Genomic DNA, 144,179 nt, shown 5'->3' with positions numbered 1-144,179 from the left:
ACGAGGTCGTCTTATCTCGCGGCCTCGTCCAACATGGAGGCCCACGTGTGATCCGGCCCATTGCGATCGGCCCTGCGTGGCCGCTACGCATTACAGGCCTAATTTGTAAAGGTCTCCCTGTAATTACAGTCTGTAACCCTGCTTTATGGGAATATTCCGGGGATAACCTAGGCGCCTGAGGGCACACGCGTCCTTAACTCAGGACGCTGGGCACTTAGATACCTATTAATACCCCCGCATAGTGCCCTTGAGAGGCGAGATGAACAGAGCTATCGCCATCTCGAGTTGAAACCCTGTTTACATCGTTCTCACTCCCCCGTTGAATCAACTTGCTCGGGAGAGCAAGTTCCAACAGCCACCTTCACCTACCCCCGCACCCACAAATCTCGCCTCGCCCTGACCTAGCTCGCCTTGTGCTGACTGTCGTCGGCAGTTTCTAGAATGAGAGAAGAAAAAGGTGCGAGATCGATGAGCAGTGCGGTAGTGCCCAGTCGTCGCCGACGGAGCCAAGCAGTGGACCACCATGCCCACATGGGGGCACCCTAGGGGCGAGCTCCTCTAAGACGATGTGGCACGGAGTGCAAGCCGTCTACATCGTCCTCGTCAAGAAGCACCAGCCGAAGCTCGCCGTGCTAGGCGTCCACTTGCACCGCCTACTCTCCAGCAGCAACTGTTGTCGCCGCCGCCTCACCGCGTGGGAACGGGAGCAAAACCCCGTGCTGACGATGTACCTGGCGCGGTGGTGCAACCGTACCCGCACGGCCACCGCCGCGCGTCGTCGAGGCACGCGGCCCCGTCCCTGTCGTGCCGGTCCATGGCCCCACCGTCGTCGTGCGCAGCAAGTACCAATACCATCCCCGTAAGGTGGAGTTCAGCTGCAAGAGCACGCTGGCGCCATCTGCCCTACATCAGAGCCCCTAGTGGCGGTATGAGCCTCGCACTACCTCTCTGCCATCAGGCCTTGCCGTGCAAGGTTCCTTTCTTACTTCCGCTATTTCTGTCAATAGTACTTCTCACAAGGCCTCAGTTCAACCACAACGCATTCTCTAGGTGTTCCTAATGAAGGGAAGAATACAAAGTAGCTAGCAGTTACCTTTATCTAACAAATTTTTGCAAGTGATATATCGACCGTTTGTGCACAACAGAAGAGCAATATTTATTACAACTAATATATTGCATTCAGTCAAGCAGACAACTGAAGATGCTAGAAAATGTTACCTTGAAAAAAATGATCATACCATTACAAGCAAGTATATGGGGGTTTCCTCTCTGAACCTTAAGCTGTAACTCAAATATTTCTCGATCTCAACTCCTATCCTCAAGTCATAATAACTGAGACATGAGTCGTTAATTGGTTTATTACTAGACCATGCATTGTTTGGATGCAAGTATGGATTGTAGATGTGTAACCAAAAACAGGAAAAAATTAAAAAATCCAAAACCAAGATTCTGTCTATCAGTGGATATTACCAAACAAATGGCATCGAACTGCTACAACATACAACCTGCCTAAAGTTCTCCTAAGCATACTTAGCGCTCCATCTGTGCACTCCTAAGTAAAGGGTGAACATTTCAGTTCTGGAACTCAGTTGCATGCTCCGGTAAACCTCATTCTTCAGTACAAAGATTTCCATGTCTATTATGTGATGTTCTAATTATCAATTGTTTGCTATTTGAAAATACTAGAATTTGTTGTGCAATCATGTCTACAAATAATTTGAAATTATCCTGTGCTTTTTTCAATTAACAGAATTTTGATTTTTTAGACTTCTTTTCTAGATGCTAAGTTGAACAATATAGAGTAGTTTTTAGTGCTTGCCTATGTGGTTAATGATACAATATAGGTTTTTCAAGCTCGTATTTTGGATGCATGCTATTGTTACTTTGTTAGTGTGTTCACAGATTTTGTGTTCAGCTATGCAAATAACCACCTCATAGCCTTATGTCATGTCACACCTGTTTTAGAGAATCTGAAGATAGCTTGCCTCACTTCACAGACAAGTATTTTTTTAAGTTTCATGTTTTACCCCATTAAGTCATTGTTTGTCTAAACCATTGCTTAGATGTTGTATGTATGTCTGTTGGATATCTCAATTGTTATGACTGGGGATAATGGAATCACAACCATATGTACTCTCTCGAAACATTCTGCAACTGTTTAACTAGGTGCTGGTGTCTTGCAAAAGCTATGGTCTCTGTACATAGAAGTCACTGATGATTCCTATTTTCAGGTTGCTGCGGAGAAGTTTGTGAGTTTATCTATTCTGATAATGGAACTGTAACCATGGTATATCATGTGAATATTTAAAGGAACTGATAGAGAGGTAAACTTTCTCTCTTTTTCTCTACAGAAGTACCCATTTGTTTAATCATTCTTCATAGTGGTTTTGTTGTACCGGTACAAATTTAAAGTGGCACTTCTAAGTTATATTATTCACACTAACTGCACCACTTTTTTTGAAATCAACAAGAATAGAAACTCATGTTATGGTCTTGTCATTTGATAATAAATTGGGATAGTAGATGAAACCTTGGACAATTGAACCATCCAAAAGAAAGTCACATTTGAGTTGAACCTTGGGTAGTTCAACTGTTCATCTACTGAATCATAATCTGTTTTGAGGTACTAAATCAATCTCCTACTCTACCTAGAATTCTCGTTGATACAATTTCGATTTTGCAGATACAATCAATCTCAAATGAACTTAAGGATAATAAGGGTCAACATGAGATATGTTGTTCTAAAATTGAAACAATAAAGGTTTGAATACTTACATCTTGTTACCTGAACTGAAATGATTTTTACATCTTTTTTGGTCCCATCTTTTATGAATTGACTTAAGTTGTTTTGTAGGGTAAATGGCTTCCAACTCTGTGGATTCATTCGTAACTTTCAAGAAATGGCAGTTGCTCACTACTAACAGCTTATCTACAACCTAATGAAATTCGTTGGTAGTGTCCACTTCATATGTCATAAGTTGAAGGTAGTTACTAATGTGGTAGATAGTGTCAGGTTTTGTGAAAAGGATATAAAAGCTTGTATTTTTTTTGCCTTTGACAAGTCCACCTGCTGATTTCTGGCCTTCCAAGGCAAGATTGATACTTATAATGTTAAAATCTTATTCATCTCGATTAGTTGGTATTTGTGTGTCAATGTTGTACAAGAATTTTGGCATCTATTAGTATGTCAGTTTCATCTATTAGGCCTCTAAATCCTGAATCCATATGCTACTGGGTTATAGATAAGCAGAATGCAGATCCATCCTTTATTGTTATGTTCATAGTTAATTGACCTGGTTCTAGATTAATTTAGTTAAAAACACATTCTTTTTTCAATATATTAGAAGTAACCCATCAAGCTTGACAAACATGAACATAATTGTGGTTAGTGATGGCTAATGATTAGAGATTTATGCACTTGATGATGGACTGCTCAGTACATGGTCAACTTCTAGAAATGATTTGTCTTTTAATCTCCTTGGTTTGTGTGTTAATTATTCTTATCATCGAACTTTTCCATAAGTTTAGCTTGTAACTACTGGTTTATCTGATCTGTAGAGCATAAATATTCTGAAAGCTCACGGTAAAAGCATCAAGGATAGTTACATGCTAAATGGCTATGCACTAAAGACTAAACACAGGCCGTGCAGGTCAAGGAATGCCTATGAGAGTAACTCCTACTAGAATTACTTCTCTTGATTTTAACACTCATAAGACAAAAATGCAAACAGATCCAAGGGAACTTGATAAGATTCGTCAGAGTTATTTGTATTCTATGTTCCAATACTTTAGAATTTGTTTGCCTATTTATGGTAGAATCAACACTATAAATACATAATATTTATATCTTCCTTCATGTTACTTGTTTCTAATTCGTTCAGGCAATAGTCCTCTGTCTTTTTAAATTTTTTGGCTCTAAATTCATTGGTCCTATTTTGATGTCTTAAGTGGTTACCCCTATTACTTGCTCTTGTTGTCGGAGAATCTGACATCAAAGGAGCGAATTGAGAAAATTCTCAAGTCTGGAGCTAATATTGTGTTGACCACTAAGAGAATTAATGTGTGGATCTAATTTCCATTATATTTCGTATTTCTGCAACCACTTCAAAGTTTCAATTTTATTTCAGGTTTTGTGGCATTATTGTCAAGAGTTACAAGTTTTAGGCGCACAATTCACTTTAGACATGTAGACTGCCTAACTAGCGTATCGTTGCTTTAGGAGATTTCTTAGAGGTATATTCTTTCCCCCCACTTTATGCTAGCCTAATGATATGACCAAATAGGGTTTAGAAGATAACCCTATTGGGAAGCTCAAGGTCTATGTCCATGATCTCCTTAGCAAATACAAGAAGCTGCTCCAGAAGGATCCTAGGTGCCTGAACCACATGTTTGATGCTGAGATCTTCATACACCTGTTCTTGTTATCATGGAGTGGGACCTAGACATGATAAGCCGCATGGTGCGGCGCACGTGACGTGGCACGCATCACGGTGCGAGCTGTGGCGAGCAACCACTGTAATCCCTTTTCCTGTTTGGATGTGCCTTGAATCATCTCTGTCGTGGCTAGCTCTGTGCACTCAAGTGAATTTCCTATTGGCAAATGTTGGAGTTAGTGATATAGAGAAATCATAGCAATGCACGAACACCTGTCGTTGATAATTTCTTGGAGTATGTCCCAGATTTTTGGTCTGCTGATGAGCTTGGTAATTTTATTAAAATAGTGAAATACTACAAATCAATGGAGAATATTTTGTAGATCCATTTTTATAATTCATGTACGAGGAGAACTCCAAATATGCATGACATGTGGTTGAAGTTTTTTTTGACGGACGGGCAGTTCTCTTATCTTTTGCGAGCATCTCCTTATCCATGTGGATGAGGAAAGGATTCTTGATTTCTTAAAATCTTTAGGCAAGCTCATCAATCCTACTATGTAGTGCAAGGAATTGGCATTCCCATGTTGTTGCCTTGAAGTTCTTTCATCAGGACACTATGATCAGATATCTCTTGATGATCTTGTCTTTTTGAACTGTGTCATTACTAAGGGTAGACAACTTTGGTGGCTCATGAATGATGAAGAACAACAGGAAGAATGGGGGCAAATAGAAGAACTTTTGAAGGGCATAAACCATCTGACTGATGCTGATCATTTTGCTCTCATGAATGAACTTATGCTTATGTTATCTAAATATCTAAACTATGATGATCTGTGAAAGATCATTCTTAAATTTTTTCATTAACTTTTCTTGTTAAATCTTATATAATATACTATCGTTTTATGGAGTCAACATGTTTTTTGAGATGTTGATTAATATTTGCTACATATTTATCATTGTTTATTTTTTACCAATGACAAATCATGGATACAATCTAATCTTATATATCTTTTAAGGTATATAAACATCTACTTTTAGTGATGCTAATAAAAGTATAGAATACAAATTATTATTTTTGTATGTCAATATATTTTATCATATTGATTCCGTAGCAACGCACGGGCATATACCTAGTCAACTATGAAATACACTAATTTGTTTGAATCTGACGTACCACCGGTACACGTATTTTCGGATTTTCTTTTTTTACCCTTGTTTGTTCAAACATACCAACCAGTACATCAACTGTGCATCTCTAGCAGGCTCGGGCCCAGCCCCGGCGGACGACCTGGTGGCGGCGGCTGAATCGGCACTTGGTGGCGGCGGTGGCTGAATCGACCTAGGCAGTTAGGGTTTCAGACCCTAAACCGCCTCATCCTATATATGGGCACATGGACTTGCCTGGCCGACTGGGCCACCCCCGGCGTGTGGGCCGCCTGGCTGGCTGGGCCAGCCGTCCTCCGGTGCATGGATTGCCGGGCCGAATGGGTCGCGGCTCCTGGTTGGCGCGCCTAGGCCGCCCCGGCCTGGTGGCGCGTGGGCCGCCTGGAGGCCAGATGTGCTGCATATATATTTTTATTTATTTATTTATTTATTCTATGCAGAATTAAGTATTGGTTCTATATTTACTAGTGATGTGTGTCTAAATTTTAACTAATTAGACCCCCTAATGTTATATGCAATTATATATATTTGTCTGTTTTTATTATGAAAAATGCAGACTTGTTGGTGAATTATATTTTTATTTACATTTATAATTCACATATTTTGGCTTTCTTTTATTTTTGCATTCTCTTATGTTTGCATGGAAAACATAGCACATTAATAAGTCGAAACTTAATGGTCTTCATACAAAATAAGGTTGTATTTTTTTTGGAAAAGCATATGGTGATGGAGACCTAAGCACTGGATGCGCTAAATTCTTTATCAAGATTAGTAGCCCAGAGACCGTGTTTTTAGGCCGCATTTGAAATGCCTATCACTATGAGGTCTACATCTTTCGAGATGATTACCTATATGTGCTAACCCAAAAAGATTACAGACCACGCAGGCGTCGTGGGCCGTGGAGCCAAGCTGGACGTTGCGGTCATGCTAACAACTCAAAGAGTTCTTTTAATTAAGTTATACTTACTTAAATGATGAATTCTTGAAAAATATGTGCATATATTTAACTTGGGATTATTCAACACATGATGGAGTTCTAGGCTTTGGTTGCAATAAGTTCTTGGAATTTATTTGCCTCAGACCAAGCTTTTAGACAACATATGTTATTTGTTCATCAGTAAGAGGTCTACATCATATAATCATGATGATTACCTATATGTGTTTTCCCAAGAAGATATGTAGGAGATGTGATTTTGGTTATTCACATTTATGGTGATTACCATTTTATTTTTGAAATTTTGGTCAAGCACAGGGTAGTGGAGACCTAAGCATTGACTGCGGTATGTTCCTTAAATATATCAGCCCAGAGACCATGCTTCTAGGCAACAAAAGTTTTGCCCACTATATGGGGATTATCTACGTTGTGTTCACCAATTTTCAAAAATCTGTTGGTACACTTTAAGTGATACCTGGAATTCTCCAACATATGCATATATGAAATATTTTGTGGCAATATTACAACATCACACGGAAATGGTTATGCCATTTGGAGGATAATTATTTAATAGAGTATGATGAACTCGCTTATGGGCTTAATTATCCTCAGTGTTCATTGGATATCAAGATCATTTTTGCATTATATGGGATTCACCTCTTCACTTTGGAAGACATGTGATGCTTTCTTTCTCTTATTGTTCTTATAAAAAGAACTTATGTGCTTTTGCGACTTGATGTGCTAGCGCAAAATGAATAGCAAAGGAAATCATAAGACATGTGGACTTATGAGTATGTGTCTACATTATGTTGTAGACTAAACTTTTTATTCATATATTTTTGCTTGAAGTTGAATTGTTGCATACTATCATCGTTATTCTCCATTTACTCCAAACACATAATGAATAATATGATGAACTTCTTTTGAAGCCTCATCATTAATGCCAATGTTTTGTGGCACCTCTTGTGAGGTTCATAGTGTTTAGAATAATGTTGAGAACAACATTTGGTTCGCTGGATTGACACTATTATCAATCTATGAACCCGACTGATCAATGCGAATACAACAAGAAACAGATATATAAGCACATTAAAAGAGAACGACAATGAGTATGACAAACTCGTTTGTCGTTACACTATACATGATGTAGTGTTGTATGCCAAAGCATCTAATCTTGTATATTAAATCCCTAATAGATGCAAACTACTCATGAAAGCTAAGTAGGAAGTGTACTTCAATCTTCATTCTGACATGATACTGGTGGTTGGTTGTTTAAATCGTGGTTAATACTGAATCACGTAACACCACTTCTCCTTTTGTGAGAAGACCACTCTGTTAGATGATTTGCTTTTGAGTACTATTCAAATGATGCATAAGATTTGATATAATCCCATTATTATTGATATTGTAATATGTTCAAACTCATATGAATTTGAGTTAAACAAACTCATCGATTGGAGTTGATCACTCATATGATCTGAGTTGAACAAGCTCATCGGTTAGAGTAGAACAAACTCGTCAAGGGAGTTGAAGACTCATTGATTTGAGTTGTGCAAACTTGTATGGGGATTCTTCCAATTGAGGAAGAAACATGCAATGTGGAGAATTGAACCACAAACTCTATAAGTGGGGAAACAAAATATTCTGATATTCCTTTGGAAAGAGGAAAGAATATTTTAACAATCGCTTCGTGCAAAATTATGATATGTTAATATAAAGTCCCCTTTGGTAATGGATGTATCAAGAATGTGTTGATATATCATAATTTTATTTTACCAAATTATAGAGATATCCACATAATTTCTATCATGGGCAAACAAAAGGTGATAGTGATGAATATTGCATGTGTTTCTCAGAAACATTTCTTATGGACTGTATTTTATATACATCCTCTCGTACAATGTGAGTTTGTTAAACTTTTCATGTGATGATACTTATCATGCTGGGTACGATTGAATTGGTCATCCCATTGTTGGGATGAAATGAAAAGTTATGGACAATTATATTGGTCATTTCTTCTCATAACATGGATACTTAATGAGTATCATCGGGAATGAGATTTTAAGTCCCTCTTATTTTAAAATGTGATATGAATTGGCTAAGTTCTTTGAATTGTTTCAAAAGAACAAGTGTGGTCCATTACAAAGATGGTATGGACATTGAAGGCTTTATATGGTTCTTTGGTGCATCTATATGATGATTTGAAGTGTGTCCTTCGGACAACACGTGACCATTAAGTAAGAATGTCTTAAGCTTGAGCACATTAGCCTCCACACTACTGAATTTACCAAATGTGCTTACAATAATGATTGTTTGTCTTGATATTAAAAAATAAATCCATAATGGATGTGATGAATCTGTGATAGATTAAAAAATTTCAGATCGTTAATGACCATCAATAATGAATTGTCATTTCCAACTAGTTATTGTTGGAGTCAGGTAATTTTATACGCTCCTGACGGGTGATTAACTACATGTACTAAATGTACAAGTTCCCCTATAGTTTTAGTACATGGGAATCCATGAAAGATTTCCCATGCGTAAATTGGGTATGTTCCCAATCTCACCACCGCAGCGTACATGTATGGGCACATAGAAAACTGGGGATCTATGTGAGAATTCATTCTCCGTCGATCATTAAGTTTTAGAATCTCTTCATGAGAATCTATTTACGGCCCGTACGCTAGCTTGAATCATGAGCTTTTCCAGGCATTAGGGGGAGATTTCATGTACCAAAAAGAATGCCAGGAACTTATAATGAACGCAGTAAGCATTCAGGCTCAGAATCACGTACTAAAACTGAACCTTTAGGTTCGAATGATTTGCAAGAAGTTGCAAATTGACTGATATGTGCACTACTATGAGGTGTCACTCAAATTAATCCTATGTGGAAGTGCCAGAAAGAGTGGTTACATGGAAAACCACTTAACTCCTGTAATGCCCTGAATTGGGGGGGGGGGGTATAAATTTTCTTCTCCGATACTCACCAAATTCAGGCGTTACTCTCTTTTCTCTTGCTGTTTCGCTCCATCTTCCAAATTTCAAAGCAGTATAGAGACCGGTGTCCGTGTCACGTGTAAACAAAAAACCTAAGTTGACATGGATGTTGCATCATGCCGAAGTATATTTCTTTTATCTGATGTCGTGTCTAATCGCGCGTTCGTCTCGTTTCGTTTTTTTATTCACAATTTAATTTTGATTAGAGGTTAGTGTGAGCACTGGGTTTTCGACCTAGCCCGCGGTCCCACATGGTCCGTGGCCCGACCCGGCCCGGCCCCTGGCGCCCTCCCCCCCATGCATGCGCCCCCTCTTCATATCTCAATTTCTTTTCCTGCGCAGCAACTTCCCTCTCCCTCTCTTCCACCTCCCTTGCCCTAGGTGTGATCCGGTGGACGGTTGTCGTCGGTCGTCGAGCCCTGAGGTGAGCTTCCCCTTCCCTCTCCTCTCTCCCTCTTTCCCCTTTTCTCTCCTTGCGCGCGGCCCTCCCTGCGTGCGGCTCCTCGACGGCCCCCCTGTGCAACCCTCCTGGCGGCTCCCTATGCACGGCCCTCCCCGGCAACCTCCCTGCGCGCGACCCTCCCCGGCGGCCCTCCCTACGGGCTCTCCCCGGCGGCCCCCTACGCTCGGCTCCCCGATGGCCCCTGCGCACGGCCCCGTCTGGCTCCCGGCGCGCAGCCCCGCCCGGCCTGCGCGTGCGGCCCCTCGGGCGCGGCTGTCCAGCCCCCGGTGCGGTGGTCCGGCCCTAGCGCGGCCATGGCGTGGCCTTGTAGCGTGGCTCGGCGCGTCCCCGTGAGCGCAGTCCTGTTCCCACGCGCGCAGCCCAAGCGAATTTAGTTTAATTTATGTGCTGCGTCGCGCGATGATCCATTTTAAATTCAGATTTATTAGTGTGCTACGTCGCGTGCTTCATCGCACGACGGTTCATTTTAATTTCAGGTTATTTAATGTGTTGCATCGCACGTTTTGTCGCGCGATGTTTCATTTTAAATTCAGTTTAAGTGGCGTATGCCGTCATGCGTTTTATCGCGCGACGCTTTATGTTATTTTCATATTTAATTCAATTGTTTCGTGGCGCGCTCCATCGCGCGACGATTCATTTAATTTCAGCTTAGTCTAAGTGTTGCGTCACGCGCTTCACCGCGCGACGACTCATTTTATTTTTAGCTTAGTTCATGCGTGTTGTTGCGTGTCTCGTCGCACGACAACTCGTCCCAATTTTTAGTTTAGTTCGCGTGTGCCGTCGTGCGCTTCGCCGCACGACAATCCTTTTAAATTTACCTGGAGTTGTTTATAATAATTAAGCGCGTAGCGTAACTTTATTCTATGCATAACGCGATTGTCAAATTAATATGGTTATGTTTAGACAAGTATTTTAATCCATAGCTGCTTAACATAATCGCATTTCGACCCTAGCCTCGACCGTTGTTTTCTCTTTCTCGCATAGTCGTAGGTGCGAGCCCTGCGCCAAGCGTCTGCTTATTTGTTGTATTCTACTGCGTGGTGTATTGTTCTTTTTATATTAAGTTTATGGAATGTATGTTTAAACTCGTATAGATAACGGTCCGATGACAGAGTCCGAAGGAGTTTTAGGTGAAGACCCTGAGGAGCAGATGGTTGATGAAGGCAAGTGTCCCTTGATCCATCTATGTCATACTCATTTTATAATTCACTCCCCGCATTTACACAATTCATACCTAAGGATTGACTAGCTTTGTTTATCATGTCCTTGTTTACCTATGTGGGTTGGGTTATTTTGGTTTAGCTCTATGCTAGTGCTTCACCCTAATCAATGAACATGATAAGATTATTTATGATACATTGTTTTCCCTCTTGATTATGATGGTGATATTGTGACATTTAAGGGGACTCGAGCAGTTTCTCGAGTGCCTCTCCGTAAGGACTGGTTCATTAGATGACCACCCGGGAAAACAGTACAACCATGAGGGTGGTATGGGACGCCCTTAGCTGAATACTTTGATGAACTGAGGTGTAGTTCACTTTGTCGTCGTACCGTCAATAGGTCTCGGTGTATGTGGCTCGCTCTGCCGATGGTGGTTTTCCCCTTGGGGAGGAGTGCGGTACATTTAGGAAACATAACGGGCGACTACAAGCTCAGGGAATCTTTGTAAAGGCTACGTAGTGAAACCTTGCATATTCACCTTGGTAGTGTTTAAGGGTTTGATAAACCCGAGGCAAAAAGGAATCACGGCTCGTGAGTAAAGTGTGCAACCTCTGCAGAGTGTTATGAAACCGATATATCAGCCGTGCTCGCGGTTATGAGCGGCCTTGGGAGCTTCATTGATTAGAGACACATTGATCAGAGATGCTTTGTTCACAGATGATGATGAGGATAATGCTGGTTTCTATTATGATTATGATTATGATTATGATTATGATTATGATTTCAGGTATTCTTTCCATTTGGAAGGAGTACTTTTGGGTTAACAACTTGTGTTAATGCTAAAATATGGCTCTCTACTAGTAATAATTACCTGACCAACTAAAAGCAATTGCTTGACCTTAACCCCACATAAAGCTAGTCCACTACAACCAAACGGGACAATTGTTGAGTATGTTGATGTGTACTCACCCTTGCTTTACACACCAAACCCCCCAGGTTGTCCACATTGCAACCACTGCTCAGGAGAATATGAAGTTGTGGTGGGGGACTTCCAGGAGTTTCAAGAGTATGATGAGTTCTAGGCGTGGGTTAGCGGCAAACCCCTAGTCAGCTGCCTGTGAAGGCCGTGTTTAGCCACGTTTCATTTTCGCACTTTGATAATTGTTAATGACTATGTGGATGTCTTAGACATCATGATGTAATTGAAAGGGAAATAGGGTTTAACCTTTTCCCATAAATAATTTTGGTGGTTGAATGCCCAACACAAATAATTGGACTAACTAGTTTGCTCTAGATCATATATACTACAGGTGCATAAAGGTTCAACAAAACCAATAAAAAGATTAAAGGAAGGGTTCAAAAAGAAAGGAGCAAAAGAAACCCAAGTGTGCCCGGGTCTGGCGCACCGGACTATCCTGTGTGCCACCGGATAGTGTCCGGTGCACCAGGACTGTACCACTCTGAACTGGCCACCTTCGGGTTTCTCTAGCGTCGCTCCGCTATAATTCACCGGACTGTCCGGTGTGACAGCGGAGCAACGGCTCTTCGGCGCAACAGTTGACTGCACAGTGCCCCTGACAGCGCTACAGTTCGCGGTACAAGTTAGAGCAGAGGTCAGAGGCGCACCAGACAAGGAACAGTGCATGTCCGGTGCGGCACCGGACTGTCCGGTGCCACCAGAAATCAGCGCTCCAACGATCGACTGCGTTAGAACCCTAACGGTTGGGTGATGTGGCTGGCGCACCGGACAGTGTCTGGTGGCGCACCGGACTGTCCGGTACGCCCATCGACAGCATCCACCCCCAACGGTTGCTTTGGTGGTTGGGGGCTATAAATACCCCCCAACCACGTCCACTCCAACCATCCAAGCATTCACAACAGTGCATTCAATACAAGAGCAATACACTTCACTCCAAGACACAAATCAAAGTCCCCAATTCAACTCTAGTGCTTTAGGACTTGTGAGAGGATCGTTCTTATGTTTTCTTGTTGCTCTTGTTTGCTTGATTGGCTTTCTTCTTCTTCATTCTTGTTCTCAAGACACTTGTAATCAAAGCAAGAGACACCAAGTGTGTGGTGGTCCTTGTGAGGGTCTAAGTGACCCGATTGATTAAGGAGAAAGCCCACTCGGTCTAAGTGACCGTTTGAGAGAGGGAAAGGGTTGAAAGAGACCCAGTCTTTTTGACCACCTCAATGGGGACTAGGTTCTTTAGAACCGAACCTCGGTAAAACAAATCACTGTGTCGTCCGCTTTATTTCTTGGTTGATTTGTTTTCCCCCTCTCTCTCAGACTCAGATTTTATTCTAACGCTAACCCCGGCTTGTAGTGTGTTTAAAGTTGTAAATTTCAGTTTCCACCTATCCACCCCCCTCTAGGCGACTTTCAATTGGTATCAAAGCCTGGTACTTCATTTAGAGTCTAACCACTCGAAGTGATGTCGGGAGGATCCACCAAGAGGGAGATGGAAATGGCAACAAGCCACGGGAAGGCTCCATCAAGGGAGTCCGGCACCAAAGGAAGGGAGGAATCACCTCCCCGCGTCAAGTCGCACCGGAGTGGCGACAAGAAGAAGAAAATGATGAAAGTGGTTTGCTACGAAACCGATTATTCGTTGCCCTCCACCTCGGGATCCGACGCCGCGTCCGTCACTTCTAAGCGCCATGAGCGCAAGAAGTTTAGTAAGATCGCCTTATGCTATCCCCGTATTTCAAAGCGCGCTCCTTTACTTTCCGTCCCATGGGCAAACCACTGGTTTTTGATGGTGAAGATTATTCTATGTGGAGTGTTAAAATGAAAGGTCATCTAACCTCACTCCACAAAAGAATATGGGATGTTGTTGAGTATGGAGCGCAGGTACCACAGGTGGGGGATAAGGACTATGACTCGGATGATGTCGCCCAAATACGACACTTTAACTCCCAAGCAACTACTATACTCCTCGCCTCTTTAAGTCGAGAGGAGTATAACAAAGTGCATGGGTTGGAGACCGCCAAACAAATTTGGGACGTCCTCAAGGCGGCGCACGAAGGGGACGAGGTGACCAAGATCACCAAACGGGAGACGATCGAGGGGTAGCTCAGTCAATTCGTCCTCAACCAAGGAGAGGAGCCACAAGCCATGTACAACGGGCTCAAGACCTTGGTGAATCAAGTGCGCAACCTCGGGAGCATAAAATGGGATGACCATGAAATGGTCAAGGTTATTCTTGGATCACTCGTATTTCATAATCCTACTCAAGTTCAATTAATACGTGGCGATCCTAGATATAAGCTAATGTCTCCCGAGAAAGTTATAGGAAAGTTTGTGAGCTTTGAATTGATGATCAAAGGCTCCAAACAAATTGTCAACTTGGAGCAAGGCGGCACCTCCACGCCCAAGGTGCAACCCGTCGCATTCAAAGCGACGGAGGAGAAGAAAGAAGAGTCTACATCAAGTAGGCTCCCCATCGACGCCTCCAAGCTCGACAACGAGGAGATGGTGCTCATCATCAAGAGCTTTCGCCAAATCCTCAAGCAAAGAAGGGGGAAGGACTACAAACCCCGCTCCAAGAGGTTGTGCTACAAATGTGATAAGCCCGGTCATTTTATCGCTAAATTCTCTATGTCTAGTGATAGTGATAGGGACAACGCCAAGAAGGGGAGGAAGAAGAAAAAAAAGAAGTACTACAAGAAGAAGGGCGGCGATGCCCACGTGTGTCGGGAATGGGACTCCAACATGAGCTCCACTGACTCCTCCTCCGACGAGGATGCCGCAAACATCGCCATCAACAAAGGACTTCTTTTCCCCAACGTCGGCCACAAGTGCTTCATGGCAAAGGACGGCAAGAAGAACAAGGTACAAATTAGAACCAATCCCAAGTATACTACTTCTAGTGATGAGGGTAGTTCTAGTGAAGATGAAGATGACTTGCTTAGTCTTTTTCCAACCTTAACATGCAATAGAAAGAAAAATTAAATGAATTCATAAGTGCTATTCATGAGAAAGATGAACTCTTGGACAACCAAGAGGAATTCCTTATTAAGGAAAATAAAAAGCATGTTAAGGTGAAAAATGCTTATGCTCAGGAAGTAGAGAAAAATGAAAACTTGTCTAAAGAGCTTAGCATATGTCATGATTCAATTACCAATCTTAGAAATGATAATGCTAGTTTAATTGCTAAAATTGATAAATTGAATGAATCCATTTCTAGCCTTAGAACTGAGAATGATAATTTAATTTCTAAGGCTAAAGACTTGAATGTTTGCAATGATTCTATTTCCAGACTTAGAAATGAGAATGTTATCTTACATGCTAAGATTGATGAACTAAAATCTTGCAAACCCTCTACATCTACTGTTGAACATATTGTTATTTGTACTAGATGTAGAGACATTAATGTTGATGCTATTCATGATCACCTTGCTTTAATTAAACAATAAAATGATCATATAGCTCAACTTACTGCTAAAATCAATGAGCATGAGATAGAGAATGAGAAATTTAAATTTGCTAGAAGCATGCTCTATAGTGGGAGACGCCCTGGGATTAAGGATGACATTGGTTTCCAACAGGGAAGCAATGTCAAGCTTAATACCCCTAAAAGACTGTCTAATTTTGTTAAGGGGAAGGCTCCCATGGTTCAGGATAACGAGGGCTATATTTTATATCCTGCTGGTTATCCCGAACACAAAATTAGGAGAATTCATGCTAAGAAAACTTATTCTGTTTCTCACCATGCATTTATGTATAAGAATGAGGCATCTAGCTCTAGGCATTCTACTCATATTAAAATGCCTAAAAAGAAAACTCCTACTGCATCAAATGATCATAATGTTTCATTCAAAACTTTTGATGCTTCTTATGTTTTAACTAACAAATCAGGCAAAGTAGTTGCCAAATATGTTGGGGGCAAACACAAGGGCTCCAAGACTTGTTTTTGGATACCCAAGGTGCTTGTTTCTAATGTGAAAGGACCCAAGACCGTTTGGGTACCTAAGAACAAGGCCTAAATTATTTTGCAGGTTTATGCATCCAGGGGCTCAAGTTGGATAATTGATAGCGGGTGCACAAACCACATGACAGGGGAGAAAAGGATGTTCTACTACGAGAAAAACGAAGATCCCCAAAGAGCTATCACATTCGGGGATGGAAATCAAGGTTTGGTCAAAGGACTTGGTAAAATTGTTATATCATCTGACCATTCTATTTCCAATTGAAAGTGCATTCATCCCTTTTGTGAGTTTTGGTGATTTGGATAACAACACATTTAAAGGTCTAACGAGTTTGCTAAGTGTTGAACAGGAAATTCAGTATGTTGAACATACTTGAATAGTGTATAATGATCAGTGAACAAAGGTTCAACACGAGGTTATATAACCAATGAGACAATGCAAATGGATATAATATGATCTCTATATTGGTTTGAATATATGGACAAGACCTGAGAAATCACTACATACATATGACCAGAATAGAGGACAAAGTGATTTAGAGGATTGGTCAAGCCAAAGAGAATAAGATATGAGGAATCGTGAATTGGCTTGACCATATTACTATCAGTCCATATATGCTTCTATGAGAATCAAACTAGAGCTTGATTGATCTTAACGATTATATCTAGAAGACGTTCAAGCAAGGTTCACAATATTGAAGAAATGATTCTCCCAATGGTTGATCAAAATGATGTGACTCAAGAATGGCTTGATAGGGTGAAGATAGCAAGGAAAGGGCTTCGAGGAACTAAGCGAAGGTGAAGGCCAAGCGACGGCTTGTAGACTGAGGTACCATGGCTAAGGTGAAGAAGAGAGTACTTGCACTAAGTCGATGAACTAATCAGCTATGAAGAGTTATAACATGTTGATGCATCAGTAAGGTGACTTGAAGCCATGATTTGAACTCATATAAGGTGATATGGTACAAGTCACAGGGTTTGATTTGAGTTTGCTTCAAAAGGTGAGACAAAGATGTTTGTGATCCTTATGAAGCAATGCCATGGAGAAATCACACATGAGACACCAATTACTCAAGGAGTTTACTTAATTATATTTTATTTAACTTGAGTATAGGAATCGTTGTACTATAAAGAGGGATCCAAAAAGAAGGTTGGTGTTTGCCAAAGCTCAAACCTCTCTATTCAAAAGCTATTTTTGAAAAGCAAAAATCTCTTTAACGTTCTATGGTTGACCGTGGTTAGGGTTGAGAAACCTAGAGTGTTCTTGCTGAAAAGCAGCTGAACTTCTTCAACTGCAGCTGAGCCTTCCAGCTGAACTTGGCTTCAGCTGAGTTGAGCTTCTTCAGCTGCAGCTGAGCTTTTCAGCTGAGCTGAACTTCAGCTGAGTTGAGCTTTCTCAACTTCAGCTGAACTCAACTTCAGCTGTGAACCTCTTTGACCATACACCAGCTGAACTTGCCTCCGGGCAGTTGAGCTGGGGTTTTCTCTCCTAAACTCACTGGTCAAGACCGGTTGAACTGGTCCTGAGGGGCAGTTCAGCTGGTCTCTGACCCCTCTGAGTTCTGATCTGCAGTCTGCCAGTCAGACTGGCAAACAGGTCGCCAGGAGCTGTCAGGGGCGGTTCAACCGGTGTTGGTCAACTTTGACCAGTCTGCGGTCAGTCTGCGCGTCAGTCTGCCAGTCAGACTGGCAGACAGGCTGCCAGGCCTGCCAGGGGCAGTTCAACCGCCCTAGGGGGCGGTTCAACCGGTCTCAGGCAGAAAAATCTGCCCAAACGGCTAGTTTTGAGCTCCACCTATATATACTCACTCCTACCTCTCACCCCAAAGCGGTGAGCACGATTTGAACTCCATTTCTAACCCAAGAAACACCTCCCTCTCCCTCACACACATCTCTTGCCTCTCCCATTTCAAATCTTTGGAGAGGAATCTTTGAGTGAGCTTGAGAGCTACGGTTTTTGTGCTCCATCTCTAAATCTCTCTTGCTCTTCTTCATTCGAGCTTTGGTACTACATCGAGTTCTTTGTGGATTCATTACTCTTGGAGCTTCTAGCTCCTAGACGACTAGGTGTCTCTTGTGAGTCTCCAAATCTTGTGGAAGACCACAAGAAAGTTTGTATTACCCGCTCGTTTGAGCAAAGATTATTGTGTGGGCTTGACCTTTGTGGTCGGCAAAGGGAGGATTAGGGTTGAAAGAGACCCGGCTCTTTGTGGGCGCCTCAACGAGGAAGTAGGGCACCTTGGTGGTGTGACCGAACCTCGGGATAAATCTTGTGTCTCTTGTGTTCTTGCTCATTGTGTTTGTTTGTGTTCTTCGTTCTCTCACCATTGCGTGGAAGATTTGTTTATATCTTCTTGGTGTGTGGATTTTGAGAAGTGCCCTTCTCAGATCTACTACTTTGAACCCTGTGGATCATTTAGAACATCTCATTTCCAAAGTTAACTGGGTGAATTTCGAGATCAATTCAGTTTTACCCAGTTTGCTTCTAGTTTTTGTTGAAAAAGTTTTAACTTGCCTATTCACCCCCCTCTAGGCAACTTTCAATTGGTATCAGAACCTAATCCTCGTTCTAACGCTTAACCGCGTGAGGAAAGATCATGTCGGGGGGACTAAGAAACAAAAGTGCTTCTAAGCTTGAAAAAGTTGAGGTTGTCTCGACTTCATCTTTTGGTGCAGATGTTGATCCAAGGGCAATAGACCTTGCCATGAGAATCGCCGAAAGGATGTTCCTCAAAATGAAGGAAGATGAGGCGAAGAACAAGATTGAAGAAGAAGAAAATGATCGATGGAGACCAAATGATGAATCCACCTCTTCACAAGGTTCGTCTTTCAAATCCACTTCTCATATGTGCTTTATCGCTAATGAGAGTGACAGTGAAAGCAAAAGTGAGGATGAGGAGGAGCAAGAAAGTGATAGTGAAGATGAGGATGATCTTCAACAATTCTTCGCTCAGCTAAGCAAGAAAAATCGGATGAGCTTGCTCAAACTCATGGAAAGAGCGGAAGAACAAAAAGAAATGCTTCATAAGCAAGAAGACTTCCTCATCAGAAAAATCGAAGACTTAGAGAAGTTGACCAAAGAGCATGAGAAGCTAAAATGCTCTCATGATGATTTGGTCCAAAGGTATGAACACATTTCAATTGAGCAAACTAAAGTTGTTAACCATTCATCATATATTGCTAAATTGGAAAATAAAAATGCTATGCTCAAGAACACAATAGAAAAGCTAAATATTGAAAATATAGCTTTGCAAGAAAAACATGATATGCTTGTGTGCTCTCATAATAAATTTATGGATTCACATATCATGTTAGAAATGGCTCATGAGGTTGTGTTAACTAATTTGAAATCATACCAACCTCACATATGCACATGTACTCAAATAGAAACTATATTATCATGTGCTAACAAATGTTGCTCTCAAGAAAGCCAATCTTCCATTGAGCTAGAAATTTCAGGAATTAGTGATATTTTTATCACACAAGAAAATAAAGAGCTCAAGGAAGAAGTTGGAAGGCTAAGAAAGAGCTTAACTCTTTTGAAGGGAAAGTGTCATACTCAACCTTCTCAAGATAACCGTGATAATATGGTGAAAAAGCTTGAGAAGGGGACAACCGTAGCATGCACAAAACCCCTTCAAAAGAATACCAAGCTTTCCAAGAAGGGCATGAGCAAAATCCATGGTGAGAAAATTAATGCTCATATGATTTGCTCTAACAATGTACCTATGTGCTTCAACAAAGAAAGATCAAAGAGAAGCGATAGGAGATGCTATGGATGCAAGGAGAAGGGCCATGAAATTGATTCATGCCCCCACATGAAGAATCAAGACCTTGCACGATCAAGAAAGATGACCATCAAAAAGGATGAAAGCAAAAGGCAAATGCATTGCAAGGACAAGCATCGCATTTGCTACAATTGCCGTGAAAAAGGTCATCTATTCAAGGTTTGTCCAAAGGGTAAAACTCCTAAGCCTAACTTGTCAATACATTCAAATATGCTTAGGAGACCCAAATTTGACTCTTGTGCTAGAAAGGTGATGAGTTCACCACATTATAGGACCAAGGCTATTTGGGTGACTAAGTCCTTATTGGCTAACCTTGATGGACCTATCATGAGATGGGTACCAAAATGTACTTAATAAGTTTTGCAGGTACCCAGAGATGATATGAAGCTTTGGGGTGCTTGAGCGGTTTAACTCAATTCTTATCTCAAACTATCAATCTTACATTGTCTATCATTTAAGATTGACCCAAAGATGAATTGAGTTGTTATATCACTAACTTCATATTAATCTCTAGCAAGAACTTATGTTGTAGGGAATAAGGATTAACCTTTGTGGGAATCAAGCAAAAGGCCTACAACCAAGTGATATCTAAAGGATGGTAACAATTAATTCTTAAGTGCACATTGCTTTTAATTGGTATATTCCTTTGTGTCTTTTGTAGCCACATAGGAAAAATGAAGCACTTGAGAATGAACTTAAAAGATTTTACCTTGCTTTGGAAAGGATCTAATTATATGGTAGATTGCAACTTCATATTTTTATATTGTGACAATCTACATGCTCTAAATTGATTGTATGTATCTTGTGGCATATTTCAAGTTATTCATCATATTATTGCCATAACCTAGACATAAAGAGTATTATCCCATGTTCTTAAATGAATAGAGTGCTAAGTAAGAAATTCAAATTCTTAAAGCACTTACCAAAAGGGAAATTCTCTATATGACTAGAGTTGTGAGACTAATGTTTTTGTCTAAGTGATTTATGTAGTAGTTTCACAACATGAGAATGTGTTTCTCAAATGGAGTGTGCCATTCAATCTACGCGTACATTTTAAAATTGGAAATGAGGTTTATTGTGAAAAAATTATTTTAAAATTCATTCCAAGCTCAACTGGTTTGACCAGCTGAACTTTCTAGTTCAGCTGGGGAGACCAGCTGAACTTCTGAGTTGAACTTTAGCTCGGCTGGTATTCACCAGGAAACCCCCCTGGCTGAAACCGGTTGAACCGGTGTCCAGGACCGGTTGAACCGGTCTGGCACAGTTTGACCGGCCAGTCTGACCATTTTTTCAGACTACGTCAGCCCTTTTTCAGACGCCTTTTTCAGTCTGCAACAGCACCTTTGTGGGAATCAAGCAAAAGGCCTACAACCAAGTGATATCTAAAGGATGGTAACAATTAATTCTTAAGTGCACATTGCTTTTAATTGGTATATTCCTTTGTGTCTTTTGTAGCCACATAGGAAAAATGAAGCACTTGAGAATGAACTTAAAAGATTTTACCTTGCTTTGGAAAGGATCTAATTATATGGTAGATTGCAACTTCATATTTTTATATTGTGACAATCTACATGCTCTAAATTGATTGTATGTATCTTGTGGCATATTTCAAGTTATTCATCATATTATTGCCATAACCTAGACATAAAGAGTATTATCCCATGTTCTTAAATGAATAGAGTGCTAAGTAAGAAATTCAAATTCTTAAAGCACTTACCAAAAGGGAAATTCTCTATATGACTAGAGTTGTGAGACTAATGTTTTTGTCTAAGTGATTTATGTAGTTTCACAACATGAGAATGTGTTTCTCAAATGGAGTGTGCCATTCAATCTATGCGTACATTTTAAAATTTGAAATGAGGTTTATTGTGAAAAAATTATTTTAAAATTCATTCCAAGCTCAACTGGTTTGACCAGCTGAACTTTCTAGTTCAGCTGGGGAGACCAGCTGAACTTCTGAGTTGAACTTTAGCTCGGCTGGTATTCACCAGGAAACCCCCCTGGCTGAAACCGGTTGAACCGGTGTCTAGGACCGGTTGAACCGGTCTGGCACAGTTTGACCGGCCAGTCTGACCATTTTTTTAGACTGCGTCAGCCCTTTTTCAGACGCCTTTTTCAGTCTGCAACAGCACCTTTTCAGCAACTTTTGCAGCACCTTTTCAGCAACTTTTGCAGCACCTTTTCAGTAACTTTTGCAGCACTTTTTCATTCAACTTTTGCAGCACTTTTTCAGTCATTTTTTTGTCGCGTCAGGTCACCTTTTCAGAACGCGTCAATTGCTTTTTCACTTTTTCTGCAGTACCTTTTCAGCTTTATTTTTGCAGACTTTTACTGTTTCATTTGGTATGTGACCAATAATTGTTCCTTTCAAGTGGCATTCTTTCAATTGGTAATAATCTATTTTATGAAGAAAAAAAATGTCAATATGAAAGTTAAATTCTTTTTGGCTTAAATTTGTAAATTGGTGCATAATATTAATTCACTCATCCATGTGCATTAATTTAAAAGGAATTTAATTTTTGCCTTTATGTCTCATAAATGATGGTTTGTTTGCCATTCATATATAGATATCATCATTCATTAAATACTTCCTTGGACTACTAATACCTCTTTTCAAAGTGTTTTATCAACTAGTTTTAAAAGGAAAAGGAGATAACAAAAAAGGAAGTCTCCACAAATGATGAAAAGAAGAATACTAAGGTGACACCACCACAGATAGTAAGATCTGTCAAATTGGTATAACAAATGGTACGTTCTATATGGTGGTAAGTATTCTTAGGCATAAGTTAATTCATTGCAAATTTATCATGCCTTGAACAATATATGTAATGTACTCCTTATGAATCTCTTAACTGATTGAAAGTGCATGTGGTAAGTCATTCAAATACTTGATGCACATATCTAGTGGGAGAACATTATATATCTTGTGTCGTAGAGAATAAGTTTCCCTTGAGTAAGTTATACTAAGACAATCCAAAATGGTAAATTTGTATCTCATTCATATGGATTGTAATCTTTGTTTTCTAAATAGCTACTCTTGATGCAGTTTAAAATTCCCTTATCGTTAAATCTAAAAGTGCATAAGAATCTTTTTGTTGATATTCATGACATACATATGCACTAACATGGATATGATTTTTTAAACTATAAAAGGTACAATTAGTGATCCATACTCTCTAAAATTTGGAAACCCATATTTTCATATCTTAGAAATCTACTTAAATCGATATCCATATGCTTCACATTGAATTGGATCACTAAGTTGTAAATTCCATGCATAACTTGTCTTCATGTTATGAATGCTTGTGTGACTAACCTTGATAAGCTAGGTGCACCCATGGTCAAGCTAGGTTCATCATCGAGAAGGCAACACAATGATGTATCAAGAAAAGGAGAAAAGGCTCCTATTCTTAACTCTTGCTTTTATCTGTGTGATTAAATATTGACTTGAAACCATGTAAGATGGTTGTCAAGTATATGTGGGTGCCTACACAAAGAGAAAGGCCACAATAAGGATTGTGTGGGTACTCAAGGCTCTTACTACTAATCTCAAAGGACCCAATTCAAATTGGGTACCAAGATATGAGGCTTAAACTTGTTTTGCAGGATCACTCCTTCAATGGATCAAGTTGGGTGCTCGATAATGAATGTATAAATCATCTTTGGAGATAGTAGCAAGGGTGGTAACAACTGAATCTCAAGTGCAAATTATTTTCAAATCTTATCTCTTTTGTGACTTGTGTAGCCACTAAGGGAAAAGAAGCACCTGAGGATATACATCAGTTGTTTATTATGAAATAAAGGTCTAATTGGAAGTTGAATGAATATTATCATATGGTGAACAATCCAAAATTATGTGAGGTTTCTCTATTTTAGCAACTCGCTTGCCTCCCACATATAAAAGGGTTGCTAAATAAGAAACTAGTGCTTGTGCTACTAATGCCATCTCTTATGATGAGTTTATCCATAGAAAATCTATGTTAAGAGATGGTGCTTGTTTTACATTGGATAAACCACAAGTTTAAAGGATACTATTCAACTAAAGTAAGATGAAGTTGATAAGAGGCCAAGGTATGAAAACTTCCTCTCCTTCAGTTGTTTTAGTATTCTATCCTTAGTGGGATGTTCCATAGTATAGGTTAATTTCCTTGCAATATAAAATGTTCAATAGTGCATATAACTTTGACATCAACTATATGTGTGCACTAATTTAAAGGAATTTAATCTATCTTTTTGGGTTTCAAGAATGATGATTCATTTTCCATCCACATATAAGGATTATCATTTGTGAAACCCTCCCTTGTGTTTCTAATGCTCTATTTTCTAAGTGTTTTAACAGGGTCCTTCCAAGTGCTTTCAAGATGGATTCAAAATCTACAAAAAAATGAATGAAGTTCAAGATCACTTGGTTGGATGAAATCATAAAGAAAAAAGAGATCACAGTGAATCAAGAAGGAAGTTGAACTATCTTGTAAACCAAATAATGAAGAAGTAGTGACATAATCATATAATATCCTTCATTATGAGGTTTGAGGTTCATATTAGCATGCTTTACCCTTCAATATTTCAATTGATATACTTATAGTTCTTAAACTTTTAATTGGTATAATTTTCATCATCTATGTAAAGCATGTTATGTAAAACCAAGATATAGTGCAAACATATCCTTTAACCTCGTATTGTTGATGTGCATAAGTGTACTTTGTGTACTCTTGCATGCACAAATTGAGGGAGAGTTTAGCCTATATCTTGTGAGACTAATGATTTCTTTCTAGTTCATGTTGTGTAGTCTCACACCCTGGAGAACATTAAACGAGGATGAATGGTTCCATAGAAATGAAAATGAGTTTCTCTTGATCGTGTGAAGAGGATAAGTTTCTCTTTGAAATGTCAAGCCTATCAAAAGCTAAGATAGAAATTCATGATTATAATGAAGACCATATGGCATGGAACAAAGGTGTGTCACTCCATGAACTATTGTATTACATTTGTGTATTTAGGCTCTTACAAGTTAGTGTATGCATGTATATGCAATATCTTAAGTCACATCATAAGGTTGCACTTGAATCTTGGCTTAAAATATTGCATATCATGTCTATTAGTATACCGTTTGATTATGAGTAATTCCTTAAATTGGTGCAATTTCATATTTTCATACTTTATTTGTACCAAGGTTCAAATTGTAGAACTTAATCCCCTGGCCTCACAAGTCCACGTGCATAAGCTAAACAAGTATTCATCACTTGTATGCACACATTTAGGGGGAGAATGGTCTATAATTTGAATCTTTGAGACTAACTTCATTTTCAAGTCTATTATGTGTGTAGTCTCAAATTAGAAAAGAATCTTCAAGCAAAGACAATAGCTTCCACTGCAAATTTTGATGGGTATCAAAGATTCTTTGCTCCAATAAATGTATCTTCTATACATTTCATAAGAGAATGAGTTTCTCTTGTATATGCTACTCCAACGTCATCTAAAATTGGTAAATATGTATCACATCTTTTTGGATTACAAATATCTGAAGTAGCATAGCTTATAGATTCTCCTGTCTTGAACTTAATTGATTAAATAGTGCACATGTTTCTTATGTTGCATGATTATGTTCAATTGATACTCTGTTTATGCCAATGGTACTTTAAGTTGCAAATAAGTACTCTCAACAGATATCAATTGAATTCATATATATATGTGTGCACTAAAACTTGAGGAGAACTTAGTGTAATATGCTATTAGTGATCTATTTATCTATCAAATTGTATCAATTGGTGTTTTTCAATTGATATTTTTCATACATGATCACTAGTTGCATAATCCATACTTGTGCAATTTTCATGTTGCCTCTTGTTGTGATAAGAAAATGCTAGGTGACATCTAGACTCCAGGTATCAAGATTTATCTTTCAGTTCGTATGACAATCTTCATTTGATATCTTGGACCTATGTCACAATTATGCCAACAAGAGCTTGCAAATGAATTCTAAATCCAACACAAGTCTGGAAACCCCTTGAAAAGGTAAAATGCAAAGGTACATCACTTCATGTCACTTCTCCATTAACTTTTTTTGCCATCTAAGGACCCCTTTCATGATAATGTGTTCACATCTCGCTTAATCATAATTTCTATCCTTTATCTTCTTTGTATCCTTTTTGGAGATTTATGACAAAGGGGGAGAAATTGTGCATTAAAGCTTACCTTTAGTCTTATGTAACTAAGTGTTAGAAGACTTTTAAATGGGGGAGAAATAATTAACAAAAAGGGAAGTCATAAGAAAAACATAAGATGAAGAAAGTTGATAAGTGCATTCCATGTCATGAGCATCACGTTTATTTTATGACACACTGCACCCTATGAATAGTATGATATAAGTTGTCTATACTTTGACCTAAATATGTGCTTTTGGCATTTGAGTACAAAAGTGTTATTTTTCTGAAATGCACATATTTAGGGGGAGGAAACTATATCATAGGATTTAAAATCTTATTTATCAAATCTTATGTAAGCTTTAAATGTGTTGTCATCAATCACCAAAAAGGGGGAGATTGAAAGTGCATTCATCCCTTTTGTGAGTTTTGGTGATTTGGATAACAACACATTTAAAGGTCTAACGAGTTTGCTAAGTGTTGAACAGGAAATTCAGTATGATGAACATACTTGAATAGTGTATAATGATCAGTGAACAAAGGTTCAACACGAGGTTATATAACCAATGAGACAATGCAAATGGATATAATATGATCTCTATATTGGTTTGAATATATGGACAAGACCTGAGAAATCACTACATACATATGACCAGAATAGAGGACAAAGTGATTTAGAGGATTGGTCAAGCCAAAGAGAATAAGATATGAAGAATCGTGAATTGGCTTGACCATATTACTATCAGTCCATATATGCTTCTATGAGAATCAAACTAGAGCTTGATTGATCTTAACGGTTATATCTAGAAGACATTCAAGCAAGGTTCACAATATTGAAGAAATGATTCTCCCAATGGTTGATCAAAATGATGTGACTCAAGAATGGCTTGATAGGGTGAAGATAGCAAGGAAAGGGCTTCGAGGAACTAAGCGAAGGTGAAGGCCAAGCGACGGCTTGTAGACCGAGGTACCATGGCTAAGGTGAAGAAGAGAGTACTTGCACTAAGTCGATGAACTAATCAGCTATGAAGAGTTATAACATGTTGATGCATCAGTAAGGTGACTTGAAGCCATGATTTGAACTCATATAAGGTGATATGGTACAAGTCACAGGGTTTGATTTGAGTTTGCTTCAAAAGGTGAGACAAAGATGTTTGTGATCCTTATGAAGCAATGCCATGGAGAAATCACACATGAGACACCAATTACTCAAGGAGTTTACTTAATTATATTTTATTTAACTTGAGTATAGGAATCGTCGTACTATAAAGAGGGATCCAAAAAGAAGGTTGGTGTTTGCCAAAGCTCAAACCTCTCTATTCAAAAGCTATTTTTGAAAAGCAAAAATCTCTTTAACGTTCTATGGTTGACCGTGGTTAGGGTTGAGAAACCTAGAGTGTTCTTGCTGAAAAGCAGCTGAACTTCTTCAACTGCAGCTGAGCCTTCCAGCTGAACTTGGCTTCAGCTGAGTTGAGCTTCTTCAGCTGCAGCTGAGCTTTTCAGCTGAGCTGAACTTCAGCTGAGTTGAGCTTTCTCAACTTCAGCTGAACTCAACTTCAGCTGTGAACCTCTTTGACCATACACCAGCTGAACTTGCCTCCGGGCAGTTGAGCTGGGGTTTTCTCTCCTAAACTCACTGGTCAAGACCGGTTGAACTGGTCCTGAGGGGCAGTTCAGCTGGTCTCTGACCCCTCTGACCTCTGATCTGCAGTCTGCCAGTCAGACTGGCAAACAGGTCGCCAGGAGCTGTCAGGGGCGGTTCAACCGGTTTTGGTCAACTTTGACCAGTCTGCGGTCAGTCTGCGCGTCAGTCTGCCAGTCAGACTGGCAGACAGGCTGCCAGGCCTGCCAGGGGCGGTTCAACCGCCCTAGGGGGCGGTTCAACCGGTCTCAGGCAGAAAAATCTGCCCAACGGCTAGTTTTGAGCTCCACCTATATATACTACCTCCTACCTCTCTCCCCACAGCAGTGAGCACGATTTGAACTCCATTTCTAACCCAAGAAACACCTCCCTCTCTCTCTCACACATCTCTTGCCTCTCCCATTTCAAATCTTTGGAGAGAAATCTTTGAGTGAGCTTGAGAGCTGCGGTTTTGTGCTTCATCTCTAAATCTCTCTTGCTCTTCTTCTTCATTCGAGCTTTGGTACTACATCGAGTTCTTTGTGGATTCATTACTCTTGGAGCTTCTAGCTCCTAGACGACTAGGTGTCTCTTGTGAGTCTCCAAATCTTGTGGAAGACCACAAGAAAGTTTGTATTACCCGCTCGTTTGAGCAAAGATTATTGTGTGGGCTTGACCTTTGTGGTCGGCAAAGGGAGGATTAGGGTTGAAAGAGACCCGGCTCTTTGTGGGCGCCTCAACGAGGAAGTAGGGCACCTTTTGTTTTGACCGAACCTCGGGATAAATCTTGTGTCTCTTGTGTTCTTGCTCATTGTGTTTGTTCATGTTCTTCGTTCTCTCACCATTCCGTGGAAGATTGTTTATATCTTTTTGGTGTGTGGATTTTGAGAAGTGCCCTTCTCAGATCTACTACTTTGAACCCTGTGGATCATTTAGAACATCTCATTTCCAAAGTTAACTGGGTGAATTTCGAGATCAATTCAGTTTTACCCAGTTTGCTTCTAGTTTTTGTTGAAAAAGTTTTAACTTGCCTATTCACCCCCCCTCTAGGCAACTTTCAAAGACAATGAAAATGAAGATCAAGAGAATGAGCCACCTCAAGAGGAGGACAATGATCAAGGGGGAGATGAAGTTGATCAAGACAAGGAAGATGATCAAGAGATTCAGGGTCAAAGACCGCCACACCCAAGAGTCCACCAAGCGATTCAAAGAGATCACCCCGTGAACTCCATCCTCGACGATATTCATAAGGGGGTAACCACTCGATCTTGAGTCGCTCATTTTTGTGAACATTACTCTTTTATCTCCTCTATTGAGCCATACAGGGTGGATGATGCACTAAGAGATTCAGATTGGGTGTTGACAATGCAAGAGGAGCTCAACAACTTCATGAGGAATGAGGTATGGCATTTAGTTCCACGTCCTAACCAAAATATTGTAGGAACCAAGTGGGTATTCTGCAACAAGCAAGATGAGCATGGTGTGGTGACAAGGAATAAAGCCCGACTTGTGGCCAAAGGATATTCACAAGTCGAAGGTTTAGATTTCGGTGAAACCTATGCACCCGTAGCTAGGCTTGAGTCAATTCGTATATTACTAGCCTATGCTACTCACCATGGCTTTAAGCTCTATCAAATGGACGTGAAGAGTGCCTTCCTCAATGGACCAATCAAGGAAGAGGTCTATGTTGAGCAACCTCCCGACTTTGAAGATAGTGAGTACCCTAACCATGTTTATAAACTCTCAAAGGCACTTTATGGGCTCGAACAAGCCCCAAGAGCATGGTATGAATGCCTGTGAGATTTTCTTATCACTAATGGTAAAGCCGATCCTACTCTCTTTACTAAAACCATTGCAAAAGATTTGTTTGTATGCCAAATTTATTTTGATGATATCATATTTTGGTCTACTAACAAATCTACATGCGAAGAGTTTAGTAGGATCATGATTCAAAAATTTGAGATGTCTATGATGGGGGAGTTGAAGTATTTCCTAGGATTTCAAGTCAAGCAACTCCAAGAAGGCACCTTCATCAGCCAAACAAAGTACATTCAAGACATACTTACCAAGTTTGGAGTGAAGGATGTCAAGCCCATCAAGACACCCATGGGAACAAATGGGCATCTCGACCTCGACACAGGACGTAAGTCCGTAGATCAAAACGTATATCGGTCGATGATAGTATATTTACTCTATTTATGTGCATCTCGACCGGATATTATGCTTTCTGTATGCATGTGTGCAAGGTTCCAAGCCGATCCTAAGGAAGTTCACCTTAGGGCCATGAAAAGAATCATGAGGTATTTAGTTTACACTCCTAAGTTTGGACTTTGGTACCCCAAGGGATCCACTTTTGATTTAATAGGATATTCAGATGCTGACTGGGCAGGGTGTAAAATTGATAGGAAGAGCATTTCAGGGACTTGTCAGTTTCTGGGAAGATCCCTGGTGTCTTGGGCTTCAAAGAAACAAAACTCAGTAGCTCTTTCTACCGCCGAAGCCGAGTATATTGCCGTAGGACATTGTTGTGCGCAATTACTTTGGATGAGGCAAACCCTCACGGACTATGGCTACAAATTGAGTAAAGTCCCTCTCCTATGTGACAATGAGAGTGAAATCCGCATGGCGGATAATCCTGTTGAACACAGCCGCACTAAGCACATAGACATTCAGTATCACTTTTTGAGGGATCACCAACAAAGGGGGATATCGAGATAGCTTATGTTAGCACCAAAGAACAATTAGCCGATATCTTTACCAAACCATTAGATGAGAAAACTTTTAGCAAATTTAGGAATGAGCTAAATATACTTGATTCTCGGAATTTTGATTGAAACATTGCACACATAGCTCATTTATATACCTTTGATCATATCTCTTTTATGTCTACGACTAATGTGTTTTCAAGTGTATTTCTATACTAAGTCGTAGATTGAAAGGGAAATGGAGTCTTCGGCGAAGACAAGGCTTCCACTCCACTCTATCGGTATCATTTACCCTTCGCCATCACTCCACATCACTCTCAAATTGTTATAATCTTTCACTCATATTTACTTGTACCAATGGGGAGAAAGTAAAGAGGGCTCACGAAAGTCTTCGTTTTTGGCGATTAATGCTAAAGGGGGAGAGAGTATTAGCCCAAAGCTAAAGGACCACACCACCACCCTTCGAAAATTTAAATTGATATATTTCAAATTGCTATGATGATTTTCAATTGGTTAGGATTTTCAAAACTGGCATCCAAATATATTTCCAATTGATATCTATTAAAACCCTCTTGAAAACTAAGAGGAGAATTTCATTCAAGGGGAGTTTTGTTTAAGTCAAAGGAAAAGCATTTGAAACAGGGGGAGAAATTTCAAATCTTGAAAATGCTTCTTAAAATCTTATTCATATACCTTTGACTATTTGCAGAAAGACTTTGAAAAGATTTTCCAAAAGAATTTGCAAAAACAAAACAAGTGGTGCAAGTGTGGTCCAAAATGTTAAATAAAAGAAAGCAAACCATGCATATCTAATGAAACTATAAATTGGTTTAATTCCAAGCAACCTATGCACTTACATTATGCAAACTAGTTCAATTCTGCACTTATATATTTGCTTTGGTTTGTGTTGGCATCAATCACCAAAAAGGAGGAGATTGAAAGGGAAATAGGGTTTAACCTTTTCCCATAAATAATTTTGGTGGTTGAATGCCCAACACAAATAATTGGACTAACTAGTTTGCTCTAGATCATATATTCTACAAGTGTATAAAGGTTCAACAAAACCAATAAAAAGATTAAAGAAAGGGTTCAAAAAGAAAGGATCAAAAGAAACCCAAGTGTGCCCTGGTCTGGCGCACCGGACTATCCGGTGTGCCACCGAACAGTGTCCGGTGCACTAGGACCGTACCACTCCAAACAGGCCACCTTCGGGTTTCTCCAGCGTCGCTCCGCTATAATTCACTGGACTGTCCAGTGTGACAGGGGAGCAACGGCTCTTCGGCGCAACGGTCGACTGCACAGTGCCCCTAACAGCGCTATAGTTCGCGACAGAAGTCTGAGCAGAGGTCAGAGGCGCACCGGACAAGGAACAATGCCTGTCCGGTGCAGCACCGGACTGTTCGGTGCCACCAGAAGTCAGTGCTCCAACGGTCGACTGCGTCAAACCCTAACAGTTGGGTGACGTGGCTGGCGCACCGGACAGTGTCCGGTGCGCCCATCGATAGCAGCCACCCCCAACGGTAGTTTTGATGGTTGGGGGCTATAAATACCCCCCAACCACCTCCACTCCAACCATCCAAGCATTCACAACAGTTCATTCAATACAAGAGCAATACACTTCACTTCAAGACACAAATCAAAGCCATCGATCCGATCAAAGTCCCCAATTCAACTCTAGTGCTTTAGGACTTGTGAGAGGATCGTTCTTGTGTTTTCTTGTTGCTCTTGTTTGCTTGGTTGGCTTTCTTCTTCATTCTTGTTCTCAAGACACTTGAAATCAAAGCAAGAGACATCAAGTGTGTGGTGGTCCTTGTGAGGGTCTAAGTGACCCGATTGATTAAGGAGAAAGCTCACTCGGTCTAAGTGACCGTTTGAGAGAGGGAAAGGGTTGAAAGAGACCTGGTCTTTGTGACCACCTCAACGGGGACTAGGTTCTTTAGAACCGAACCTCGGTAAAACAAATCACCATGTCGTCCGCTTTATTTCTTGGTTGATTTGTTTTCCTCCTCTCTCTCAGACTCGGATTTTATTCTAACGCTAACCCCGGCATGTAGTGTGTTTAAAGTTGTAAATTTCAATTTCCGCCTGTCCACCCCCCCTCTAGGCGACTTTCAGTAATAAACTATTACCCTCTTTTATGTTATTATTTGAGCACTGTGTGATGATGTCCGGTTATGTAACTGCTGTGTACGTGAATTGTTGATCCTGTCACGTACATAGTTCGCATTCGGTTTGCCTTCTAAAACGGTGTGACAACTCCCTATTGCAACATAGTTGTAAATAAGAGGGGGAGAAGTATGGTCACAAATTGGGATTAAGATGCTTTCAAGCATCTAAAGGTTAGACCTTCTGAGATAGTGGATACAGACCAACTATTAGTTGGTAACCAACCTAGTGTTAGTGGACACCTAGAGGATATGGATTATCCTGTGAATGGAAGACATTCACAACCTATCTCAATGCGCACTGATGAGGCTAGGTTATCGGAAGCCCTTGCTCGTTTTGGGATTTCACGAGAAATCATAAGGGTGCATAAGAAAATTCACTTCATGTCAACTAGAGAATTGTGTTATTTGAAAGCTACAAGTGTCGACACATACATCTCAGCAATTGTATATGTGCTCCAAGTGATCCAAAAGACTATGGCCATAGCAGAGCACGAGTATGCTCAAACTAGATCTTGTTGAGTGATACAATGTTGCAGAGATAGCCTTGCTCACCGGAAAGAAGTGTTGAATTATTTCCACTTCAAGGTATCTTACTGTGGATACAAGTTTGTTTTCATGGACTTGGAAACAATGAGGTGGTGAGAAAGCATGGCTAGTAGCAACTAGATTTTTACGTAAACCCAAGCATTATTTTAATGCTATAAATGCTCTTCTATCGTGAGTAGTAAAATTCCGATACAATAATATGGGCAGTAAATCATCTATCTGTGCAGTTGATAGATGTAGTGACAACATATGCATATGTGGTCACTGGATTATGGTATTTTTGGAGTCTTGAAGGATTCCAAATACATAATCACCAATCACAAATATGCAATGCTTGGAAAGTCTTTGTGACTTAGAGCATTCCGTTCAAATATGGTACATTCGACCTACTGAATCCTTCCTTCCGAAGGGATACGCGAAGAATGGTATGTTCAGTGTAAATATGTGCAGCGTATTTTAGACATATATTACTTATCGACGGAGTTCAAGATAGAGGATATGAATTGTAAGAGATTTTCAATTCAAAGTAAACTATCTTAAGTATCTTGGATACAAAGTTGTCTATATCCAACGTATATTGAAGAAATTCAATATAATGGAATCATGGTTATTTGATTCCCTCGGATCATGAGATGTGCTATTGTATATTATAAGAGCATCTGACCGGATATTGCTTTGCAATGATTTGCTAGCTAACAACACATGAGATCGAGTTTGAGAGCACCTAGAGGGGGGTGAATAGGTGATCCTGTAAAAACTTGAAACTTAAAGCCACAAAACTTGATTAAGTGTTAGCACAATAAAATCAAGTGGCTAAGGAGAGCTCTTGTGAACCACAATTGACACAGTGAGAACAAGCACAAGAGACACAGAGATTTATCCCGTGGTTCGGCCAAGTACAACACTTGCCTAGTCCATGTTGTGGCGTCCCAATGGACGAGAGTTGCACTCAACTCCTTTCAAGTGATCCAATGATCAACTTGAATACCACGGTGTTCTTTTTCCTTTACTCTTTCCCGTTTGAGAGGAATCTCCACAACTTGGAGCCTCTCGCCCTTACAATGAGATGATCACAAAGAAGCACAAATGTAAGAGTGGGAAGAGCAACACACACAAATCCATAGCAATACACACACACACACAGCCAAGACTTGAGCTCAAAAGAATAACACAAGATTCACCACTAACACGGAGCTCAAATCACTAAGAATGCCAATCGAGTGCGCAAAGACGGAGTGTGAATGATCAAGAATGCTTAGAGTGTGCTTGGTGTCCTCCTTCATGCGCCTAGGGGTCCCTTTTATAGCCCCAAGGCAGCTAGGAGCCATTGAGAGCAATCCAGGAAGGCAATTCTTGCCTTCTGTCGACTGGTGCACCGGACAGTCCGGTGCACCACCGGACACTGTCCGGTGCAGATCTCTTTCCTGTTTTGGTGAAGCCGACCGTTGACAATTTGGAGCCGTTGGCGCACCGGACACTGTCCGGTGCACACCGGACAGTCCGGTGCCCCCATCAGACCGTTGGCCCGGCCACGCGTCACGCGCGGATTGCGCGGCCGACTGTTGGCTCGGCCGACCGTTGGCTCACTGGACAGTCCGATGCACCACCGAACAATCCGGTGATTTATAGCCGTACGCCGCGGTTGAGTTCCCGAGAGCGACCAGTTGACCAGCGCCAGCCTGGCGCACCGGACACTGTCCGGTGCACCACCGGACAGTCCGGTGCACCCAGACTGAGCAGAGCCTTGGCTGCTCGAGCCAAGTCTTTTCCATTTGTCTTTTCTCTGATTCTAGCACTTAGGCAAATATGTTAGTACACAAAAACCAATGTACTAAGTCTAGAATCATACCTTTGTATTGATTTGCACTTTGTCCACCATTTGGCATAGTTTAACACATAACCATTTGTGTTGGACACTTAATCACCAAAATACTTAGAAATGGCCCAAGGGCACATTTCCCTTTCAATCTCCCCCTTTTTGGTGATTTATGCCAACACAACTAAAAGCAACATATAGAAGTGCAACATCAATGCAAATGAGAACAAGAATTTGTTTTGATTCAAATTTGGCATATTTGGATCATTCTTTGCCACCACTTGGTTTGTTTTTGCAAATCAAACTCAATTTCCTATCTCTAAGTCAAATTCACTTGTTGAGGCATAGAGAAAGGTATTCCAAGAGAAATTGATCAAAGATTCAAAAACTCCCCCTTTTCCCATAATCAAACATTCTCCCCACAAGAGACCAATTTTGACAATAAGAGACCATAAGAGTATTTTGATAAAACAAAAACTCTAACTCTACTATTTTCAAAATTCTCAAGTGGTAGCTGATCCATTTCTTGCTTTGGCCTTAACTTTTCCCCCTTTGGCATCAAGCACCAAAACAGGATCATATTTGGTCCTTAAACCCCATTGCCTCACCAAAATCTTCAAATAAGAATAAAAGGCAATAAGAGTAGGGAGATGAACTTGGAGTAAGTTACCCTATCATCGGAGTGCAGTGGAAGTCTTTCATGGTCCAAGTCCACCTTTCCCTTTCAATATGTCTTTGAGACTAATTTAAGAACACTTAAGCACACAGTTAGTCTCAAAGGGTCAAGTTGTAGCACATCTCCCCCTAAATATGTGCATCACTCACACATGAACTTTTGAGGTCCGGGGAGTGCTTGTACAACTTGAACACCATAAATGAATAACGATATGCATAAAGGAACATGATCAAAGGCATAAAACACATGTATGCTATAAATCAATCCAAGTTCCGCGAATCTAAGACATTTAGCTCACTGCGCAGCCTGCAAAAGGTCTTCTCATCTAAAGGCTTGGTAAAAATATCAGCTAGCTGGTTCTCGGTGCTAACATAAAACACTTCGTTATCTCCCTTTTGCTGGTGGTCTCTCAGAAAGTGATGCCGGATGTCTATGTGCTTAGTGCGTCTGTGTTCAACAGGATTATCCGCCATGCGGATAGCACTCTCATTATCACATAGGAGTGGGACTTTTCTCAGATTGTAGCCAAAGTCCCGGAGGGTTTGCCTCATCCAAAGTAGTTGCGCGCAACACTGTCCTGCGGCAACATACTCGGCCTCAGCGGTGGATAGGGCAACAGAAGTTTGTTTCTTAGAACTCCAAGACACCAGGGACCTTCCTAAGAATTGGCACGTCCCTGATGTACTCTTCCTATCAACCTTACATCCAGCATAATCGGAGTCTGAATATCCAATCAAGTCAAAGGTAGACCCCTTTGGATACCAGATCCCGAAGCAAGGCGTAGCGACTAAATATCTAAGAATTCGCTTCACGACCACTAAGTGACACTCCCTTGGATCGGATTGAAATCTAGCACACATGCATACACTAAGCATAATATCCGGTCTACTAGCACATAAGTAAAGCAAGGAACCTATCATAGACCGGTATGCTTTTTGATCAACGGACTTACCTCCTTTGTTTAGGTCGACGTGTCCGTCCGTTCTCATTGGAGTCTTCGCGGGCTTGGCGTCCTTCATCCCAAACCGCTTGATCAAGTCTTGCGTGTACTTCATTTGGGAGACGAAAGTGTCGTCCTTGAGTTGCTTCACTTGGAACCCAAGGAAGTAGTTCAACTCGCCCATCATCGACATTTCAAACTTTTGAGTCATCACCCTGCTAAACTCTTCACAAGACTTTTGGTTAGTAGAACCAAATATTATGTCATTGACATAAATTTGGCACACAAATAAATCGCCATCACAAGTCTTAGTGAATAAAGTTGGATCGGCTTTCCCAACCTTGAAAGCATTAGCAATTAAAAAGTCTCTAAGGCATTCATACAATGCTCTTGGGGCTTGCTTAAGTCCATAGAGCGCCTTAGAGAGCTTACACACGTGGTCGGGGTACCGTTCATCCTCAAAGCCAGGGGGTTGCTCTATGTACACCTCCTCCTTGATTGGCCCGTTGAGGAAAGCGCTCTTCACATCCATTTGGAACAACCTAAAAGAATGGTGAGCGGCATAGGCTAACAATATGCGAATTGACTCTAGCCTAGCCACAGGAGCAAAAGTCTCCTCAAAGTCCAAACCTGCGACTTGGGCATAACCTTTTGCCACAAGTCGTGCCTTGTTCCTTGTCACCACCCCGTGCTCGTCCTGTTTGTTGCGGAACACCCACTTGGTTCCCACAACGTTTTGCTTGGGACGTGGCACCAATGTCCAAACTTCATTTCTCTTGAAGTTGTTGAGCTCCTCCTGCATTGCCAACACCCAGTCCGGATCTAGCAAGGCATCTTCTACCCTGAAAGGCTCAATAGAAGAGACAAAAGAGTAATGCTCACAAAAATTAACTAATTTAGAGCGAGTAGTTACTCCCTTGCTAATATCACCCAATATTTGGTCGACGGGATGATTCCTTTGAATCGTCGCTCGAACTTGAGTTGGAGGGGCGTGTTGTGCTTCTTCATCCATATTGCAAAAGAAGCATTGCAAGCATGATAAATGTAGAAGGTTCATTACTTGATTTTCTAGGTACATGAACAACATTTCTCCTAGGCATATCTCTACCATGCACAAAGGAAGAACTTGAAGCAAACATGGCATTCGAGTCATAAGCATTGTAACTCCTATCATGATGAACATTTCTAGAGAACTTCCTATCATGATACATAAAAGCATGGTTCTTTTGACTATTATTTGCCATAGGAGCCTTCCCTTTCTCCTTGGCGGGGATGGGAGCCTTATGACTTGTTAAGTTCTTGGCTTCCCTTCGAAAACCAAGCCCATCCTTAACAGAGGGGTGTCTGCCAATAGTATAGGCATCCCTTGCAAATTTTAGTTTATCAAATTCATTTTTGCTAGTCTTAAGTTGGGCATTAAGACTAGCCACTTTATCATTTAATTTGGAAATGGAAATTAAGTGTTCACTACAAGTATCAACATTAAAAATACTTACACCTATTACAAATTACTACATGATCAATACATGAGCTAGATTTATTAGCTACTTCTAACTTAGTATTCAAGTCATCATTAATACTCTTTAAGTTAGAGATAGATTCATGGCATGTAGATAGTTCACATGAAAGCATTTCATTTCTTTTAACTTCTAGAACAAGAGAATTTTGTGCACTAACAAATTTATCATGCTCTTCATATAAAAGATCCTCTTGTTTCTCTAACAATCTATTTTTCTCATTCAAGGCATCAATTAATTCATTGATCTTATCAATTTTAGTTCTATCTAAACCTTTGAATAAACTAGCATAGTCTACTTCATCATCACTAGACTCATCATCACTTGAAGCAGCATATGTAATAGTACTTCCAGTATTTACCTTCTCTTTTGCCATGAGGCATGTGTGATGCTCGTTGGGGAAGAGAGCCGACTTGTTGAAGGCTGAGGCGGCGAGTCCTTCGTTGTCGGAGTCGGACGAGGAGCAATCCGAATCCCACTCCTTTCCAAGGTGTGCCTCGCCCATAGACTTTTTGTAGGTCTTCTTCTTTTCCCACTTTCCGCCCTTTCCTTGTTCCTGGTCACTATCATTATCGGGACAGTTAGCAATAAAGTGACCAATCTTACCACACTTGAAGCAGGAGCGCTTCCCCTTCGTCTTGCTCTTGTTGGGGTGCTCCTTGCGACCTTTGAGCGCCGTCTTAAAGCGCTTGATGATGAGGGCCATTTCATCTTCATTTAGCCCGGCCGCCTCAACTTGCGCGACCTTGCTAGGTAGCGTCTCCCTGCTACTTGTTGCTTTGAGAGCAACGGTTTGAGGCTCGTAGATTGGGCCATTCAATGCCTCATCAACGTATCTCGCCTCCTTGATCATCATTCGCCCGCTTACAAAATTTCCGAGTATTTCCTCGGGCGTCATCTTGATGTACCTAGGATTCTCACGAATAGAGTTTACAAGATGAGGATCAAGGACAGTGAAGGACCTTAGCATAAGTCGGACGATGTCGTGGTCCGTCCATCTCGTGCTTCCATAGCTTCTTATCTTGTTGACCAGGGTCTTGAGCCTATTGTATGTTTGAGTTGGCTCCTCTCCCCTGATCATTGCGAACCTTCCTAGTTCGCCTTCCACCAACTCCATCTTGGTGAGCATGGTGACGTCGTTCCCCTCATGCGAGATCTTGAGGGTGTCCCAGATCTGCTTGGCGTTGTCCAAGCCGCTCACCTTATTGTACTCTTCCCTGCACAAGGATGCTAAAAGAACAGTAGTAGCTTGTGCATTTTTATGGATTTGTTCATTGATAAACATGGAGTTATCTGAACTATCAAATTGCATCCCATTTTCTACTATCTCCCATATACTTAGATGAAGAGAGAACAAGTGGCTACGCATTTTGTGACTCCAAAATCCGTAGTCCTCTCCATCAAAATGTGGGGGTTTACCAAGTGGAATGGAAAGAAAATGAGCATTTGAATTATGCGGAATATGAGAATAATCAAAAGAAAATTTCGAGTTAACCGTTTTCTTTTTCTCCTCGTATTCGTCGTCCTTTTGAGAAGAGGAAGATTCGTCGCTGTCGTAGTAGACAACCTTCCTGATGCGTCTCTTCTTCTTTCCGTCCTTCTTCTTTTGACTTGAGCCGGAGTCATTGACTTTGTCGTCCCTTGGCTCGTTGAAGATAGACTCCTTCTCATTGTCGTTGACCACCATCCCCTTTCCCTTAGGATCCATCTCTTCGGGCGATTAGTCCCTTTCTTGAAGAGAGCGGCTCTGATACCAATTGAGAGCACCTAGAGGGGGGGTGAATAGGTGATCCTGTAAAAACTTGAAACTTAAAGCCACAAAACTTGATTAAGTGTTAGCACAATAAAATCAAGTGGCTAAGGAGAGCTCTTGTGAACCACAATTGACACAGTGAGAACAAGCACAAGAGACACAGAGATTTATCCCGTGGTTCGGTCAAGTACAACACTTGCCTAGTCCACGTTGTGGCGTCCCAATGGACGAGAGTTGCACTCAACTCCTTTCAAGTGATCCAATGATCAACTTGAATACCACGGTGTTCTTTTTCCTTTACTCTTTCCCGTTTGCGAGGAATCTCCACAATTTGGAGCCTCTCGCCCTTACAATGAGATGATCACAAAGAAGCACAGATGTAAGAGTGGGAAGAGCAACACACACAAATCCATAGCAATATGCACACACAAAGCCAAGACTTGAGCTCAAAAGAATAACACAAGATTCACCACTAACACGGAGCTCAAATCACTAAGAATGCCAATCGAGTGCGCAAAGACGGAGTGTGAAGGATCAAGAATTCTTAGAGTGTGCTTGGTGTCCTCCTTCATGCGCCTAGGGGTCCCTTTTTGTTGGGGACTTGTTCTCAAATGCTAGGAGTTAAGAACAAGGCAACATAGAAGATGTTAATCGCTAAAGTCCTTCGTCCTTCGAAGCATTATTTCCCTTAGGATATAATGATTTTCGGACGAAGGTAATGAAGAGCATACCTTTATAAATTCATTATACAGTGACGAAGGATAAAATGTAGAGAATATAAAAGACAACATAAACAATTATATATTACTACCAGACATAGGCAGAAATATCGTTGAATTACAAATGTACCTCCAACTGGAAGGAGATGATAGTACAAGCGTGACGCAAAAAGTGAATGCCCAGTCAGCCTGAACAGTACGGGGGTACTGTTCTCCTATTTATAGGCACGGGACACAACCCATACAAAATTACATTCATGCCCTTTACACTTGATAATAATTCTATAGTAATCCGTCGAGGTCTAAATAGCCTTTTCATCTTTAAGTCGGTTTCACTTTTTGCTACCGTGCCGAAGCTTTCCTGCTCACACCTTCGGCTCTGTATCAACCTTCGTATTACTCTGGTCTACTGTGATGCTGACTTGAATCCGAAGATACCTGTTCACACATTATACTCCAGAAATACTGTTAAATCCTGTTTTTGAGGACCTTCGGATGCCGAAGGTCCCCAACAGTAGCCCCTCGCAATATTAATTTGTTTAAAATAATAAATTTAGATTGCGACATGGACGAAGGCTTTACGCCGAAGGTCCGAAAAAACACCTTCCCTTTGCTAGAATAGCAACATTCACTGACAAGCGGGGTCTTTCAATTTTCAACGCACTTGGCGTATAAATACGGCCATACCGCAAACTCATTTGATACGCTCTCTGGCCAACTGCTCCCACTCACTCAATTTTTAGCTCTTGTGCACTAAGATTTGCTAAGCTTTTAGTTTTGAAGCTTCGGCTTTGAAAATAGTTTTTTAGTATCTCCGAAGATGTCCGAAGATAAGAAGACTGCTGCTGAGACGAAGCTGAGCCTCGACGAAGAGAAAAATTTGGGGTTTCTTATAGCGATGTCAAAGACCAACACAGAAAAAATCACCAAGGAGATTCTGGAAGGTTTGTCTGAGGATACTGGTGACAGTGACAGCTATGATGTGGACAATGGTGGTGAAGACTCCGAAGATCGTCCCTGGCGACCAAGCCATTCAGTTTATGGTAAATCAACTATCAAAGAAAATCATCTTGTCAATATGAGAGGAAGGTATTTCCGGGATTTGTCCATTGTGAGGGCGGACGAAGGGGAAAAAACTTGCCCACATCCCGAAGAGAATGAAGTCGTAGTGTACCGAAGCTTTTTGAAAGTTGGACTGCGATTTCCCTTGAGCAGCTTCGTTGTAGAGGTGCTGAAAATATTCGAAATCTATCTCCATCAACTTACCCCCGAGGCAATTATAAAGCTGAATATCTTCGTGTGGGCCGTGAGAAGCCAAGGTCTGAAGCCTGATGCAAAAAGCTTCTGCAATATACACGAATTATCATACGAGACAAAACCTTGGGGTAAGGAACAGTATCACAATAATTTTGGCTGCTACAGTTTCGTTTCTCGGTCTGGGTCAAGCTGCCCCGTACCAACCTTTCGGAAGAGATGGCCCGGCGACTGGATGACAGAATGGTTTTATGTGAAGAATGATCTGACAATACGAGAAGATATCAAAGGTATAATTATGCGCCCTATTTGGCAAAGCTTCGGCCTTCGGAGGCCGAAGGTTGAAATGAATGAAGCTGCCGAAGAATGCCAGAGGGCCTTCGGCGCTGTCTGTTCTTTCATTGGAACGAGAGACTTAGTACAAGAGCATATTGCCTTCAGGGTATGGCCGCTCGCGGAGAAATGGGAAATGCCACAAGAAACCGTAAAAGAGGCCGACGAAGGTGGACTTATCAGGTTGAAGTACACTTTTAAATTTGGAGATAAATTCGTTGAGCCAGATGATGACTGGTTAAAAAGCATTGAAAATTTAAGTGATGAACTGCTTGGGGCTTATTCGAAGGCCGAAGACACTGCAATGTCAGCAGCCTTCGGAGGCCGAAAAAAGAAGAGGCTGAATCGGGTATTTGATGCAATCGGGTTTGTCTACCCTGACTATTGCTATCCCATTCGAAGGCAGAAGAGAAAAAACACAACCTCTGCAAAAGAAGAAGCTGCAACTGCTCGTAGCGAGCCAGAACCGAAAAGAAAGAAGATAAAGGTCCTCACACATCGGCCGCGCTATATTGAACCAGCTTCGGTGCCTGAGTTTACCGGAGAAACTTCTTCGGCCACCGAAGCTGAAAAACCAACCGAGTCAACCTTGCTGCCAGAAGTCGCAGAAACGGCCGAAGTGGCAACAAAGATAGAATTGGAACAATCAAAGATTTTGTTATCAGAAACGAAAGAGAAGGCCGAAGCGCCGTCCACAGAAAAAATGGAAGAGGTAAAAGAAGCAACTGAGGGATCCAAAACATCAGAAGTTTTGAGTCCTGCAGCAAACATTGAGACAGTAAAAAATCAAAAAGTGCCAGCAGTGACTCCGAAAAGAAAGAGAATGGCTAATGTGCTAGATGTACTGGAAACGATCAAATCTTCAAGCACACCTCCGAAGAAGGCTGCTGTCATTCCTGAAACAACAACTAAAATTTCTGGTACTAAAGCTCCAGAGCAAGAAACTGAAGCCGAAGCTGGGCCCTCAGAGCCCGCAAAGATAAAATCCTTGGAAAGTGAGGCAGAAAAAATAACAAAGCCAACTTTTGTTGAAGAAACTGGTGTCATTGCCCCCGAAGCATCCCCCAAAGTTCATGATTATATTGTTCGTCATGCTTCGGGGAAAAAACTATCAGAAAAAGAAGAGCAAGAGGCCCAGCACTACGCCCAAAAACTGAAGTATCCAAAGGGGGCGTTAATATTCAATGGCAGTGGAGAAGAAGACTTCTTGTATTGTCTCCCCGACAGCAAGGAGATTTCTGTCTGTCGGGAGATGAGCAAGAGCTTCGGATTCCCAACTTTAGAAGACGGGCTCTCGGTGCTGTCGAAGAACGATCTGGCCGACAGCCTGGCTTACAATAGCTTAAAGGTGCGACAAATGAAATCCTTGTATTTTTTGTTGAGTCCAAAATTTTCCGTTTGTTTAAACCTATTGACGCACACATATTTCTCTTTGCAGGGCCTGATACTTAGCAATGCCCTCAGGGCACAGAAAGATGCTGAAGACGAAGGGTGTTCTATAGCCCTGAGCAACCTTCGTTCCGAAGTTATTGAACTGAGGAACGAAGGTCTCGAAAAAGATAAAATATTACACTCATTGATAAATAAAATAAAGGAAGACGAAGCTGCTTTTAAAGGTCAAGCTGAAGCTCAGAAGCGAGAAATTGAAGATCTTCGGAAACAACTGGCCAGAGCCAAGGAAGAACGCATACTTGAAGAAACAAAGCGAGAACTCAGCGACCAATGGGCAGATCACCTAGAAGTAACTGTTGAAGAGCTTCGTTCGTCCAAAAAGAGATGCTATAACAAATCTATAGAGTGTGTTAAGAAGTTAAAAGCTAGCTTCGCCAGGGTCGGCGCCTTCTCAAGCGAAGAAAACTTTACGAGAGGCAATCCCGAAGGTCCCATCGAATGGATCGACCACGAAGCTGAGGCCTTCGAAGAAATTTTAAATAGCCGTGGAGATATATGTGCCTTCTCTGGTGCCAGAGGAATTGCCACCATCTTAGAGAAGAAGGGCTGCGAACATGTAAAAATTTTAGCACAATCCGAAGCTGCTTTGTCCTTTGAAGATGCAAGAGATCCTTCGGCCGAAGCTAGTATAATTGGTGGAAAATTTTTTACCGATATCTGGGATAATGGTGGCTGAGAAATGGCCGGAGAAATTATTCGAAAAAATGAAAAGGGCATTCACGATGCTAGAGAAGTAGCTGAGGCTGCTGAAAAGAGCGCAGAGGCCGAAGGTCAATTAGGTATTAACTAATAGTTTTTATTGTGTTGTAATCTTAAGCTTTAAGATTTGTTTGCGATTTGTAATAGCAATGTAGCCGTATCCTGTCCTACTTCAGATCCTGCTAAAGCGTCTTCGGGCCCTCAGCCGAAAGGAGACGACGAAATTAAAAAGATGGCTGAAGATATTATGGACGAAGTCGTCAATCGACTCCTGAACGAGGCTGCAGAAGTCGTTTTGAGAGAAGATTAAGTATTTTTGTAAAAACTGCTGAAATGTAATATACTGTAACATTTTGTAACCCCAAATGTAATATACCTATTTTTGTTAGTCAATTCTTTACGATGCATGAAACTTTACACGTACCGCTTTTGAGTCTTTGACGAAAAAACACCTTCCCTTCTTTTCATGCTTCGTGAAGAAGAATTTTTCTTTGTCACAACAATATCCAATGTTCTGATGAATAATATCCAGGCTTCGTGAAGATATTTTCCGAAGCTACACTTCCGAAGATCAATGATGTATCTTTTTGTGACTATGATTTCTCCCTTTTTTCAAAGCGTTCTTCTGTAGATTGATAATGTGTCCACCTCTTGTGCCATATGCAAAATGATGTATGATGCTTATGCTATGCGAAATGATGCGATGATGTTATGTTATGTGAGATGATGTTTATTCCGAAGATACATACGCATCCCTGCAATAAAACACAATCTTTTATAAGCCTCCCTTAGGAGCTTCTTCGCCTTTTACTTCAGCGGAATCAGCGTTTATTTTTCGCTGTAAGCCTCCCTTAGGAGCTTCTTCGCCTTTTACTTTCAGCGGTATTCGCGTTGACTTTTCGCGCTTCGCCTTTTACTTAGGCGGTATCAGCGTTGACTTTTCGCTGTATGCTCTGCATTCCCTTTGGAACGACTTTGGAGCAGAAAACTTACACTGCGCTCCCTTTGGAACGACTTTTTTGTGACTTCGGCAAACTTACTCTGCGTTCCCTAGAACGACTTTTTGTTGCTTCGAAGAATTTTTCGATAGTTCGAAGGTCCTCTTTGTTATCACAAGTCTTTGAACTTCAATCAATTTAAGCCTGTGAAGAAAATATATTTTCCTTGTAGGAATCAACGAAACTAATTACATGAAACCTAAACAATGTCCTTTATTACAGAAAATAAAACTGAATGAAAAAGATTGCTATTAAGGTAGGATATTTGTCAATAGATGTGCTTTGACTCCGGCACAGTGCTATTGACTGTACGAGCTTCGGACTGCTCTCTGAAGTCCCTCTGGTGTGGAGCATACTGGCTCCCTTCTGGTTGCTGGCCTTGTTGCAACGGAGGTGGAGGCGGAGGCTGTTGCCAGGAAGCTTGAGACTGACTCGCCGAAGCAACAGAAACTGCAAGATGATTGCCCACATATTCTGGGATGTAGGGCGAATGATACGAAGCTGTATGCATGACCTGCTTCGGCTGAGCTTGTTGTGCTGCGGCTTCAGCTATTTCCTTTTGCTTCTGAATAGTAACATGGCACATCCTGGTAGTATGGCCTTTGTTCTCACCGCAGAATAAGCAAAAGATTCTTCTCGGTTGATCGCCAAATCTTCCTCCGAAGCCCCTGGCGCCTCTGCCTCTTGGAGCTGGTGGTCGGAAGGAGCTTTGCTGTTGCCCCGAAGCCTGTGAGGAACATTGTGGCCTTTGCTGTTGGCTTCCTCTATCATCATTTTGTGTAGAGTTATGAATTGATCTCACGTGCCTCCGGTAGAACCTCCCTCCGAAGCCCCTGGTCATTTCAGAAAACCTGAAAGCCTCCTCCCTTCTTTGGCGAAAATCATTATCGGCCCGAATGTACTCGTCCATCTTCTGGAGCAGCTTCTGCAAAGTTTGAGGAGGCTTCCTAGCGAAGTACTGAGCTGACGGTCCTGGCCGAAGCCCCTTGATCATGGCCTCAATGACAATTTCATTGGGCACCGTTGGTGCCTGTGCCCTCAAACGCAAGAACCTTCGGACATACGCCTGAAGGTATTCTTCGTGATCCTGGGTGCACTGGAACAGAGCCTGAGCAGTGACCGGCTTTGTCTGAAATCCTTGGAAGCTAGTTAACAACAAGTCCTTCAGCTTCTGCCATGAAGTGATCGTTCCTGGTCGAAGGGAGGAATACCAGGTTTGAGCAACACTCCTGACAGCCATAACGAAAGATTTGGCCATGACTGAAGCATTGCCACCATACGAAGATACTGTTGCTTCGTAGCTCATCAAAAACTGCTTCGGGTCTGAGTGGCCATCGAATACGGGAAGCTGGGGCGGCTTGTAGGACGGAGGCCAAGGTGTAGCCTGCAGCTCAGCGGACAGAGGAGAAGCATCATCAAAAACAAAATTCCCATGATGGAAATTGTCATACCAGTTATCTTCGTTGGGAAAACCCTCCTGATGAAGATCTTGGTGTTGAGGCCTTCGGTGCTGCTCATCCTGGGCAAGATGACGAACTTCTTCAGAGGCTTCGTCTATTTGCCTCTGCAGTTCAGCTAGCCTTGCCATCTTTTCTTTCTTCCTCTGTACTTGTTGATGAAGCATCTCCATATCTCTGATTTCTTGATCTATCTCGTCCTCTGGTGGTGTCGGGCTGACAGCCTTCCTTTTCTGGCTTCGGGCCTCCCGCAGGGAGACTGTCTCCTGATTATGGTCCAGTGGTTGCAGAGCTGCAGCCCCAGTCGCTGAAGCTTTCTTCGGCGCCATAACGAAGGTTTATGATCGCCGAAGGTGTTCAAAAAACTCAGAGTGGAAGTGAGTTCACCGGAGGTGGGCGCCAATGTTGGGGACTTGTTCTCAAATGCTAGGAGTTAAGAACAAGGCAACATAGAAGATGTTAATCGCTAAAGTCCTTCGTCCTTCGAAGCATTATTTCCCTTAGGATATAATGATTTTCGGACGAAGGTAATGAAGAGCATACCTTTATAAATTCATTATACAGTGACGAAGGATAAAATGTAGAGAATATAAAAGACAACATAAACAATTATATATTACTACCAGACATAGGCAGAAATATCGTTGAATTACAAATGTACCTCCAACTGGAAGGAGATGATAGTACAAGCGTGACGCAAAAAGTGAATGCCCAGTCAGCCTGAACAGTACGGGGGTACTGTTCTCCTATTTATAGGCACGGGACACAACCCATACAAAATTACATTCATGCCCTTTACACTTGATAATAATTCTATAGTAATCCGTCGAGGTCTAAATAGCCTTTTCATCTTTAAGTCGGTTTCACTTTTTGCTACCGCGCCGAAGCTTTCCTGCTCACACCTTCGGCTCTGTATCAACCTTCGTATTACTCTGGTCTACTGTGATGCTGACTTGAATCCGAAGATACCTGTTCACACATTATACTCCAGAAATACTGTTAAATCCTGTTTTTGAGGAACTTCGGATGCCGAAGGTCCCCAACACTTTTATAGCCCCAAGGCAGCTAGGAGCCGTTGAGAGCAATCCAGGAAGGCAATTCTTGCCTTCTGTCGACTGGTGCACCGGACAGTCCGGTACACCACCGGACACTGTCCGGTGCAGATCTCTTTCCTGTTTTGGCGCAGCCGACCATTGACGATTTGGAGCCGTTGGCACACCGGACAGTCCGGTGCCACCATCAGACCGTTGGCCCAGCCACGCGTCACACGCGGATTGCGCGGCCGACCGTTGGCTCGGCCGACCGTTGGCTCACCGGACAGTCTGGTGCACCATCGGACAGTCTGGTGATTTATAGCCGTACACCGCGGTTGAGTTCCCGAGAGCGACCAGTTGACCAGCGCCAGCCTGGCGCACCAGACAGTCCGGTGCACCCAGACTGAGCAGAGCCTTGGCTGCTCGAGCCAAGTCTTTTCCATTTGTCTTTTCTCTGATTCTAGCACTTAGGCAAATATGTTAGTACACAAAAACCAATGTACTAAGTCTAGAATCATACCTTTGTATTGATTTACACTTTGTCCACCATTTGGCATAGTTTAACACATAACCATTTGTGTTGGACACTTAATCACCAAAATACTTAGAAATGGCCCAAGGGCACATTTCCCTTTCAGAGTTATGTTCTCTATGAGTACTCATGATCTGGTTACAGTTGGATATACTGATCTTAGATATCTATAGAAGACCCCCAGGTACAAGATCAATGACATACTTCAAATAAGTTGGACCTACTGTTTGTTGCACACTTCGTAGGATTGTACACTATTCATTCTGTAGCACACTTCGTAGGATTGTACAAAATGATATACTACATACTAAGGGTATGTGGTGGTCATGATTTTAATATCAGTGACCTTATTATCTATGAAGATAATTATACTTTGTGTTGTTTAGATGAAAAACAAGTTACGATCCAAGTCTCTACCTTACTCCACTTAGTGATTTGCAAAGATCAGGGGGAGCTTCCTCTTGATCGGAAGAACTTGTTTCTACATCATGGTGTACTCTTTTCTTTACATGAGTTTTTCCCCTGTTTGGGTTTTTCATTCAAAGTTTTTAACGAGGCAACATCAACACAAGGCCTATGTTGTATCATCTATTTTTTCCCGTAGCGGTTTTCGAGGATGATACATTATAACATAGCTATTGTTATATTTGAACTAGGTTATGAGTTTATCTCCCTAAAATTCAAATAGATTAACAATAAAGTATGACTACTCTCTTTATTTTTCCCATTGGGTTTTTAAGGAGACTCGACTGATATGTTAATTTTTTAGATTTTCTGACAAGATTATCTTGGAGAAATGTTGGCAGAGTTGTATGTCTCATCATTTATTTTCCCTACTGGGGTTTTTGAGATGATGACTGTAGACATATTATTGTTCTTTGGGCTAGAGGTCCATTGAAGAACAATGTCGTATCATGGTTCAATTGAATCACCAACCATTATCCATGAGGATAATTCAGCTTGTGTTGTTCAGATGGATACAAGTTATATTAAGAGTAATATTAATAAGCATATTGCTTCTAAATTGTTTTATCCCCATGAAATTCAGGAAAATGGAGATATAAACATCTTGCAAATAAAATCATGTGATAATCTTGCTGATTTATTCATAAAATCTCTACCATACTCCACGTTCCAGAAATGTGTTGAGGGGATTGGTATGAGAAGACTTAAGTGGTTGCATAGTTCAGGCGGAGTAATTCTCCATGATATTTGACATGTTTTTAACCATCATATTACACTCTTTTCTTTTTATGAGTTTTGCCTTGTTTAGGTTTTCTCATCCAAAGTTTTTAACGAGGTAATATTAACTAAGCTATATGCTTCATCATTGATTTTTTTTCCCATGGGTTTTTAGGAATGATGATTACAGACATATTTTTATTTTAGAAATCAGTGTGAGTTCTACTCATGATCCAAAAGACATTGTGTACTCTTTATTTTTCTCACATGATTTTTGAGGAGATAATATATTGGAAGACAGCTGACAGATAATCAAATAGACTTGGATTGATCAAGAGGAAGTGTTACAAAATATGTTACAACATATATGATCAATCCCTTTCAAGGAGTGCGACAGTTTCTCCCTAAGGAACACACCCTTGGGAATGCACGGATATGCCTGTATATAAGTTTAATATTTCCTGCAATAAAGAAGATGAACTGTTATTTTACGCATTCTCTCGAATCTCGTTTTCATTATATTCCAACACCCGGAAGATCGAGTACGTATAGTACGTGTATGGAAATAATGGAAATAACAATTAACACGTTCATGCATATATCATCCAAATATAACTAGATTTCAATTCGTCGGTGAAACAAGAGCTTAGTTTTGTCATTAATTAGGTGGAGTTCGGACCTGTGAAGCACGAGGAATTAGCTATAACTGGAGTGCCACATGCAGAGCTGATCGATACAATCCGCTCGCATGTTGGACCGACGACACGGATTAAACTTCTTTAATCACTCAGTTCAATTTTACCCTTCCCAATTTTCACATGCTGAACTACTGACATCCATCGAAGATTCAGGGTTTTTTTCCCTCTCCCACCAGGTGATGATGCTCAGCTCAGACTTGAATTTAATTTCCTCAAGAGTCTGTCCCTTGTTCACGACGGGTGCAGTTACTTCTCCGGAGCTTCATGAATGCCATAGTACCAGGGTCACAATGGTGCTAGAGCTAGTGCCACACAACATTCATTCTGTTTCCCATTCATAAACATCCTACCGTAATAATAATGAGACGCCTTCTGTCCGGGCCCAATGCAGAGAACCATGCATGCACATGATACATGCACTCCCTGCATTCAAATCCCAGCCGGCATACAAATGCAATCGGCACATGATGATGGGAGCATATACCAAATTACAGGCAAATGATGGGCTTATACCTCATGCTCTTCTTATTCATGTAGTATTGCTAATACAATGTTAATATTTATTCGGTCAATAACTGTCAACAGCCACAGTAACTTCTAGAGAGAAAGAGAGAGAGAGAGAGAAATAAAATAAAATAAAATATATTAGCTTAGATGACTTGGATCACGCCTACCGCATTCTGGGAAGACATGTTCGTCATGTTCTGTTGGGAGGGTGGGGCAACAGTCAGTTCCAAACCGTCCTCCTCTGATGGAGGACCTCCCTTCGGAGGCAGTGACGGAGTATCACTTGGCTTTGGCTGGCTCAAGAATGTGTTACTAGTACAGGCAGTCGTCAGGTTAGCTTGAGAGACCGGAACAGCTGCATTGGCAGCCGCAGCAGCAGCAGCAGCAGCAGCAGCAGGAGTTGGTGAAGGCGTCCCTTCAGGGGCTCTGGGAACTGGTCCGAATGGGTAGGGAGTTCTCCAGACGCGCTCCTGACAAAGGAGCGTACAACAGCATCGTCAGCTAACCGATGATCAATTAAAGCGAATATGGAATTTTAAATCTAGATCATAACAGCGTTTAAACACAACAGGACGGTAAAGAGGACGTCTTTACCATATTTTGTCTTAGTAAGAGAACTTTCTGATACCACATAGACACCCTGTAGCGGCGAAATTGCCTAATACGGAGTAGCTCTAGTTTAGAAGGTCAACACAACTTCCGTATTTTGTATGTCACATATTTCAATACGAAAATACCAGTGGGTAACACATCTTCTGTGACTGGAGGGAGTGTAAGATATTAGGTATGTAATATATCCAGGGGGAAAAAACCATATAATCTCTCCTACCCATCTTTTAGCAACTCTGTTAAGTTGGAGTTGATTAACACATAATAATACGTATGACAGAGAGATAATACAGTAGCATTACCATGTGGCTAAATTTGCTGAAACTTGGATCCATATTTGTTGCCTTAAAAGATGGAACTGGGGGGAGATCTCTTCCAACTTGAGATGCTGCATTTGAAGAGGAGGTTCCTTCCTAAAAGTGAGATTGGCAATTCCGATTCAGCAATGAAAGTATGGTATCGGAATCAAATATAAGGATTAATTAATGAGCATACCAAGTTGCTATTCTGAAGTTGTTTCGTCATAGCTACCACATCGTGTACTTTTGCCATCGATGGTGGTAATATGGGGCAATTTGGTGCTGGTGACTGCAATTCACAGGTTCATTAAGCATTGGTTACAAACAACTTTTGTGATGTCACTCCAAAGGTTTCACAGAAAGTACCAGCTCTCTTGGCATCATGTCAAAAAGACTAGATCTGCGCTTCTTCTTGTTTGGATTAGTTTGCCTAAGAAAATATTTCTGAGCATGACTTGCAACTTGAGTTGGTGTTCTGGTGGTAACAAAATTTTTTGCTATGCCCCTCCAGTCTCCCTTCCCTAGCTTTTCAAGACCAGCAAGAAATGTCCTATGCTCTTCTTCAGTCCAGGGAACAGCTGCAAAACAGAAATAAAACTATTTAATAAGTATTACCAGATATGGAAATATGTTATGCGTTTACAAATTGTAGTTAGAAGCATCCATGTTTCTTCTGACTCAACATAGTAAAACTTCTTGAGCTGGCTCATGGAATTGGAAATTGGAATCATTCACTAAAAGAACTGTCCAAGAAAATAAAATAGATCAAGAGCAGGAAACCATTCAACATATTTTGTGTTCATGTGTCTTTGCAAGACAGTTCTGGCATTCCATTCTATCTGGATTGAATGTTGGTAATCTCTCTCCCTCAAGAGATGAGATCTCCTTTGCTGATTGGTGGCGAAAAACAAGTAAGAAGATACATAAAAGCAAGAGAAAGGGCATGAACAGCATCATCATTTTAGGGGCCTGGTGTTTATGGATCCACCGCAACAAGGCTGTCTTTGATGGGGAGACCCCTTCGCTAAGCTCTATCAGATGCGTCTTTCTTGATGAGATTGGGTGTTGGATTACGGCTGGTGCCAAGCATCTTCAGAGCTTTGGATTAGTGCTTGCGCGTAACCTTCACAGGGTCTAGGGAGTGGTGTGTGTGTTTTTTTTGTTTTGAGTGAGCCTGCTTAGGGCTTTGTACCTTGGTCCATTTTGGACCTTTTTCTTCTCTAATTAAAATGATGCGCAGTTCTCCTGCGCTTTCTAAAAAAAAAAAAAAAATAAAATAAAATTGTTACATGATTCTCCTGGTTTTCATATAAGTTGGTATTGTCTAAAAAAAAGGGTAAACAAGAACCGAACAAAGATCCAACGCAATAGATATTTTAAAAAATAAATAAAAATAACTAAAATAGTGGGGAAAACTTCAATTATTGCAGATTTTGAAACATTTCAATTTTTAACAGTTCGCTACCACAACTCTGCTAAATGGGGCTCGCTGTAGGGATAATAAGCCTTACTTCTCAAATATGTGTCTAACTCAAGATTGTCAACAACGATTCGTGGGTCTACTTTTTCCTATAATTGAAAACATATTCAAACAGCTGTACAACAACCTATTTGCCACCTGCCACAAAGGATATTAACAAATCATTATCAATGTTGTTTTGCTAATAGTTTCTGGTTTTTAATAGGCACCGCATATGTTGTGTCACAGTAGAGGCTAAGACAGTAGTATTAAGCAAACAAATCGAAGTCGCCATTAACTCTTAATTTCTTAACACTAATACATGAAGTAAAGACAAATTGGTATAGATTATTCATTATTTATTCAAGTATATTTAGTATAAGATTGTATGAGTTACTTCATCATCACTAACAAGCATTGCCACATGCTATTTGTAGCAAAACAAATTCGATATCATTCCAAGTTCTGAGACTGAGATAGAAATTCAATTAGTGAAAAGTGGATATTACAATAGCAAACATGGCATGATAGATTCCATGGTTATCACAGAGTCCCCTAGGCGCCGCCAAGGCATCCAAGCGCCCGGTCGTACTCGTCGTAGCGCGTTGCCTCGACTGAAGCCAACATGGCGCTTGGAGAGCAAAGCGTTGCGGCGAGGACTCCTAGTCATCAGCCTGAGGCACTGTGATATCCTGGCCCCTGTGATGGTGATTTCCTGGACCAAGGCTTAATAGAATTGATAGAGTAATTATACCAACAAGCTGCATCTTCTTTTTCGGAAGCTTATCTCGAAAGAACCTCCAAGTTAAGCATGCTTGGCTTTGAGCAATTTGGGATGGGTGACCGATCGGGAAGTTTTCTCTAGAGCGCATGAGTGAGGACAAAGTACGCACAAAAGACTCGTGTTGGTCTGTGTGGATGATATATGATCCTAGAGAGCTGTCAGAAGTAAGTACCGCCGGTCCAGGGATTGGACGGGATGTTACAAGTGGTATCAGAGCCGACCCTCGCGGTTTCACGAGCGTGTGTGGGCTAGGGGGTTCGGGTATATGACGCATGGGTCATGTGGGCCCAGAGTGGTCACATGGCATGGCATATGACGGCACTAGACATACAGACGTGGCCAATAGGAGAGGTTCCTGGATTGGGGTTGACCGACGAGGACGTCGGTCTTCTAAGGGGGGTGGATTGTGATATCCTGGCCCCTGTGATGGTGATTTCCTGGCCCAAGGCTTAATATAATTAATAGAGTATCCATAGCAACAAGGTGCATCTTCTTTTTTGGAAGCCTATCTCGAAAGAACTTCCAAGTTAAGCGTGCTTGGTTTGGAGCAATTTGGGATGGATGACCGACCGGGAAGTTTTCTCGGGAGCGCATGAGTGAGGACAAAGTGCGCACAAAAGACTCGTGTTGGTCTGTGTGGATGATATATGATCCTAGAGAGCTGCCAGGAGTAAGTATCGCCGGTCCAGGGATTGGACGGGATGTTACAAGTGGTATCGGAGCCGACCCTCGCGGTTTCACGGGCATGTGTGGGCTAGGGGGTTCGGGTATATGGCGCATGGCGCATGTGGGCCTAGAGTGGTCACATGGCATGGCATATGATGACACTAGACATACAGACGTGGCCAAGAGGAGAGTTTCCTGGATTGGGGTTGACCGACGAGGACGTCGGTCTTCTAAGGGGGGTGGATTGTGATATCCTAGCCCCTGTGATGGTGATTTCCTGGCCCAAGGCTTAATAGAATTAATAGAGTATCCATACCAACAAGTTGCATCTTCTTTTTCGGAAGCCTATCTCGAAAGAACTTCTAAGTTAAGCGTGCTTGGTTTGGAGCAATTTGGGATGGATGACCGACCAGGAAGTTTTCTCGGGAGCGCATGAGTGAGGACAAAGTGCGCACAAAAGACTCGTGTTGGTCTGTGAGGATGATATATGATCCTAGAGAGCTGCCAGGAGTAAGTACCGCCGGTCTAAGGATTGGACGGGGTATTACAGGCACTATGTGGAACGAGTAGGTTTAGGGAGGTGAAATGAGCAGTAGTATATAAGAACTGACAAGAGGGGGGGACCGCCATTGCCAACCGAGGAGAAACCGTCGTCGCCATCATCTTCTCCGAGGACGAATCTGTCGGTAATCCTCCGCCTCCCCTTCCCCATCCGTTGCTCGGCACGCACCGCTCCGCTCAACACGCGCCGCTCTGCTCCGCCCACGCTGCGCTGCGATCCACACCTCCGCGCTCTAATTGACCTTCATATCTGAACTAGTTGATCGCCTAGGCACCCTGGAGGCGACTCGCCTCGCCGGGGCACCGTGATAACCATGATAGATTTTAAATTTTATATCCATTTAAAAAGACCATAGGCACGTTAAGAAGCATTGAAAAAAGGTGGGTAGCCCTGAAATATATCTAAGTGAAACAAGACTAACAAACTAATATAGTAATCCATAAAAAAACTATAACTGCAAGCAGCCAACAGCTTTCAGCTTGGGTTTGATAGAGCAGCAAGGCACACAAGAGAAGGACGACGAGAATGGAAAGGGCGGTCCGATTAAATAAAGGCGACCCTACGACACTCAGACCGAGGCGAGGTGACTAATCTGACAAGGAAACATGTCTGACCCACCGATAGGTCAGAGACAGACTAGCGCCCGCGCCACCGCCCCTCGAGCAAAGGCGCGGGCAGTAACTCCTCCCATAAAAAGGGGGGAAAAGGAATACGTGTGCGTTTACATAACTCCCCCGGTTACGACGTTTTTTACATCTGGTGTAATCATGCCTCAGCCAATAGAAACGTTTGCTCCCAAATGACTTGCTACAAGGACAAATGATGACATCAAACAGGGCTGCATGCACCAGTGTGATGCCGAAAGGAGTTTTCAACTAGAGCTGTTCCATCAGGTTGACAGTATATGAGCAAGCACTGAAAAATAGCAGAATTCAGCATCACATTCACCACTTCCCTGGTAGAAGACAAAGAGCCCGTCATTTCTGGGCACAAGATGACTAGAAACAATCCAATGTCCAATCGCACAAATCACTAGAACAAAAGCATTAAAACTTTTCCTTTATTATGCCTGTTGTGATGCAACACAAAAGTATATACAAGTGGCAGGGTTCAACATGGCCACACAACATGACATACATCAAGCCTGGTGACTGTCTTAACTCTTACTGAGCTCCTGTCTTGACAGACACAAGGTCAAGTTCATAAATCATTTATGTACTGGACTAGTCAACATCACACGATATCATTAGATATTTAGATGTATGAAATCCAAGTTCTATATCTCCCAATCATCCACCACTGTGTACTGACAATTCAAAGTCTATTATGAACATACAAGATACAGTCACAATCTAACAAGAAACAAGGATGCTTACACATTAAATGAATCAATACGACAAAACAACAAATGGATGCACATACAAGCTAAGGTATAATTTGTAGCAAAGAAACAAACTTTGTGCGTTCAACAAATAAACCAGCAGGCAATCATATAGATACAGCAAAACGGTTCCTCTTCGTCAACCCTAAGAAGCATGCAGACATATGTAGGAAGAGCATTTCCGTATAAACAATCCAGAAATGGCACCTTTCGACATCCAAAGACAGAAGTACCAAACTTAACATTCCTAGAACCGTAATGGGACTATTGGTCACCAGATCTTTGCATATTTCTACGCATTTCTGCATCAAAAACAAAGATTTCGAACGCAAAACGAGGAGCAAAAGACGGCACCTTTCTTCCTCTCCTGCGCCCTCCGCCGCTTCCCGGACGACTGCATCAGCCCGCCATCGGAGAGGTAGCCGTCGCCGGCGCCTCCGCCGTCCGCACCACCTCCTCCACCGTCCACGACAGCGCCAAGGGCGGCGAGGTTGCCCATGCTCTTGCACTTACGCATCACGTCCTCCCTGGCCGCCACGGGCGGGTTGGGGCTCGGATCCCGTACCGGTGGATCCGCCTCCGGCGCCGGCGCGATGGTGACGCCGAAGAGGCGCATCCCGGCTGGGCGCGAATCTCGAGGCATCCCGTCGGCCAGGCTCCGGCGAGTGGGACGGGGAGGAACGTTTTTATTGGGAGGTGTCGGAGGCCCTGAACGGAGGCAGCGCTTCTTATTTATCGGGCACGGTTCTTTTTTATCATGTCTTTTTTTCTGAAATTTCGCAATAAAACTTCTCACGTATTACTCTACCATGTTATAGGAACTCATGAGAGGTTGCTTAGTATTTACCTTCAAATGAGCAATAGGGACTTTCTTAGCAAAATCCTGTTTTTTTCTTATGTGTACACAATATATCTCAATATCGACCATGAAATAGGATATGTTTTTTAAGAAATCCCGTTGGTACATATTTGAACAACATATTTGCATGGTTAACATGACTCTTGCAAGGTTGATCAACATTGGCATTATTATGGAATCAGTGGTTTTCAAATTTTCTATTAGCCTTATAACATCTCTAAAGGTTTCTATGAAAAAAGTTGAGATTTTGTGTGTGGTTGAGTCCATTTTGCAAGTGCAAATAGATTTAGAGATTAAGGTAATTAGTTGTTAGAGAGTATTTTTTAACCTAAAAATTAAGAATGGATGTTAAAAACTCTTGGAGAAGCTCTTACGCTGAGAATGAAATATTTGTCGTCTATTAAAGATGTGAGTTTAGTTATCTCTCGTGTTGACTAAAACCTACAAACTATTCATCGAACCAACATAAGTTTGGCTCGAAATATGTTGTCGTCGCACTGTTAGAGCTAACAAGGACAAAGGCTCATTAATTTAATGTTAGAATTAGGTGGTCTAATTCCACGAAATACATAGGTGTGACACTCTGAATTTAAAGAGTGAGTTTCTAGCTATAGTCTAATCCACATAATTGACTCTCTGATTTTAAATCTCAATTCCATGTGCAATCAAACAACAAAATTCAGAAAAACTTATTTCAATTCTTAATTTTATGCATCAATATCTACATCCAAACGGGTATACGACATGAGCCTCGGGGACGTGACTAGCGCCAGTAAGCCCTCCTCGAGTTTTCCTTCTTTTGTCGGGATCTTTAGAATATGTCTTGATAGCATTTAGTTGTGTGAAGTTTTTCTAGACGTGTGGCTTTAAGTGTGTCGGGGACCATAATTAGGGGTACCCTCAAGACTCCTAATCTCAGCTGGTAAGCCCCATCAGCACAAAGCTGCAAAGGCCTGATGGGTACAATTAAGTCAAGGCTCGGTCCACTCAAGGGACACGATCTCGCCTCGCCCGAGCCCAGCCTCGGGCAAGGGCAGCCGACCCCAGAGGATTCACGTCTCGCCTGAGGACCCCCTCAAGCAACGGGCGCACCTTCGGCTCGCCCGAGGCCCAGTCTTCGCCAAGAATCAACCTTGGCCAAGTCGCCACACCGACCGACCGTATCGCAGGAGCATTTAACGCAAACATTTAATGCAAAGGTGGCCTGACACCTTATCCTGACGCGCGCCCTTCAGTCGACAGAGCCGAAGTGACGGCAGTCACTTCGTCGCTCCACTGACCGGCCTGACAAGAGGACAACGCCGCCTGCGCCGCTCCGACTGCTGTGCCACTCGACAGAGCGAGGCTGACAGCAGCCAAGTCCGGCCTCAGGCGCCATAGGAAAATCCGCATCGCCCGACCCCAGGGCTCGGACTCGGGCTCAGCCCCGGAAGACGACGAACTCCGCTTCGCCCGACCCCAGGGCTCGGACTCGGGCTCAGCCCCGGAAGACGACGAACTCCGCTTCGCCCGACCCCAGGGCTCGGACTCGGGCTCAGCCCCGGAAGACGACGAACTCCGCATCGCCTGACCCCAGGGCTCAGACTCAGCCCTGGCCTCAGCCGACGGTCTCCGCCTCGCCCGACCCAGGGGCTCGGACTCGACCTCGGCCTCGGAAGACAGACTCGACCTCGACCTCGGAGGGGCCTCCACCTCGCCCAACCCAGGGCTCGGACCGATCACGTCACAGGAGGCGCCATCATTACCCTACCCCAAGCTAACTCAGGCTACGGGGAACAAGACCGGCGTCCCATCTGGCTCGTCCCGGTAAACAAGTAATGATGGTGCCCCGCATGCTCTATGACGACGGCGGCTCTCAGCCCCCTTACGGAAGCAAGAAGACGTCAACAAGGACTCGACAGTCCCGACAGCTGTCCTTTCGCCAGGCTCCAGCGCTCCTCCGACGGCCACGACACCACACGAATCGGGTGCCAAAACCTCTCCGGCTGCCACGATGGCATGTACTTAGGGCACTAGCTCTCCTCCGCTAGACACGTTAGCACACTGCTACACCCCCCATTGTACACCTGGATCATTTCCTTACGCCTATAAAAGGAAGGTCCAGGGCCCTCTTACAGAAGGTTGGCCGCGCGGGGAAGGACGGGACGGCGCTCGCGTAAGCCGCTCGCTCCCTCCCGCGTGGACGCTTGTAACCCCCTACTGCAAGCGCACCCGAACTGGGCGCGGGACAAACACGAAGGCCGCGGGTTTCCCCTTTTGCACCTGTCTCCCTCCGGCTTCCTCCCCCCTTCGCGCTCCGTCTCGCGCCGACCCATCTGGGCTGGGGCACGCGGCGACAATTTACTCGTCGGTCCAGGGACCCCCCGGGTTCGAAACGCCGACAGTTGGCGCGCCAGGTAGGGGCCTGCTGCGTGTTGACGAACAGCTTCCCGTCAAGCTCCAGATGGGCAGTCTCCAGCAACCTTTCCAGCCCGGGACGGTGCTCCGTTTCGGGAGTCTTGAGTTCATGTCCCTCGACGGCAGCTACGACATGATACTCCTTCCCCTGCCGCGCGACAGCGACAATGGCGGTCGACAACCTACCCGCCGGTGGCGGAATCGACGACGTCTTCCCCACGTGGTGGAAGAACAACATTCGGGCTTGTCCCGTCCCCTCCCCCGCCGACGGAGGAGGAGGCGGGCAACCAAGGCCAAGCAGGAGGCGGCACCTCGTCGGCTGTCGAGCGAGTCGACGGAGCCGGCGCCCCAACGGGGGGCACGTCGGGCATCGACCTCGCGTCTGAGACGAAGACGAGCGCCGTCTCCCCGCAACACGCCAACCCCAAGCAAACGGATGACGCCAGCACGCTCGCAAAGGACTTGCTGGGCGTCACCCTTGTACTTGAGACGACGGTGCAGTCTGCCCCTGACGTGACTTCGTCACCGCCCGTCGACCAAGAGGTACCGACCGATTCCCATCTCGTGCCTTTTGGATTCAGCCTCGACCCGCCAAGCGACTTCGCTTTGGTGGACGCTCTCATAGAGGCGAGTCCAAACCCTCCGGGGTATCGTATGCGGTCACCCTGGGACCGGCTGACGGCCGTCTCGACCTACGGGCCCTCGGGTTCCGAGGAAGATGACGAGCCCGACTTTAGTTGGGATTTCTCCGGACTTGGTAACCCCAGTGCCATGCGGGACTTTATGACCGCATGCGACTACTGCCTTTCTGACTGTTCCGACGGTAGCCACAGCCTCGGCGACGAGGACTGCGGCCCAAGTCGTGAATGTTTCCACGTCGATCTAGGGGATCCCGACGAAGGCAACCATCTTGGTATGCCGGAGAACGGTGATCCCCCTAGGCATGTGCCTCGCGTTGACATCCTTCGGGAGCTAGCTGTGGTCCCTGTCCCGGCGGGGGGTCATGACCCACAGCTCGAGCAAATCCGCGAGATGCAGGCCAGGCTCGACGAGGGAGCAGGAACACTTGAGCTGTTCCGCCGGGACATTGGGCAGGAATGGGCGGGCCAACCTATGGCCGGAGAAGTGCGTCATCTACCCCAGGGCATCCAGCACCGCATCGCCGACGATGTCAGGGTAAGGCCGCCACCGGTTTCTAGTGGGGTCGGCCAAAACCTGGCTGCAGCGGCAATACTTCTCCGCGCGATGCCGGAGCCATCTACCACCGAGGGGCGGCGTATCCAAGGAGAGCTCAAGAATCTCCTGGAGGATGTCGCGGTCCGACGGGCCGAAAGCTCTGCCTCCCGAAGGCAGGGGTACCCCTCGGAACATCGCGCCATGACTTCCCGATTCATGCGGGAAGCCTTGGTCCACACCGGGCGCACGCGCAACACAGCGCCTGTGGCCCCGGGTCGCCTCCGCAACGAGCACCATCACCGCAACCGTCGATCCCACCTCAACGAGAAGGTGCGCCGAGGCTACCACCCTAGGCGTGGGGGACGCTATGACAGCGGGGAGGATCGGAGTCCCTCGCCCGAACCACCCGGTCCGCAGGCTTTCAGCCGGGCCATATGACGGGCGCCGTTCCCGACCCGGTTCCGAACCCCGACTACTATCACAAAGTACTCGGGGGAGACGAGACCGGAACTGTGGCTCGCGGACTATCGGCTGGCCTGCCACCTGGGTGGAACGGACGATGACAACCTCATCATCCGCAACCTCTCCCTGTTCCTCTCCGACTCCGCTCGAGCCTGGCTGGAGCACCTGCCTCCAGGGCAGATCTCCAACTGGGACGACCTGGTCCAAGCCTTCGCCGGCAATTTCCAGGGCACGTACGTGCGCCCAGGGAACTCCTGGGATCTCCGAAGCTGCCGCCAGCAGCCAGGGGAGTCTCTCCGGGGCTACATCCGGCGATTCTCGAAGAAGCGCACCGAGCTGCCCAACGTCACCGATTCGGATGTCATCGGCGCGTTCCTTGCCAGCACCACCTGCCGCGACCTGGTGAGCAAGCTGGGTCGCAAGACCCCCACCAGGGCGAGCGAGCTGATGGACATCGCCACCAAGTTCGCCTCTGGCCAGGAGGCAGTTGAGGCCATCTTCCAGAAGGACAAGCAGCCCCAGGGCCGCCTACCGGAAGATGTCCCCGAGGCGTCAACTCAGCGCGGCACCAAGAAGAAAGGCAAGAAGAAGTCGCAAGCGAAACGTGACGCCGCCGACGCGGACCTTGTCGCCGCCGCCGAGTACAAGAACCCTCGGAAACCTCCCGGAGGTGCCAATCTCTTCGACAAGATGCTCAAGGAGCCGTGCCCCTATCATCAAGGGCCCGTCAAGCACACCCTTGAGGAGTGCGCCATGCTTCGGCGCCACTTTCACAAGGTCGGGCCACCTGCGAAAGGTGGCAGGGCCCGCGACGACGATAAGAAGGAATATCACAAGGCAGGAGAGTTCCCCGAGGTCCACGACTGCTTCATGATGTACGGTGGGCAAGTGGCGAACGCCTCGGCTCGGCACCGCAAGCAAGAGCGTCGGGAGGTCTGCTCGGTAAAGGTGGCGGCGCCAGTCTACCTAGACTGATCCGACAAGCCCATCACCTTCGACCAGGGCGACCATCCCGACCGCGTGCCGAGCCCGGGGAAATACTCGCTCGTTGTCGACCCCGTCATCGGCAACGTCAGACTCACCAAGGTCCTCATGGACGGGGGCAGCAGCCTCAACATCATCTACGCCGAGACCCTCGGGCTCCTGCGGATCAATCTGTCCTCGGTCCGGGTAGGCGCTGCGCCTTTTCACGGGATCATCCCCGGGAAACGTGTCCAGCCCCTCGGACAACTCGATCTACCCGTCTGCTTTGGGACACCCTCCAACTTTCGAAGGGAGACCCTCACGTTCGAAGTGGTCGGGTTTCGAGGAACCTACCACGCAGTGCTGGGGAGGCCATGCTACGCCTAGTTCATGGCCGTCCCCAACTACACCTACCTCAAGCTCAAGATGTCGGGCCCCAACGGGGTCATCACCGTCAGCCCCACGTACCGACACGCGTACGAATGCGACGTGGAGTGCGTGGAGTACGCCGAGGCCCTCGCCGAATCCGAGGCCCTCATCGCTGACCTGGAGAGCCTCTCTAAGGAGGCGCTAGACGTGAAGCGCCACGCCGGCAACTTCGAGCCAGCGGAGATGGTTAAATCCGTCCCTCTCGACCCCAGCAACGACGCCTCCAAGCAGATCCGGATCGGCTCTGAGCTCGATCCCAAATAGGGAGCAGTGCTCGTCGACTTTCTCCGCGCAAACGTCGACGTCTTCGCGTGGAGTCCCTCGGACATGCCCGGCATACCGAGGGATGTCGCCGAGCACTCGCTGGATATCCGAGCTGGAGCCCGACCCGTGAAGCAGCCTCTACGCCGATTCGACGAAGAAAAGCGCAGAGCCATAGGCGAGGAGATCCACAAGCTAATGGCGGCAGGGTTCATCAAAGAGGTATTCCATCCCGAATGGCTTGCCAACCCTGTGCTTGTGAGAAAGAAAGGAGGGAAATGGTGGATGTGTGTAGACTACACTGGTCTAAACAAAGCATGTCCGAATGTTCCCTACCCTCTGCCTCGCATCGATCAGATCGTGGATTCAACTACTGGGTGCGAAACCCTGTCTTTCCTCGATGCCTACTCAGGGTATCACCAAATCAGGATGAAAGAGTCCGACCAGCTCGCGACTTCTTTCATCACACCTTTCGGCATGTACTGCTATGTTACCATGTCGTTCGGTTTGAGGAATGCGGGTGAGACATACCAAAGGTGCATGAACCACGTGTTCAGCAAACACATTGGCCGAACGGTCGAGGCCTACGTCGATGACATCGTAGTCAAGACGAGGAAGGCCTCTGACCTCCTTTCTGACCTTGGAGCGACATTCCGATGTCTTAAGGCGAAAGGCGTAAAACTCAATCCCGAGAAGTGTGTCTTCGGGGTCCCCCGAGGCATGCTCTTGGGGTTCATCGTCTCCGAGCGGGGCATCGAGGCCAACCCGGAGAAGATCACAGCCATCACCAGCATGGGGCCCATCAAGGACTTGAAAGGCGTATAGAGGGTCACGGGATGCCTTGCGGCTCTGAGCCGTTTCATCTCGCGCCTCGGCGAAAGAGGCCTGCCTCTGTACCGCCTCTTAAGGAAGGCCGAGTGCTTCACTTGGACCCCTAAGGCCGAGGAAGCCCTCGGGAACCTGAAGGCGCTCCTCACGAACGCGCCCATCTTGGTGCCCCCCGCTGCCGAAGAAGCCCTCTTGATCTACGTCGCCGCTACCACTCAGGTGGTTAGCGCCGCGATCGTGGTTGAGAGACGAGAAGAGGGGCATGCATTGCCCGTCCAGAGACTAGTCTACTTCATCAGTGAAGTACTGTCCAAGACCAAGATCCGCTACCCACAAATTCAGAAGCTGCTGTACGCGGTGATCCTGACACGGCGGAAGTTACGACACTACTTCGAGTCTCATCCGGTAACTGTGGTGTCATCCTTCCCCCTGGGGGAGATCATCCAGTGTCGAGAGGCCTCGGGTAGAATTGCAAAGTGGGCGGTGGAAATCATGGGCGAGACGATCTCGTTCGCCCCTCGGAAGGCCATCAAGTCCCAGGTCTTGGCGGACTTTGTGGCTGAATGGGTCGACACCCAGCTCCCAACAGCTCTGATCCAACCGGAACTCTGGACCATGTTTTTCGACGGGTCGCTGATGAAGACAGGAGCAGGCGCGGGCCTGCTCTTCATCTTGCCCCTCGGGAAGCACCTACGCTACGTGCTACACCTCCATTTCCCGGCGTCCAACAATGTGGCCGAGTACGAGGCTCTGGTCAACGGGTTGCGCATCGCCATCGAGCTAGGGGTCTGACGCCTCGACGCTCGCGGTGACTCGCAGCTCGTCATTGACCAAGTCATGAAGAACTCCCACTGCTGCGACCCGAAGATGGAAGCCTACTGCGATGAGTTTCAGCGCTTGGAAGACAAGTTCTACGGGCTTGAGCTCAACCACATCGCCCGACGCTACAACGAGACTGCGGACGAGCTGGCTAAAATAGCCTCGGGGCGAACAACGGTTCCCCCGGACGTCTTCTCCCGAGACCTGCATCAACCCTCCGTCAAGGCCGACGACACACCCGAGCCCGAGAAGGCCTCGGCCCAGCCCGAGGCACCCTCGGCTCGGTCCGAGGCACCCTCGGCTCGGCCCGAGGCACCCTCGGCCCCCGAGGGTGAGGCTCTGCGCGTCGAGGAGGAGCGGAGCGGGGTCACGCCTAATCGAAACTGGCAGACCCCGTACCTGCAATATCTCCACCGAGGAGAGCTACCCCTCGATCGAGCCGAAGCTCGGCGGTTGGCACGGCGCGCCCAGTCGTTCGTCTTGCTGGGAGACGGGAAGGAGCTCTACCACCGCAGCCCCTCAGGCATCCTCCAGCGATGCATTTCCATCGCCGAAGGCCAGGAGCTCTTACAAGAGATACACTCGGGGGCTTGCGGCCATCACACAACGCCTCGAGCCCTTGATGGAAACGCTTTCCGACAAGGCTTCTACTGGCCGACCGCGGTGGCCGACGCCACTAGAATTGTCCGCACCTGCCAAGGGTGTCAATTCTATGCAAGGCAGACCCGCCTGTCCGCTCAGGCTTTACAGACCATACCCATCACCTGGTCGTTTCCTGTGTGGGGTCTGGACCTCGTCGGCCCCTTGCAGAAGGCACCCGGGGGCTCCACGCACCTGTTGGTCGCCATCGACAAATTCTCCAAGTGGATCGAGGTTTGACCCCTAAACAGCATCAGGTTCGAACAGGCGGTGGCGTTCTTCACCAACATCATCCATCGCTTTGGGGTCCCGAACTCCATCATCACCGACAACGGCACCCAGTTCACCGGTAGGAAGTTCCTGGACTTCTGCGAGGATCACCACATCCGGGTGGACTGGGCTGCCGTGGCTCACCCCATGATGAATGGGCAAGTAGAGTGTGCCAACGGCATGATCCTGCAATGGCTCAAGCCGCGGATCTACGACGACCTCAACAAGTTCGGCAAACGATGGATGAAGGAGGTCCCCTCGGTGGTCTGGAGTCTGAGGACAACGCCGAGCCGAGCCACGGGCTTCACACTGTTCTTTCTAGTCTATGGGGCCGAGGCCATCTTGCCCACAGACTTAGAATATGGTTCCCCGAGGACGAGGGCCTACGCCGACCAAAGCAATCGATCTAATCGAGAAGACTCACTAGACCAGCTGGAAGAGGCTCGGGACATGGCCTTACTACACTCGGCGCGGTACCAGCAGTCCCTGCGACGCTACCACGCCCGAGGGGTTTGGTCCCGAGACCTCCAGGTGGGCGACCTGGTGCTTCGGCTGCGACAAGACGCCCGAGGGCGGCACAAGCTCACGCCTCCCTGGGAAGGGTCGTTCGTCGTCGCCAAGGTTCTGAAGCCCGGAACGTACAAGCTGGCCAACAGTCAAGGCGAGGTCTACAGCAACGCTTGGAACATCCGACAGCTACGTCGCTTCTACCCTTAAGATGCTTTCAAGTCGTTCATACACCTCGGTCACATACAAAGTCTAGTCATCAAGGAAGGGTCAGCCTTGCCTCGGCAAAGCCCGACCCTCCCTCGGGGGCTAAAAGGGGGGAACCCCCTCTGCGTCAAAATTTTCCTCGAAAAAAGATCTTTTCTGCCAGAGTGTCTTTCATGCTTTTCGACTACTTCGAAAGTGGATCCTGAAAACGACAGAGTACACGTAAGCAGCCAAGGCTGACCGAGCCGAGGGACTCCTACGCCTCCGGGATACGGATACCTCACTCATCACCTTCTGCGATAAGTAACTCACGCTCGGATAAGTGATTCTGCGGACCGAACAAGTCTTCACGCTCGAAAACTCCTCTGCCGAAACGATTTTTCGGGCCTTCTCGACTACGTCGGTGACAGAACCCTATGGACGAGTAAGAGTGCACGTAAGCGGCAAGGCCGACCGAGCCGAGGGATTCCTACGCCTCCAGGATACGGATACCTCACTCGTCACCTTCCGTGAAAAGTAACTCTCGCTCGGACAAGCAATTCTGTTACCAACAAATAAGTCCAGATACTCGAAACAATAGGAAAAGGAACGCAGCCTTACAACACGATGACAGTATGTTTGGGCCTCGGCGGCCGCAGAAAACATACGCACACTACAAGATAACCCGATCCTGCAGGCTCGGATCTTGACAGTTGAAGGGAGCAGCAGCACCCTCGGCGTCAACTACACCTTCGGCAAAGTCCGGCATAGCCTCGGACGGCGACGCGGTCGGAGGATCTCCACCCCGAAGGACGACATCAGCACCACGCCCGGACCATCGCCGGCGGGGTCTTCTCCAGGAATCCGGCTCGAGCAGACGGCTCGGCCGGCCACCCCGAAGCCTCAGCTAGTTGTCCCCCGAGGACATCAGCCCGGCCCGTGGCCTCGGCAACTCAACTCCGGCGTCGGTCCCGCCAGTGGACGACCCGGCCAGGTTTCGGCCGATCAAGTCTTCTTTTTGAGCCAACTCTGCCTCTGTCCGTGCTGACACCGCTACCTCCGGCTTCGGCTCATCGAAGAGCGGCCGAGGGTTCCTTTAACTAGGCAAGAGAAGCCTCGGACAGCAAGGCCGACCGAGCCGAGGGACTCCTACGCCTCCGGGATACGGATACCTCACTCGTCACCTTCGCACGAGGCGACTCACGCTTGGTGAAGCGGTTCAGATAGCCGACAGGCGAGTCTTAGTGCTCGAAATGAGGAGAAAACACGGCTCCGTGCCAAAAATACATACATGTTCAGGCCCCGACAGCCACAATGAACAAGACACCAGCACTCAAGGTACCATTACAAACAGAACTTCGGTTCCACCTCCGCAGGTACGAACAACCCCACATGATCGGGGGGCCTGCGGAGCAACAGAAGGCCGACGGGTGGCTCGCCGCCGCCCGCTCCAACAATGACGACGACGACTTCTGCTCCGAGGGGCCGAACAACAGCAGCGATGACCTCGGGGTGAATGCTGCTGCCATAGGACCCTCGCCCACTTCCTCACTCGAGAGGCAAGGACGAGCAGAAGGCCATAGAGTTGGAGGTCAGTCCGTGGGCGGCACCGGCTATCTCGTCGGCGGAGAAACCTCTTCCGGCTACCGTGGCGGAAGGCGGCGCTGGAAGCGGCTATGAAGCCGCTTGGGTCAGAGAGCCGGACACGTGGCAGCTGCCAGCGCCACGAACGGCAAACGCCCTTCCCCCGATCACTGAGGGAAGGAGCGGGCCGCTGCCCGCGCAGAGACCGACCCCAACTCGGCGCACTCCCCTCCCCAGCACTGATGATGAACATCCTTGAAGCTGAGGGAGGGGCAGAGGCCGCAGCCCGGCTTGCTTCTCCCCACCCAGGGGCTGGTGGTCACCGTCTTGGGTGACCACCGACGAGGGGATACGGTCGGGCTGCCTGATGAAAATCCTTGAAGCCGAACGATGGCTGAAAGGTACCAACTTCCACGAAGATGTGTTCCTCCAACGACAAGGCGGAAGGATTTCGGGTGTTCCCCATCCGGGGGCTCGGAAGGTGGAAAGACGCGATGCATAGGGGAGCGCGAAGACATGGTCGCCTTTCAAGGGGGTCACCCTCCTTTTAAAGGCAACTCTCCCCACTTGCGCCCTCAGCCATCGCGGGCTGAGTCTTCTCCAACACGCTCCAAGGTCCTCCCCCTACGACACGGGGGCTGGGTCCCACGCGTCATGAAAGCTGGCCCAAGGCAGAAGAAGCCAAACCGCCGTGCGCGGTGCATGCAACTGCCCAGCGGTTACAAGCATTCCTCCACTTTCGCCCAGACCAGCGGGTGAAAGGGCGGACAGCCATGCAGTCGGCATGCAACCGCGCCAAGTGGGCGCACCCCTTCGACTCCAACGCGCCCAGCATGGAGGCCCAGGCCCACACGTCATGCAACCGGCGCGCCGGTTGCTACGTGCGAGCAACTGCACCGCCCCTCGCGCCACTACCGTGCCTCCTCGACTGTGGAACCAGTACCGCGACTCGAGGCAACCCTGCGTATGGCCCAACAGTGCCAGCCAGGCGCATCGGTCATGGGCCAGTCAGCCGCGGGAGAAGGCGCGACGGTCGATGCGGCCAAAAATGGGCCGACAGTAATGGCGGTGGCAGGCGGGCGGAAGCAGCGGTCATGTCGTCAGCCAAGCTCACGTCCCCTCATGGGACAGCGAGAGAACCCTCTCCCACGGCATGAAGACGGCGCGCCCGTGATCCGTTCCTTGAACGACTCGCGCACACGCAACGGCTGCCCCGCGAACCACTCGCCCCGTCGCATTAACTCTGCGGCGGGACAGGCGACACCTTTGGCAGGAGAAGCGGGCGACGCTTTGCCTTCTCCATAACGACCGCGTCAAAAAAGGTGCGCCACATCGTTTCGATTTCGTATCGTTTTCCTCTTTCTCTCTCTTACAACAGGGACCGAGAAAGGGGATACCCTGAAAGGGATCCTTCTCCGCGAAGGAAACGGGCCCCGAGCCCCCCTTACTGATCAGAGGTTCGAAGGCCGACCCCTCGGAGGGGTTCAACAGCCGCCTCAGAGCGCTCGGGCTCCGCGCCCACTACTGGTCAGAGGTTCGAAGGCCGGCCCCCCGGAAGGGTTCAACGGCCGCCTCAGGCCACTCGGGCTCCGCGCCCACTACTAATCAGGGGTTCGTAGGCTGGCCCTCGAAGGGTTCACAACCGCCTCAGACACAGAGCGAGGGATGACCCTGGGTACGTTCGATACATAACCAAGGCTCGGGCTACGCTCCTGAGGTACCCTAGGACATTTCCGAGACCAGCGGGAACGATCTTGTAACGGAATCCCATCAGAGGGAGGCATCGAGCCCTCGCACCCCGTCAAAAGGGGACCGGGTCCGGCAGATCACCCGCAGGTACTTTTGGAGCGTGCCTCCGGGCCTCTAGCCGACCCCTAACAAATGGGGCACGGGCGTCCACTCGGATTACCCATTAGCAGCTCACTGGAGACACCATGTTCGGCGCCCTCCAAGGGCAACATGGCGCTTTTCCCCCCCTCCTCCTTGCGGAAAGGCGACGCAGGGGCGTATGTAAAAAAAAGGTCGAGTCTGTCCTTGACCGTCCTCTCGCTCTGTGCGGAGGCTCGGGGGCTGCTCTCGCAAACCCGGCTCCGGCCAAACCGTTGACAGCGTCAACATACCAGCCCGAGAACTTGGGACCCGACCGTGCACCCGGGCTACGGCCAGCTCGCATGAGGGAACAACCAGACCGGCCGAAGCATCGCGAAACGCATTAAGACCTCGAAGGAGTCTAACCACTCCTCCGAGGCCTCGGGGGCTACACCCGGCGGGTGCGCTCACGCGCACCCACCGGAACAAAATGCAACCGAGAAAGGCCGGTCCCCTTGCAAAAAAGTGCGACAAAAGCCTCCAAGCGAGTATTAACACTCCCTTCGAGGCTCGGGGGCTACTGTCGGGGACCATAATTAGAGGTACCCTCAAGACTCCTAATCTCAGCTGGTAACCCTCATCAGCACAAAGCTGCAAAGGCCTGATGGGTACAATTAAGTCAAGGCTCGGTCCACTCAAGGGACACGATCTCGCCTCGCCCGAGCCCAGCCTTGGGCAAGGGCAGCCGACACCGAAGGATTCACGTCTCGCCCGAGGACCCCCTCAAGCAACGGGCGCACCTTCGGCTCGCCCGAGGCCCAGTCTTCGCCAAGAAGCAACCTTGGCCAAGTCGCCACGCCGACCGACTGTATCGCAGGAGCATTTAACGCAAACATTTAATGCAAAGGTGGCCTGACACCTTATCCTGACGCGCGCCCTTCAGTCGACAGAGCCGAAGTGACCGCAGTCACTTCGCCGCTCCACTGACCGGCCTGACAAGAGGACAGCGCCGCCTGCGCCGCTCCGACTGCTATGCCACTCGACAGAGCGAGGCTGACAGCAGCCAAGTCTGGCCTCAGGCGCCATAGGAAACTCCGCATCGCCCGACCCCAGGGCTCGGACTCGGGCTCAGCCCTGGAAGACGACGAACTCCGCTTCGCCCGACCCTAGGGCTCGGACTCGAGCTCAGCCCCGGAAGACGACGAACTCCGCTTCGCCCGACCCCAGGGCTCGGACTCGGGCTCAGCCCCAGAAGACGACGAACTCCGCTTCGCCAGACCCCAAGGCTCGGACTCGGGCTCAGCCCCGGAAGACGACGAACTCTGCATCGCCCGACCCCAGGGCTGGGACTCAGCCCTGGCCTCAGTCGACGGTCTCCGCCTCGCCCGACCCAGGGGCTCGGACTCGACCTCGGCCTCAGAAGACAGACTCGACCTCGACCTCAGAGGGGCCTCCACCTCGCCCAACCTAGGGCTCAGACCGACCACGTCACAGGAGGCGCCATCATTACCCTACCCCAAGCTAACTCAGGCTACGGGGAACAAGACCGGCGTCCCATCTGGCTCGTCCCGGTAAACAAGTAATGATGGTGCCCCGCATGCTCTATGACGACGGCGGCTCTCAGCCCCCTTACGGAAGCAAGGAGACGTCAGCAAGGACTCGACAGCCCCGACAGCTGTCCTTCCGCTAGGCTCCAGCGCTCCTCCGACGGCCACGACACCACACGAACCGGGTGCCAAAACCTCTCCGGCTGCCACGATGGCATGTACTTAGGGCACTAGCTCTCCTCCGCTAGACACGTTAGCACACTGCTACACCCCCCATTGTACACCTGGATCATTTCCTTACGCCTATAAAAGGAAGGTTCAGGGCCCTCTCACAGAATGTTGGCCGCGCGGGGAAGGACGGGACGGCGCTCGCGTAAGCCGCTCGCTCCCTCCTGCGTGGACGCTTGTAACCCCCTACTGCAAGCGCACCCGACCTGGGCGCGGGACAAACACGAAGGCCGCGGGTTTCCCCTTTTGCGCCTGTCTCCCTCCGGCTTCCTCCCCCCTTCGCGCTCCGTCTCGCGCCGACCCATCTGGGCTGGGGCACGCGGCGACAATTTACTCGTCGGTCCAGGGACCCCCCGGGTTCGAAACGCCGACAAAGTGATTACTAACAAAACAATCGATGGACTAAGGGTGGTTTTGATCTAAAAATTATGTACACAAATTATAATGCGAACTAAGTGAAGCAGCGATTACATTCCCCTCTAATTATGCCCCATTTGGTAGGACTTCGGTTTGGACTCTTCTCGCGGGATAACTGCTCTAGTAGAGGGTTGTAATACTAGCTCCAACAAGTACCTTTAAAGGGTCATGTACCTTAAATTTAGATAATAAAGTGGTCATCTACTCCCTCCAGCAGCATCCTCTAAACGATCCTTGAAAGTTGCCTAGAGGGGGGTGATAGGCGAAATCTAAAAATTATAATCTTAAGCACACACTACAAGTCAGGGTTAGCGTTAGAATGAATATTAAGTCCGGGAAAGAGGAGAAAAACAAATCAACCAAGAAATAAAGCGGATGGACACAGTGATTTGTTTTACCGAGGTTCGGTTCTAAAGAACCTAGTCCCCGTTGAGGTGGTCACAAAGACCGGGTCTCTTTCAACCCTTTCCCTCTCAGACGGTCACTTAGACCGAGTGAGGCTTCTTCCTTAATCCACGAGTCACTTAGACCCCGCAAGGATCACCACACAATTGGTGTCTCTTGCCTCGCTTACAAAGCACTTGTGAGTAAGAAGTGAGAAAGAAAAGAATGCCAATCCAAGCAAACAAGAGCAACAAAGAAACACAAATGATCCTTTCACAAGTTCTAATGAGCGAGAGTTGAATCAAGAACTTTGAGTGGATCGATCACTTGAATTGTGTCTTTGGAGTGAAGTCTATTGCTCTTGTATTGAATGCAATGTGTTGAATGCTTGGATTGTTGGAGTAGAGGTGGTTGGGGGGTATTTATAGCCCTCAACCACCAAAACAACCGTTGGGGGTGGCTGCTGTCGATGGGCGCACCGGACAGTCCGGTGCGCCACCGGACACTGTCCGGTGCGCCAGCCACGTCACCCAACCGTTAGGGTTCGGGCGCAGACGACCGTTGGAGCCTTTGTCTTCTAGTGGCACCGGACAGTCCGGTGCCGCACCGAACAGGTACTATTCGCTGTCCGGTGCGCCTCTGACGGCTGTTCTGCTCTGCCGCGCACTGTTTGCGCACTGTTCATCTGGATTTCAGCTTTTGCAGTCGACCGTTGTGCGAAGGAGCTGTTGCTCCGCTGGTGCACCGGACAGTCCGGTGGCACACCGGATAGTCCGGTGAATTATAACGGAGCTGCGTTGGAGAAACCCGAAGGTGGCAAGTTCAGAGTTGTACGGTCCTGGAGGGCACACTAGGGTTTCTTTGCTCCTTTCTTTTTGAACCCTAACTTGATCTTTTCAATGGTTTGTGTTGAACCTTTATGCACCTGGAGAATATATAATCTAGAGCAAACTAGTTAGTCCAATTATTTGTGTTAGGCATTCAACCACCAAAATTATTTATGGGAAAAGGTTAAACCCTATTTCCCTTTCAATCTTCCCCTTTTTGGTGATTGATGCCAATACAAACAAAAGCAAATATATAAGTGCAGAATTGAACTAGTTTGCATAAGGTAAGTGCATAAGTTACTTAGAATTAAACCAATTTATAGTTTTACTATATATGCATGGTTTGCTTTCTTTTATTTTAACATTTTGGACCACGCTTGCACCACTTGTTTTGTTTTTTGCAAATTCTTTTAGAAAGTCTTTTCAAAATCTTTTTGCAAATAGTCAAGGCATATGAATATGATTTCGAGAAGCATTTTCAAGATTTGTAATTTCTCCCCCTGTTTTAAATGCTTTTCCTTTGACTAAAACAAAACTCCCCCTGAATGAAATTCTCCTCTTAGTTTTCAAGAGGGTTTTAATAGATATCAATTGGAAATATATTGAGATGCTAATTTTTGAAAATATACCAATTGAAAATCATCATGCCAATTTGAAATATATCAACTGAAAATTTTCGAATTCAACTAAAAATTTTCGAAAGGTGGTGGTGCGGTCCTTTTGCTTTGGGCTAATACTCTCTGCCCCTTTGGCATTAATCGCCAAAAACGGAGACTTTGTGAGCCCTTGTTACTTTCTCCCCCATTGGTACAAGTAAATATGAGTGAAAGATTATACCAATTTGAGAGTGATGTGGAGTGATGACGAAGGGTAAATGATACTGATAGAGTGGAGTGGAAGCCTTGTCTTCGCCGAAGACTCCATTTCCCTTTCAATCTACGACTTAGCATAGAAATACACTTGAAAACACATTAGTCGTAGACATAAAAGAGATATGATTCAAAGTTATATAAATGAGCTATGTGTGCAAAGTTTCAATCAAAGTTCCGAGAATCAAGTATATTTAGCCCATTCCTAAGTTTGCTTAAGGTTTTCTCATCTAATGGTTTGGTAAAGATATCGGCTAATTGTTCTTTGGTGCTAACATAAGCTATCTCGATATCCCCCCTTTGTTGGTGATCCCTCAAAAAGTGATATGAATGTCTATGTGCTTAGTGCGGCTGTGTTCAACGGGATTATCCGCCATGCGGATTGCACTCTCATTGTCACATAGGAGAGGGACTTTGCTCAATTTGTAGCCATAGTCCCTGTGGGTTTGCCTCATCCAAAGTAATTGCACGCAACAATGGCCTGCGGCAATGTACTCGGCTTCGGCGGTAGAAAGAGCTACTGAGTTTTGTTTCTTTGAAGCCCAAGACACCAGGGATCTTCACAGAAACTGACAAGTCCTTGATGTGCTCTTCCTATCAAATTTACACCCTGCCCAATCAGCATCTGAATATCCTATTAAATCAAAAGTGGATCCCTTGGGGTACCAAAGTCCAAACTTAGGAGTATAAACTAAATATCTCATGATTCTTTTCACGGCCCTAAGGTGAACTTCCTTAGGATCGGTTTGGAACCTTGCACACATTCATACTAAAAGCATAATATCCGGTCGAGATGCACATAAATAGAGTAAAGATCCTATCATCGACCGGTATACCTTTTGATCTATGGATTTACCTCCCGTGTCGAGGTTGAGATGCCCATTTGTTCCCATGGGTGTCTTGATGGGCTTGGCATCTGTTGGGGACTCGTTCTCAAATGCTATGAATTAAGAACAAGGCAACATAAAATGTTATATGTTAATGCTCTTCATCCAATGAAGCATTATTCCTTTAAGGATTAATGAACTTTGGACGAAGGTTTAAGACGATACGATTACGAAGGTTGAACCTTCGTAATTGAATTCTAATAGATTATATAAAATAATACGAAATACGAAACATTAAAGACAAATAAATTATAAATGAACAACATCGCTTTTATATTATCTCCATTGAATGTGTCCAAATATTAAATACATTTATACCTCTGCCTTGACAAAGATTAATTCCCGATTGACGCGATTGCAATTACCGGAAAGCGTGAACAGTAAAGGAATACTGTTCACTATTTATAGGCACAGGACACAGCCTGTGAGGAATTACAATTATGCCCCTCATAAAAGTTTACAACAACGACTCAAACATTTATGGACTAAAAGGTCATTCTACTTTTAAGTCGGTTTGTAATTCCGAAGCTTCATGAAGAGGAACCTTCGGTCATCATATGCGGACAGCTTCAGCCGAAGCTGTTTCTCCCTGCAGGACCTTCGGCGACGAAGCATAGTCCCAACAGTAGCCCCTTCGCGGTGCTAGATCGTTTTTTGTAACGAGCTTGATCCGTGAAAAAAGTCTCTTAGGCTTCGGGAAGCCGAAGGTCCGAAAAACACCTTCCCTAAGCTCGTTGTCGAGAAACGATTCAGTTTCCGAGCGCGTAGCGGTCCCACCCTGCAGAGTTACTATTTGGTCTCTGCGGTCCACTGGGCAGCGGGTGCAAGCAGCTGTTCGCCTGGTGTAAAAATCCTGACGATTCACCTTCTTACCTGCAGCACTATATAAACAGACGGGTAGGTGTGAAGTTACCACAACATTCATTGCTATTGCACTGTTTTGCTGCCAAAATTTTTAACCATAGCCGAAGCTTGACTCTCGGAATCAAACGAAGCTCCAGTTTAAAGCCTACTTCGCTAGAAGAAAAAGTTTCGGAAGAAAAAGTTTTTAGTTCCCAAAAAATTCAGAATTAAATGGCCAGAGTGCGCTCTAACTAGGCCTGGGAATGGGTCATAATCCGATCCTAACCCCACTTCAATCCTAGAATACTAAGAGTAGATCCAGCCCTATTTAAATCCAAACTAATTTGGTGCAGCTCAATCCAAACTGATTTTAAAGCCTTTGCCACCCAACCCTGCCCCGATCCTTTAAAAATCCATGACAATATTACATTAGCAATCCAAGGGCCCCCACAAACATGCAAGCACCACCACTAGCTTATTGAATTAGTATAATCCATGGGCTCACACATACATGGCCACCCATTGCAGAACGCAAGTCTACCAAAAAACTATTTACATCCATCTGTCTCAAAATACACATCATAAGCATATATATCAGTCCCGGAACTGACAGCAAACATCTTAGCTGGATAGCAGGCAACGATTCACAATGAAATTGCTTTTCCACATTTCCATCATCTTCTCATGGACGGTGGCCGAACGGTTCAGCTGGATAGCAAGCAACGGTTCAGCTGGATAGCAGGCAACGGTTCAGTAGTTCCCAAACAACGGTTCAGTAGTTACCTTGAATGTGCATGGATGAAGGAGAGGTAAGTCACTTTGTTATCACTGAATCATTGATCTTGCTACACTCAACAACAGGCTATTCTACTAAACATCTGCTCATTGGACCTAAATCTGAAAATGGTGAATCATGAAATTGAGTTTGTATTAAAGAAATGGTGGTGAGCTACCTGCAATTACTAATCCAATTATTTATAAAATCTGAATTACTGCATTGTTGCAGTCTTGCTGCTCCAACAGTGAAAATGTTTCTAAAGAGATGAAACTTTAGTGATTAAGAAAATGAAAGATTATTGTTTTACCTACATCAAATTTCCCAATCATCTTCTTCATCATCTGAATCAAACATTCGCTTTCCTGTCATTGGTTCACCTACATGAATTAATGTAGATAATTCAAGTCATTGTCATGTAGTTCATTGTTGCCGATGTAAAGATAAGATAGAAGCAAAGTATACTTTTATATGATAATTTACCTTCTTCTTCATCATTGAATCCAATCAACCAGTCTTTGGCACAGACTAAAGCTTCAAGTGTTTCAGGAGATAGTGATGTCCTATTTTTTCCAAGAATTCTACCAGCTGCACTAAAGGCAGATTCTGAGGATACCGTACTCACAGGAATAGCCAAAAAATCTCTAGCCATCAAAGACAATATTGGATAGGCATCTATGTTTTTCTTCCACCATCCTAAAACATTGAAGTTTTCATCTGGCTTGACAAGGATCCTAGGGTCCTCCAAGTAAGTATCCATTTCTGTTCGCTCTGGACGGGCATCCATATTTTGAGATGCAAATTGAGCAAATGCATGTTCCACCCTTCTTTTACCACATAGAGGTGAAGAAGTAAAAGTCTCACTTCTCATCAGATCCTCATGAGGAATAAAGACAGGCAAACTAGGACTCCTTATGATTTTCTCATACTCTAGGTAATATTTCTTCAAGTACCTTTTTAGCTCCCTCATCTTCACATCAACATTATCACCAATTGTGTAGAAATAGAACTTGACAAATTCGGTCTTCATTGATGGATCTAGAACAGCAGCTATGAGCAACATGTTGGAGGCTTGTTCTCAAGTGCTATGAATTAAGAACAAGGCAACATAGAAAATGTTAATCGTTAAAGTCCTTCGTCCTCCGAAGCATTATTTCCCTTAGGATGTAATGGCTTGCGGACGAAGGCTATGAAGGACATACCTTCATATATTCATTAAACAATGGCGAAGGATGAAATATAAAGAATATAAAAGATAACATGGACAATCATATATTATTATCGAGCATAAACAAAAACATTGTTGAATTACAAGTGTACCTTCAATCGGAAGAAGATAACAGTACAAGCGTGACGCAAAAAGCGAATGCTAAGTCAGCGTGAACAGTACGGGGATATTGTTCACCTATTTATAGGCACGGGACACAGCCCATACAAAATTACATTCATGCCCTTTACATTTGATAATAATTCTATGGTAATCTATCGAGGTCTGAATAGCCTTTTCATCTTTAAGTCGGTTTCATTTTCTGCAACCACGCCGAAGCTTTCCTGCTAACATCTTCGGCGTTGTACCAAGACCTTCGTATTATCCTGGTCTTCTCCTACCGTGACACCGACTTGAGTTCGAAGGTACCTGTTCACACATTATACTTCCAGAAATACTGTTAAATCCTGTTTTTGAGGACCTTCGGATGCCGAAGGTCCCCAACAGTAGCCCCTCGCAATATTAATTTGTTCAAAATAACGAATTTAGATTGCGACGTGAACGAAGGCTTTACGCCGAAGGTCCGAAAAAACACCTTCCCTTTGCTAGAATAGCAACAATCACTGACAAGCGGGGTCTTTGAATTTTCAACGCGCTTGGCGTATAAATACGGGCATACCGCAAACTCATTTGACACGCTTTCTGGCCAACTGCTCTCGCTTACTCAATTTTTAGCTCTTGTGCACTGCGATTTGCTAGGCTTTTGGTTTTGAAGCTTCGGCTTTGAAAATAGTTTTTTAGCGTTTCCGAAGATGTCTGAAGATAAGAAGACTGTTGCTGAGATGAAGCTGAGCCTTGACGAAGAGAAAAACTTGGGGTTTCTTATAGCGATGTCAAAGACCAATACAGAAAAAATTACCAAGGAGATTCTGGAAGGTTTGTCTGAAGATACTGGTGACAGTGATAGCTATGATGTAGACAGTGGTGGTGAGGACTCCGAAGATCGTCCCTGGCGACCAAGCCATTCAGTTTATGGTAAATCAACTATCAAAGAGAATCATCTTGTCAACATGAGAGGAAGGTATTTCCGGGATTTGTCCATTGTGAGAGCCGACGAAGGGGAAAAAACTTGCCCACACCCTGAAGAGAATGAAGTCGTAGTGTACCGAAGCTTTTTGAAAGCTGGACTGCGATTTCCCTTGAGTAGCTTCGTTGTGGAGGTACTGAAAATATTCGAAGTCTATCTCCATCAACTTACCCCCGAGGCAATTATAAGGCTAAATATCTTCGTGTGGGCCGTGAGAAGCCAGGGTCTGAAGCCTGATGCAAAAAGTTTCTGCAATATACACGAATTATCATACGAAACAAAACCTTGGGGTAAGGAACAATATCACAATAATTTTGGCTGCTACAATTTCGTTTCTCGGTCCGGGTCAAGCTGTCCCGTGCCGACCTTTCGGAAGAGATGGCCCGGCGACTGGATGACAGAATGGTTTTATGTGAAGAGTGATCTGACAGCGCGAGAAGATATCAAAGGTATAATTATGCGCCCTATTTGGCAAAGCTTCGGCCTTCGGAGGCCGAAGGTTGAAATGAGTGAGGCTGCCGAAGAATGCCAGAGGGCCTTCGGTGTTATCTGTTCTTTTATTGGAACGAGGGACTTAGTACAAGAGCATATCGCCTTCAGGGTATGGCCACTTGCGGAGAAATGGGAAATGCCACAAGAAACCATAAAAGAGGCCGGCGAAGATGGACTTATCAGGTTGAAGTACACCTTTAAGTTTGGAGATAAATTCGTTGAACCAGATGATGACTGGTTAAAAAGCATTGAAAATTTAAGTGATGAGCTGCTTGGGACCTATTCGAAGGCCGAAGACACTGCAATGTCAGCAGCCTTCGGAGGCCGGAAAAAGAAGAGGCTGAATCGGGTATTTGATGCAATCGGGTTTGTCTACCCTGACTATTGCTATCCCATTCGAAGGCAGAAGAGAAAAAATACAACCTCTGCAAAAGAAGAAGCTGCAGCTGCTCCTAGCGAGCCAGAACCGAAAAGAAAAAAGATAAAGGTCCTTACACATCGGCCGCGCTATATTGAACCAGCTTCGGTGCCTGAGTTTACCGGAGAAACTTCTTCGGCCATCGAAGCTGAAAAACCAAACGAGCCAACTTTGCTGCCAGATGTCGCAGAAACGGCCGAAGTGCCAACAAAGATAGAATTGGAACAATCAAAAATTTTGTTATCAGAAACGAAAGAGAAAGCCAAAGTGCCGTCCACAGAAAAAATGGAAAAGGTAAAAGAAGCAACTGAGGGTTCCAAAATATCAGAAGTTTTGAGTCCTGCGGCAAACATTGAGACAGTGAAAAATCAAAAAGTGCCAGTAGTGACTCCGAAAAGAAAGAGAATGGCTAACGTGCTGGATGTACTGGAAACAATCAAATCTTCAAGCACACCTCCGAAGAAGGCTGCTGTTATTCCTGAAACAACAACTGAAATTTCTGGTTCTGAAGCTCCAGAGCAAGAGATTGAAGCCGAAGCTGGGCCCTCAGAGCCCGCAAAGATAAAACTCTTGGAAAGTGAGGCAGAAAAAATAGCAAAGCCAACTTTTGTTGAAGACACCGGTGTTATTGCCCCCGAAGCATCCCCCAAAGTTCGTGATTATATTGTTCGTCATGCTTCGGGGAAAAAACTATCAGAGAAAGAAGAGCAAGAGGCCCAGCACTATGCTCAAAAATTGAAATATCCAAAGGGGGCGTCAATGGCAGTGGAGAAGAAGACTTCTTGTATTGCCTCCCCGATAGCAAGGAAATTTCTGTCTGTCGGGAGATAAGCAAGAGCTTCGGATACCCAACTTTAGAAGACGGGCTCTCGGTGCTGTCAAAGAACGATCTGGAAGACAGCCTGGCTTACAATAGCTTAAAGGTGCGACAAATGAAATTCTTGTATTATTTTTTTTTTGTTGAGTCCAAAATTTTTCGTTTGTTAAAACCTATTGACGCACACATATTTCTTTTTGCAGGGCCTGATACTTAGCAATGCCCTCAGGGCACAGAAAAATGCTGAAGACGAAGGATGTACTATAGCCCTGAGCAACCTTCGTTCCGAAGTAATTGAACTGAGGAACGAAGGTCTCGAAAAAGATAAAATATTATACTCATTGATAAATAAAATAAAGGAAGACGAAGCTGCTTTTAAAAGTCAAGCTGAAGCTCAGAAGCGCGAAATTGAAGACCTTCGGAAACAACTGGCCAGAGCCAAGGAAGAACGCATACTTGAAGAAACAAAGCGTGAACTCAGCGATCAATGGGCAGATCACCTAGAAGTGACTGTTGAAGAGCTTCGTTCGTCCAAAAAGAGATGCTATAACAAGTCTATAGATTGTGTTAAGAAGTTAAAGGCTAGCTTCGCCAAGGTCGGCGCATTCTCAAGTGAGGAAAACTTTTCGAGAGGCAATCCCGAAGGTGTCATCGAATGGATTGACCACGAAGCTGAAGCCTTCGAAGAAATTTTAAATAGCCGAGGAGATATATGTGCCTTCTCTGGTGCCAGAGGGATTGCCACCATCTTAGAGAAGAAGGGCTGCGAACATGTAAAAATTTTAGCTCAATCCGAAGCTGCTTTGCCCTTTGAAGATGCAAGAGATCCTTCGGCTGAAGCTAGTATAATTGGTGGAAAATTTTTTACTGATATCTGGGATAATGGTGGCCGAGAAATGGCCGGAGAGATTATTCGAAGAAGTGAAAAGGGCATTCACGATGCTAGAGAAGTAGCTGAGGCTGCTGAAAAGAGCGCAGAGGCCGAAGGTCAATTAGGTATTAACTAATAGTTTTTATCGTGTTGTAATCTTAGGTTTTAAGATTTGTTTGCGATTTGTAAAAGCAATGTAGCCGTATCCTGTCTTGCTTCAGATCCGACTAAAGCGTCTTCGGGCCCTCAGCCGAAGGGAGACGACGAAATTAAAAAGATGGCTGAAGATATTATGGACGAAGTCGTCAGCCGGCTCCTGAACGAGGCTGCAGAAGTCGTTTTGAGAGAAGATTAAGTACTTTTGTAAAAACTTCTGAAATGTAATATAGTGTAACATTTTGTAACCCCAAATGTAATATACCTATTTTTGTTAGTCAATTCTTTACGATGCATGAAACTTTACACGTACCGCTTTTGAGTCTTTGACAAAAAAACACCTTCCCTTCTTTTCATGCTTCGTGAAGAAGAATTTTTCTTTGTCACAACAATATCCAATGTTCTGATGAATAATATCCAGGCTTCGTGAAAATATTTTCCGAAGCTACATCTCCGAAGATCAATGATATATCTTTTTGTGACTATGATTTCTCCCTTTCAAAGCGTTCTTCTGTAGATTAATAATGTATCCACCTCTTGTGCCATGTGCAAAATGATGTATGATGCTTATGCTATGCGAAATGATGTGATGATGTCATGTTATGTGAGATGATGTTTATTCCGAAGATACATACGCATCCCTGCAATAAAACACAATCTTTTATAAGCCTCCCTTAGGAGCTTCTTCGCCTTTTACTTCAGCGGAATCAGCGTTTATTTTTCGCTGTAAGCCTCCCTTAGGAGCTTCTTCGCCTTTTACTTTCAGCGGTATTCGCGTTGACTTTTCGCGCTTCGCCTTTTACTTAGGCGGTATCAGCGTTGACTTTTCGCTGTATGCTCTGCATTCCCTTTGGAACGACTTTGGAGCAGAAAACTTACACTGCGCTCCCTTTGGAACGACTTTTTGTGACTTCGGCAAACTTACTCTGCGTTCCTTAGAACGACTTTTTGTTGCTTCGAAGAATTTTCGATAGTTCAAAGGTCCTTTTTATTATCACAAGCCTGTGAAGAAAACATATTTTTCTTGTAGGAATCAACGAAACTAATTACATGAAACCTAAACAATGCCCTTTATTACAGAAAATAAAACTGAATGAAAAAGATTGTTATTAAGGTAGGATATTCGTCAATAAATGTGCTTTGACTCTGGCACAGTGCTATTGACTGTACGAGCTTCGGACTGCTCTCTGAAATCCCTCTGGTGTGGAGCATACTGGCTCCCTTCTGGCTGCTGGCCTTGTTGCAACGGAGGTGGAGGCGGAGGCTGTTGCCAGGAAGCTTGAGGCTGACTCGCCGAAGCAACAGAAACTGCAGGATGGTTGCCCACATATTCTGGGATGTAGGGCGAATGATACGAAGCTGTATGCATGACCTGCTTCGGCTGAGCTTGTTGTGCTGCGGCTTCAGCTATTTCCTTTTGCTTCTGAATAGTAACATGGCACATCCTGGTGGTATGGCCTTTGTTCTCACCGCAGAATAAGCAAAAGATTCTTCTCGGTTGATCTCCAAATCTTCCTCCAAAGCCCCTGGCGCCTCTGCCTCTTGGAGCTGGTGGTCGGAAGGAGCTTTGCTGTTGCCCCGAAGCCTGTGAGGAGCATTGTGGCCTTTGCTGTTGGCTTCCTCTGTCATCATTTTGTGTAGAGTTATGAATTGATCTCACGTGCCTCGGGTAGAACCTCCCTCCGAAGCCCCTGGTCATTTCAGAAAACCTGAAAGCCTCCTCCCTTCTTTGGCGAAAATCATTATCGGCCCGGATGTACTCGTCCATCTTCTGGAGAAGCTTCTCCAAAGTTTAAGGAGGCTTCCTGGCGAAGTACTGAGCTGACGGACCTGGCCGAAGCCCCTTGATCATGGCCTCGATGACAATTTCATTGGGCACCGTTGGTGCCTGTGCCCTCAAACGCAAGAACCTTCGGACATACGCCTGAAGGTATTCTTCATGATCCTGAGTGCACTGGAACAGAGCCTGAGCAGTGACCGGCTTCGTCTGAAATCCTTGAAAGCTAGTTAACAACAAGTCCTTCAGCTTCTGCCATGAAGTGATCGTTCCTGATCGAAGGGAGGAATACCAGGTTTGAGCAACACTTCTGACAGCCATAACGAAAGATTTGGCCATGACTGAAGCATTGCCACCATACGAAGACACTGTTGCTTCGTAGCTCATCAAAAACTGCTTCGGGTCTGAGTGGCCATCGAATACGGGGAGCTGAGGCGGCTTGTAGGACGGAGGCCAAGGTGTAGCCTGCAGCTCAGCGGACAGAGGAGAAGCATCATCAAAAACAAAATTCCCATGATGGAAATTGTCATACCAGTCATCCTCGTTGGGAAAACCCTCCTGATGAAGGTCTTGATGCTGAGGCCTTCGGTGTTGCTCATCCTGAGCAAGATGACGAACTTCTTCAGAGGCTTCGTCTATCTGCCTCTGCAGTTCAACTAGCCTGGCCATCTTTTCCTTCTTCCTCTGTACTTGTTGATGAAGCATCTCCATATCTCTGATCTCTTGATCTATCTCGTCCTCTGGTGGTGTCGGACTGACAGCCTTCCTTTTCTGGCTTCGGGCCTCCCGCAGGGAGACTGTCTCCTGATTGTGGTCCAGTGGTTGCAGAGCTGCAGCCCCAGTCGCTGAAGCCTTCTTCGGCGCCATAACGAAGGTTTATGATCGCCGAAGGTGTTCAAAAAACTCAGAGTGGAAGTGAGTTCACCGGAGGTGGGCGCCAATGTTGGAGGCTTGTTCTCAAGTGCTATGAATTAAGAACAAGGCAACATAGAAAATGTTAATCGTTAAAGTCCTTCGTCCTCCGAAGCATTATTTCCCTTAGGATGTAATGGCTTGCGGACGAAGGCTATGAAGGACATACCTTCATATATTCATTAAACAATGGCGAAGGATGAAATATAAAGAATATAAAAGATAACATGGACAATCATATATTATTATCGAGCATAAACAAAAACATTGTTGAATTACAAGTGTACCTTCAATCGGAAGAAGATAACAGTACAAGCGTGACGCAAAAAGCGAATGCTAAGTCAGCGTGAACAGTACGGGGATACTGTTCACCTATTTATAGGCACGGGACACAGCCCATACAAAATTACATTCATGCCCTTTACATTTGATAATAATTCTATGGTAATCTATCGAGGTCTGAATAGCCTTTTCATCTTTAAGTCGGTTTCATTTTCTGCAACCACGCCGAAGCTTTCCTGCTAACATCTTCGGCGTTGTACCAAGACCTTCGTATTATCCTGGTCTTCTCCTACCATGACACCGACTTGAGTTCGAAGGTACCTGTTCACACATTATACTTCCAGAAATACTGTTAAATCCTGTTTTTGAGGACCTTCGGATGCCGAAGGTCCCCAACACAACACAATATTAGGATTTTCCCAATATTTTTGGAACTTAGCATACATAACATTTGCCATCTCATTAATGAGTTCATTTGAGTTCCAAGTCACATCAAGCAGCACACCTCGGATAACGAGCAACAACTTGAGAAAAAGATGAGATGTGGGATGTCTATCCGCTGAGAATGCTTTGGTTGCATCACTAAACTCTTGTAGAAAACCATGAAGAGCTTCTGCCTTTGACCAATCTTCTTCAGTGGGACATTCATGATGTTGCTCTGTTGCATACCTATTAAGAGCAGCCTTATATTTTAGTGCTTCATTTAACATATCATAGGTTGCATTCCAACGATGTGGAACATCAAGAATCAGCCCTGATTTACTTTTAAGACCCAATACTTGAACAATAGAATTGAAGATTTGCAAACGAGATGGTGTAGATGTCACGACCTTGATAATATCCCTCACGCTCCCGATTGCATTGGGAACGACTTTCAGTCCAGCTTGAACCATGATATTGAGCACATGAGAAGAACATCTCACATGGAGGTGTTCACCACTAAAAAACATCTGACTACCCAATGCATCTCGCATATCTTTCATTGCTCTATTGTTTACACTAGCATTATCCAATGTTAGAGTAAACAAATCCCCAACCAATCCCCACTCTAGCAAACAAGAGGTAATACCATCTTGCACAGCATAAGATGTATGAGGGAAGGAAATTTTCTTGAATGCAATGATCTTTTTGTGCAAATCAAAGTCTTCACTAATGAAATGTGCTGTTACACCAAGATAGCCAAGGTTTTGGTTAGAGGACCAAAGATCGGCAGTCAAACTAACATGGGATTTCAACTTCGTAAACTGGTCCATCAATTGCAACTTCTCCTCTTCATACAACAAAATGCAATCTGAACGGACAGTCTGTCGACCGACTAATCGAAAAGATGGTTGGCAGTAATTTATCATTTCTTTCCAGGATGGATCTTCACACTTTCGAAATGAAATCTCTGCGCTAAGGAAGTACTTGGCTATTAGACCTAGAAAGACTACAGGGTCGAAAACATGAGCCTCATCAGGTTTTGTTTTTTGGGTCGCTAAGAACCTTTGTCTCTCTTCTTGTGAAATTGCATGGCAATACGTAGAAATGTGCCTATTCAGATGAGTTGTACCTTTACCCGCAACAGAAGATAAGTCGGCCTTACAGTATTTGCAGATCGCCTTCTCTTTCCCATCTACTAGCTCTGAATCAACATAATCCCAAACTTTAGCCCTTCTTTTTGTTGATCTGCTTGACTGATCAGTTGAGATAACATCATCCATTTCTGGAGCTGATGAAACCCTCTCCATGGCTAGACTGCAAGATCACCAAATGAAAATCGTTACACAAGTTATAAGTGAGGCACACGCCTAGGAATATGGCCTAAAAAATCACAACCAATTTTTGACTTATTCCTAGCGTACTTAACAATTTAAATCACCATATGACTTATTACTGTCGTCCAGCCCCTGCGCGGACCCAGCCAAGGTGCTACATTCATTTAACATACGTACAATTCTTACTTTTCTTTCCAAGAGATCAAATAATTGATTTTTTTTTCTTAAATTTAAATAAAAGGTTCAAAGCGAATATAACTGGATTGGTTGTAGAATATGCATTTTATTTGAAGATATAAACTGCTACTGCAACTGCAAGAAATGATAGGGCACAGAGCAGATCAATCTACACTGCTACTGCATGGTTTGGCTTTGATCGCAACTGTGAATCGCTGGACCTACAACATCTGCACATGCAGTGATGCCTGAGTTATAATTTAAACATAATATAAGAAGCTGATTATAATTATACTCCTACACATGATAACAAAGGTTGTGCAAGGTTAAGCAGATAGCAGGCACACATCCTTGCTCGCTATCCTCGCTCGACAAGGCATCAGTGCATCACAGTGTCGGACAATGCTAGACTTGTTACTGGCAAGGCAACAGAAAGGTAGCCTCTGAACCAAATGCAGTGGAGGCGGTAACCTAGAGACAGCGAAAGGCCGCCAGCCACTGCGAGTCTGCGAAGCACTCCACCCAGGCAGGCAGGCGGCAGGCCAACGCCACCCGAAGGCGGCAGATCTGGAGCGGGGCCGCCGGCGCCAGAATCCGCCGCGATTCTGGTGAGGGTGTTGGATCTAGCGCGCGGCTCCGATCGCCGCAGGGGAGGTGTCGATGGCGTGCGTCGCTTGCAGGCTGAAGCGACAGGGCGTGCTGCAGGCACCGGCGGGGGGCCCTCAGCGCTCACCGCCGCTCTTTGGACGACCAAACCGTGGAGGAAGACACTACAGCCTACAGGAACCACGGGTTGTGCCTTCTCACATGATCCATGGGTTGTGCCCTTCACATGGTCCACGGACACGATTGGGCCAGGTTTGATGATCGATCTGTGCTGGCCCTTTAATGAAATGGCTTGATCCAACCCTATCCTAATCAACAGTGAACCAAAAAAGATCCAAAATTATTAGCCCATAAATTTGGAGGCCCTTTATACCCATGAGTTTTTATGGCCCATTCCTAGGCCTAGCTCTACCGCTAGGGTTGAGCGTGAGGGAGCCGAAGCTGAAGGATCGGAGACTGTTCCCATCTCCGAAGCGATGCAACGATCCGGACTGGTAACCTCGGAAGGAATTCGTACTGCTGAGACAGAGCAGACTGTTGCCGGGACAAAACAAGTTGCTGCTGAAGCAGAAGAAGGAAATATTGAGGAAGCTGATCCCGATGATGATTACCATATTGCCGTGCCAAGCAAGCCCAGCCACTTGGACTTCGGAAAGTCAACTGTCTCTAAGGCTGATTTCTCCAAGATGGTGAAGTCGGGTTATTTCAGTGAGAATGAGAAGAAGCTACTTCGCTTCGGGGGGGGGGGAAGAAACTACCCCGAAGCCAGAAAAGGATGAAATAGTCATTTTCAAGAGCTTCCTAAAGGCTGGGTTGAGATTTCCCTTAAATAGGATGATCTCTGACGTGCTGCAACAATTTGGCATCTATTTTCACCAACTGACTCCCAACGCGATTGTCAGGCTCAGCGTCTATATCTGGGCTCTCCGAAGCCAGGCGGTGGAGCCATTTGCCGACAGCTTCTGTCGAGTTCATGAGCTGCATTACCAAACAAAAGCCAGAAAAGATAGATTGCATGAAAATTTTGGTTGCTATAACTTTGCTTATCGGAAAACCATGAAGTTTCCCGTGATCAGCTACCAAAGCAAATGGCCGGCAGGCTGGAAATCAGAATGGTTTTATGTTAAAGTTGATGAAGATAAAGAGAAGCTGGTTCAGAGCCCTCTTGAACTAACCTTCGGAGAAACAAGACACCGATGCAGAATGGAATTAGAAGGTCCAACTTGGGCTGCACTGGGCGAATTCAAAATTATTGCAGAACATATTGGCACTAGAGATTTAGTGCAAGAATTCCTGGCCTTCAGGGTTTTTCCAACTATGAAAGAGTGGACGATGCCGAAGCTTAAAGGGGAGAAGAAAGAGGGGGAACTTGTCCGACTGCCCTACCATTATAAATTCAAGAAATACTTTAAAGTACCTTGCCAAGAATGGCTTGATACAATTGAAATAATGAGCAATGAAATTCTTGGGAATTACTCTAAAAAAGAGGACCAACTAATGACAGCGGCCTTCGGCACTCGACCGAAACGAAGGCTGAACAGAGTACTTGATGCCATAGGATTTGAATATGCTGACTACGGTCGACTGGGCGGAGATACTGGGGGCCCGAAGCGAAAAAGGATTGCTAGCACTACTGACGAAGAAGTCGTCAAGGCAGCAAAAAAGAAAAAGAAGGATTCTGAAAATCTTAGCACTGAAGAGTTAAATCCTGAGCCGAAGGTGGCTACGCCAAAAAAGAGAAAAAGTGCATCCCCAGAGCCGGAAACGCCGGTTCGAGAAGAAGATACTCCTGCTTCTCCTTCTGCTGTTGAAGTAGAAGAAATTATGAAGGTAATGACTGAACCTTTGCCTTTCAGGTTAAGTCCGCTGGCACTGGAACTGACGAAGTTTTTTCAGAAGGACAAGGCAGCTTCGGCAGTAGAAAGTCCTGCGAAGCCCAAAAAGCGGAGAATTATTCAAGTAACAGATGTGATCCATCAGACGCCGCCACCGGCCACGGTGTCAAAAATTGTTTTTGCTGAAACTGCCGAAGCCGAAGCTACTGGAATGAAGACTGCTGAAGCTGAAACCGGCGAAGCCGAAGCTACCGGGGCCGAAGCCGGGGCCACCGAAGAGTCGAACCTGGAAACCACATTTGAGGTTATTGACAATATACTGCTGAAAATGGCTGAAGAGGAAACTACCGTGGCTACAGTGAGCATGGCAACTGAAAAGGGGAAAGAGCAAATTGATGAAATTTCGGAAGAAGATTTTAACTTTCAAGACTTGCTTGGAGAAGATTTAACAGACGCTGAGAAAGAGGAGTTGAAGAAATATGTCGTATCTTGCGGAACAAATCAGGGGCTATGCTATTTGGTGGGGTGAACGAAGGGAAATTAAGGTGCCTTCGGAACCGTACCGAGGCCAAAATTGTCAGAACCCTTTCCAAAAGCATTGGCTTGCCGAAGCTGGAAGCGGACCTGTGTCGTTATCAACGACACCACATCGCTGGAAGCTTGCTTTATGCTAACTTCAAGGTAACGAATGTTTTTGTTATTTTATTGTTATTATTATTATCTTTTGGGTCGTGTTCTAACGAAGATCATTTTGACAGAGCATATTATTAAGCAAGGTTCTAAAAATGCAGCAAGATCTGGAGGAAGAGAAAAACAAAGCTGTCATCGAAGATTTGGCTGAAAAAATTGAAAATCACGAAGCCAACCTGAAAAGGAAAGATTTCGTAATTCAAGACCTTGAGTTCATGGTCAAAGAGCACGAAGGTGCACTAGAAAAGAAAGATTTTGTTATTCAGACCATGGAGGGCTCTTTGGCCGAAGTCCAAAGTGAGAATGACAAATTAAAGAATGAATTGCTCCAACAATCGGAAAAATTCGAGCAAGAAAAGAAATATTTTGAAGCAAGCCTGAAAGCTGAAGTGGATAAATACTCAAATTTGCAGACATCCTTTAAAGAGCTTCAGGAAAAATGTTTGAGCTTCGGCAGCCGATGTGTGCAGCGGCTGAAGGACATGTTTCATTCTGTCGGAGCTAGCTCTTCGAAATTTACACCTTCAGCTGAAAATCTGCCAAGAACATTAGAACATATCGAAGGCGAAGTTGATGCCCTTGATGAAGTTATTGGTGGGCACGCTGACTTCTGCGCCCTGGTAGCTTCTCGGGGCACAGCTGCTGCTTTTTTGAAGGCTGGCTGCACACATGGAAACATTGTGAACAGACCAAACTTCAGCCTGTCAGCTTCAGATTTGTTAGATATCCCAAGCTTAGCCAGAAGCATCGGAAATAGATTCATGACCCAGATCTGGGTAAGTGGCGGGCGGAAAATGGCGGGCGACGAAGCTCGAAGCCATCTTAAGCCGGTAAAAAACTTATGTTTGTTGCTTGTACCTTCTCCTTTGAAATTTGTACCTTTCTTAGTGTGCTGTTTGATATATACAGGATGATGAAGCTGAAGATTGACAGTGCTGAAGTTTGACAAAACTGAAGACGAAGCCTTAGCTGAAGCTTAAAATTGCTTATAATGTGCTTTCCTGCAAAAAATCTTGGAGAAACTTCTGTAATATAGATATGGAGTAACTTATGTAAATTTGTACATACCCTGTAATATATTCTGTCTCCTTTAAGCGCATCCAGTCTGCTTTGCTGTGGACGAAACTTCTCTTTTGAGCCGAAGGCGAAAAACACCTTCCCTTATTTTCGTACACAACGAAGCATAGAAAATTTTTCCTTCGAATCTTTTTCCCTTCTCTTTTTTTTTCTGAAGCACCTAACTTTTTTGTGTAGCATGATGATGATTCTATATATGTCTAAATGAATGTTCATGAATGCAAATGACATGATGATATGTTATGTGCAATTGAATATTAGGACACATGCTCAAAAAATCATAAGCACGACCCTTCGTCCCCTCAAGAATGATAAAAATGTTTTTGTCGTTTACTTTTCGGCTTCACCGTTTACTTTTCGGTGTATCAGCGTTGACTTTTCGCTGTAAGCCTCCCTTAGGAGCTTCTTCACCTTTTACTTTCAGCGGAATCAGCGTTTATTTTTCGCTGTAAGCCTCCCTTAGGAGCTTCTTCGCCTTTTACTTTCAGCGGAATCAGCGTTTATTTTTCGCTGTAAGCTCTGCATTCCCTTAGGAACGACTTTTGAGCTTCTCCCTGTTTTCTTTTCTTTCTCTTTGCACTCGAGGGTGCGTTCTCAGCTTTTACATTTACATTTTTGGGGGATATCAGTCTTATAGAATTGAAATAAGGAAAAGAGAAATTACATGTTGTGGCCCCATTAAAAACCTTTCTCCCCCTTTGGAAAGGAAAAGGGTGCCACGAAAAAGAATATAAAAAATTACATCAAACTAAACATAATATCTCCGAAGCTCATCCGCATTCCACGATCTGGGAATGTCATTGCCGTCCAAATCCTTCAACCTGTAAGAACCAGGTCTTGACGAAGATACTACCAAAAAGGGGCCTTCCCACTTCAGCTGTAATTTGCCTATTGTTTCAGGGTTAGCTACTCTTCGAAGTACCAGGTGCCCTGGTTCAATGTTCTTCAACTTGACCTTTCTATCTCGCCATTTTATTGTTTCAGCTTGATACTTATTGATGTTTTCCACAGCTTGGAGTCGGATCCCTTCAATAACATCTTTTTCTATGGAGCAATCAGCTTCGTGTTCACCTTCTGCCGAAGCTACTGTCCTTATTGATCCTGTTTTAGCCTCTTCTGGGGTTATTGCTTCATCACCAAACAATAGTTTAAAGGGTGTAAAGCCTGTTGATCTTGAGATGGTTGTGTTATGACTCCACACCACTTTGATTAACTCGTCTGACCATTTTCCCCTCGGCTGATTGAAGATTGACTTCATTATTCCTGTCATTATGATCCCATTGGCTCTTTCAACAAGTCCATTTGATTCTGGGTGTCGGACTGATGCAAAATGGATCTTCGTACCGATTTGATTACAAAATTCTCTGAAGGCTTCAGAATCAAACTGTGTCCCATTATCCACAGTGATAGCCTTCGGCACTCCGAAGCGACAAACAATGTTCTGTCAGAAAAATTTTTGAATAGTAAATGAAGTTATTGTGGCTAAGGGCTTCGCCTCAATCCATTTGGAAAAATATTCCACTGCCACCACCACATATCTTAAGTTCCCCTGTGCTGGTGGTAATGGACCTAGCAAATCCAGACCCCATCTTTGCAATGGCCAAGTGGGTTGTATTAATTGAGTTAAAGACGAAGGTTGTTTTTGATCTCTTGCACATTTCTGACAACCTTCGCACTTTTGAACTAAATCCGCTGCATCCGAAGCTGCCTTTGGCCAATAAAATCCTTGGCGAAAGACTTTTCCAAGCAAGGGCCTAGATCCAATGTGAGATCCACACAGACCTGCATGTATGTCCTTCATTAACTCTATACCTTCGGATCTGGATAAGCACTTGAGTAATGGGGAACAGACCCCGCGCTTGTATAACTCCCCTTCTATTATAACATATGGTCGAGCTCTTGCTTCTATTCTTCTGTTATAAGCTTCGTCGTCTGAAAGAAAATTACCCTGAAGGAAAGAGATGATCTCAGTTCTCCAATCTTCACTATAAACAGGAGATATGTTAAGGATTGCTCTTTCAAGAAGCTCGACCGAAGGTGCTTTTATTGTTTCAAAAAATACTTCCGAAGGTATAGGCAGCCCCTGGGCTGCTGACTTAGCCAATAGATCAGCGTATTCATTTTCTCCACGAGGAATATTTTTGACAGAGAAACCTTCGAAAGAAGCCTCAATCCTTCGGACTGTATCTAGATACTTTTCAAGCTTCGGGTCTCTTGCTTTGTAACTTTTATCAATATGACCAGAAATAACTTGGGAATCAGTTTTAAGGATGGCCCTTCTGATTCCCATTGCCTTTAATTTCCGAAGACCCAAAAGCAGAGCTTCATACTCGGCGATGTTATTTGTGCAACTAAAATCAAGTTTTGCCGCATAACAAGTTTTAACTTTGGAAGGTGAAACCAACACAGCAGCCGCTCCTGCTCCGAAGGTTCCCCAAGACCCATCGCAAAACATTGTCCATGCTTCGGCGTCTTTATTTGTTTCTTCCTCCTGAGCCCCTAGCGTCCAGTCAGCAATGAAGTCTGCTAACGCCTGGGACTGAATCGAAGATCTATGAACATATTCAATACAAAATTCATTGAGCTCTGCAGCCCATTTTCCAATCCTTCCAGTAGCTTCTCGGTTCCTCATAATATCCTTCAGAGGTTGCGAAGAAGGAACAATTATGTTGTAAGCTTGAAAATAGTGTCGAAGCTTCCTGGAGGCCATCAAGACAGCATACAGTACCTTCTCCAGCTCTGTATAATTTTTCTTTGACAAACTAAGAACTTCAGAAACAAAATATATTGGTGCCTGCCTCTTAACTTGGCCTTCAAGCTTCTCCTAAACAAGTGCTGCACTTACCGCTGAGTGCGAAGCTGCCACATATAATAACAAAGGAGCCCCTGGCGTAGGTGGAGTTAGTGTTGTCAAATCTATCAAATACTGTTTCAGTTCTTCAAAGGCCTTCTGCTGGATTGGTCCCCATTGAAATACTTCGGCTGACTTCAGTACTTCGAAGAATGGTAAGTTTCTTTCTGCAGATCTGGATATAAATCTATTGAGAGATGCCAGCCTTCCTGTCAATCTTTGAGCCCCCTTTTTTGTACTTGGTGGCTCCATTCGAAGTATAGCTTCGATTTTACTTGGGTTGGCCTCAATTCCCTTTGTTGAAACTAAGTAACCAAGAAATTTCCCCTTGTTTACTCCGAAGACACATTTTTCTGGATTCAGCTTTAGACCAGTCTGTCTAAAATTAGCAAAGGTCTCTTGTAAATCAGCAATGTGGTTATCCTGCTTCGTGCTCTTTACAATGATATCATCAACATAAGTTAGTACATTCCTGCCTATCTGAGAATGGAGAACTTTTGTTGTCATTCTGCTGAAGCTTCCTCCAGCATTCTTAAGCCCTTCAGGCATCCGAATGTAACAGTATGTCCCACTAGGGGTTATGAAGCTGGTTTTTGGTTCATCCTCCTTCTTCATCCAGATTTGATGATAGCCTGAATAGCAATCCAGCAAACTCATAAGTTCTGATGAAGTTGCTGCATCGACTAGAGAATCTATCCTTGGCAATGGGAACTCATCCTTCGGACAGGCCTTATTGAGATCAGTAAAATCGATGCACATTCTCCATTTACCATTGGCCTTCTTCACCATAACAGTGTTAGCCAACCATTCTGGGTATTTTACCTCTCTAATAACTCCGGCACTGAGGAGTCGTTTCACTTCATTCTGAGCCCCTTCGGCCTTGTCATCAGACATCTTTCGAAGCCTCTGTTTCCTAGGTCTGAAGGATGGATCCACATTGAGCGAGTGCTCAATAACATCCCTATTAACTCCGCAAAGATCATTAGCTGACCAAGCAAAAACATCTTTATTGTTGAACAAAAACTTTATCAAGGTTTTTTCCTGCTCTTCGGACAATTGAGATCCCAATAGCACCTTCTGCTCTGCTATATCCTCACATAAGAGCATGGGTTTCGGTTGGTCAGCCAAAGCAGCTTTTTCCCTTCTGAACTTGTATTGCTCACAAGCTTCAGTTCCATCTATATTATGGATTGCTTTTGAGTCTGTCCAATTCCCTTCGGTCCTTCTGGCAACTTCTTGACTTCCATGAATAGCAATGGGCCCTTGGTCCGAAGGTATCTTCATGCAAAGATAAGTTGGATGCAGAATTGCTTCGAAGGCATTAAGAGTACCACGACCAATGATTGCATTGTAAGGGTACTCCATGTCAACAATATCAAACATAACTTGCTCAGTCCTTGTGTTGTTGATGAATCCGAAGGCCACTGACATTGAGATTTTGCCAAGTGCTACAATTTGCCTTCCTCCAAAGCCGCAGAGGGGATGTGTGGCATCAAGAATTTTATCTTCGGGCTCTTGCATCTGTCTGAAGGCCTTAGCAAATATGATATCAGCTGCACTGCCTGTATCAACCAAAACATTGTGGACCAGAAATCCTTTGATGACACAAGAGATAACCATAGCATCATTGTGTGGGTAATCCTTGAGCTGAAGGTCCTCTTGGGAGAAGGTAATAGGAACGTGAGACCATCTTGACTTGATGAAGGGTCCTTGTACCCCGACATGTTGTACCCTTCTCTATGCTTCCTTCTTCTGTTTCTTGTTGGCTGGCTCTGAACATGAGCCGCCTGTTATCGGAAGTACCAGCTTCGGAACCGAAGCAGCTCCAGCTCGAATGTTGAACGAAGCCATCAGTTCAGAAAAGTGGAAGTGAGTTCACCGGAGGTGGGCGCCAATGTTGGGGACTCGTTCTCAAATGCTATGAATTAAGAACAAGGCAACATAAAATGTTATATGTTAATGCTCTTCATCCAATGAAGCATTATTCCTTTAAGGATTAATGAACTTTGGACGAAGGTTTAAGACGATACGATTACGAAGGTTAAACCTTCGTAATTGAATTCTAATAGATTATATAAAATAATACGAAATACGAAACATTAAAGACAAATAAATTATAAATGAACAACATCGCTTTTATATTATCTCCATTTAATGTGTCCAAATATTAAATACATTTATACCTCTGCCTTGACAAAGATTAATTCCCGATTGACGAGATTGCAATTACCGGAAAGCGTGAACAACAAAGGAATACTGTTCACTATTTATAGGCACGGGACACAGCTTGTGAGGAATTACAATTATGCCCCTCATAAAAGTTTACAACAACGACTCAAACATTTATGGACTAAAAGGTCATTCTACTTTTAAGTCGATTTGTAATTCCGAAGCTTCATGAAGAGGAACCTTCGGTCATCACATGCGGACAGCTTCAGCCGAAGCTGTTTCTCCCTGCAGGACCTTCGGCGACGAAGCATAGTCCCAACAGCATCCTTCATTCCAAACTTGGTAAGTATGTCTTGAATGTACTTTGTTTGGCTGATGAAGGTGCCCTCTTGGAGTTGCTTGACTTGAAATCCTAGGAAGTATTTCAACTCCCCCATCATAGACATCTCGAATTTTTGAATCATGATCCTACTAAACTCTTCACAAGTAGATTTGTTAGTGGACCCAAATATGATATCATCAACATAAATTTGGCATACAAACAAATCTTTTGCAATGGTTTTAGTAAAGAGAGTAGGATCGGCTTTACCGACTTTGAAGCCATTAGTGATAAGGAAATCTCGCAGGCATTCATACCATGCTCTTGGGGCTTGCTTGAGCCCATAAAGCGCCTTTGAGAGTTTATAAATATGGTTAGGGTACTCACTATCTTCAAAGCCAGGAGGTTGCTCAACATATACCTCTTCCTTGATTGGTCCATTGAGGAAGGCACTTTTCACGTCCATTTGATAAAGCTTAAAGTCATGGTAAGTAGCATAGGCAAGTAATATACGAATTGACTCAAGCCTAGCTACAGGTGCATAGGTTTCACCGAAATCCAAACCTTCGACTTGTGAATATCCCTTGGCTATGTCGGGCTTTGTTCCTTGTCACCACACCATGCTCATCTTGCTTGTTGCGGAATACCCATTTGGTACCTACAACATTTTGGTTAGGACGTGGAACTAAATGTCATACCTCATTTCTAGTGAAGTTGTTGAGCTCCTCTTGCATTGCCAGCACCCAATTCGAGTCTCTTAGTGCATCCTCCACCTTGTATGGCTCAATAGAGGACACAAAAGAGTAATGCTCACAAAAATGTGCAACTCGAGATCTAGTGGTTACCCCCTTATGGATATCACCAAGAATTGAGTTCACGGGGTGATCTCTTTGAATCGCTTGATGGACTCTTGGGTGTGGCGGTCTTTGACCCTGAATCTCCTGCTCATCTTCCTTGTCTTGATCATTGTCATCTCCCCCTTGATCATTGTCCTCTTCTTGAGGTGACTCATCTTCTTGATCTTCTTCTTCATTGTCTTGAGCTTGATCCTCATCTTGGGTTGGTGGAGATGCGTGCATGGAAGATGATGGTTGATCTTGTGCTTGTGTAGGCTCTTCGGATTCCTTAGGACACACATCCCCAATGGACATGTTCCTTAGCGCGACGCGTGGAGCCTCTTCATCATCTAGCTCATCAAGATCAACTTGCTCCACTTGGGAGCCATTAGTCTCATCAAACACAATGTCACAAGAAACCTCAACTAATCTAGTGGATTTGTTGAAGACTCTATATGCCCTTGTGTTTGAGTCATATCCTAGTAAAAAGCCTTCTACAGCCTTTGGAGCAAATTTAGATTTTCTACCTCTTTTAACAAGTATAAAACATTTGCTACCAAAGACTCTAAAGTATGAAACATTGGGCTTTTAACTAGTGAGGAGTTCATATGATGTCTTCTTGAGGATTTGGTGAAGGTAGAGCCAGTTGATGGAGCAGCAAGCAGTGTTGATTGCTTCCGCCCAAAACCGGTCCGGAGTCTTGTACTCATCAAGCATGGTCCTCGCCATGTCCAGTAGAGTTCTATTATTCCTCTCTACAACACCATTTTGTTGAGGTGTGTAGGGAGAAGAGAACTCATGCTTGATGCCCTCATCCTCAAGAAAGCCTTCTATTTGTGAGTTCTTGAACTCCGTCCCGTTGTCGCTTCTTATTTTCTAGATCCTTAATCCGAACTCATTTTGAGCTCGTCTCAAGAATCCCTTTAAGGTCTCTTGGGTCTGAGATTTTTCCTGTAAAAAGAATACCCAAGTGAAGCGAGAATAATCATCCACAATTACAAGACAATACTTACTCCCGCCGATGCTTATGTAAATCCATGTGGAGTAGCTCAAGCGGCCTGTCGGTCGTCATGATGTTCTTGTGTGGATGATGGGAGCCAACTTGCTTTCCTGCTTGACATGCGCTACAAACCCTGTCTTTCTCAAAATGAGCATTTGTTAGTCCCAAAATGTGTTTTCCCTTTAGAAGTTTGTGAAGATTCTTCATTTCAACATGAGCTAGTCGGCGATGCTAGAGCCAACCCATATTAGTCTTAGCAATTAAACAAGTGTTGAGTTCAGATGTGTTTTCATTAAAATCAACTAAATATAGCTAACCCTCTAACACTCCCTTAAATGCTACTGAATCATCACTTCTTCTAGAGACAGTAACACCTATATCCATAAAAAGACAGTTGTAGCCCATTTTGCACAATTGAGAAACTGAAAGCAAATTGTAATCTAAAGAATCTACAAAAAACATTGGAAATGGAATGGTCAGGTGATATAGCAATTTTACCAAGTCCCTTGACCAAACCTTGATTTCCATCCCCGAATGTGATAGCTCTTTGGGAATCTTCGTTTTTCTCGTAGGAGGAGAACATCCTTTTCTCCCCTGTCATGTGGTTTATGCACCCGCTATCAATTATACAACTTGAGCCCCGGATGCATAAACCTGCAAAAGAGTTTTAGGCCTTGTTCTTAGGTACCCAAACAGTCTTGGGTCCTTTCACGTTAGAAACAAGCATCTTGGGTACCCAAACACAAGTCTTTGAGCCCTTGTGTTTGCCCCCAACATATTTGACAACTACTTTGCCTGATTTGTTAGTTAAAACATAAGAAGCATCAAAAGTCTTCAATGAAACACTAGGCTCATTTGATGCAGGAGTTTTCTTTTTAGGCAATTTAACATGGGTTGATTGCCTAGAGCTAGAAGCCTCATTCTTATACATAAATGCATGGTGAGAAACAGAATGAGACTTCTTAGCATGAATTCTCCTAATTTTGTGTTTGGGATAACCAGCAGGATATAAAATATAGCCCTCGTTATCCTGAACCATGGGAGCCTTGCCCTTAACAAAATTAGACAACCTTTTAGGGGCATTAAGCTTGACATTGCTTCCCTGTTGGAAACCAATGCCATCCTTGATGCCAGGGCGTCTCCCATTATAGAGCATGCTTCTAGCAAATTTAAATTTTTCATTCTCAATTTCATGCTCATTGATTTTAGTAGTTAATTGTGCTATATGATCATTTTGTTGTTTAATTAAAGCAAGGTGATCATGAATAGCATCAATATTAACATCTCTACATCTAGTACAAATAGTAACATGATCAACACTAGATGTAGAGGGTTTGCAAGCTTTTAATTCTTCTATCTTACCATGTAATATGGCATTCTCATCTCTAAGACAGGAAATAGAATCATTGCAAACATTTAAGTCTCTAGCCTTTGAAATTAAACTAGTATTTTTAGTTTTAAGGCTATAATTTGATTCATTCAGTTTATCAATCTTAGCAATTAAACTAGCATTTTCATTTCTAAGATTGTCAATTGAATCATGGCAAACATTTGATTTTTCAACCTTAGAAATTAAACTAACATTCTCAGTTCTAAGGTTTGAAATAGTGTCATTGCAAATGCTAAGCTCTTTAGTCAAGTTTTCACATTTTTCTATCTCCTGAGCGTAAGCATTTTTTAACTTTAACATGCTTTTTGTTTTCCTTAATAAGGAATTCCTCTTAGCTATCCAAAAGTTCATCCTTCTCATGAATAACACCTATTAATTCATTCAATTTTTCTTTCTGTTGCAATTTAAGGTTGGCAAAAAGGGTAAGCAAATTATCCTTGAAAGGGAATTAGGCTTACACCTATTTTCCTAACTAATTTTGGTGGTTGAATTGCCCAACACAAATATTTGGACTAACTAGTTTGCTCTAGTGTATAAGTTATACAGGTGCCAAAGGTTCACACTTAGCCAATAAAAGGCCAAGAATTGGGTTCAACAAAGAGAGCAAGGGATAACCGAAGGCAGCCCTATTCTGGCGCACCGGACTGTCCGGTGTGCCACCGGACAGTGTCTGGTGCACCAGGGACTCCAAGCCAAACTTCGCACCTTCGGGAATTTTCAGAGGCGCTTCGCTATAATTCACCGGACATGTCCGGTGCACACCGAACACTGAGGAGAGCGACTCTGAACTCGCCAGCTTCGGATTCCCGCTCTGCTATAATTCACCGGACATGTTCGGTGCACACCGGACTGTCCGGTGAGCCAGCGGAGCAACGACTACTTCGCGCCAACGGTCATCTGCAACGCATTAAATGCGCGCCAGCGCGCGCAGAGGAGCAGAGCACGCGCGGGTGGCACACCGGACAGTCTACAGGACTTGTCCGGTGCACCACCGGACAGCCAGGCGGGCCCACAAGTCAGAGCTCCAACGGTCGGAACCCAACGGCCTGGTGACGTGGCTGGCGCACCGAACACTGTCCGGTGGCGCACCGGACTGTCCGGTGCGCCATGCGACAGCAGCCTCCACCAAACGGCTAGTTTGGTGGTTGGGGTTATAAATACCCCAACCACCCCACATTCAAGTCATCCAAGTTTTCCAACTTTCAACCACTTACAAGAGCTAGACATTCAATACAAGACACACCCAAGTGATCAAATCCTCTCCCAATTCCACAAAAGCATTAGTGTTAAGTGAGAGTGATTTGTTGTGTTCTTTTGATCTCTTGCGCTTGGATTGCTTTCTTTCTCATTATTTCTTGAGATCAATACTCACTTGTAACCGAGGCAAGAGACACCAATTGTGTGGTGGTCCTTGCGGGGAAGTTTTTGTTCCCGGTTGATTTGAGAAGAGAAAGCTCACTCGGTCCGAGGGACCGTTTGAGAGAGGGAAAGGGTTGAAAGAGACCCGGTCTTTGTGACCACCTCAACGGGGAGTAGGTTTGCGAGAACCGAACCTCGGTAAAACAAATCCGCGTGTCACACTCTTTATTTGCTTACGATTTGTTTTGTGCCCTCTCTCGCGGACTTGATTATATTTCTAACGCTAACCCAACTTGTAGTTGTGATTAATTTTGTAAATTTCAGTTTCGCTCTATTCACCCCCCTCTAGGCGACTTTCAATCCTCATCTTCACTAGAGCTACCCTCATCACTAGATGTTGTATATTTTGTGGAGGCTCTAGATTTTACCTTCTTCCTTTTGTCATCCTTTGCCATGAGGCACTTGTGGCCGACGTTGGGGAAGAGAAGTCCCTTGTTGACGGCGATGTTTGCGGCATCCTCGTCGGAGGAGGAGTCGATGGAGCTTATGTCAGAGTCCCATTCCCGACACACGTGGGCATCACCGCCCTTCTTCTTGTAGTATTTCTTCTTTTCCTTCTTCTTCCACTTATTGTCATTGTCCCTGTCACTATCACTAGACATAGGGCATTTAGCGATAAAATGACTGGGCTTACCACATTTGTAGCACACCCTTTTGGAGCGGGGTTTGTAGTCCTTACCCTCCTTTGCTTGAGGATTTGACGGAAGCTCTTGATGATGAGCGCCATCTCCTCATTGTCGAGCTTGGAGGCGTCGATGGAGAGCCTACTTGATGTAGACTCTTCTTTCTTCTCCTCCGTCGCTTTGAATGCGACGGGTTGCACCTCGGGTGTGGAGGTGCCGCCTTGCTCCAAGTTGACGATTTGTTTGGAGCCTTTGATCATCAATTCAAAGCTCACAAACTTTTCTATAACCTCCTCGAGAGACATTCGCTTATATCTAGGATCACCACGTATTAATTGAACTTGCGTAGGATTGCGAAAAATGAGTGATCTTAGAATAACCTTGACCATTTCATGGTCATCCCATTTGGTACTCCCGAGGTTGCGCACTTGATTCACCAAGGTCTTAAGCCGGTTGTACATAGCTTGTGGCTCCTCTCCTTGGTTGAGGACGAAACGACCGAGCTCCCCCTCGATCGTCTCCCGTTTGGTGATCTTGGTCACCTCATCTCCCTCGTGCGCGGTATTGAGCACGTCCTAAACCTCCTTGGCGCTCTTCAACCCTTGCACTTTATTATACTCCTCTCGACATAGAGAGGCGAGGAGTATAGTAGTGGCATGGGAGTTGAAGTGCTGGATTTGGGCGACCTTGTCCGAGTCGTATCCTTCATCCCCTACGGGTACCTGCGCTCCCACTACACGACGGTTCACTTATAGCGACCTACGGTTGGTTGCTAAAACGGCCTTCAGCGACCTACGGTTGGTCGCTAAAAACTTTTAGCGACCCATAAGGATAGTCGCTGTAAGTGCCGTCGCTAAAGGCTTGAGCGACCGACATCTTTTTAGCGACCGACCGTCCGTTGCTAATATTGTATATTTAGCGACCAACCGTGGGTTGTTGTACTATAGATTTAGCAACCAATCGTGAGTCGTTATACTATACATTTAGCAACCAACAGAAAGTTGCCCCTAGTTATAGTCGTTAATAATGATAATATACCATTAATTAGCATTCAACAACTGTTATATATACAAAAGCATCACAAATCACCAATTTTTATACACATAATCACATAGATATACAAATTTAATTAGTATTGCACAATGATAGATCCACATCACATAAACCATCAACAAGCACCACAACAAAATCATTCACAAAACCTACACATGTTATTATGTTTTGCACATATTTGCAAACACTTTACAAAATCATTTAACAGGCTCCCAAACTCCATACATTGTTTAACAGGCCAAGAACGGAGGTGATACCCAAACTCCATACATTGTTTAACTGCAGCCAGCACAAGGCGTTGCAGCCTGTCCACCTGATTTTCCGCTATTGTGTGACATCGTTCTGTCAAGAGAGGGGTAACACTAGAAGATCCAAGTTCCTAAATAGGAAAACAAAACAGACTTAGAAGTAGACAATGAATAAGAAGACCCAAAATGTGTGTAACATACAGTACATTTCTCTATAAGCCAATCCGCACGTCCGCCTTTCAGTGTCCCTGAGGATTAGAAATAATAAAGTGATTATAGGATGGAATAAAAAATTCTCCTGGTTTACATAGTACATCAGTTTCACAAGACTCACCAAACGCAGCAAAGACATGCCATTGGATGCCTTGAGGAGCTATGATCCTAGCATCCTCTAATAACTCAACATCTGAGCCACCTTTGTCAACTTTATGTATGAATCCTTCAGCTAAACGGCCCACCCCATTGAATAGTTCAACCCTATGAAAGCAAGTTGGTGAGAGAAATTTCATGATGTAACTGTTAAGCTCCAGGAACATAAAACGCAGGTCGAAAATGGCATCTCACCAAGACCACAAGAACAATTTTCTCTATATGAACAATAAGGTCTCCTACAAAATGTATCATTATGTTTATCTAAAATCCATGACCTTAGTAGTTAAAGTATTTGTTGGATGGTCATTAACTCATTCCGTGGATGTTGAAAATGCCTTACAAGTTAAAACTTAAAAGTAATAAGCTTCACATATCAAACTTGTTGGAGCACACCACATAATCTACCAAGGCTACTTGCTTAAGCAGGGACAACAACTAATTTGCAACCCATGTACTTCCACGACCAACTGTATACGGAGAATCGAGTGCATAACAAAGTCTAAAGCTTAGAGAACCACACTTGAACTCAATAGAAAATAGTGCACCAATTGATACAAGAGCTAATTACAGTCTCATGAGGAAATGACATATATTCATAACTTAACAACAAATAAAAAATTACAAACATAGTCTTAATTAAACATAGATACAAGCCATGTAAATCTGGAGCACACATATTTTTTTCATATAGAACTCAATCAATATTTTCTTGTACCCAGGGTTCAGGGTTGTAGCTAGTTGATCTAGTCTGCTTTGCCAGACTCAAATTTCGGCTACGAAAGCAGTCTGACATAGTAAAACATGCATGTCAGCTATAAATAATTGAAGAAACCCGTGCTTGTGTTGTGTGTGTTTGTCTTTTCTCTCTGTGTCAAGTATGTGAGAGGAGCACATGGTAGTACCTTCGCTGAACACCTGAGCCATCACACACAGCACGTGTCGTGCTAACCTCCAGCACACAAATGAATCCGGCTTGGATTTTACTCGAATAGCAATCTGGCTACTTCTTCTCTCCTTGCTTGTGAACAAATTTTTGTGTTGGTGTTGAGGGCGGCCGGTGTCGAGGGCATCGTCGAAGGCGGCGTCGCGGCTGACGTCGAGGGCGGCCCGTAGCTGGTGTCGAGGGAGAGGCCAAGGGCTTGACCGCCTAAGAGCCGAGAGGGATTGAAGAGTGAGGACGCAGGACGGCAGGAGCAGGATGCAGGAAGCAGAAGCGGTGGCGACGCGGCGTGGAGTGAGGGAGAGGCCACGGCGACGGCGTGCCTCGTGTGGAGACTGGAGAGGCTGGCTGGTGTGATACCCAATTTTCTGAAAAGAAGTTAAATGTATTTTTCCCTTTTCTTTCGTGATCTGTGTAGTTGAGGTTGAAGTTTTTTAGGAAACATTCACCAATAAAACAGTAGAATACTTGTTGGATTTGTGCGTTGGGGTCGGGAGCAGACGTGAGAGCGAGTTTGGGCCGTGGATCTCGATCCGGCGGTGGGGAGCCCATTAGTTTCCCCCCCTAAACCCTAGCCGCCCCCTCCCTCTCACTCCCCCACCCCTTTGGCCGCCCCTCCCCTCTCTCTTCCACTCTTGCAGCCGCCCCAATCCCTCTCCTTCTTCCCCAAGTGATTGCAGCGCCACCCCTCAACCCTAGCCCCCCCACCTCTTCCTCTCCAAGGTGGAGCCTCCCCGCTTGGTGTCCGTCGTGTGGGTGCGAGTCTTCCATGGGAGTTTGGAGGGAGGAAGAAGGAAGAAAATGTGACACCCGGTTTGCAAAGAAGAGAAGTTGGAGGGTATTCTTTTTGTTTTTTTCTCTCTTTCGGTGGTTGCGTTTTGGTAATTTGGAATTTGAGGAAAAACATTCACCAGTAGGGCAGTAGAATTTCTTTGGTTAGGCGCTTGCATCGGGGTCGGGAGCCGTCGCGTGGGCGTGTTGGGCCGCAAATCTTGTTTCGGCCCACTAACCCCCATAACCCTAGCCGCCCTCCCCCTAACCCCCCCATTCTTTGTGCAGCCGCCCCCCATTCCCCTACCCTCTTGGCCGCCCCCCTCCATCTCCTCCTTTCTCAAGCACTTGCAGCCACACATCAAACCCTAGCCGCCCCCCATCTCCTCCTCCCATGGTGCCATTCGTTGCCGCTCGGATCTCCGTCACGTGGTGCAAATCTTCAACGGTTTTCGGTGGAGAGAGGAAGGGAGGAAGAAAAGGGGGAGAACCCAAGGTGGTGGACTTCCGGATCGTACTTAGGGATTTGCCCGAACTTCCGGTAAAGGCAAGTAAATACAATGGTGGTTGCTACCGTTTGGTTTGCATCCTATTCCCTGTCATTGAGTATGCATAAGTTTTAATTATGTTAATCATTGAATTCTATGATGAAGTTTATTTGTTTGGAAGTATTAATTCTCAATTGTCTAATATTGTGGATGATCATAATTTGGTAATGATATATGTGGTTGATTCCCATCTTGGATGAAGTTGAAGTATCTTTTTGAATCATGTTATATGAAGTGTTGTAGGCATGACATGCGCATCGCATCATCCATCTTGCATTTTGAAGTTATGTCATGATCTTATGGTCCGACCGTACCGGTACATTTTTAGCATCGTACGTTGCCCGAGGAGGGGTACGATGCGGCTTCATATCCTTAGTGGTATGAAGGCAGAAGTCATCCTTGCATTTGCAGACATTTGCACTCATGAGGAATATATGAAGTGTGACATTACTATGTTACTATTGTGGTTTCTACCTGCGAGGTGTGGTAACTAGGTGTGTTGTACGTTGTATACGTGCTGCACCTTCGTAATAAGAAGGTTGTGGAATCAAGTGGTGGTAAAACAATGTTCTTATGTGGTTAAACTGTTTGATATTATTTTACTTGCTGAGATATGTCATCACACTCTTGCATTACTCAATGCAGGTACTTTATACATGTTGGGAATGAGGGGAGTAGCAGCACGTCCACTTTTACTCTCACAATAACGCTGCCCAGGCGCAGCCATGATTTAATTAGAAACTTATTGTCAAAGGAAGTTTGTTTTCTTTATATGGTCGTGCGCACTGGTTAATTCAGTTCAGGTCGTATGTTTATCTTCCCTTGCTAGCCGATTAATAATACTTAGTATGTTTTAGTCATGATATATGTTTATACTCTGTTTCCCCTCTTTTATGCAATCTTGCAAAGGGGATGCTGCCGAAATTTTATATATGGACGTCGGAAGTGTAGTTCAGTAGCATTCCGGGTTGTTTGTGGAACCCGGAGTGTTACAGAAAAGAAGGAGGAACCCAAGGTGATTTTCGTGATCATTTTGTTGTATTTGTGCTGCAATCCAATTGGTTACATGTTTACCTATGCGATTTGGTAGAGGTGCTGTCCAGAAATTTAGTGGGTGGACGAACAGCAGTAGTTCTAGTGATTTCTGGGAATTTTTCGTGGGCAATTAGCAGGGATCAGTGGGAGAATCATGTAGAGCTTTGTCATACCTTTCCAACGAGTAGTTATGCGCTCGATTTGGAGTTATAATTTAGGAGACATCGTTGTTTGAATCCGGTTATGTTGCTGTCCAAAAAAACAGAATTTTCAGGTGGGTGAACAGCAGTAGTATTAGCAGTTTCTGGGAATTTTTCGTGGGTAATTAATGTTAACCAGTATGATAATCATGTAGGGCTTTATCTTATCTTTCCAATAAGTACTTATGTGATTGATTTGGAATTATATTTTAAAAGATATCGCTGTTTGAATCCGGGTATGTCGCTGTCCAAAAGACAAAAAAAAACAGATTACAGGGTTCATCTTGTGGACTGTTTTAGGCTAATTAGATTTTGGAATTTAATTATAAATTGTATACAAAACATGTGGGGAATTTCATGTAGATGCCTCTGGAGTTTTTGTTTGTTACCACTGCTGTCATAATTTTAAAGTTATGAAATTATTAAGCAGTGCCGCTGCAGTTTGGAGGGTGTGGGGAGAGATGCAACCCGCGGCGGGGTTTGAGTTTGTGCGTAGGTGCGGCGTCGTTTATGAGCCTGATTATGTGAAATTGGTGCACTAAGTTGTGTGTCAAAAACAGGTGGTGGACTTCCGGATCGTACTTAGAGATTTGCCCGAACTTCCGGTAAAGGCAAGTAAATACAGTGGTGGTTGCTACCGTTTGGGTTGCATCCTATTCCCTGACATTGAGTATGTATAAGTTTTAATTATGTTAATCATTGAATTCTATGATGAAGTTTATTTGTTTGGAAGTATTAATTCTCAATTGTCTAATATTGTGGATGATCATAATTTGGTAATGATATATGTGGTTGATTCCCATCTTGGATGAAGTTGAAGTATTTTTTTGAATCACGTTATATGAAGTGTTGTAGGCATGACATGCTCATCGCATCATCCATCTTGCATTTTGAAGTTATGTCATGATCTTATGGTCCGACCGTACCGGTACATTTTTAGCATCGTACGTTGCCCGAGGAGGGGTACGATGCGGCTTCATATCCTTAGAGGTATGAAGGCAGAAGTCATCCTTGCATTTGCAGACATTTGCACTCATGAGGTATATATGAAGTGTGACATTACTATGTTACTATTGTGGTTTCTACCTGCGAGGTGTGGTGACTAGGTGTGTTGTACGTTGTATACGTGATGCACCTTCGTAATAAGAAGGTTGTGGAATCAAGTGGTGGTAAAACAATGTTCTTATGTGGTTAAACAGTTTGATATTATTTTACTTGCTGAGATGTGTCATCTCACTCTTGCATTACTCAATGCAGGTACTTGATACATGTTGGGAATGAGGGGAGTAGCAACACGTCCACTTTCACTCTCACAATAACGCTGCCCAGGCGCAGCCATGATTTAATTAGAAACTTATTGTCAAATGAAGTTTGTTTTTTTAACTAGTCGTGCGCACTAGTTAATTCACTTCATGTCGTATGTTTAACTTCTCTTTGCTAGCCGATTAATAATACTTAGTATGTTTTTGTCATGATATATGTTTATACACTGTTGCCCCCCTCATTTATGCAGTTTTGCAAGGGGGATGCTGCCGAAATTTTATATATAGATGTCAGAAGTGTTATTTAGTAGCATTCCGGGGTGTTGGTGGACCCCGGGGTGTTACAGTTGGTATCAAAGGATAGGCTTTAGATTCTACGCAATTTGAAGATAAATTTGACACACTTGCACATATAGGAAGGGTATGGGTTCGTATCTCTTTCATATTAGTATTTTATTGTATAGATGACTAGAACTTCCTTACTCCAAATCTCTTTATGGTTTGATGGGGTATGTCGTTAACGACGTAATGCTTGATATGATATGTTACTTCTATTTAGTATTGGTTTCTTGATGTGGTTGTTATTGAAGATATTATGCAAGTGAAGCTACTAATGTACTTGTTTTATATACATATCGTCATGATGTTTTTTTGGGATGCAATGTTTTCAAATCTCTGAGCTATTACCATCATATATTTCTATATGCTTGACTGTGGATGTTTTTTTCCCAAAAGGATTCTTGGGTTCTTGTACTTATAGGACCAATTGTTTATTGAGCTTGTGTATAATGGGTCTAATCCGACTTGGTGTAGTGTGAAAACACTATATAATGTAGTTTTATGGTGTTGTTGAGTTTGATTGACTGTTGGGTTACAACCCAACTTATCAATGTAATATTTCCATGGGTGCAATGCTTTGCGCCTCACTTTTTTTAGGCTAGTGTGGCTACTTTCTAACTTGATCTTAGTATAAAATTGGTTTGTCTCTATAGAGCAGATGCAACGTTGTAATGTCTATGAAATCTTTAGACTGGTAAAACTCGAGTGAATTTGTGACATGACGTAGATTGATAAGTCCAACCATGTCTACCTGATAGGTTTTCTTATTATGTGCAACCTTATTTTTAACAATTAATAGGGTGGTTTCAAGTGGATTTTATGTCGTGCATGTTTTCCTTCTATGGCTTGTTTCAATAGCCATAAAGGCTATGCATATTTTTTTAGTTGTTGCAGGCTAGTCATGTGGGCGATATTGACAACCCGTTTTATATTTTTTTTATTTGCCAACATTGTATGGCAGTTTGATTTTTTTATGAGCAGTTTCTCTATGCATGCTTGTTGAATCATTATTTGGACCGCTTTATCTTAAACGAAGTCAATGCTTAACTGGGAGTTGCTTATGTTTGTTAGTCATCAATCTCTTTAATGATGGGGTTGTTGCATCGGATTGAGATTTTTCTTATATGAATGATGGTTTGATAGATCATGTATGTCTACTACTTTGAATGCATCCTGTGATATCACGAAGTACAAATTGTTCAAGTGCAGTAATAGTAGGTTTTGTTGTATGTGAGGTTAATCAAGGTAGTTTGGTTATGTGGATTGTCTTATTGACGTCCAATTACTCCTGTTGAGCATAGTATTGTGTTATTATTTTAGTATTGAAAGTAATATTTATGAAGCTTTTGCATGAGTCTGTGTCAAGAAGTACATTAGTTTTTCTTGTTATCCCTCCATTGCTTTATGAGTATTGCAAATTTTATCTCTTTTGAGAGGAGGAAAAGACGTTACATGACATGAGCACCATTTGCTTCACGTCAACAATAGTTGTGGAGAGCTCTAATAGTTGGATTCTAGTGTAATAACAACCATGTTTTATAGTGCTAGAGATGGGTATGTCAGGTGTTTCATACATTGTCGATACATGGATGTTTGACCTTAGTGGCATTAACAAATGAGGTTGTTGAATTCGTTGATTGTGGTGCTTAGTGTTCTAACCTATTAGGTAAAGTGTTGCTTAAAGGCTTTGGGGAGTTGCATCCCCATTTGGTAGTGGAAAATCCTAATGTTGGTCGCACCTGCCAATGCCTTGGGTTTTATTTTATATTGTTTTTTATTATGGGTAAGGTGTTGTTTCGTTTTGGGAGTCATTTTAAATTAGTTGGAGGCTGAATCAGGCTTCACTTATCTAGAATGTTTTATAGGCCTTGTTTGGCACAACTTATTTTCAGCTTCTTCACAAATTTAAGCAGAACTTCTGCCAAACAGCTAGCTTCTGCAGCAGCTTATCAGTTCAGCTGCTTCTCAGAATACACTAAAAGCAGCCAACAAGCAGAAGCTGCTTTTCACCAGCTTATCAGATAAGCTGCTTTTTCAACAAGCAGCAGCTGTGCCAAACAGGGCCATAGTAGGTTTCTTCATCTTTGCATAGGATGCTCAATCACCCAGTTTGGTCTAAACATTTGAGAGTTATGGGTTTCCTATAGCAGCCTTAATTTTGTACGAAAGTATAGACATTGAATACGGTAAATTTTGGGTTTTGTTGGATTATGAAAGTTTTAGTAATTTCATGATCTTCCCAAAGAGTATTGGTTTGTAATTTTCATTACATATAATTGGAGTTAGGCTACTCTGAAGTTGTTGCACCGTTGTGTCTGAACTTTAGGTGTCGTTAAAACCACTAATAAATCGACCGCGTTTTGATAGTTTCAGAGCCCAAATTTGGGAATTCTCTTTAAGAAAAACTTTTAATTTTTCTTAGTACTTTTTAATGGGTATTTACTTGTAATTGTCTGTTAAATAGATTGGGAGAGGTGGTTGTCCGGATATAAGTCGAATCTCTGATGTGTAGTATCTCAGGCTGAGTTTAGCTGTAGGTCATGCAGAGTTGAGGGCTATAAAGATAAATTTGGGTGGAACTTTATTGCAAAAGTCGTGGACAATTTCCAAACTTTTCCAACGCATGTTTGTTGTAGTTTTAAGTTGAGTATAGCAGGAGTTATAGTATTTTAAATTTTAGTTGTCCATTGTTTCTAACCTATCAGTTTTGCAACAAAGCAGTTGCATTGTTTTATCGGTTTGAAAACCAATTCTGAGACACTCATTATAATAAAAGTTTTAGGGGATGTTATAATCTTTTCAATGAGTTTATATTTGTAAAATTTTGTTAGATGCAGAGAGTTATGAGGTTTTGAATTTATGGGTCATGTTCCGTCAGGTTCTGGTGGCAGATCATGTATGTCACCTTACAAGCCAAATTAAAAAAATGGAGATAAAAAAACTTTGTTTATCCTTTGAATACAAAAGTTGTAGGTCATGAAGTTTAGATGATTTTACAATATTTCTTTGTTATCATTGCTTTTATAGTGAAAGAGGTAGAGACAGAATGAGCATTTGTGTTGTTGATTATCAATTTTCTATTTAGGGATATTTCTTTGGGAGTTTGGTTTAGTTATGGTGAGCTCTTTCGCAATCCATGTTAATTATGTTGTATGGTGGGAGGGAATAGATGTAGTGGTTGTGATAGTTATCTTGTTGTTGTATATGTGGAGCGTGGGCTGAAACAGAGAGATAGCGAGGGATATTTGAATAGGCCAGTACATATTGTTGTGAAGCCATGTTTTCTGGTCTTGGCGTGTTTGCGTAAGTATGAAATAGTTACGTCGTGTGAAGTCTAGGTGGAGATGCAGATTGTCTGAGTTATTGGATGGATATATGGGCAGGCATAGTATACTTAAATTGATTCTTGCTTGCATGATGTGAGATCAGGCTTAAAATGATTTAAAAAGTAAGCATATTGCTTCTACCCTTATGTTGGCTCTAAGTGTCTCGTAATGAAGAACCTAAAGTTATTAGTCCTTCGATGAACGCTTAATCTTAGAAGAGTATAGAACCTGAATAAATCTATTGCTTGCTGTTTGGGACTACATGACCAGTTTTGGTTATGCCGCTAGTTCAATGAATTACACCATGTTTTCGGTAGAGGTGTTGTATATAAAAAGTTGTAGCCAACTTCTTCATCTTACTTGTGTAAAATTTCATGACCATAGGTCTAGTAGTTTGGGAGTTATGATTTTCTCAAGTCTAGTCTTGGAATCTGTCCAGATTCTGTACAGATTTCGAAACTGACCTTGTTTGCCCAAGTTAAACTTCGAATCAGTTCTTATAAATTATAAAGAAGTGGTAGTACTTTCCTTAAGCTTTCCAACAAATTTTGGATCACCCTTTTTGGTGACCTATAAGTTAAGCTACATCTGTTTTAATTGGAATCTTTGAATCTGTCCAAATTTGGACAGCAAAGCCTTTCTTATGTCTTTTGATCTTGATATGCATTGAATTAACCTGATAGGTTTATAAATGAAATATAGACAATTTTACTGGCTTTCTAAAAAGTCTAGGAGCGCCTGAATGGGATGACTGAGACTCCAATTATGGATTTTTTGAAGTGAGTAGTTGAATTCTGTTCAAGTCTGGACAAAATTTACGTTTCGCATTGTTTGGCCTTTCTAAGTGTCAAATCTTGTGGTGATGATAATACCAAGGGTATAGTGGACTTTGTAAGCTTTCCATAAAGTCCTAGTTTACTTCTATTGGATGCATATTTTGTGAGTTATGAGGAAAACAAATAACTGTTGTGTTGCTGTCTAGAAATATGCAAGCATTAAATTGATCTTTTGAAGTTACTCTTGTTTGGATAGGTTTGGTTTAGGCTATTTGAGCACAGTATGTATTGCATTCATATATATATATTTATTGAAGTACTTGCATGTGTCAATGTTGATTTGGTGTTAGGAAAGCTTTGTTCGAGTTATATAGGACCGTCTACTATCTTAGCCCGAGTTGGCAGCTTGGCTTAGCACCTACAATTGTCGGAGTCTATGATCAGAGTACACCATATATTCCATGTCTTTATGTTGAGGAAGTATTTGCGGAATCCAGACCATCAAATCGAGCTAAAGCCGATTCCTGTGTAGCAAGACCAGACTCTAGAGTGTCGTCTGCTGCGTATCTTAGAATCCTAGGAGCTTGAGGAGCTGATGCGGCAGAAGTACCCGAACCTTTCTTTATGTGTGAGTTTTGTTGATTCATTGATCTTTCCTTGTCGTTCCGATAGAAGCGTCGGAATTCGAGGTCGAATTCTTTTTAAGGGGGGTAGAGTGTGATACCCAATTTTCTGAAAAGAAGTTAAATGTATTTTTCCCTTTTCTTTCGTGATCTGTGTAGTTGAGGTTGGAGTTTTTTAGGAAGCATTCACCAATAAAACAGTAGAATACTTGTTGGATTTGTGCGTTGGGGTCGAGAGCAGACGTGAGAGCGAGTTTGGGCCGTGGATCTCGATCCGGCGGTGGGGAGCCCATTAGTTCCCCCCTAAACCCTAGCCGCCCCCTCCCTCTCACTCCCCCACCCCTTTGGCCGCCCCTCCCCTCTCTCTTCCACTCTTGCAGCCGCCCCAATCCCTCTCCTTCTTCCCCAAGTGATTGCAGCGCCACCCCTCAACCCTAGCCTCCCCCACCTCTTCCTCTCCAAGGTGGAGCCTCCCCGCTTGGTGTCCGTCGTGTGGGTGCGAGTCTTCCATGGGAGTTTGGAGGGAGGAAGAAGGAAGAAAAGAAGGAGGAACCCAAGGTGATTTTCGTGATCATTTTGTTGTATTTGTGCTGCAATCCAATTGGTTACATGTTTACCTATGCGATTTGGTAGAGGTGCTGTCCAGAAATTTAGTGGGTGGACGAACAGCAGTAGTTCTAGTGATTTCTGGGAATTTTTCGTGGCCAATTAGCAGGGATCAGTGGGAGAATCATGTAGAGCTTTGTCATACCTTTCCAACGAGTACTTATGCCCTCAATTTGGAGTTATAATTTAGGAGATATCGTTGTTTGAATCCGGTTATGTTGCTGTCCAAAAAAAACAGAATTTTCAGGTGGGTGAACAGCAGTAGTATTAACAGTTTCTGGGAATTTTTCGTGGGTAATTAGTGTTAACCAGTATGATAATCATGTAGGGCTTTGTCTTATCTTTCCAGTAAGTACTTATGTGCTTGATTTGGAATTATATTTTAAAAGATATCGCTGTTTGAATCCGGGTATGTCGCTGTCCAAAAGACAAAAAAACAGATTATAGGGTTCATCTTGTGGACTGTTTTAGGCTAATTAGATGTTGGAATTTAATTATAAATTGTATACAAAACTTGTGGGGAATTTCATGTAGATGCCTTTGGAGTTTTTGTTTGTTACCACTGCTGTCATAATTTTAAAGTTATGAAATTATTAAGCAGCGCCGCTGCAGTTTGGAGGGTGTGGGGAGAGATGCAACCCGCGGCGGGGTTTGAGTTTGTGCGTAGGTGCGGCGTCGTTTATGAGCCTGATTATGTGAAATTGATGCACTAAGTTGTGTGTAAAAAACAGGTGGTGGACTTCCGGATCGTACTTAGGGATTTGCCCGAACTTCCGGTAAAGGCAAGTAAATACAGTGGTGGTTGCTACCGTTTGGGTTGCATCCTATTCTCTGACATTGAGTATGCATAAGTTTTAATTATGTTAATCATTGAATTCTATGATGAAGTTTATTTGTTTGGAAGTATTAATTCTCAATTGTCTAATATTGTGGATGATCATAATTTGGTAATGATATATGTGGTTGATTTCCATCTTGGATGAAGTTGAAGTATTTTTTTGAATCACGTTATATGAAGTGTTGTAGGCATGACATGCTCATCGCATCATCCATCTTGCATTTTGAAGTTATGTCGTGATCTTATGGTCCGACCGTACCGGTACATTTTTAGCATCGTACGTTGCCCGAGGAGGGGTACGATGCGGCTTCATATCCTTAGAGGTATGAAGGCAGAAGTCATCCTTGCATTTGCAGACATTTGCACTCATGAGGTATATATGAAGTGTGACATTACTATGTTACTATTGTGGTTTCTACCTGCGAGGTGTGGTGACTAGGTGTGTTGTACGTTGTATACGTGCTGCACCTTCGTAATAAGAAGGTTGTGGAATCAAGTGGTGGTAAAACAATGTTCTTATGTGGTTAAACAGTTTGATATTATTTTACTTGCTGAGATGTGTCATCTCACTCTTGCATTACTCAATGCAGGTACTTGATACATGTTGGGAATGAGGGGAGTAGCAGCACGCCCACTTTCACTCTCACAATAACGCTGCCCAGGCGCAGCCATAATTTAATTAGAAACTTATTGTCAAATGAAGTTTGTTTTTTTAACTAGTCGTGCGCACTAGTTAATTCACTTCATGTCGTATGTTTAACTTCTCTTTGCTAGCCGATTAATAATACTTAGTATGTTTTTGTCATGATATATGTTTATACACTGTTGCCCCCCTCATTTATGCAGTTTTGCAAGGGGGATGCTGCCGAAATTTTATATATAGATGTTAGAAGTGTTGTTTAGTAGCATTCCGGGGTGTTGGTGGACCCCGGGGTGTTACAGCTGGGCAGCGGTAATTTAGGTTTCTAGGCGGCTGCTAGGGTTAGGTAGATGGGCCCCTAGTGGGCCTTAGGGTTAGGGAGAGTTTTCTTTTTTTTATTTCGAAATGCATTTTTAAATTACTCAAAAATTCATAAAATTTTACCAAATAAATAATAAACATTTGAATAAATTATTACGAATGCAAATAAATAATAAACATTTGAATAAAAATTTATTACCCTATTTAATATAAGCACAAAGAACACAGTTGCATACTATAGTCATGTCTATACATAAACAAACCATGAAATATACATACAAGCAATATTAAAAAGAAATAAATCACCACGCAATTTAGCGATCAATGTTTACTTGTTTTAATTAATTTTTAGTCACTAACAACTACAAGGTATGTTCAGGCTATAATATTTGATACTGATCCTTGCTCTATAGCGACCCACCGCTAGTTCCCGACGATATCTATAGCGACCAACCATAAGTTGTTAAATTTCTAGACTTTTAGCGACCAACCGACCGTTGCTACAAAAGGATTTAGCGACTGACCGTCGGTTCCTATCCTTTAGCAACCAACAGTTGGTACCTAATAAGGGTCGCTAAAGATCAACCGTCGTGTAGTGTCCAAACTCAACAATGTCCCAAATACTAGCGTCGAGTGAGGTTAGATGATGCCTCATTTTATCACTCCACATACAATAGTCCTCACTATTAAAAACCGGTGGTTTGCCTAATGGGACGAAAAGTAAAGGAGCGTGTTTAGAAATGCGGGGATAACGTAGGGGGATCTTACTAAACTTCTTGCGCTCATGGCGCTTAGAAGTAACTGACGTGGTGTCTGTCGGGTACCATAATTAGGGGTACCCTCAAGACGCCTAATTCTCAGCTGGTAACCCCCATCAGCATAAAGCTGCAAAGGCCTGATGGGTACGATTAAGTCAGGGATCAGTCCACACGAGTGACTCGATCACGCTTCACCCGAGCCTAGCCTCGGCCAAGGGCAGTCGACCTCGAGAGACTTCCGTCTCGCCCGAGGCCCCCCTTTTTACGGAGGACACATCACCGGCTCGCCCGAGGCCTTGGCTTCGCTCAGAAGCAACCCTGACTAAATCGCCACACCGACTGACCAAGTTGCAGGAGCATTTAACGCAAAGGTGGCCTGACACCTTTATCCTGACACGCGCCCCCCCGGCAGAGCCGAAGTGACCGCCGTCACTCCACCGCTCCACTGACCAGTCTGACAGAAGGACAGCGCCGCCTGCGCCACTCCGACTGCGGTGCCACTCGACAGAGTGAGTCTGACAGGCAGTCAGGCCTTGACAAAGGCGCCACGACGAACTCCGCTCCGCCCGACCCCAGGGCTCGGACTCGGGCTAAGACCCGGAAGACGGCGAACTCCGCTCCGCCCGACCCCAGGGCTCGGACTCGGGCTAAGACCCGGAAGACGGCGAACTCCGCTCCGCCCGACCCCAGGGCTCGGACTCGGGCTAAGACCCGGAAGACGACGAAACTCCGCCTCGCCCGACCCCAGGGCTCGGACTCCGCCCTGGCCTCGGCCGAACGACCTCCGCCTCGCCCGACCCCATGGCTCGGACTCGGCCTCGGCAACAGAGGACAGACTCAACCTCGGCTTCGGAGGAGCCCCCACGTCACCCTGCCTAGGGCACAGACCCGCCACGTCAACAGGAAGCGCCATCATCGTCCTACCCCGAATCGACTCGGGTCACGGAGAACAAGACCGGCGTCCCATCCGGCCAGCTCCGCCAGATGGGCAATGATGGCGCTCCACAAGCTCTGTGACGACGGCGGCCCCCAGCTCTCTTACGGAAGCAGGGCGACGTCAGCAAGGACTCGACCGCTCCAACAACTGTCCCTCCGCCAGGCTCCGTCGCACCTCCGACAGCCACGACATCACGCCAGCAAGGTGCCAAGACCTCTCCGGCTGCCACATTGGCATGTACCTAGGGCGCTAGCTCTCTCTCCGCTAGACACGTAGCACTCTGCTACACCCCCCATTGTACACCTGGATCCTCTCCTTACGACTATAAAAGGGAGGACCAGGGCCTTCTTAGAGAAGGTTGGCCACGCGGGACCGAGGACGGGACAGGCGCTCTCTTGGGGCCGCTCGCTTCCCTCACCCGCGTGGACGCTTGTAACCCCCCTACTGCAAGCGCACCCGACCTGGGCGCGGGACGAACACGAAGGCCGCGGGACTTCCACCTCTCTCACGCCCGACTCCGGCCACCTCGCCTCTCCCCCCTTCGCGCTCGCCCACGCTCTCGACCCATCTGGGCTGGGGCACGCAGCACACTCACTCGTCGGCTTAGGGACCCCCCTGTCTCGAAACGCCGACAGTTGGCGCGCCAGGTAGGGGCCTGCTGCGTGCTGACGAACAGCTCCCCATCAAGCTCCAGATGGGCAGTCTCCAGCAACCTCTCCGGCCCGGGGCGGTGCTTCGTTTCGGGACTCTTGAGTTCATGTCCTTCGACGGCAGCTACGACATGATACTTCTTCCACCGCCGCGCGACAATGACAATGGCGGCCGACAACCCGCCCGCCGGCGGCGGAATCGACGACATCTTCCCCGCGTGGTGGAAGAGCAACATTCGAGCTTGCTCCGTTCTCTCCCCCGCCGACGGAGGAGGAGGCGGGGCCACCAAGGCCAAGCGGGAGGCCACGCTTCGTTGGCCGTCGAGCGAATCGACGCCCCCGACGCCCCGACGGAAGGCACGCCGGACGTCGACCTCGCGTTCAAGACGAAGGCAAGCGCCGTCCCCCCGCGACACGCTGACCCCGAGCAAGAAGACGACGCCGGCGCGCTCGCGGAAAGCCTGCAGGACGTCGCCCTCGTACCTGAGATGACGGTGCAACCAGTCCCCGATGTGACTACGTCGCTCCTCGTCGACCAAAAGGTACCGACTAACTCCCATCTTACGTCATTTCGACTCGGCCTCAACCCGCCAAACGACCTCGCTTTGGCGGGCGCTCTCATTGAGGCGAGTGCAACCCCACTGGGGTTTCGTATGCGGTCGCCTTGGGACCGACTGACGGACGTCTCGACCTACGGGCCCTCTGGGTCCGAGGAAGATGACGATCCCAGCATCTGTTGGGATTTCTCCAGACTTGGCAACCCCAGTGCCATGCGGGACTTCATGACCGCATGTGACTACTGCCTATCCGACTGTTCCGACGGAAGCCGCAGCCTTGGCGACGAGAGCTGCGGCCCAAGCCGCGAATGTTTCCACATCGAGCTAGGGGATCCCTCCGAAGGCAACCATCTCGGCATGCCGGAGGACGGTGATCTTCCTAGGCCGGTGCCTCGCGCCGACATCCCACGGGAGCTAGCTGTGGTCCCCGCTCCGGCGGGGGGTTACGACCCACAACTCGAGCAAGTCCGCGAGGCACAGGCCAGGCTCAACGAGGGAACAGGAGCGCTTGAGCCGATCCATCGGGACGTCGGGCAGGTATGGGCGGGCCAACCCCTGGCCGGAGAAGTACGTCACCTGCCCCAAGGTCTCCAGCACCGCGTCGCCAACGATGTCAGGGTCAGGCCACCGCCCGCATCCAGCGGGGTTGGTCAGAACCTGGCAGCCGCAGCGATGCTCCTCCGCGCGATGCCGGAGCCATCAACCACCGAGGGTCGACGAATCCAGGGAGAGCTCAAGAATCTCCTGGAAGGCGCTGCGGCCCGACGGGCCGAGAGCACTGCCTCCCGAAGGCAAGGATATCCCTCGGAACCTCACGCCGCGACTTCCCGATTCATGCGGGAAGCCTCGGTCTACACCGGGCGCACGCGCAACACCGCGCCTGCGGCCCCGGGCCACCTCGGCAACGAGCACCATCGACGCGACCGTCGGGCCCACCTCGACGAAAGGGTGCGCCGAGGCTACCACCCCAGGCGTGGGGGGCGCTACGACAGCGGGGAGGATCGGAGTCCCTCGCCCGAACCACCCGGTCCGCAGGCCTTCAGTCGGGCCATCCGACGGGCGCCATTCCCGACCCGGTTCCGACCCCCGACTACTATCACGAAGTACTCGGGGGAAACGAGACCGGAACTGTGGCTCGCGGACTACCGCCTCGCCTGCCAACTGGGTGGGACGGACGACGACAACCTCATCATCCGTAACCTCCCCCTGTTCCTCTCCGACACTGCTCGCGCCTGGTTGGAACACCTGCCTCCGGGGCAGATCTCCAACTGGGACGACTTGGTCCAAGCCTTCGCTGGCAATTTCCAGGGCACATACGTGCGCCCCGGGAATTCCTGGGACCTTCGAAGCTGCCAGCAACAGCCGGGGGAGTCGCTCCGGGACTACATCCGGCGATTCTCGAAGCAGCGCACCGAGCTGCCCAACATCACTGACTCGGATGTCATCGGCGCGTTCCTCGCCGGCACCACTTGCCGCGACCTGGTGAGCAAGCTGGGTCGCAAGACCCCCACCAGGGCGAGCGAGCTGATGGACATCGCCACCAAGTTCGCCTCTGGCCAGGAGGCGGTCGAGGCTATCTTCCGAAAGGACAAGCAGCCCCAGGGCCGCCCATCGGAAGAGGCTCCCGAGGCGTCTGCTCCGCGCGGCGCCAAGAAGAAAGGCAAGAAGAAGTCGCAATCGAAACGCGACGCCGCTGACGCGGACCTTGTCGCCGCCGCCGAGTACAAGAACCCTCGGAAGCCCCCCGGAGGTGCAAACCTCTTCGACAAGATGCTCAAGGAGCCGTGCCCCTACCATCAGGGGCCCGTCAAGCACACCCTCGAGGAGTGCGTTATGCTTCGGCGTCACTTCCACAGGGCCGGGCCACCCGCCGAGGGTGGCAAGGCCCGGGACGACGACAAGAACGAAGATCACCAAGCAGGAGAGTTCCCCGAGGTCCGCGACTGCTTCATGATCTGTGGAGGGCATGCGGCGAATGCCTCGGCTCGGCATCGCAAGCAAGAGCGCCGGGAGGTCTGCTCGGTGAAGGTGGCGGCGCCAGTCTACCTAGACTGGTCCGACAAGCCCATCACCTTCGACCAGGCCGACCACCCCGACCATGTGCCGAGCCCGGGGAAATACCCGCTCGTCGTCGACCCCGTTGTCGGCAATGTCAGGCTCACCAAGGTCCTGATGGATGGGGGCAGCTGCCTCAACATCATCTACGCCGAGACCCTCAAGCTCCTGCGCGTCGATCTGTCCTCCGTCCGAGCAGGCGCTGCGCCCTTCCACGGGATCATCCCTGGGAAGCGCGTCCAGCCCCTCGGGCGACTCGACCTCCCCGTCTGCTTTGGGACGCCCTCCAACTTCTGGAGGGAGACCCTGACGTTCGAGGTGGTCGGGTTCCGAGGAACCTACCACGCCGTATTAGGGAGGCCATGCTACGCGGAGTTCATGGCCGTCCCCAACTACACCTACCTGAAGCTCAAGATGCCGGGCCCCAACGGGGTCATCACCGTCGGCCCCACGTACAAACACGCGTTCGAATGCGACGTGGAGTGCGAGGAGTACGCCGAGGCCCTCGCCGAGTCCGAGGCCCTCATCGCCGACCTGGAGAACCTCTCCAAGGAGGTGCCAGACGTGAAGCGCCATGCCGGCAACTTCGAGCCAGCGGAGACGGTTAAGGCCGTCCCTCTTGACCCCAGTGGCGACACCACCAAGCAGATCCGGATCGATTCCGGGCTCGACCCCAAATAGGAAGCAGTGCTCGTCGACTTTCTCCGCGCAAACGCCGACGTCTTTGCGTGGAGTCCCTCGGACATGCCCGGCATACCGAGGGATGTCGCCGAGCACTCGCTGGATATTCGGGCCGGAGCCCGACCCGTCAGGCAGCCTCTGCGCCGATTCGACGAGGAGAAGCGTAGAGTGATTGGCGAAGAGATCCACAAGCTAATGGCAGCAGGGTTCATCAAAGAGGTATTCCATCCCGAATGGCTTGCCAACCCTGTGCTTGTGAGGAAGAAAGGGGGGAAATGGCGGATGTGTGTAGACTACACTGGTCTCAACAAAGCATGTCCGAAGGTTCCCTACCCTCTGCCTCACATCGATCAAATCGTGGATTCCACCGCTGGGTGCGAAACCCTGTCCTTCCTCGATGCCTACTCAGGGTATCACCAGATCCGGATGAAAGAGTCCGACCAGCTCGCGACTTCTTTCATCACGCCGTTCGGCATGTACTGCTATGTCACCATGCCGTTCGGTTTGAGGAATGCGGGCGCGACGTACCAGCGGTGCATGAACCATGTGTTCGGCGAACACATCGGTCGCACAGTCGAGGCCTACGTCGATGACATCATGGTCAAGACAAGGAAGGCTTCCGACCTCCTCTCCGACCTTGAAGTGACATTCCGATGTCTCAAGGCGAAAGGAGTCAAGCTCAATCCTGAGAAGTGTGTCTTCGGGGTGCCCCGAGGCATGCTCCTAGGGTTCATCGTCTCCGAGCGAGGCATTGAAGCCAACCCGGAGAAGATCGCGGCCATCACCAGCATGGGACCCATCAAGGACTTAAAAGGTGTACAGAGGGTCATGGGATGCCTCGCGGCCCTGAGCCGCTTCATCTCACGCCTCGGCGAAAGAGGTCTGCCTCTGTACCGCCTCTTAAGGAAGACCGAGTGTTTCGCTTGGACCCCTGAGGCCGAGGAAGCCCTCGGGAACCTGAAGGCGCTCCTTACAAAGGCGCCTGTCTTGGTGCCCCCGGCGGATGGAGAAGCCCTCTTGGTCTACGTCGCCGCGACCACTCAGGTGGTTAGCGCCGCGATTGTGGTCGAGAGGCAAGAGGAAGGGCATGCATTGCCCGTTCAGAGGCCGGTCTACTTCGTCAGCGAAGTACTGTCCGAGACCAAGATCCGCTACCCACAAGTTCAAAAGCTGCTGTATGCTGTGATCCTGACAAGGCGGAAGTTACGACACTACTTCGAGTCTCATCCGGTAACTGTGGTGTCATCCTTCCCCCTGGGGGAGATCATCCAGTGCCGAGAGGCCTCGGGCAGGATCGCAAAGTGGGCGGTGGAAATCATGGGCGAAACGATCTCGTTCGCCCCTCGGAAGGCCATCAAGTCCCAGGTGTTGGCGGACTTCGTGGCCGAATGGGTCGACACCCAGTTGCCGACGGCTCCGATCCAACCGGAGCTCTGGACCATGTTTTTCGACGGGTCGCTGATGAAGACAGGAGCCGGCGCGGGCCTGCTCTTCATCTCGCCCCTTGGAAAGCACCTGCGCTACGTGCTGCGCCTCCATTTCCCGGCGTCCAACAATGTGGCCGAGTACGAAGCTCTGGTCAACGGGTTGCGGATCGCCATCGAGCTAGGGGTCAGACGCCTCGACGCCCGCGGTGATTCGCAGCTCGTCATCGACCAAGTCATGAAGAACTCCCACTGTCGCGACCCGAAGATGGAGGCCTACTGCGACGAGGTTCGGCGCCTGGAAGACAAGTTCTTCGGGCTCGAGCTCAACCACATCGCTCGGCGCTACAATGAAACCGCAGACGAGCTGGCTAAAATAGCCTCGGGGCGAACGACGGTCCCCCCGGACGTCTTCTCCCGGGATCTGCATCAACCCTCTGTCAAGATCGACGACGCGCCCGAGCCCGAGGTACCCTCGGCTCAGCCCGAGGCACCCTCGGCACAGCCCGAGGTACCCTCGGCCCCCGAGGGCGAGGCACTGGACGTCGAGGAAGAGCAGAGCGGGGCCACGCCAGATCGAGATTGGCAGGCCCCGTACCTGCAATATCTCCGTCGAGGAGAGCTACCCCCCGACCAAGTCGAGGCTCGGCGGGTAGCGCGACACGCCAAGTCGTTCGTCTTGCTGGGCGATGAAGAGGAGCTCTACCATCGCAGCCCCTTGGGCATCCTCCAGCGATGCATCTCCATCGCCGAAGGTCGGGAACTGCTGCAGGAAATACACTCGGGGGCTTGTGGCCATCACGCAGCGCCCCGAGCCCTTGTCGGGAATGCTTTCCGGCAAGGCTTCTACTGGCCAACGGCGGTGGTTGACGCCACTAGAATTGTCCGCACCTGCGAAGGGTGCCAATTCTATGCAAAGCGGACCCACCTGCCCGCTCAGGCTCTGCAGACAATACCCATCACCTGGCCCTTCGCTGTATGGGGTCTGGACCTCGTCGGTCCCTTGCAGAAGGCGCCCGGGGGCTACACGCACCTGCTAGTCGCCATCGACAAATTCTCCAAGTGGATCGAGGTCCGACCTCTGAACAGCATCAGGTCCGAGCAGGCGGTGGCGTTCTTCACCAACATCATCCATCGCTTCGGGGTCCCGAACTCCATCATCACCGACAACGGCACCCAGTTCACCGGCAAAAAATTCTTGGATTTTTGCGAGGATCACCATATCCGGGTGGACTGGGCCGCCGTGGCTCATCCCATGTCGAATGGGCAAGTAGAGCGTGCCAACGGCATGATTCTACAAGGGCTCAAGCCTCGGATCTACAACGACCTCAACAAGTTCGGCAAGCGGTGGATGAAGGAACTCCCCTCGGTGGTCTAGAGCCTAAGGACGACGCCGAGTCGTGCCACGGGTTTCACGCCGTTTTTCCTGGTCTACGGGGCTGAAGCTATCTTGCCCACTGACCTGGAATACGACTCCCCGAGGACGAGGGCCTACACCGATCAAAGCAACCAAGCTAGCCGAGAAGAATCGCTGGACCAGCTGGAGGAGGCTCGGGACAGGGCCTTACTACACTCGGCGTGGTACCAGCAGTCCCTGCGACGCTACCACGCCCGAGGGGTCCGGTCCCGAGACCTCCAGGTGGGCGATCTGGTGCTTCGGCTGTGGCAAGACGCCCGAGGGAGGCACAAGCTCACGCCCCCTTGGGAAGGGCCATTCGTCATCGCCAAAGTTCTGAAGCCCGGAACATACAAGCTGGCCAACAATCAAGGCGAGATCTACGGCAACGCTGGGAACATCAAACAGCTACGTCGCTTCTACCCTTAAGATGTTTCCAAGTTGTTCATATACCTCGCACCTACGCAAAGTTTAGTCGTCAAGGAAGGGTCGGCCTAGCCTCGGCAAAGCCCGACCCTCCCTCGGGGGCTAAAAGGGGGGAGACCCCCTCTGCGTCGAATTTTTCCTCGAAAAAGGATCTCTTTTTAGCAGGATTACTTTCGTGCTTCTTGACTACTTCGGAAAGCGGATCCTGGAAACGACGGAGTACACGTAAGCAGCCAAGGCTGACCGAGCCGAGGGACTCCTACGCCTCCGGGATACGGATACCTCACTCATCACCTTCTGCGATAAGTAACTCACGCTCGGATAAAGCGACTCCGTGGACCGAACAAGTCTTCACGTTCGGAAGCTCTCCTGCCGAAGCAGTCCTTCAAGCTTTCTCGACTAAGTCGGGGACAGGGCCTCATGAATGGGTGAAAGTACGCGTAAGCGGCAAGGCCGACCGAGCCGAGGGATTCCCACGCCTCTGGGATACGGAAACCTCACTCGTCCCTTCCGCGAGAAGCAACTCTCGCTCACACAAACATCCCTGTTACCGACAGAGTCCAGATGCTCGAAACAAGAGGAAAAAAGACGCAGCTTCGCAAGCACGGAGAGGGTGTGTTTTCTGGCCTCGGCGGCCGCAGAAGGCACACGCTACAAGACGATCTGATCCTGCAGGCTCGGGTCTTCACGCTGAAGGGAGCCGTAGCACCCTCGGCATCGACGACGTCTTCAGCAGAATCCGACCCAGCCTCGGACGGCGACGCGGTCCAGGGATTCCTCCGGGAATCCGGCCCGAGCAGGCGGCTCGGCCGGTTACCCCTGGGGCCTCGGCCAACCGGCTTCCAAGGGCGCCAGCCCGACCCGAGGCCTCGGCTGATCGACTTTGGCGTCGGCTCCGCTGACGGACAACACGGCTAGGCTCCGGCCAACCAGGTTCCCATTCTCGAGCCAACTCCGCCTCTGTTCATACTGATATCGCTACCCCTGGCCTCGGCTCATCGAAGGGCGGCCGAGGGGTCTCTTTAACTAAGCTAGAGGAGCCCCAGACAACAAGGCCGATCGGGCCGAGGGATTCCTACGCCTCCGGGATACGAATACCTCACTCGTCACCTTGACACGGGGCGACTCAGGCTTGGTAAAGCGGTTCAGATAATCAACAGGCGAGACTTAGCGCTCGAAAATGAGGAAAAAACACGGCTCCGTGCCGAAATTACATACATGTTCAGGCCTCGACAGCCACAATGAACAAACACACCGGCATTCGAGATGCCATTACGAACGGAACTCCGATTCCCCCTCCGCAGGTACGAACAACCCCACTCCGAGGGGGAAGGCCTGCGGAGCAACGGAAGGCCGACGAATGGCGCGCCGTCACCTGCTCCAGCAGCGGCGACGACGACGACTTCTGCTTCGGGGGGCCAAGCAGCGGCAACGCTGACCTCAGGCTGGATGCCGCCGCCAGGAGGCCCCCGCCCATGCCAAAACTCGTAAGGCAAGGACGGGCAGAAGGCCGTAGAGTTGGAGGTCAGTCCGTGGCCGGCCCCGGCTATCTCGCCGGCAGCAGAACCTCTTCAAGCTGTCGTGGCGGATGCCGGCACCGCAAGCGGCTCCGAAGCCACTCGCGCCCGAAAGCCAGGCACGCTGCAGCTGCCAGCGCCACGGACGACGGCCGCCCTTCCCTCCGATCACTGAGTGAAGGAGCGGGCCACCGCCCGCGCAGGGGCCGACCCCAACTCGGCACTCTCCCCTCCCCAGCTTTGGTGATGAAAATCCTTGAGGCTGAGGGAGGGGCAGAGGCCGCAGCCCGGCTCGCTTTCCCCCACCATCAAGCCGGAGGTCGCCATCCTGGGTGACCACCGGTGGAGGGGTGCAGCCGGGCTGCATGATGAAAATCCTTGAAGCCGAACGATGGCTGAGAGGTACCAACTCCCATAGAGTTGCGTTCCTCCAACGAGGAGGCGGAAAGGCGGCGGGTACCCCCCATCCGGGGGCTTGGAAGATGGAAAGACACGACGCATAAGGGAGGAAGAAGACACGGTTGCCTTCTGAAAGGAGTCTCCCTCCTTTTAAAGGCAACTCTCCCTACGTGCGCCCCCAGACGCCACGGGCTGAGTCTTCTCCAACACGCTCCAAGGCCCTCCCCTGCGACTCGGGGGCTGGGTCCCGCATGTCATGCAAACCAGCTCAGGGCAGAAGAAGCCAAACCGCCGCGCGTGGTGCGCACGACCGTCCAGCGGTTACAAGCGACCCCCCACTTTTGCCCAGACCAACGGGCGGAAGGGGCGGGCAGCCATGCAGGCGGCATGCAACCGCGCCAGGTGGACGCGCTTCTCCGACTTCTGACACGCCAGCTTGGAAGCCCAGGCCCACGCGTCAAGCAACCGGCGCGCCAGTTGCTGCATGCAAGCAACCGCACCGCCACTTGTGCCACCGTCGCGCCTCTTCGGTTGCGGAGCCTATGCCGCGACTCGAGGCGACCCAGCAGCGCCAGCCTGGCGCGTTGGTCAAAGCGACCGAAAGTGGGCCGGCAGTAATGGCGATGGCAGGCGGGCGGGCGCAGCAGTCACGTCGTCAGCCAGGCTCACGTCTCATCCTGGGACAGCAAGAGAGCCTCCTCCCACGGTGTGAAGACGGTGCACCCGTGACCCGTTCCTCGAACGGATCGCGCACGCGCAACGGCCGCCCCGCCAACCACTCGCCCCATCGCATTAACTCCGTGGCGGGACAGGCGGCGCCTCTGACGGGAGGAGCGCGCGACGCTTCACCTTCGCCGTAATAACCGCGTCAGAAAAGGTACGCCACGTCGTTCGATTTCGTATCCTTTTCCTTTTTCCTCTTTCTCTATCTCTTGCAACAGGGACCGGGAAAGGGGGATACCCCGAAAAGGATCCTTCTCCGCGAAGGAACCGGGCTCCGAGCCCCCCCTACTGATCAGGGGTTCGAAGACTGGCCCTCCGAAGGGTTCAACAGTCGCCTCAGATCGCGTGGGCCCGACACCCACTACTGGTCAGGGGTTCGAAGGCCAGCCCCCCGAAGGGTTCCATGGCCGCCTCAGGCTACTCGGGCTCCGTGCCCATTACTGATCAGGGGTTCGAAGGCTGGCCCCCGAAGGGTTCACAGTCGCCTCAGACACCGAGCGAGGGATGACCAGGGGTACGTTCGATACATAACCGAGGCTCGGGCTGCGCTCCTGAGGTACCCTAGGACATTTACGAGACCAGCGGGAACGATCTTGTAACGGAATCCCATCGGAGGGAGGCATCGAGCCCTCGGACCCCGTCGCCAGGGGACCGGGTCCGGCAAATCACCCGCAGGTACTTTTGGGCGTGCCTCTGGGCCCCTAGCCGACCCCCAACGAACGGGGCACGGACATCCACTCGGATTACCCGCTTGCAGCTCACCGGAGACACCATGTTCGGTGCCCATCGAGGGTAACATGGCGCACTCCCCCCCTCCTCCTTGCGGAAAGGCGACGTAGGGGCGTATGTAAAAGTCGAGTCTGTCCCTGATCGTCCTCTCGCCCTGTGCAGAGGCTCGGGGGCTGCTCTCGCAAAAACCGGCTCCGGCCAAACCGTTGACAGCGTCAACATACCAGCCCGAGAGCTTGGGCCCCGACCGTGCACCCGGGCTACGGCCAGTTCGCATGAGGGAACGACCAGACCAGCCGAAGCATTACGCAAGGTATTAAGACCTCGAAGGAGTGTAACCACTCCTCCGAGGCCTCGGGGGCTACACCCGGCGGGTGCGCTCGCGCGCACCCACCGGAACAAAATGCAACCGAGAAAGGCTGGTCCCCTTGCAAAAAAGTGCGACGAAAGCCTCCAAGCGAGTGCTAACACTCCCTTCGAGGCTCGGGGGCTACTGTCGGGGACCATAATTAGGGGTACCCTCAAGACGCCTAATTCTCAGCTGGTAACCCCCATCAGCATAAAGCTGCAAAGGCCTGATGGGTACGATTAAGTCAGGGATCAGTCCACACGAGTGACTCGATCACGCTTCACCCGAGCCTAGCCTCAGCCAAGGGCAGCCGACCTCGAGAGACTTCCGTCTCGCCCGAGGCCCCCCTTTTTACGGAGGACACATCACCGGCTCGCCCGAGGCCTTGGCTTCGCTCAGAAGCAACCCTGACTAAATCGCCACACCGACTGACCAAGTTGCAGGAGCATTTAACGCAAAGGTGGCCTGACACCTTTATCCTGACACGCGCCCCCCCCGGCAGAGCCGAAGTGACCGCCGTCACTCCACCGCTCCACTGACCAGTCTGACAGAAGGACAGCGCCGCCTGCGCCACTCCGACTGCGGTGCCACTCGACAGAGTGAGTCTGACAGGCAGTCAGGCCTTGCCAAAGGCGCCACGACGAACTCCGCTCCGCCCGACCCCAGGGCTCGGACTCGGGCTAAGACCCGGAAGACGGCGAACTCCGCTCCGCCCGACCCCAGGGCTCGGACTCGGGCTAAGACCCGGAAGACGGCGAACTCCGCTCCGCCCGACCCCAGGGCTCGGACTCGGGCTAAGACCCGGAAGACGACGAAACTCCGCCTCGCCCGACCCCAGGGCTCGGACTCCGCCCTGGCCTCGGCCGAACGACCTCCGCCTCGCCCGACCCCATGGCTTGGACTCGGCCTCGGCAACAGAGGACAGACTCAACCTCGGCTTCGGAGGAGCCCCCACGTCACCCTGCCTAGGGCACAGACCCGCCACGTCAACAGGAAGCGCCATCATCGTCCTACCCCGAATCGACTCGGGTCACGGAGAACAAGACCGGCGTCCCATCCGGCCAGCTCCGCCGGATGGGCAATGATGGCGCTCCACAAGCTCTGTGACGACGGCGGCCCCCAGCTCTCTTACGGAAGCAGGGCGACGTCAGCAAGGACTCGACCGCTCCAACAGCTGTCCCTCCGCCAGGCTCCGTCGCACCTCCGACAGCCACGACATCACGCCAGCAAGGTGCCAAGACCTCTCCGGCTGCCACATTGGCATGTACCTAGGGCGCTAGCTCTCTCTCCGCTAGACACGTAGCACTCTGCTACACCCCCCATTGTACACCTGGATCCTCTCCTTACGACTATAAAAGGGAGGACCAGGGCCTTCTTAGAGAAGGTTGGCCGCGCGGGACCGAGGACGGGACAGGCGCTCTCTTGGGGCCGCTCGCTTCCCTCACCCGCGTGGACGCTTGTAACCCCCCTACTGCAAGCGCACCCGACCTGGGCGCGGGACGAACACGAAGGCCGCGGGACTTCCACCTCTCTCACGCCCGACTCCGGCCACCTCGCCTCTCCCCCCTTCGCGCTCGCCCACGCGCTCGACCCATCTGGGCTGGGGCACGCAGCACACTCACTCGTCGGCTTAGGGACCCCCCTGTCTCGAAACGCCGACAGTGTCGGAGCTGGAGGTGGAGGGAGACGGAGAGTCGGTCTCGTAGTAGACCACTTTCTTCATCTTTTTCTTCTTGTCGCCATTCCGGTGCGACTTGACGCGGGAAGGTGATTCCTCCCTTCCTTTGGCGCCGGACTCCCTTAATGGAGCCTTCCTGTGGCTTGTGGCCGTTTCCCATCTCCCTCTTGGCGGATCCTCCCGACATTACTTCGAGTGGTTAGACTCTAATAAAGTACCAGGCTTTGATACCAATTGAAAGTTTCCTAGAGGGGGTGGATAGGGGAAATCTGAAAATTATAAACTTAAGCACACACTACAAGTCTGGGTTAGTGTTAGAATGAATATTAAGTCCGGGAAAGAGGAGAAAAACAAATCAACCAAGAAATAAAGCGGATGGACACGGTGATTTGTTTTACCGAGGTTCGGTTCTAAAGAAGCTAGTCCCTATTGAGGTGGTCACAAAGACCGGGTCTCTTTCAACCCTTTCCCTCTCTCAGACGGTCACTTAGACCGAGTGAGGCTTCTTTCTTAATCTCACGGGTCACTTAGACCCCGCAAGGATCACCACACAATTGATGTCTCTTGCCTCGCTTACAAAGCACTTGAGAGTAAGAAGTGAGAAAGAAAAGAAAGCCAAGCCAAGCAAACAAGAGCAACAAAGAAACACAAATGATCCTTTCACAAGTTCTAATGCGCTAGAGTTGAATCGAGAACTTTGAGTGGATCGATCACTTGAATTGTGTCTTTGGAGTGGAGTCTATTGCTCTTGTATTGAATGCAATGTGTTGAATGTTTGTATTGTTGAAGTGGAGGCGGTTGGGGGTATTTATAGCCCTCAACCACCAAAACAACCGTTGGGGGTGGCTGCTGTCGATGGGTGCACCGGACACTGTCTGGTGCGCCAGCCACGTCACCCAATCGTTAGGGTTCGGGCGTAGACGACCGTTGGAGCCTTTGTCTTCTAGTGGCACCAGACAGTCCGGTGCCGCACCGGACAGGTACTGTTCACTGTCCGGTGCGCCTCTGACGGTTGCTCTGCTCTGCCGCGCACTGTTTGCGCACTGTTCATCTGGATTTCAGCTTTTGCAGTCGACCATTGCGCGAAGGAGTCGTTGCTCCGCTGGTGCACCGGACAGTCCAGTGGCACACTGGATAGTCCGGTGAATTATAGCGGAGCGGCCTTAGAGAAACCCAAAGGTGGCAAGTTCAGAGTTGTACGGTCCTGGTGCACCGGACAGTCAGGTGTGCTAGACCAGGGCACACTTGGGTTTCTTTGCTCCTTTCTTTTTGAACCCTAACTTGATCTTTTTATTGGTTTGTGTTGAACCTTTATGCACCTGTAGAATATATAATCTAGAGCAAACTAGTTAGTCCAATTATTTGTGTTGGGCATTCAAGCACCAAAATTATTTATGGGAAAAGGTTAAACCCTATTTTCCTTTCAATTCTCTAAATTTAGAGGACGTTGCTGGATCCTTTATATATAGAGAGTTTCTCTAAACGATCTTCTATTCATTTTAATACTTTAAATAACTGGTTTAGCAAAACTAAAATATGTATAATATGTTTGAGAGTATGACAAATACGTATATACAAAAATTAAAAATTAAAAAATATCTCTAATATAGATATTTACGTATAGAAGACATGGTTTAGAGGACGTTGTTGGAGCGAAAGAAGATATATGAGATGAAATCTTTTAGAGCGGAATGTAAAGGATGAATATAGAGGATTTATATAGAAAACGTTGCTAGAGACAGTCTAAGAAAAAACAAAACGAACTAATTTTTTCCTTTAGTTTTTCTCTGAGCGGGATAATGTTAGAAGTTGTTACATAACTACTTGCCAGGACTTGCAAAGAGTCACGGGAAACCGGATTCAGAGTCCTCTTCGAGCGGTGTTCTATATTTAAAATCTAAATAAATGCAAAATAATTGGAGCAACGTGTTGGCACCAAATAGGCCATGCGGACGGTCCGACCCCAAGGCCGGACGGTCCACACGGGTGGGGCCGACGGTCCACGCGCGCTGAATCAGTTAGGGTTCCGAGTTCTTGCTATCGTTGTTGGCTAGATTCACGGAATTAACTCGAGAGATTTGTTTGTAACGGATCCAGCCCCTCCTCTATAAATACAGAGAAATACGGCCAATTAAATCATCAACAATCGAATAAATAATCAGTTTATCTCTCGTTTTTACCTTAGGCATTAGGATTAGTTCTAGTTTAGTTCTACTTTGTGGCGGAACCACCCGAATTATTCCAGCTTAAGTGCCCAAGTCGCACCCTTAAGGGCAGCAACACACTTAAAGAGGAATAACCCGTCAGTCCCTCGGATCTAGTCCGATAAAGCCACTTACCAGGATCGAATACCACTAGCTCACTCGAAGGTGAGGCACAGAGAAATACAATAAAGCATAATACCACAAATTTAATAAGTATCATTAGTGATTACATTATCGGAGTTTCAGAAATAATAACCATAAATTTTAATGTAGCGGAAATAACTAACGGAGAAAACCAAGTAACATGGCGAACCTGGCCACGCTACTCCTCCTGGTCCTCTCCTGCGGAAGAAATAACCCACTCGATCGTCTATCCCGGTGGCAGGGATGTAGGCCAAGTCACACCATCAACCAATTCAACCTAAGGAGTACCTGCAAAAATTATGGCACAAGCAAGGATGAGTATACTAATACTCAGCTAGACTTACCCGGTGTGAGGAGTCTACTCCTCTACCTCTAGACATGCAGCTGTTTGGCTGTGGGGTTTGGTTGCCAAAAGCACTAGCTGAGTTTCTAAGTCAAGTTTAACTTTGTCAAATTTAAGTGTGACTCTCTTAAGGCTAAAAGTGTACTATCTACTCATACATGGTATCAAACATTTTTAGCAATCAACCTCTTTTGTCAACTCATCACAATTCCACTTGTTACTCAATGTAGCAGCATGGATCAAGCAGTCTCATTAGCTGCGAGAAGCAGACGATTCGAATCGAGTTTTTATCCTTGCAAGGTAAACATAAACACACGACATGTAGGGGCACTCCGTCCCCACACACATCAACCGTCCCCATCAATTCCCCGTCAGCAGATCAGGGCTCACCGCCTTGGCGTACAATGCCTCACTGACCCCAACTGCCGTCGTGCAGTGACCACACTTGTACCCACCATAACCGGAATGGGAGACCACGTCTCAGGTCGCGTGAGGGGCAAAGTCTACTGCCAGGTTCAATCAGGTACTAGGCTTACCGATTTACCATATTTTTCGGTATGTGTTTAGTACGTTCAAACGCTTGACACACGGTACCACACCTTAATCCTTATTCCAATTTCCGTCTCGTAGACAACGCATCCCCATGGACCGTTGTCCATAGACTATCATCATTATGATATCAAAATGGATACAATCAATTCCTGACCTCGCGCGAGTGCTAGAAAAATCACTCGACTTCTACCGAGATCCCTAATTAATAAAGCAGCTACTCGACCTAGCATACTAGTATCCATCACAAAAAGGATTCCTGAGATCATGCAACTAGGGTTTCAAACAACTCCTACACTTAAGTGCACAATACAAGCCTACAATCATTAAGTGCAGTAAAATAATATATAGAACTGGTTATGCATAAACCGGGGCTTGCCTTTAATTTAACACTTAGATAGTGTTTGCTTGGGTGGGTACTCGCTTGGCGAGCATCCACTGGTTATGTCCATCCTTCCTTGGGTCGTCCACCAGCTGCATCTTGTGGGTGGCACCACATCACTTGCACGATCGTCATCTCTCGGTCCTAAATGAGATGCAAGGTGTATATGTATGAATATAATGAAAAATATCACGAGAGATCCCAATACATGATAGCGAACTAAACATTAATTAGTAAAACACTGCAACGACTATACGCACGCGCTAGCTAGTCATACGTTATCGACATTCATCCTTAACACCATTAAAAAGACGACGACATTTTAGATACTTACGCAACACAATAATACATCACAATTAACTAGAGAAAGAAACGTATAAAAACATGGCACATATGTTATCTCTAGCTTAACCATGGCAAGTCTACATTACTTAAGAGCAACCAAACATTTTTTAGCGAGAAGGGTGAACTAGACAATCAAAAGCGCACTAGCAGAATTTTTGGACAGCAATACAACACTTACTTGTTTTAATCATAACTTTTCAAATATTAATCCTAAAATAGCAAACTAGGACTTTCTGAAAAGCTTAAAAGGTGAAATACAACTTTGGTATTGTCATCACAACATGATTCAACACTTAGCAAGGTCAAAAAGTGCAATCACAGCAGCTCTGTCCAGATTTGGACAGATTCAGACTTGCAACTTCAGAAATTCACAACTAAAGATTCAGACATGCAAACAAGGTGATCCTAGACTTTCTGGAAAGCTAATTAATTGTTCTACAAATTATTTATAAACATCACAAGGTGATTCAATATTTAACTAAGGATAAACATCGCTAAAAGACTTTGTTGTCCAGAACTGGACAGATTCAGTCTTCATATTTGAAACATTCACAACTTAAGCTTCAGACCACCAAAAAGAGTGATCTAAGACTTTTTGGAAAGATTGGCAAATGCACTTATAACTTTTATAATCACCAAGAAGTGATTCCAGGTTTAATTAAATCAAACATTACAGTTTTCGAAATCTGTCCTGACAGTGGACAGAACACAGCAAGCAGTTTGTAAAATTCATAACTCCTAAACTGTCAGACCTATGGCTGTCAAATTTTAACACCAGCAAGATAATAAAATTATCTACCACTTTTCTATAGCACATATCTACAGAAAACACAATTTAGTTCATCAAACATACAACACAACTAAAATAGTGTGCGCAGTCCAAAACAACAATCAACAAATTTCAGCTCCTATATAATTCAAGAATCGCCGCGTTCGAGAGACTTGAATTACTCTAACGCTTTATTATTTATTTGAGTTAAGACAATCAATTAGAACCAACAAGTCGACTTGCAAATTTTATTCAAGTCATTTAGTGCACTAAAATTATTACAACCAATTAACAATGCATTCTTCACGATAATCACTCAACAATTTGTGTTTTAAATTAGACATCACATGAGCACTACTACTTTTTACCCGCAATCATAACCATACGCATTTAGACTACAACAAGTAATTCATCGTAACTACGAGCTTAACTAAAGCCATCTAACAAGTTGATTAACCAAAGGAATGGCATAGCCCGCCATACGACATACACGTCGGCTTGTCTATTATTATTATCGCAGTCCGAGACACCACATATATATATATCACAATCACTTACGCCATCGACTCCTACTTAACATGAGTTGGCTAATGACGTGACTATTTCCCAATTATCAACCTACACCACCTTTCGCCATTTTTGGATAACCTGCGAGACATACAGCTCGCGTAATACATCTCAAGTTCATTCAACCCATCAGTAGAGCACTAGCGCATTTCAGAAAATTTCCTAAGACTACGACGACAAGGCATTGATCTTATCATGCACATCAAAGCATCACAAGCGTGTTTACGGAACCTATCGGTTGACTTGACTGACCCACTACCCACGTTCCTGGCCTTTCAAATTTTATCGCACAACAGGAAAACATCCCCATTTGCCAATGACACCAACAATACCTACTGATATGTTATTCACATCACGAGCACAGTTACACGCCGCACACTAGTTTCTAACATGATTCTCGCATAACTCGTAATTCAACTATTCACTAACAATAATTCACGCACGACAACTACCACATCGACTGATTTATTTATTTGGAACACCGCCTAGCGTACCACTAGTACCCCGCATTTTGACTCGACTTATAAACATAGAGGAAGTGATGACTACTTCGGCATGTCACCACCTCTCTATTTAAGCAAAGACAATTTCCACCTACGACGACCGAACATTCGTGTCGAGCACCCTTATATTACCTTGTCTCGCATACAACCATGTTGTGGCGTGCACTCAAGACATTTCGATCAACGTAGCGTAACCTACTAGTACATAAACTCCGACACTTATGTCTTAACAATACATCCTCTACGCAAACTAGCATTCTCTAAACTACTCGTCACATCAATAAATATATCCCCTCTAAAATTAAGAATCCCATCACATTGCTTAAAACAAATACACTTTTCACATAAACACATATCGATGTGTTTCCCAAAACAAAATCCACATTTTGTAACTTAGTTTTCACATCAAACAACGCATCGCATATTTTCTTATCAAAATAAAAATACTCGAGTTCTTTTCTATTTCATTTTTCTTCCCTACATGCGTCCATTCATAAAATTATACTTTCACACACATATAACCACATGCACATCATCGACCAAAACATAATTAGACAACTACAAATCGTGCACATCAATTAACCTCTTGTTCTCCAATCGCAAACGTGATCCTACCAATGCGCATAACCGAAACATTTTACACACATCCATTCAAAATAATTAATCGAGTCGATCGAGAGTGACATGCATCGGCTCACCATAAACAAACCCAAACGGCGTTTGCAAGAACGACGGTGATTCCGATTTGTGCATAGCTTCGCACATCCGACGAGCGTTGAATGATTGGCCTTCTTCTCGCAAAACGCAGGGTTCCTCTCCTCCACAAAACAAAAACCAAACAGCACATACACAATTAATCATAGGAAAATAACCCGATGCGGAATCGAACATAAATCGTCGTGGTCTCACCGGGGGTGAACGACGACGACAAAGGGGCTGCGCAAAAACAGCAAACCACGGTGAGCGTCGGCGGCGTGCTGTCCACTGGGCTTCACGAAACAGCGAGCCGGCAGCGCGCGGCTTGCTGCGCATTTTGACGAACAACCGGCGGGCACCACGACGAATAGCGAGGAGGAGTTCACCGCTGTGCGCAGAGGAGGGCGCAGGAACAACAAAAATGGAGCAGGGAGGGGCACTGTTTGGGTGCTCGGATGGGGGAGCCGAGGGGAGAAAGTCTCCTGCTGCTGGGCAGCCATGGTCGGCAACATCAGGGAGCTGGCCACCCTTGACGCGAGGAGGGGGGCGCGTCCATGGGAGGAAGTTGGGAGCAGGGAGCTCGGCGACCACCATGGCTGGGTTGTGGAGCAGAGGACGCGCCCAAGAGGAGCAGCAGGGAGGGCGCTGGTAGAGAGATAGGAGTAGGGGCCTCACGCCATGGGAGAGAGGGCACAGGGGGCTTGGACGCCATGGATCCAGGGAGACCGAAAATGCTCTGCCCTGCGCGCTCATGGGGTGGGCGACGTCCATGGCAGCTTCTGCCACTGCGCAAGGGAAGCCAGAGAGAGGGCGCCATGGAGGAGGAGTCGAGCTCCTTGTTGTAGCCATGGGAAGGTCTCCCTGCTGCCAAACGCTGTGGAGAAGGGGAGGAAGAAAAGGGACTCGGCTAGAGCAGGCCTACGCGAGGGAGAACGAGCAGGGAGAGCGCTCGGCCGTGGAGGGAAGCTCGGCTGCTTGAGCTTCGCCGGTGCCATGGGAGGTGCTGCTGCTGTGTGCCATGAACAGAGAAGAAGGAAGCTGCGCGTGAGAGGAGAAGAAGGCAGGGAAAATGGCTGGTGGCGGCTAGGGGTGGGAGTGGAAAATTTCCAAGGTGCAAGGGAAGGGTCCTTCTATTTATAGAAAAATGCTAGGGTTAGGGTTTTCTTAGTGGGCCTATTGGGCTGGGTTGGGCTGGCCCAAAATGCGAAATCGGGCTGCGCTAAATATTTTCCGGAATAAATATGCTCCTGCGGAATTTGTCGCTACGGAAAAACCAGAGCGAAAAGAGTTCGGACGAACGGAAGGTTGAGCGATTAATTCGGTCGAGAGTCTAATTTGATTTCGCTCGAAAATAATTACCTACGCGTGATTCGAAAATAATTCGTCCTGAGAATTGATCGGCTTTGGATTTTTAGTCGGAGAAGGTGAATCATGATATTTAAAAAATCGCTGTCGATGCTGATTTTGAAATCGGATTGGATACAGAGATATTAAGCCGAATCGGATAGAAATTAATTAGAGGACGACATACTGAGTATTTCTTTTGAGAGTATGGATTCGGATTAAAATAGTCGAACATCGATCGAAGTTCGAGGAATTGGATTCGGGCTCAGATCAGATATCAATCGTCGAGAGTTTGATTTAATGAGCTTCAGATGAGATTTATAATTCGAGGTTGACTATCGAGTTTGCATTAGTTCCGAGAATTAAAAGTTTTAACACGCTCCAAAATTGGCTGTTTCTCGTGATCGACTAACTCTGAATTCGGTGAACTTCCAAGAGAAAGCCTGATAAACAGAGATAGGCATGATCGAGAAATAGAAATTTTTACTGAGCATCCGAGATTAGGATTAATCTCCCGACATAACGCAAATTAGACACCTAGGGTGTCACATACTTTAGCCTCTCAATCCCCAAATTCTTCCCTTCTCTTCGGCTCTACGTCGATTAGAGGTGTCTAGGTCGGTCTGCTGACCCTAGACAACACCTAGAATCTCTCCTCCCCGACGGGGGTCCCTCCCGAGAGCGAGATTCAGGCGCCGTCGGCAAACTCTGCCGCCCCTGCGCACGCGCGGACCGTCCGGCCTATAGGCTCAGACCGTCCGGCCCGTCAGGTAGGGAACCCTTGTCCTGCTCCAGGTCGCGGACTGTCTGGCCCCTGGTCGTGGACCGTCCGCGCCTGTGCAGAGAGCACTGCCGCCGGTTCTCGACGTAGTGATTGGCGCCCGAATCGGCGCCAACACACTTTTTAGCGACTTCGCTGGGGACAACACATATAGACCCATCAGATCAGCCCTCAATGGCCGGTTCAAGGAATAACTCTGAAGTCTCCCCCAGCAATATCATAGTGCCGACTTGGAAAACCTTGCCGGCTAATGAACAGCTCCAGCTCGAGAAGCACAAGGAGCAGCTGATCTAAGAAGCAAAGGCAAAGTTCGTGGCCAACTTCAAGGTAGATAGGAACAACAAAGTCGTTCGGCAACGGGCGACAGATCTGGCTTCGCTTCGACCTTCCACGACTACCCCAAGGTAAGCAACACAAATGAGCTCCAATCTCTTAAAATATATATAGATGAGCAGCGAGACCAAATGCAAAATATCATAGGGGTATGCAAAAAGATTATAGGATGCTAGTACGTGCGTTCAATAAATCTACTGTCGCAAATTTTCTTTCGCATGAGGTTGAATTGAGGGAAAACACATGTAATTCATCGGCTACAGGTTGTCACGACCAGTCACAACCCCTTTATGGGATGCCGATGGACACATGCCCTGAGCAACCACAACCTCCTACGCACATCGGCAATAAATTAGCCGATCTACATATGTCCGGATCGTCCGCACGTGAGCATGGACCGTCCAGGCCAGCAACAACTGGTCCCATTTTTAATGAGTTACCGAGATATGCGTCCGAGCCGCCACATGTTACACAAGCCCTAAACCACCCAGACAGACTGTCCGCATATGATCACGGACGGTCCGCATATCCGACCGGACGGTCCACGTATCCGACCAGACGGTCTGGCACAAGGTTGTTTGAGGAGGATTGTTGCCAAAATCCTCACCCGTCCCAGCAACACTTCCCATCGCACTATACAATGCACCAACCCATTAATACAGAATCCCAAGCCCATGGGGGCGAGTACTTTCCGGCCCTGCCTAGAAGGCCGGAAAGGAATGGTCAATCTTATGAACCATATAGGGCAAATAGTAATGCACCACAGAACTCAAACCAATGGGGGGAAGACAACAAACTAGTGTCAAAAAACCTCACCTATGCTGGGACAAAGAGTCGGTGGTCTCCCACCGGCTGCTATTGATATAGTAAGGGAAGAAATAGCCAGGTCGTTCCGAGATAAGCTCGGAGTAAGCATGGTCCCTGGGGGACAGTCATATTGGAGGCCTTATGACAGCCGATTTGACCACCACCCATACCCACAGGGAACCAGGATACCCGAATTCACAAAATTTTTGGGTGACCAAGGAAAGAGCACATGTGAACACATAGGCCAGTTTCTAGTACAATTAGGAGAATTGGCCGACACAGAGGCGTTCTGTGTGCGTTTATTTTCATTATCTTTAACAGGAACCGCATTTGCATGGTATGCCACATTACCTCCTAATTCTATTTTGTCATGGGGGGATTTAGAACAAAAATTCCATGATCATTTCTTTTTCGGTGATTATGAGTTAGATTTGGTAGACTTAGCGGCCCTGCGACAAGGGAAAGATGAATCAGTTAATGATTACATCCGGAGATTCTGAAATACAAGAAACTGATGTTTTCAAATTCATTTGGCAGAAAAACAGCTAGCGGGATTAGCCTTTAATGGATTGAGATATTATTTAAAAGAAAGATTAGAAGGCATCCAGTTTTTCACGCTAGCACAATTACACCAGAGCTTTGGCCTGTGAAAGCCAAAATAAAGAAACTACCAAAACTATTCGTCACAATGTTCATATAGTAGAGTGCGACCAAAGTAGCTCGAACGACGAATCAAAAGAAGTATACGCGGCTAAAATGGTTTGGCCAAAACAGGCCAAATCTTCGGCTTGTTCCTCCTTATAGCCAGTCCAAAAGAAACGACAAGAGGAGGTTAAATTTACATTTAATGTTGGTAAATGTGGCAAAATATTTGACGCGTTACTAAAAAATTGCAACATTAAAATAAATCATACTATTCCATCCGCCGACGAACTAAAGCGTCGTGCATACTGCAAGTGGCACAACTCGTTTTCTCATGCCACTAATGATTGTAATGTATTTCGACGACATATCCAATCAGCCATTAACGAGGGACAATTGAAATTTCAGGAAATGCAGGTGGATACAGAGCCCTTCCCATTGAATGTGATCGACTTCGAGGGCAAAAAAGTCCTAGTTAGGCCCAGCATGGCCAATAAAGGCAAAGGCAAGGAAGTAATCATCGGCGATGCACGAAAGGCCGATGAAAATAATAAAATCTCTTGCAGGAAAGTGGTGGCAGAAAAGACTCCTAATGGAGGAGAGACTTTGAAAGTTACCATCACCACCTCCAACGTCGAGGGCAGGCGCAAGCAAGGAACCAAGCGTGTGTACCTATTTTGCGCATCGTGGACAGTCCGACGCACAGACGCAGATGGTCCGGGACACCGCCGGACAATCCAGACCATTCCAGTGGACGGTACGGCAATGCATAGAAACCATGACGACCATGTACCTTCAAACCGCGACGACCAGAAATAGGTACGTGGAAAACTAACATGGTAAAGGCAGCTGGCCGACTGGTAAGATCCGGCCCGACCTTTGACCAATTATTGTCTAAATATGTAAAAAAGAAGGCCGGACCAAATGATCGGCTAGCAAACCGACCTCGCTCACCCACTTAAGAGCGACAGCAGGTAAGACCGATTGGATCACCTCACCAATCAGAAAGAATGAGGGATCATAATGTCCAATTACGACCCAACATACCTACATGGACACCTCCACCCCCATATCCACCTGTGCCATATCAATATACATACATGCCGCCACCATATGCCCCGAATCAAATGTGGGGTATGCCACCATATCCATTTGGGATGCCACAGTACCCCGCTTAGGGGGCACCCCAAACATTTGTATTCAACAGGTTAGCACCTCCAGTATATGACCGATTGAGCGCCACTCAATCCGGTCACCAGGCACAAGCCCAGCAAGATTGTCGGACTGCTCGGCCGCAAAGGCTGACCAATCCGGCAGGGGGCATATACCTATAGAACCCGAGAGAACGAAAAAAAAGGACATCATCAAAATAGGTACAACAGATGTCATCATACAGGAAAATAATGAAGGGCCGATGATTTTTGGTGAGTCGACCAACACAAACAAAAAAGAAGATACAACTGCCATCAAAATAGCCGATCCAAAATACTCCATGCCTCGATGGTGCTCATCGGGATTGTCATGGTCCCAAAAGCGAAAATTATAACACTTGAGAGCAAAGGATAGCCAGGAGAAGGTGGCGGAAAAATATTCAATGACACACATCCTAAGTACCCGTCACCACAAAAGAGATGGAGGCCAAAGGCCATTGAAATAAGGCAAACGGTCACGGAGACAAGGAACGAGACAACAACTCCGCAGCTCTCTGCAGGTATGGCAGACAGTCCGGCTATAAAGGCCGGACCATCCGCAGATGACACGGACCGTCCGACTCTCGAGTCCGTACCATCCGCACTATACCAAGGCACCTCCAACGACGTGCCGACGCCCATGAAGGAGGACGACCTACTAGGAGAAGACTTGGTCGACTACGAAGCTTCTCCAGAGCACCCAAGTATGGACGTAAATGTTATTACATTTTCCGCTGATTGTACTATTGTCGGCGACGATGAACCTGTCGTCACTCAGTTTGACTTTGGTCCTAAAGAAGCCGCCTTCACTAAACCAAAGGAATTTGTAAATCATTTGAAGCTGCTCTTTGTGCACGGTCACATTGATGGGATACCGATTGCTAAAATGTTGGTACACGGGGGCGGCTGTAAATCTAATGCCTTATTCATTGTACAGAAAATTAGGTAAACAGGACGATGAACTTGTCAAGACCAACATGACCCTCAGCGGCGTTGGAACTAATAGTTTGATCAAAGCCAAGGGAGTCACGTCCGTTGAGTTAACCATCGGGACTAAGACTCTTGTTGCTGCATTCTTCGTTGCTAATGTAGAAGGAAATTTCAGTCTAATCTTAGGCAGAGATTGGATTCATGCTAATCAATGTGTATCTTCTACGCTACATCAAATGTTACTACAATGGGTGGGCGACGATGTAGAACAAGTACATGCTGATGCATCGGCCTATATTGCCATGGTCGATGCCCCTGTACTTTGGACCTATGAGACTGCTTCGTGTCTCACATGAGTAGATTTTTCTGATTATCAGTTCATAAGTATAGATAAAAAATATTCATTCCTGTAATGCTAGAGCCGATGGAGAATTAGCTGATGTGACACCTCAGGTGTCTATTTCATGTTATGTCGTGAATCTATCATAATCTCGGATGCTCAGTGAAAACTTCTATTTCTCGATCGCATATATCTCCTTTTATCAAGTTACTTGTGAAGATTTCACTGATTTCTGAATTATTCGATCTCAAGAACAACCAAATTTGGAGCCTGTTAAAACTTTTGTCTCTTGAAACGAATGCAGATTCGAAAGTCAATCTCGTCTCGTAACTCCTGTCCAGACTCATTTATTCGGACTCTTGATAGTTGTGATATTATCCGATCTATGTCCGAATCCGCTGTCTCGATAATCGGTCTACGTCCAAATACTTAATCCGAATTCGCATTCTCCCGCAGGATCTCTTTGTGTGAACCTCTAATTAATTCTTATGCAAATCGACTTGTTTTCTCTATATCATCATTCGTCTCTATTTATCAAGTGTATTCTAAAGATTTCTTGAAGTTTGAACCAAATATTCGTGTGAAGTTATAAATCCTACACTTGTCTAAGACTGCTCGATTAAGTAAAAGAAAATTTATAAATTCAACCAAGTCATGCCAACTTTCCCAAAATACTCTATATGAACTCTACAACAAAAGTTATTAAGGGTTCATGTAGATAAAATGTCAAGAACATGTCAAGAGAATACCCCGATTGCCTTAAAAATATAGTTTGAAGCTTTATAATGATGCTACGTTGACCAAAGTGAAACCTTAATTTATATTCAAGATATGAGGTTTGACCTTTAATAAAAGTTGTAGAACCTGTGTAATACAACCAAATTTATATTTAAACCAAGCCTTGATTAAATCTCTAAGTATCTCAAACAGTGCCATCAAGACAGAATAAAAATCTGATTTCAGAATTCCAATTCGTCTGGAATCAGTGTCGTTCAGGTTGATGTCTCGCGTTCCCAAATTTTTGTTGAACAACTCAAGTTTTCCTAAATATAAAAGTTGTTAATAACTAATAGGGGCACAACATATTAAAAGATGACATTCATCCAATTCCGTTTGACATGCTTTGACATTCAGTTTTCACGAGTTTCCACTGATTTCTAACCACTGACAAACCAATTTTCGTGGGTCTATAACTCTCTAACCAGTGCTCGAATCACCTCAAGTGTTGTACAAGATTTGTAGAGTGTACATCAAGGAAGATATTTCCTACAGTAACCTTGATCCGATTCCAAGGGAAAACGACGAAAATGAGCGCCCAAAGTCGCTCTACCATCGCCTGTCATCTGTTGGTGCAGTCTGACATGTCCAGAGCTTGGCTCTATAAATGGCAGCCCACCCTCTTCCTTCTCCCACACACCACTCCCTTCCCTTCTCTGTTCGGCTAAGCAGGGAGCTCCTCTTCTTCCCTGTCCATGGCGCCCTCCCCTCCTCCCCCTTCTTCATCCTAACCACAACAATGGTGGCCGAGCTCCCTCCCTCTCCAATGGTGGTGCTTGCCCCCTCCCTCCCTCCTTTATCCCTATTGCAGCAACAAGTGCTCATTGCTCCCCTCCTCTCTTCCTCCTCTCTGCCCAAACCGTGGAGCAGCAGCAGCAAGTGAGCTCGCCCCTGCATCTTCCCTGCCATGGACGCTCAAGAACAACAGCCCCCTCTGCTGTTACGTGAGTTTGAGGTAGAAGAAGACCCCATGAGCCAATGACAAGTAGGCCCAGGGCGAATGTGAGTGTGCTGAAAATTTCAGATTTATGTATTGTGTTCAAAATATCATATCTTGAGTTTGGTAACCCCTAAAATCGTGAGATTTATTTTTTTGGCTTCCTTATGAAATTCTATAACTATTGGATCTATAGGTTGGCTTGTTTTAGTGAAAAAGTTATTCTGTAGAAATTCGTATTTAAAAGCTGGTTTAGAAAATAAACGAACTTGCTTCTCTCCATAATTTTATTTATAAAAATCCAAAAATGATGAAACATGTTTTGTTAGTTAGATGTTGTCAAACTCTAGCTAAGAAAAAT

The 144,179-nt window shown here is 45.8% G+C and overlaps 4 protein-coding genes and 1 long non-coding RNA gene across 6 annotated transcripts; 1 reads left to right on the top strand and 4 right to left on the bottom strand.

Annotated features, from left to right (window-relative positions):
• Positions 1-640: 640 nt before the first annotated feature.
• LOC109946016 (uncharacterized) lies at positions 641-3,939 on the top strand. The gene is made up of 4 exons (XR_002269061.2): positions 641-2,324; positions 2,684-2,761; positions 2,855-2,984; positions 3,559-3,939. It is a non-coding gene; the product is annotated as an uncharacterized lncRNA (long non-coding RNA).
• Positions 3,940-50,545: 46,606 nt separating this feature from the next.
• LOC100192961 (uncharacterized) lies at positions 50,546-57,078 on the bottom strand. Of its 2 annotated transcripts, XM_008678284.3 has the most exons (6): positions 56,679-57,078; positions 51,839-52,050; positions 51,669-51,761; positions 51,476-51,586; positions 51,159-51,222; positions 50,546-51,034 (listed from the first exon to the last, which is right to left on the bottom strand). In XM_008678284.3, exons 1-6 carry the CDS (start codon positions 56,965-56,967, stop codon positions 50,982-50,984), a joined length of 822 nt encoding a protein of 273 aa, XP_008676506.1. In that variant the 5' UTR covers positions 56,968-57,078; the 3' UTR covers positions 50,546-50,981. The 2 variants fall into 2 exon arrangements, with proteins under 2 accessions (XP_008676506.1, NP_001131609.1); NM_001138137.1 differs by lacking the exon at positions 51,159-51,222 and having other exon boundaries at positions 50,548-51,034; positions 56,679-57,009.
• Positions 57,079-76,338: 19,260 nt separating this feature from the next.
• Positions 76,339-86,097, bottom strand: LOC103653090 (uncharacterized). The gene is made up of 4 exons (XM_020551815.2): positions 85,895-86,097; positions 76,774-76,878; positions 76,605-76,670; positions 76,339-76,412 (listed from the first exon to the last, which is right to left on the bottom strand). The coding sequence occupies exons 1-3, from the start codon at positions 86,037-86,039 to the stop codon at positions 76,606-76,608; spliced, it is 315 nt and encodes a 104-aa protein (XP_020407404.1). The 5' UTR covers positions 86,040-86,097; the 3' UTR covers positions 76,339-76,412; position 76,605.
• Positions 86,098-102,176: 16,079 nt separating this feature from the next.
• On the bottom strand, positions 102,177-125,317 carry LOC103653089 (uncharacterized). The gene is made up of 4 exons (XM_035967592.1): positions 125,280-125,317; positions 102,694-102,836; positions 102,561-102,607; positions 102,177-102,490 (listed from the first exon to the last, which is right to left on the bottom strand). Exons 1-4 carry the CDS (start codon positions 125,315-125,317, stop codon positions 102,248-102,250), a joined length of 471 nt encoding a protein of 156 aa, XP_035823485.1. The 3' UTR covers positions 102,177-102,247.
• A 10,380-nt stretch (positions 125,318-135,697) lies between these two features.
• Positions 135,698-136,331, bottom strand: LOC118477054 (uncharacterized). Its single transcript, XM_035967591.1, has one exon. It carries the CDS (start codon positions 136,329-136,331, stop codon positions 135,702-135,704), a length of 630 nt encoding a protein of 209 aa, XP_035823484.1. The 3' UTR covers positions 135,698-135,701.
• Between the last annotated feature and the right edge of the window lie 7,848 nt (positions 136,332-144,179).

Source organism: Zea mays, chromosome 4 (assembly GCF_902167145.1).
Source record: "Zea mays cultivar B73 chromosome 4, Zm-B73-REFERENCE-NAM-5.0, whole genome shotgun sequence".
In the NCBI taxonomy this organism is placed as follows: Eukaryota; Viridiplantae; Streptophyta; class Magnoliopsida; order Poales; family Poaceae; genus Zea; species Zea mays.
Note: the sequence above shows the minus strand (reverse complement) of the source record. Positions and strands in the feature narration are given on the sequence as shown.

Excerpts from the sequence above, each read along its gene's own strand:
- LOC100192961 (NM_001138137.1), bottom strand. The coding sequence starts at position 56,967 with ATGCCTCGAGATTCGCGCCCAGCCGGGATGCGCCTCTTCGGCGTCACC. Across the intron at positions 52,051-56,678 it reads GGCGCAGGAGAGGAAGAAAG|CTGTTCCCTGGACTGAAGAA; the intron begins GTGCCGTCTTTT and ends TCTGTTTTGCAG. Across the intron at positions 51,587-51,668 it reads AACTTCAGAATAGCAACTTG|GAAGGAACCTCCTCTTCAAA; the intron begins GTATGCTCATTA and ends TCTCACTTTTAG.
- LOC103653090 (XM_020551815.2), bottom strand. The coding sequence starts at position 86,039 with ATGGAGAGGGTTTCATCAGCTCCAGAAATGGATGATGTTATCTCAACT. Across the intron at positions 76,879-85,894 it reads GAAGGCGATCTGCAAATACT|CTGGTAGAATTCTTGGAAAA; the intron begins GTAAGGCCGACT and ends CCTTTAGTGCAG. Across the intron at positions 76,671-76,773 it reads ATTCAATGATGAAGAAGAAG|GTGAACCAATGACAGGAAAG; the intron begins GTAAATTATCAT and ends TAATTCATGTAG.
- LOC103653089 (XM_035967592.1), bottom strand. The coding sequence starts at position 125,317 with ATGGGCGGGGGCCTCCTGGCGGCGGCATCCAGCCTGAG. Across the intron at positions 102,837-125,279 it reads GCGGCGGCATCCAGCCTGAG|GGTTGAACTATTCAATGGGG; the intron begins GTCAGCGTTGCC and ends TTGCTTTCATAG. Across the intron at positions 102,491-102,560 it reads GGCTTATAGAGAAATGTACT|GAACTTGGATCTTCTAGTGT; the intron begins GTATGTTACACA and ends TTTCCTATTTAG.
- LOC118477054 (XM_035967591.1), bottom strand. The coding sequence starts at position 136,331 with ATGGTGGTCGCCGAGCTCCCTGCTCCCAACTTCCTCCCATGGACGCGC.